Source organism: Talpa europaea, assembly GCF_964194135.1.
Source record: "Talpa europaea genome assembly, chromosome: 12".
In the NCBI taxonomy this organism is placed as follows: domain Eukaryota; kingdom Metazoa; phylum Chordata; class Mammalia; order Eulipotyphla; family Talpidae; genus Talpa; species Talpa europaea.
Genome location: NC_140079.1, coordinates 6,594,369 through 6,732,681, shown reverse-complemented (window position 1 = coordinate 6,732,681; position 138,313 = coordinate 6,594,369). Strand labels below are relative to the sequence as shown.

The following is a 138,313-nucleotide window of genomic DNA, read 5'->3' as shown; positions in this document are numbered from 1 at the left end:
TGCACGGACTGGCACCCACCTTTACTTCCTGTCTGTATGGCTGTGAATCCTCTAGGGACAGCCTGTGACTGGATCACACAGTGTTTTGTGTCTCGTGTATTTCTTTTTTTTTTCCTAAAGATTTATTTTTATTTACGCATAAAAGAACTGGGGTGCAGGCCAGAGGTGTGGGGGTGAAAGGGCTCACCAGAGACAGAGTGGGGAGCAGAACAGGTGTATCCACTGAAATCCACTGCTGAGGGGAGCAGCGGGGAGACAGGAGAGGTCTGCTGCGCCATGTGGGTTGCTCCCTGGCCGGGGATCAGACTCATGCCACAGTGGCTGGCAGTAGCTTGATAGCGCTGAGACTTTAACCCTTGTACCACCAGGAAGGCCCATGTCTGGTGTATTTCACTGAGCATCCTTAAGTTTCAGCCACACTGGAGAGTGTATTAGTGTCCTTTTCAAGGCTGAGTAAGATTCTGGTTTGTGGATGGACCACATTTTCTTTACCTGTTCTCTCTGTCCATGGAAATTTGGGTTGCTCCCATGTCTTGGCTGTTCAGGAATCATGCTGCTGTGAGCATGGCTATGTGGGTAGCTCTTCAAGTTCCTGATTTCAATTATTTTTGGACACACATCTGGAAAGGGCTCGCTGGATTACATGATAATTCTATTTTTAAATTTTTTCAGGAACTGCCATACTGTTTTCCATGGTGGCCGCCCCATTTTACATTCCCACCAGTGGTGTACAAGTTTCCAATTTCTCCACATCCTGCCAACACTTATTCTCTTTTGTGTATTTTTTTTTTTAAAGATTTATTTATTTACGCATACAAGAACTGGGGTATAGGGCAGAGGTGCGGGGGTGGGGTGAGAGGATTCACCAGCGACAAAGTGGGGAGCAGAACAGGCAGACTGACTGAAATACACTGCTGAGGGGAGCAGCGGGCGAGACAGGAGAGGTCTGCTGCGCCATGTGGGTTGCTCCCTGGCCGGCCGGGGATCGAGCTGGTGCTGCAGAGGCTGTGGACAGCTTCATAGTGCTGTGCTTACCCCTTGCGCCACTGGGGAGGCCCTCTTTTGTGTATTTGAAAATGACTGTGGGTTTTAACATTGGAATGAGTCCCTTTGAGAGTCCAGGCATTTCAGGAAAACCTGATGATGTTCATGGTCCCCAGCTGGTGGCCATGTGGGCATGGTGGCTGTGTCACCCCGTGAGTGCCGTCAGTCAGGACCCTTCCAGTTTGCTCTCTGTGTGTCATAGAGGAAGCACTGGAGAGCCGAGGTCCTACTAACATAGAGTCCAGACTTCAGAAACCCAAGCATCATTGGGCAGTGAGAGATGGACTTTGGGGCCACATTTTCAGCTTTCCCTCCACAAACAGTTCTTACTTACATTTACTTGCCAAAAACCTGAGAGGCTTGGTCACCTACCTCTAAGATGCCAGGTCCACCTCATCCTGATGACGTAGGCTGTTTTCCTGCAGTCACCAGAGGCGCTATAGCCCTTGGGGGGCATACGGGAGCCCCTCATTGCTGTCAATTGGAGTGAAAGCCTGCACCACCACCTCCTTGCTCCCTCCCTGCCCTCATCCCCTCCCTCTGGCCACCTGGCTCACTCATCTCCAGTTACACAGACCCCTATTCCTCTAACAGCCAAGCGCGTGCTGCCTCAGGACCTTTGCACATGCTGTGCCCTCTACCTAATTCATTCTCTCAACCCCATTTGGCCTCTGCTCAAGGGTCACTCTTCCCTGATCTCCCCCTCCCACACTGGCTCAGGAAGCCACTTTACTAGCTTATGGGTTTTTATTGTGCTTGTGCTGTGCCCCTCCCAGTCCCCCATATCATGTCACACATACTTAAGTGTCATTGTTTAATCTGTGGGCGTGGACACTGTCCTCTGATCACTACTGTGTCCTGGTAACTCAAGCAGTGCCCCACACCGAGAAGCTGGTGTCAGGCTGACTGTGTTTATTGAGCACCCATGATTTTATGGGAACAGGGTCCAGTGAGGAGACAGACCCCAAGTCCCTTTTCTCGTGAGACAACAGACAGGAATCCAACCATCACAAGAGCCAACGTGACTTTGCACTTCCTGTCTCCCAGGCGATCTCTGTTAAACAGCTGACCCACCACCACACTGAGGGGGCACCGCTCTATGGCTCCTCCAGCCACAGATGAGGAAATGAGCAGGGCGGGTCACATTCCAGAATGGCCCCGAGTTCCACTATAGCCCGTCTGGACTCAGGGTTTTTCGCATGACTGGAGCCGACCAGTGTGACTCAAGCAATGACCTTTAAAATGCTTATATTTCAGCCTTTCCTGCAGCTTCCTCAAGGAACCACTGGCCAGCATGGCGGAGATAACTAGGGGTCAGCTTTAGCCAGTGCAAATACAAGATACGCAGTTACAGTTGAGCTTCAAATAAACAATGAGGGGACTTTTAAAAGCGTGTCCTAAATGGTACATGGGACGTGGAGTAGAAGCGGAGCTGGGCCTCTGGCTTTGTCTCACCCAGGCTGACAGCAGCCCCACTCCGGATGTGCAGGTGCCCCCAGCCCCCAGCGCGTGAGCGAGCCCGCAGAACCCACTCTGAGGCCGCGGGGGGAGCAGGCCGATGTGCACAGCCAGCGCGCGTGGAGCAAGGAGGGCGCTGACTCCTGGCCCCAGCTCCACACGGCCCTCGGGAGTTAATGGAGCGAGAGAAACGGGGACAGTGAAAGTGCTGAGAAGCAGGCGTGGGAGGGAGGTAAACTGGGACTTTTTTACTCAGAAACTTGGCTTATATTTCAGCCTCTCTGGCGGCCTGGGAGATTCTGGTTCCTTCCCTAATCAAAACACACCGAGTTGGAGAAAACCAGGAAAGAATATCCACCCTTTGCATGAAAGATGAGGGGCCTCCCGGGACCGCTCTGGGCCTCTCTTTCAGCCTGAGTCTCCCCGCATTTCCTGCCCCTTCCAGGCGGCCTCCTCCTTTGGACATTCCACCAAGAACTCACTCAAACCGGCTCTATCTGGGATGTCAGCCTTAATGGTGAATAGAACTGTCCCCCTTTTCTAAAGGGGATGCCCCATTAAAATAAAGCAAAGCAAGACATCTCAAGGCCCCATCAGAGCCTACGGGCCATACAAATCAAGAATTTTGGAGCCGATGTATTTTGCAGGATGCTTCCAGTTTTTGCCTTTTTTTTTTTTTTTAAGATTTATTTAATTTATTTATGCATACAAGAGCTGGGGTACAGGCCAGCGGTGCAGTGGAGGGTTGGGGGGGGTGAGAGGACTCACCAGAGACAGGGTGGGGAGCAGAACAGGCAGATCTCCTGAAATGCACTGCTGAGGGAGCAGCGTGGAGACAGGAGAGGTCTGCTGTGCCATGTGGGTAGCTACCTGGCAGTGGCTGGTGACGGCTTCATAGTGCTGAGACATATACCCTTGCACCAACAGGGAGGTCCCTAGTTTTTTTTCAGACAGCAAATCACCCCGTGTAGTGAAGAGGGCTCTGCAGAGGACTGAATCGAGGCCCCTGAGATGGGGGGTCCTGCATTCCCGGGGCCAGTGTCCTCCCAAGGGTCCTTACAGAGGGAGGAGGAGGGTCAGGGCAGAGGGCCGGGAAGATGCTGCTGGCTGTGAGGACGGAGAAAGGACCTGGATGCGGCGCCTCTGGAACAGGCCGGAGACGGGCCCTGGAGCCTCGGAAGAGCAGCCTGCCCCACCCAGACTCAGCCCTGTGAGACCTTTTTGGACACTGGGCCTCAGGACTGTGAGATGATAAACGTGTGTGGGTTTTTTGTTTGTTTTTGGTGCCAAAACCCAGAATGTGTGTGGTTTTAAGCCACTGTCGTGCCAGCAACCAGGTGCAGGGAGAGCAGGGGGGCCGGCGAATCTTTACTCTTTGGGCTTTCTTTGGCGTTCCCTCTTGCTGTTCTCCACCATTGTCCGTCCTCCGTGACTCTGCCCTTATAGCCTCTGCCTCGCGGCGCGCCCACACCCGCACGCCCCACACCACACTCCCGCCGTCCACCTTCAGGCACGCACGCCCCAGCCCAGGCTCCCAAGCGCCTCCTGCATTCGAGGCCACAGGTGATGGCCACAGAGGCCAGCGGGCAAAAGCCTGACCCTTACCCTACAGCCACCAAATCTGGTGACTTGTCACAGCAGCCCTCACACGTCCGCAGTGGGACAGAGACAGAGAGAAGCCCAAGGCCCCAAAACTGCCTTCCTAAAGGGTGGATGGGCCCCACATTTGGTTCTTGGGCTGACACGTAATTGCTGACCCAGGGGATAAGCTGACCTTGGCCACCAAGGGGAGCTCAGCTTCTTGCAGACAGCGGCCTGCTTCCCTCCCGCCTTCTGGGGTGTCTGGAAACAGAGCCTTCTCTCCTAGATGGGGACCTCCTCTCTAAGTTTGTCTCTGTTGCACCTTCCTCCTCTTGCCAAGTGTGCCTCAGGCTGGGCAGTCCTGCCCCCCAACACACCCTCCTCCACACCCCCCACACCCCCCCTTTCAGGCCCACCCCGACCTCCTGGGCCTGGCTTGGGACAGCTTCAAGGAAGATTTCCTGAAATAGCCTCATGTGGTTTCCCTGGAGGCAGCTGTAAACCACACAACTGTAGGGAGGTGACAGCCCCCAGGGGTGGGTGAGTTACCGCCAGCTGCTCCAGGGGGTTGGGGGAGCCCAGAGGCTGGAGCCATTGGAAGGGGTTGCCATTGGGTTCTGAATCAGGGGTCAATGCTCCCCAGTTTACATGAGCAAGTTTATATAACCACCCAGGAGACTGGTCTTATCACTACCCTATTGCAGGGGAAACCGAGGCAGGGTGATCAGAAGACAGGGCCACACAGCCAGTGGCTGCAGAGCTGAGATGTGGGTCCTACTCCCACACCCTTGACTAGATGAGCTCACCCGCCAGCCTGAGCCCAGTATACACACAAATCCCTTTACTGCCCCTCTAGCCTTCCCTGAAGCCAGACCTGTTGGGAACAAGCGCTTAATAAGTGCTGTGAGCACCAGAACTAGGATTGACGCTATTGACAAGGGAGGGGCAGGGGCAGGGGCTTTATGTTCTTAAAAACAGCCCTTGATCACCCCCAAGCATGGGTGAGCACCATAGCACTCGGCCCCCAGGAATGCTGGTAGGGTCCTGACAGCCCCGCGCGAGGCTAGAAGACCAGAACGGGGGGTAGGAAACAGCACCCTGGAGCAACAAGCGTCTCCCAGAAGAACGATAAAAAAGGGGGAGGCTCAGGGCGGGTCCCCCAGTCAGGCAGGAGATGGGCTGGAAGCTCACTCTGTGTTTATTTCTCGATGGATGAGAACAAGCAATTTGGGGGCAGAACAGAAGGACCCCTTCCTGCCCTCAAATGGAGCCCTTTTCTTTGCCAGGTGGGGGGCTGTCCCCATGGACCGCGTGCTGCAGAGAGGGTTGGAGGAGGCACAGAGGTGCTCAGTTCTCTTCCCCAGGACCAGAAGTTTCTCCAGGGCTGGACCAGGGCAGGTTTCCCTTCTCAGACTGGGATTTCTTAGGGGGAGGAACAGAGTGTCTCCCCCCTCAGCCTCTCAGCTCCCCATTGTGCCAGGACCCCACCTCCCTCCTGACTAGCCACTCCACTCATGGACTAGTGGGAACAATCAGGGCTGGAGCTGGGGCAGGTGGAAAACTGGTCTCTTTCCTTCTTGGACTCCAGTGTTTGGCAAAGTCTTGGAAACAGAAAGAACTGACAGAGGTTCTATATCAACCAGAGCTTTGGACACATAAAACAGAACAATTTCTATTTTAGGAAACTAGAAAAAACAAAATGAAAAAAAAAAAAAACACCTTAAAGTCTGAAGTACATCTACCCTTGGTGGATGTCAGCATCTGATTTGTGGTTCTCAGATGGTGGGGTGTTGACAAGGACCTCTTTCCTAGGGCGGGGGGACTGGTGATAGTCTTGGCAGTTCCCACAGAGGGCAAGGCAGGGCAGGACAGGGTGGGGAGGTCCTTGTCCCCAGGTTCACTCCTCATCTTCACCAGCATAAATGCGAGCTTCCCAGCGTTCTGCCATGGCACTCTTGCGGCGGGTCACCCGCGTGGCCTCCAGGACCTGCAGAAGAAGGCACGGAGTTCCCACAAGGGTCCTACCCCACCCTCCTCTCTCCCCCCACTGCCAACTCATAGGGGAGGCCTCGAACACTGATAAGCATGAACATCTCCTCCTCTGTTTCAGATCTTCTACTCCTAGTAATATGGCCAAAGAATGTCATAATTCATACTGAACTCTGTAGCAGGGAAAATGCCTTTCAGACTTATTTTGGACTCAGCTCAAGGAGCGCCACAAACATATTCCAGAAATCTACTGAGGTAGCTGGACTTCCTTTTTTTTATAAAAGATTTATTTATTTATTTATTTATACAAGCACTGGGTACAGTCAGAAGCACGGGACGGTGAGAGAATTCACCAGAGCCAGAGCAGAGCAGGCAGAAGGACCGAAGTACACCGCTGAGGGGAGCAGCAGGCGGCAGGAGAGGTCTGCGCGCCATGTGGGACCCTTGCCTGGTGGCCGGGTGGCAGGGGAGGCCCTGGTAGCTGGACTTCTAAATACACTTATATGACTCTCTCCCCCAAAGAAAATGCCCTTATCTTAGGCTCAATCTGTCCTCAAACCTTCACCATTTGTTAAAGAAACAGCACGTGAACCCCTTTTCCACAATCTATGCCATGACAGGTATCAAAATTAGATCATAGGAAAATCTACCTCAGGAAGCCAATCAAGAAAATACTAGTTAAGGGCCTCCCCGGTGGCACAGCGGTTGAGCGCTGGGTTGCGAGGCTGCCCGCAGCCTCTGCGGTGTCGGTTCGATCCCCGGCTGCTCCCCGGCCACCAGAGGAGGGTCCCACGTGGCGCGCAGACCTCTCCTGCCGCCCGCTGCTCCCCTCAGCAGTGTACTTCGGTCCTTCTGCCTGTTCTGCTCCCCGCTCTGGCTCTGGTGAATTCTCTCACCCTCCCGCGCTTCTGACTGTACCCAGTGCTTGTATAAACAAAACAAACAAACAAACAAATAAAAAAAAAAAAGTATTTAAAAAAAAAAAAAGAAAATACTAGTTAAGGGGCTCCCCTGGTGGTGCAGGGGTTAAACTCTCAGCACTATGAAGCTATTGGCAGCCACTGTGGCATGAGTTTGATCCCTGGGCAGGGAGCTGACCCACAGGGTGTAGCAGGCCTCTCCAGTCTCCCCGCTGCTCCTCTCAGCAGTGGATCTCAGTTGATCCTCCTGTCCTGCTCCCCACTCTGTCTCAGGTAAATCCTTCCCTCCCACCCCCGCACCTCTGGGCTACACCCCAGTTCTTGTACACATAAATAAATAAATAAACAAACAAACAAATAAATACCAAATCTTTTAAAAAAAAAAAAAAAGAAAGGAAACACCAGTTAAGTCCTCACACACAAAAGAAAGACTTGTGAAGGCCCCGAGACCATGAAGAAGGGGGACACAGACTGGGGAGGGGCAGACTTGCGTCCTCCCTCCAGGGCACACTCACCGCCGAGTCCACGCGGTCCGAGGGGTTGATGCCCGCGTACTATGGGAAAAGAACACAAGTCAGCCCCCAAGGCCTGCCTGCCCCGCCGCCCGGAATGCAAGTCCGTGCAGACCCCACTTGGTCGCCACTGGGGGCAGAAAGGAGGCATTTCCCGCCCAAGCGTCCCTTGATCACCCCGAACTCAAGCCGTCCTCCCTCCTGTTCCCTCATGCTGTTCCCCATACAGCTGTTCCCCAATACAGCCTCTGTCCATCATTTCAAGTTATTTCCTCTTTGTAAACGTCATTGTAATAAAGACAATGCGCGTTATTACGGAGTGCTTGCTCGCACGCTCGGAGAGGCTGTTCTTGTCATCACACGCATTTTAGGGGAAAACTGAGGGTCAGAGGGGGGCAGGGCTTTGCCCAGCCTCTCACAGCTGGTGAAGGGCAGGGCTAAGACTCGAACCCGGGTTACTCAGGTTACCCAGGGCTCCACTCTGTGCCCCAAACTACTGGCCAGGTTGTGGGGACCAGGCGGGTGCAGCTAGAGCTGCTGTTATTCTCTGTGGTGCCCCAATCTCTGCACAGGAGAGGGACTCATCAGCACAAAGGTGTGGTATGGAGTCCAACTAGGCACTTGCAAGCCAACTGACGGTGGGTACAAGGGGCATGACAGGACAGCCCCCCAGGTGTTCAGGGTGGGATGTGCAGTGTGATCACAAAATAATCATAACGAAATATCATCACAAAATAATGATAACAGGAATAAATACATTAAGACAATACCAATGATATCGATAAATTGCCACTACTCTTCTCCAAGCAGAGCTTGTCCCTCAGTCTTTGAGTCGAGGGGGACCCTGGGGACTCTGCCTAAGTGGCTCTGAGAGGAGACGTCCAGACAGGAAGAGACGCTGATGTTATCCACTCTGCATCTCACGTGGGGGAGACACGGAGGCACAGTCGCCCGCAGGGCAGCAAGGGCGATAGAACGCGAACCTGGGTCAGAGTCAGGTCTCCCTTGATCCTCCTGGGGTCCCCCAGGAATACAGCAGTCTCAGCCACACCTCTGGGGGCACAGGCAGGGTTCTAGACTCACCCACTGCTCCTTCTTTGTCCGCCCAGAACCATCTTCACTAGGGGCCTCTGCTGTCCATCTCGGGCCTGAGTGCACGCGCTCAGGGGTGAGGGAACACGGCTCATTCACGCAGTAGCTGCCCGTGGTGCCTGTTGGGAAGCCAGGCGGAGGAAAGCTCATCAGGGAGGGTTCCAGCGTCCGCTGAGGACAGAACATCTATCAGACCCCAGGCCAGGAGACATAGTCTCTAAAGCTGGACCAGTAAAGAAAATGGGTGAATGAATAGGCAGACAGAGCAGAAAGCTACTTGGGGAAACCGACAGACAGATGAGCAAAAGAGGCCGTCAGCAGAGACCGGATAGACAGTGGGTCAAGCACGCAAGGGGAAAGTCATTTAAGGTGACAGGGATATTTTGTATTGTTAGAAAGGAGCAATCGACCGAGAGACTAGAACATCTGTAAACCTGTATGCATCTAATAACAAAGGCTCCAAATTCATAAAATAAAAATCCTAAGGCAAAGTTGAACCTCCAGTTTAAGCAGACAGGCAGGCAGAGAGACCAGCCACTTGGAGGTGTGGACAGGGCTCCCAAGATGTCCCCCTACCCTCGGCCCCTCTTGACATCCCCAAACTCCACCTCTGCTCCAACCTCCGATACCCAAATCCAAGCAGCCATTCCTGGGGCCCGCTCTTACCAGATGCCCGAGAAGAACTGGAGTCTTGGTCGCTGTCCTCATCCCACGTCGGGGAGAAGACCTGGGGAAACAGGGCGTTCCGCCGCTCCTCGGCCACTTCCCTCTCGCGGCGCAAGACGTTCTCCACCTCTTTCTCCAGCAGCTCAGATGACTGGGACCGTTGTAGCCTAAACATTGGGGTCCCGGCTACTGGCCAGTCCCGACCCCTGGGGTCCTCATCCCGCTGTGGCGTGTCTGGGAACCTGAACCGCAGAGGGCGCAGCAAGAAGTACTCCCTCCGGACGACACCCCCATCGGCTTGTAGGGGTCCCTGCTGGGGTTTCCAGTGTTCCTGCTTTATGCCTGAGGTTTTTCCAGAGCTTTCTGAGAGGCGCCGCTGAGACCCCGCGACCTTCGGAGAGCCCACAGTCTTGGCCGCATATTCAGGGAGCCCCCTGGCTTTGCCGTAGGTGCGGGAGGCTGGGAATTCTAACGGGGGGGTCCCGGAGCCCAGGTAGGGGTGGTAGGCATCAGGTGGGATGCGGTTCACCTTCCGCATCTCTGGAGGCGGGTCAGCCGCACTGGCGTCTGGGGCCAGGCTGAGGATGGAGTCTGAGCTGAGGACTCTCCTGAGGGCAGGCTGGGGGCCCTGGGAGACCCAGTCAGGAGTGGCTGCCCGGTCCACCTGCAGGCCCTCCCGCCGGTGGTCCTCCTCGCGCTGAGTCTCCTGCGCAATGTCTCGCTGCACGTAGAGGGATGGGCGGCCCCTGTCCCGCCGCGGGGGTGTGGTCAGGCTCACCTTGGCCAGCAGCGGCCTGGTGGGGATCTCCACCAGCTCCTGGTGGCTGGCCGCCCGCCGCAGCCCCCTCTGCTCTCGGAGGTCCCTTTCCCGCTCTTGGGCCAGTCGGATCTCCCGCTCTATGGGGGTCTCTTTGGGGAGCTCCGGTGACTCCTCTTGGGACCAGGAGGCAGGGCTGGCCACAGCTCGGACACCAGACCGAGTGGACCAAGCGCGAGTGCTTTTCTCTTCCACGGCCTCCTTCGCCTGGGGCTTGGTGGGGACAGTGTACCCATTGGCCTGGGGCAGACTGTTGAGGGGCTTGGGGGCCTGACTCACCCTGGGTGTGGTATACGTAGGAGCCACCCTAGCTGGTGGGGTCTGGGGAACCTCCCCGTTGGCCTGTTCCAGGCTCAGGAACTGCTGCCTCGCTGCCAGGAAGTCTATCTGTTCTGTGTCGACTGCATTCTCGTTGGGGGACATGAGCTGAGGCTGGCCAGGGGTCTTGGGGTCCCTGTGGTCAGGGGTGCCATGCAGCGTGGCCACCGTGCCACTCTTCTTGACGACCTGACCCTGGATGACTTCCCGGCGCTCTCGCTCCAGGTCCCACGGCCTCCTGGGCAGGGCATCCCTGGAGTCCAGGAGGTAGGCATTTATCTCTTCGTCCTCATTGTCTTCCGGGCACAGTGGCCACTGGGAGAGCCGGGAGGGTGAGCCTTGCAGCGTGCGGGACACTCCCGTTTGCACCACATCCAGCCGGGCCTTGTGGCCAGCGGGCCACCCCTGCGGCTCATCCTGGCTCCAGTCACTGGCCTCAGGCCCCACACCCACCAGCCTGAAAGTGTAACTGGTGTCCCCATCGAGGGCCAGGCCGGTGACTCGAGGTGAGTAGGAGCTGCTGAAGATGGGGTATCGGGTCACGCGGTCCATATTCTGAGTTTCTCAGCGTGCCACAGGATCTCAGCAGGCAGATGATGGGGGCTCGCTAGGGAGGAGGAAATGACAGGTCAGGCCACTTGGGCGTGGTACAGGAAGAGGCACAATCCCCAGGCCCTCAGAGGGCAAAAGTCCTGGACAAGAGGCCTCTGTGATTGGTTCAGGGATGGGTAGGTGACCCAGGCCTGCTAGTCAGAGCATTCCATTTCCTGGCCTCCTCAGTTGTCTCAGAGATGGACATAGGACCCCGGCTGGCCGATGGTATGAAATCCTGGGACTGTGCAATAAACTGGAAAGTTGGGCCCTCTTAAGATGGTGGGATGAAGCTAGACTTGCTGGGGGTCATATGTTCCTGCTTGTGGACACAAACTGCTCAAAAGCAGCCCCAACTCAACACAGTATCTGAAAATAATTTGGGTTCCTGGATGCAGCTGTTCCTGAATCCCCCATCCCTGTGTTGACCCAACAACATGGCCCATATGTGCCTGACATTCGCAGGGCCCTGTTGCCTCATCTCTAGACACCGCCACCCCCCTCTCCCTCTCCCCCAGATGGTTGTGTCTGACTCAACACATCCCCTGGCAGCTCCCTGCCCCCAGCAGCATGTGTATCTGCCTCTCACCCTGCACGCACTCTGAGATACTGTTTATGATGTTTTCAGTCTGACGTTTACAGATAGCCCCACAGGCCTGTCCCTTGCTGAGGGGTGTCCAGTGGGGAAACCAAGGCTCAGAGAAGGGAAGGGACAGGTAGAGATTCGAGTTCCCACAGTCTGTTCATTTCCCTGCACCTGCTGGTGGAATGCCTGCCCCTTCCCACACAGAGCTATAAAGCTAGGCTGGGATCAGGAAAGCCTTGGACCTTGTCCTGCTGGGCTGGGCATCACCCTGACCGGGGAAACTGACCCACGCCCAAGTGTCTTAAGTTCTTGCTGCGCTTGCCTCCAGGAATCTCCTTGAGGGTTAGCTGCCTGTTATCACACCTCCTTGCTTCCTGGCATCTCCGGGGTATATTTCACGTGCCCAGCACTGGGCATTCAAGGCCACCAGTTGCTCTCAGCACAAACCCCCAAGATCTGCAGGCAGTTACCCCAAACTCATTCTCCTGCAGCAGGCCCCTCTATTTCTAGTACCCACATTTCTGCCCCTCTAGACTGCGTAGCTGCAGCCCCCTGCATTGCTCCTCCAGGAAATCCCCGGGGCTACCCTCTCCCTGGGAACCCATCACCCGAGCATCTCCTGGGAGCATGACCCAGCACCTGAGTGTCGGGGTCACCTTTTTACAGTTGAGTAAAGAAGGATGGGCTGTTCCCAGCAAATCAAACCCCTGGCTCTACCAGACCTTCCCCGTTATCTGCTGCCTTTACACCAACTTGCTTCTAAAACTGAATGTAGTCCTAAAAAGGAAAATAACACTGCCGTCCCCGAGACAGGGGGTGCCCCCTGACACCGACCACAGGGAACAAAGTCATCACCAACATCTACGCATTGTGCAATCTTTTCTGTGTGTCAAATATTTAAAACTGGAATAAGAAAACTATAGTGAAAAGCAAGCAGACTGGGTAATAAATCCCAGGCTGAGTCACCGACCCAATGACCGTGAACTGTGACGGTGACTTTTGCTTAGAGGTAACTTGGGGACAGACACATCTTTGAAAGGAGAGAAAGTGGGGTCTGAATTTTGCCGCCTGAAAACGCCAGTCTGGAACCTTCCCTCCCGTGGCCCCAGCAGCCACCCCTGCAGCCCAGAGGCTGGTATACAGCAGGCACTGAGTGAAATCTGGCTGAGCCAGGTGTGGTCACTGCAAACACCACTCACTGCGGGTGCTCAGGATGTGGGGTGCTCAGGATGTGGGGATTGGGTTGGCCCAAGCCTATCCGCTGTCTCCACAACCAGGGCTCCCAGGGGAGGGGGCAGGTACAGCGGGAGAGATACAGGAATGTTTGTAGAGTGGGTGGTTAGCGATTTAGAAAGCACCTGAGACCTTAACTCCAGGAAAAAGATCCCCCGCCAATCAGGGGCGGGTGTCCCAGCAGGGTGGGGAAGGGTGGGGACAAGACTTCCTGCGGTGATTCACAGCGGCCAACAGGGCGAGGTTCGGGCTGGAGCTCAAGTTCACCGCCCCTGGTCCCTGGGCTTGGCGAGTCTCAGTTCCCCTCTAGCCCTAGTCTACACCTGCACAGCATGGAGCCTCCAGAACACCTGGCATCCCCCAAAGGCCACCGAGCATGGCCAGCACCCACAAGGTGGCTGCAGGTCGTGTTTAACCTGAACTCACCACTCATCCTGGGTAACCCTGGGCCAGGTGCTGTCTTGCAAAGCTGGTCCCCCAGTCTGCAAAATAGGATGTTGGGCCCCACTTGGAACCCAGGAGAAGGAAGCATGTAGGCTGGGTACGGAGAAACCCTGGAGGGGAAAATTGCCCCCGGGAAGCCTCGCAGGTACTGCTCAAATGATCGATAATAACAGTCACAGAGCCTCCGCGACCTCTCGGAGAGCCCTCACAGAGTCTATGAACTGGGGACTTTTCTTGCCCATTTATAGCAGAGAACACAGGCGAACAGAGGGGAAGTTGCTCATTGAGGTCACACAGTGAGTGATGAAGCAACAGGTCCTGAAGGTCCTCACGGGCCACCTCCTCCTCCGGGAAGCAAACCTGGATTGCTATTCCCGGCCCCACCCTGTACCGTGTCCCGTATCAGACTGAAACTGGGTTTATGACCTGCTCTACACACCTGCTTCCTCATCTGGCCTCCTGCCCTTGCTCTCCTGCTAGAGAGGCCCAGGCCCTGACAGGGCCGGTCACATAGCAGGGAGGGTTCAGGCTCTTGGGGCTGCATTCCCCCTGGGGCCCTAGTTGGGCAGAGCCCCCAGTGCCTGGAGGCACCTGAGCCCTGGGCGCAATCTCTGCCCCAGCCCCTTGGGATCCCATCACCCTTGGAGCTGGACAGAGCTCCAAGCTCTGCATCTTGACACTCTCTCCCTGCACTCTGCCCCACCCCACCCAGCTCCTGTGTGCCCTCACCGGACCCTGAACTCCAAGGGGGTGTCACTTACTCCCCAAGGCCTCCCTGAGCAAAGCTCAGGCTAGCACAGATAAGTGTCTTCCCAGAAGACTCCAGAATTCCAGAAACTAGTGGGGGACTTTCTGGTCTCTCATGGTGGGGGTGCCAATCGGACCCCTTCTTCAGAATGCTAGGATTCAGGGTTCTGGGGGGATCTGATGCCTATGGTGGAAACCGAGGCCCTCAAAGGTCCAGGGACACGGCCTCTGTCCCCCTGGTAGGGATAGGGTCGGAAAGACCCCAAGGCTGCAGCATCACCCTGGGGATGCAGAGGAGGCTCTCACCAGTCCCAGACACCCCGGGGCCCAGAGTGGGTTGGGGATGTAGGTCTGTCTTCCTCCTTGTTTCCCAAGGGCCCCCCAGATGAGACCAGGCCAACTGGTCCAAAGCCCTGGCCAAGACAAACCCACCCCACGCAGGATCTCCAATCTGCTTGAGTTTCGTGTCCATCCTGAGCCCCCAAATGCCCAGTCTTACCTGCCGACTCCAGCCCCACAGCCTCTGAGCCTCCCTCCAGCTCTATCCAGGGCCAGGAGACCTCCGGCCCCGCCCTGCCCGCCTGGTTGCCAGGGGACGCCCCGCCCGGGGAAGCAGGTGCAACCCACTCCCTGGCCTCACCTGGGCCCAGAAAACAAAGTAGAGAGGAAGAGGGAGAAAGACGACACCTGGGCAGGGTGGAGGGTGGGCACCGTGCCCACTGCGTGCTACCCCCGGCCCCGCAGCATGGCAGCTCACCCTGAGCCCTCCCCTGAGCTGCTCTCTGGCTCTTAGCACCTCTCAGTGCTGCGCAGAAAGGGGGTGTCACTCGCTGGGGTCACACGACAGACCCGTGAGCCAGGTGCCCATTTGTGGGTGGGAGGGTCTGAGCTCCACCTGGCTCAGCCCACCTTTTGGGGCTCCTTGTCCCCCTAACAGACCCTTTCTGGGTGGTCTCTGGGGTTTCAGCAGGTCCAGGGTTCAGATCCCACTTAACCCCTGAGCCTCTGTCTCCTCCGTGAAATGGGGATCTGGCAGCAGCTCCCCGCAGGGCTGCCAGGGAGTCCCAGGTCACTTCCACACGAAGGACGAACAAGGACAAGAAAACAGATGAGACGGGCAAGACCCAGACCCTGCCCCCCCCCCGCCCTCCCCCAGGGATGAAGCCCCTGAGGCTGCAAGGCTGGGGTCCTCCCAGGAGCTTGGCCGCGGGGTGCAGAGAAACGCCTAAGGCTGCTCTGCCCGGTGGTCGGTCTACGGTGGAGGGACACAGGTCAGGCTTCCACCGCCCACGCTGAGGCTCTGTCCTCCCAGGGCCCGGCCCAGAATGGTGGCCGGTGCGGGTGACACGCGCTTCAAGCCCCACGCGGAGTCTGGCCCGACCTCCCCCCCCCCCCCACAGGCCCGTTGCGGCCGTGCACGTAAGGAAACTGAAGCGCAGGAGGCGTTAAGTCCGGCCAAGGGTAGCGCGCCTGGCGGGGCTGTGGTTTAAAATGTAGGGTCCCCACCCCACCCCAGTCTCCGGCGCGTGAGCACCGCTGGCGCCGCGGGGACCAGGCCCAGGAGGACGGAGACCGGCTCAGCCGGCGGCGGGGGCGGTGGAGCCCAGGGGCCCACGGCAGGGCTCCCAGGCCGGGGCGCTGACCAGAGGGGGGGTGAGCAATGGCTTCCCCCAAGTCACACGGGGAAGAGGAAGCAGGAGAGGCTCCCCCCCCACCCTCCACCCATTTCCAGGCCTGGGTTTCCAGGCCTGCGGGGGCCCCCTCCGCTCCCCCGGGGGTGCTGTGAGCCCAGCAAGGGGCAGCCTCACAGCCCGAACACAGGGTGGGTCGGGTGCAGAACCCAAGGACTCACAGGACCCAGAAAGCAAGTCTTGCCATGGCACTGCCCCCTTACCTCTGGGTCTTACCTGGCCAGGTGCTGCTCAGGACAGGCGGGGACTCCAGAACACCCGTCCACAGGCACCAGGGAGCGCCCGAGGGGTGCAGGGGCCACAGGTGGGAGAAGCCCGCTGCCCGGGCCGCCCGCTTCCCTTTATGGCCGAGCAGCAGGCAGGGCCACACCTCTGCCCTGAGCCCACCCCGCCCTCCCCGCCCCGCCCCGACGCAACCCAAGAAGTCCAGGGCCTGCTGTTCACACTGTTTATTTGCTTCTCTGGATAAGTGGAGGACATTGGGGCCTGGTCACACATCGAAAGCAAGGGGCAGCAAGAGCACTGCGGCGGGCTCACAGCTGGAGGACTCGGGCGGGCTTGAGGAGGAGGGAGAGGTCCCAGCCACCGCCCAGGGTCCCCCTCAGAGAGGGCCCCTCCTCCCAGCCACCGGAGGGCACAGCAGAGATGGGGGCCTGGGCTCCAGTCTGAGGGACGCTGCACCACCCCGCTGAGTCTGGGGGTGGCCTGGACACGGGGTCCGAGGCAGAGGTCCCTAGGGGAGGGCCAAGGCTGAGCCTGGCCATCCGCAGCCCACGCACGGGAGGTGTCAGTGAGAACAGACACTGATGCACCTCGGGGGAGAGGCCGCTGTACCAGGAGCCCCGCGCGCGCACCCCTCTGAGTGCACTGCCCCCAGGAGAGGAGCCCCGCACCCTCCCTGCAGCGGGGGCAGGCTCGTGCTGGGCTGCACTGCAGATGGGGGTTTCCTGCTCCCACCCAGGGAAACCTCCCTGCCCCGAGGCTGTGGCCGCCCGCCCCCCCAGGCCGCCCGGGGTGCTCCAAGCCCAACAGAGCAGCGGGGCGAGCAATGTCTGGGTGTCGGTGGGGGGACCCAGGACCCTGGTCCAAGCAGGCTGGAGAAGGGGGCCACGGCAGCCCCCCAGGGTCCACAAATTAGCACCAGGAGGAAGGTAGGCCCAGTGGGGGTTGGAGCTCAGGACAAAAAGCTGCTCCTGTGGCCTGGCTCATGCAGGGGGCTCAGAGACCCCCGCCCCACCCCATCCAGAAACCAGTCCCAGGGTCATGCGCTCCCCAGAGTGTGTGGGGTGTTCCAGGGCTCCCCTCCCCCGGGCTCCACCATCCACTGGCCGCCCCCAAAGAGGACATGGGGAGGGCAATCAGGCTGGGGTGTCAGAGGGGCCTGTGCTCCGACCCAACACCTCCAGCTTGATCGCCCACCGGGGCTCCCCAAGGAGGCAGGGTATCACCCCAAATGCCCAAGATTCGGAGATCAGTGCCTTGGGCAGGGAATCCTGAGGAGCCCAACTCTAGGGGGGACAGGGCAGGCCCACAGGCTCCCTGGCTCCTCAGGTCCCTCTGGCAGGATGTCTCCTTGGGGACCTCATTGGAGGTGGCAGGAAGGCACAGGCAGGAGGCCCGGGGGGCAGCTGGCCTGGAGCAGGTGCCGGCCTGGCACCTGCCGAGACCGCTGTGGACGTGAACTGCATCTGCGGAGCTGTCATAGGGGGTCCTCATTTTGGGAAAAGTGGGTCTGTCCGTGCCTCTCTCCTGCCAGGCGCACGGACACGGTGTGGTTTGGGTATGTCGGAGGTGGTGGCAGAGTGGAGGATCCCTGCCCCCCTCTTCCCAATTAAAGAAAACTCAGAAGAAACAAGTGACAACACGGCATGTCCTGGGCCCGTGACTGTGGGTGAGGGGGGCAGGTGCCAGGAAGGCCGGGCCGGTGGGAGCTCGTGGATGGCGGGCGGGGGCTGGGGGCGGGGCCAGGCCGGCTCACATCACGGAGCAGCATTTACAGCGCTGCTTCTTCACGTCCAGGTCCTGGGGGTCGCTGGGGGGTGCTTCGAGCCCCACCTGGTTCTCTTCCTTGGAGCCGGCGGTGGCGGGGGGCTCGGCAGCGCTGCCGTTGGGGGGTGCTGGTTCCTTGGGCGTGGCAGCGTCCTCAATGACCACCAGCTCCGCCGTGATGGTGTCCTGCAGGCCCAGCACCTTCTTGGTCTCAGCCTCGTCCTCCACGTTCTGGTAGCCCATGAAGATCATGGTGACGGGGGGTTCCTGGCCAGGCTGGATGCCCGGTGGGCCCGAGGTGGCCTCCCCTGGCTGAGCCTGTACCCCCGTGATCTCCCGCCGGGAAGGCGTGGTCCTGCCCATCTCCTCCACAGCCCCCCGTGTCTCTGCCACCCCAGCTGCAGACCCTGCCTCACTCAGCGTGACCTCGTCTGCCTTGTGGATGAGTTCGTCCACCTCGGAGGAGCTCAGCTGGTGGATGCCGTTTTCTGCAGTGCCATCCACAGCGTGGACCACTAGTGGGGAGAGACAGAGAGTGAGGCTCCTGGACTGGAGGGAAGACGCAGGCCGCGTGCCCCTGGGCCAAAGGGAAACCAGAAACTAAGTGACACCTGAGGACACAGCCCAAGTGGTACTCAGAGGAAAACTCAGATGCTCAAAAGCACCTGTTAAAGGGGTCTCCCTGGTGGCCTAGGGGTTGAGTCTCAGCAATATCACCTGAGTTCCATCCCCGGCCAGGGAGCTACCCACATGGCGCGGCAGACCTCTCCTGTCTCCCCGCTGCTCCCCTCAGCAGTGGATTTCAGTGGATCCGCCTGCTCTGCTCCCCACTCTGTCTCTGGTGAACCCTCTCATCTGCCTCCCCCATACCTCTGGCCTACACCCCAGCTCTTATATGCATAAATAAATCTTTAAAAAAATAAAGTAAAAAATTAAAAAAGCATCTGTTAGAAAATAGGAAGACTGGAATTAAATGAAATGAGATTTTATTGTCTTGCATTTTGAAGCATTTCCAGATTCCTTAGCTGACTGGCTCCCAAGCGGTCACCTTGCAAAGTAGGTCTGGTTTTTATTTTTATTTTGTGCCAAGGTGGTGAAGACAGTTCAGAGAAGGGAAGTGTCAGCACAAGGTCCCACAGCTGGCTAGACCCCTCCTCCCTGCTAGGCCTGTTTCCCTAACCTGAGGAGGCAGGGGTCTGATTTCTCTCTTCCTTGGGTGATGTGGTTGATCCTGAATTCAAGGTTTGCTCAGTCCTCCAGTCTTTCCTATTTTCTAGTAAAGTCCCTAGAGCCTGTATTTTCCTCTGAGTTCCGCTGTGCCTGCAGCTCTCGAAGCTCTGCTGTCACTGTCTTTCAAGTGTAGGTTATAATCTCCATTTTGATTACTTTCCTGTTTAAGCCGAGATTGATTTAAAAGGGTGTTTTTAATTTCAGGGGGTGGGGGACTATGGCCTAGGAACATGGGGTATAAAGTAGAGACTCTGGAACAGTCTTTACAAGGACCTGCCTTGTCCCAGGACGTTTCCCTTCTGAAATGCTCTCCAGCGTTTGCCCACTGTCCACTGGACAAAGTCTTACATGGGCAGTGGACCTCGTTAAATGTGCATCCCAATTCACTCCAAATAGCCTCATCTTTGACTCTGGTCTGACATTTTCTGGGTCGTTAAGGCCCCGGAAGTTAGCATGCTGGGAGCAGTCCCAGCCACATCTGACACAGGCCCAGTCACTGCACCTTGCAAACTCCTGGAAATGCAGCTGCCCAGGCTGTGTGGGGAGGGTGGCTCCAGGAATCCTCATGCTCCCGGCCAAAGGTCAGACTCCTGGCTTCAGGCCAGAAGGAAAGTGCTTTTCACTCTCAGCTTACAAACCCCAGGGAGGGGTGTCTGAGCTCCAAGGCTTCCCATGACTTTGAGCTGGAGGCCTCGTCACACAGAATCAAACAGTATTTCCCACTGGTCCGACCTGAGACAGGAATCCGAGCCCTCAGCTGCCATGGAAACTGACTGCCTTCCCATTGCTAAGCAACCAGAGTCCAGCCGGGGGGTCTTGAATCCCAGGGACTGGGCCAGGCGGGGCGGTGACAGAGGTGAGGGTCTCCTGCCAGTACAGGCACCGCCCCAGCCCCTTGGCCATGCAGATAATCTTGTCCAGGAAATTGGGCAGCTGAGACTTGGCCTGGGCACCACAGCTGGTCACACTGCAGTTAGGGTTTTCTCGGGGCAACGCCTCCCAAACCAGGCAGAGCCGGGCTGTGACAGGATGTCCCAGAGGCTCAAACAACCTTTAAGAGCCCGAGGCTTTGAGAACCAGAACCAAAACAAGGGGCTACCTCACGCCCACCGGGGGGCTGGGGTGTTAATAAGACAGAGAAGGCCGAGTGCCCACGTGGAGAAACGGGCCCGGCGCCACTGGTGGGACGAGATGTGCCGTTCCTCCAAAGCCTCAAGACGGTGCTCCCACGGGTCCCTGACACTGCACTCCCGGGGAGTCCCACGACAGAAGGGAAAATACGCGCCTCCACAAAAACTTGCTAGCATCCCAAAATCAAAAGTGGGAGAGCCCGAAGGGTCCTAGGACAACCTCAACGTGAACCAGCCACACGGTATTCTTGGGCTATAAAATGAAGGGGAGGGACCCTGGATGTGCGACGCTCGGGACAGAACCAGACACGCGGCCACGCAGAGCGCGGGTCCGGGCTGCGGCGTCCAGGACAGGCACAGCCAGGAAAGGGGTTCCCGGCGCCGTGACGGGGAGGGGGCACAGGGCTTCTACCCGGGACACAGACAGGGCCCGGGACTGCCTGGTCAGGGCGTGCAGGGTGGGGCACACAGAACACACGGAACTGTCGGCCCAGGGCGCCTGTCACCCCGCGCCTTTCCCTTGCAAGGGCCGCGGCTCGGATGCACCCACGCCGCCGAGGACACCTGCTTTTGCACTTGACTCGGGACTGGCTCCATGAAGAAAACAAAGGCTCGCCTTGAATGTGAATGCAACTTCGTAAGGTCTTCTTAAAACCGACCTTTTACTTAAAGTTTGTTTCCTTCTCTCTGGAGCCCTAACAGACACGACCTAGAAGTCTCCCTGCCCAGGGGCGTCTGCACACCGAGCGCCAGGGCGCCCAGGCACGGCGGCTTACGTGCCATGCTGCTCTGAAACTGCTCCCTGAGCGCTGATGCCGGACCGTTTAAATGAAGGGCTTTCTTAGTTTAAAATAAGACTGAGCTTTTTACTATGTGAATTTTATCTCCAGACACACTTGCGGGCTTGTGCCCAAGGCCACCCTGCTCCGGGATCTCCCACGCCTGTTCCCTCCCAGCCGCCGGAGGGCGCTCGAGAGACCAAATCGGGTGTCGGCTCTGGGCCCCGCCCGGCCCCCCCCTACTCTGCATCAGCCCCGAGGAGCCTCACGCTTCTGCCGCCAGCTAACTCCATCTCCCTCAGGGCTGCTGAGTGCGCTGTGCCCCAGACAGGGCTCCCCGAGGTGGACCTGTAGCTGGTGAGCTCCGGCTCACGTGCCCTGACACCGCCCATCCTCGCCCGGCCCTGCCACACCCTCTGGCGGCCCCCACTGCGCAGCCTTTATCGCAACGGCAATTATTTAAAGGAATTATGTGTGAACTCTCGATGGAAGGGCTGGGCCTGCTGGTCAGGTGACCCCACTCGGATTGGATTCCCGGAGCCCAGCTGGCACCTGGAGCTCAGCCAGGACCTGGAATAGACCAGGTGGGGCCATAGGTTCTGGGGCTCGAAGCCAGCAGCGGCTGGGGGGCAGGCCCCTGAACATGGCTGTGACGGCCAGACAGCGTTTGGCTCTGGCTTAGGGCGTGGGGCGGGCGCGGGGTCCGTACCTTTGGTCTCGTCCTCGTAGACCTTGACGCCCTGAGGAAGCAGTTCCTGGGGGAGCAAGGTGGTGCTGGACAGCACCCGGGTCTCCCCAGTCACCTTGTCCTTCTCCACCGTGATCTCCACCGAATACATGGCTGGCACAACAGGCACAGGTTATGCCAGGGCTGCCCTGCCCACTGACCCCTGCTGGGCTGCAGCCAAGCCAGGGAAGGGGAGCCGGCAGCATACAGCCAAGCGGTGGTGGCAGCGGGGATGCCAGGCACGCAGGTCTCAACACGGCCCTCCCAGCCCTACATCCTGCCACAGCTCCCCAGCGACATGGGCATTGGCCCCAGGCCCCTCTGTGGGCATCGAGGCTCAACTCTGTTGTCCCACTCGGCTGGAAACTTTAAGGTGCTCCCATATCCTCCAAGGGGCAGAGTGAGGCTGCGAGAGGTTAGCCTCCCCAGGTCATGGTCAAGAGCAGACCTAGTAGGGGCCTCCCTGGTGGCGCAAGGTGTTAAGTCTCAGCACTATGAAGCCATTGGCAGCCACTGCAGCATGAGTTTGATCCCCGGCCAGGGAGTTGACCCACATGGCGTAGCAGACCTCTCCTGTCTCCCCGCTGCTCCCCTCAGCAATGTATTTCAGTGGGTCCTCATGTTCTGCTCCCCACTGTCTCTGGTGAATCCTCTCACACACACCCTCCCCCCGCACCTCTGGCCTGCACCCCCGCTGTTGTGTGCATAAATAAATAAATCCTTAAAAAAATAAAAAAAGAGTGGACCTGGTGGCCAGACACCCCCCCCCCCCGCCCACCCAGCCATCCTCGTCTTTTCCCTGGGAAGAACAGACAGTTCTCTCACACGAGGGGATGGGGTCACAGTCAAGGCCACTACCCACGCCTCCCGCTGTAGAAATCATCACAGAATCACAGAGACTGAGTCCCAGCTGACCATGCCCCCCTGAATTCCAGAATCACAATGCACTGCCCTCAGGGGGCCCAGAATGGCCAAGGCCCAGCCCAACTCTTGATCTGCTCCCGAAACCCTCGCTGTCTTGTTTCCTCATCTGTTTTTCTCACCCCCGTCTGTCCATCTGCAAGTCCTGGAGGGGTGCTGGAGAACACCAGGCCCTTTCCTGGGGCCCCTGCAGGGAAGGGGGGCAGCATGAACCCCTACCTTCCCTTCCCTCCCTCCTGCCCCCATCCTGGACCAGCGCAGTGACCCCTCCGCACTCGGCCAGTCTCTCCCCTCTCAGCCACCAGAGGGCGCCTGTGCGACCCACTCTGCTCCTGCTGTGGCACAGCCTTCCAAGGCTGGGATCCTCCCACCCCCACGGGACTCTCCCTGGCCTACTGCACACCCCAAGCACACGCCGCCCCACAGCTTCCCCAACACTCTAGATCCAGTCCAACCCCAGGTTGTGTCCTCCTTCCGGGGCACTTCCCGGTCAAAAGGTCTCCCCTGAGCCCTATCCTATTGTTATGGGGAGCCCCTTTAGCTCCTCAAACTTTTATTTCTTCCATAAGTTAGGCTGTCGCCCCCAACACAACATCATCTCCCTAAGTTTGTCCCTCAAACTGGCACACAGCAGGTGCTCAACCAGACCTGAGTGAATGAATGAATGTCCTGACACAGCCCAACACACCACCTCCAGACACAGCTGGGCAGGTGGTGTGCAGGGGGGCAGTGAGGTCATGTTGCCTTGGCGTTGCTGGGCTGGTCTAAAAGTCAGAGACCCTGAGGTACCCCCACCTTGCAAACCAGCTACCTTCTACCCTGGCTCCTAGACTCCATTCAGCCCCCCACCCCTCACCCCTTCTGTCCCAGCCACCTACTCCCCCCGCCCCGAGATGGCCTTCACTTCGTCCTTGGTTCCCTGTCTGTTGCATTGACTTCATTAAGAGCCACAGGGGCAAGAATGTCACCATCACCCTCAGGTTCTGCTTTGCGCAGGCCTAGGCACGAGGTTGCACAGTCCCACCCCATCAGCAGGTGAGAAACTCGAGGGCCAGTTGTCAAGTGGTGGAACAGGGATTTGAATCCCAACTTTGTAAGACATGTGGCTTTGCCTCCAACTCCCTTGCTTCCCCCGGGTACGCGCTTCCTCTCCACAGGCAGCCGAGGACAGGAGTGAGGGTCTGCAGGGGTGCGTGTACGCGCCACCCTCCAGCCCCAGGTCCGAGAGGAACGTGAGGTGAAGGGGGTGGAAGCAGTGAGAGGTGTGAGTTAGAGCCGCCATGCAAGGAGGCCCCTCTTCTCCGGGGAAGCTGGGCCAGTGTGTGACGATGGTGCCAAAGCAGAGGGGTCCCCAGATCCTACCCCAGACCCAGACCTCGGCCTCAGCCCAGCTGCCACCCCATACCACAGCCCTCGCCAGTGCTGCTGAGGCCGTGTCTGCCTCTAACCTCCCCCCAAGCCCTGACCGGGTCCAGGACAGCACCTGGCACAGGCTGAGTCTGGGGGTCACCCACCTGCCTTCATCATTGTGGAACCTTCGGTCGTCTTCATGGGGGTGTTGGAGACTCGCTTCTCTGCTCAGTGGGGAAATGGGTGGAGAGAGAGATGGGGGTCAGAGGACAGAAGGTGACTCAGACCCCCCCACACATACGTAGACACCACCAGATATGCACCCCACACACGTGCCTGGACACCCTCGCACATGTAGACACCCCCATGTGGACACCCCACCCACTCGCCCAAAGACGACGACCCCTAACACAAGCAAGCACACGAGAGCAGCTCAGAACCCTCCCCCAAAGCAGAACCCATCCAGCCAGGGGGTCACATCCCATCTCTGGGGCCGCTCCCCTCTCAGTCCAAACGATTTTCACAAAATCCCTGACAGGCCTGCATGGGTTTTTTAATTATTAATTTTTAATTTCACAGTAAGACAAAGAGACACTCTCATCATAAATCATTAACACATGACAAATCAGGTCAAAGACACTGACCGCCCCCCCAGTCCTGGTGGGGGCTGCCTGCCCTCCGCAGATGCAGAAATAGACAAGTGCAGTGCATAGTTTAAAATATAATTTGCATTAAACAAATCTAATACAGTAACTAATATAGTTAACCATGCTATTTACAGCTAAGCAGGTATAGCAACTGTCTCATACACACTACACACGCGGGGTGTCTGCAGATGTGCACATCCCCACTTGCAGTAACTTCTCAGGGGGCCTGAAATGGGTCAGAGTCAAATTTTTGGCTTTTTCCTTTGGTTCCTGTGTTGGGACTGATCCCCGGGACTGGACGTCCACCCTCCCCTGCCACAGAATCCCTTGTACACACGTGACAACAGCGGCCTGAACAGCTGCCAGAGCTCAGAGCAGGCGGGTGTGGGCTGAGGGGCTTGCCAGGCACTGGGGATGGCCCCGGAGTCTGGGGAGCGCGGCTGAGGCCTCAGCAGACCCGCAGCCAGAGCCCTAGTCTCCTCCTCTGCAATGTGGGGAAGTGGCAACAATCCACCCCAGGGATATTGTGAAAATTAAGTGAAATGATGAGGGACACTGGACCGGGCTGGAAGCCTGGGTTAATGAGAACACTAAAAATATGAGCTATTTTTAAATGGCGAGTTACTATTGCTGTTTATTAGCAACAATGTATTTTCTAGGCGCTGCCCGAGCCCACCACCCTCCCTCTGGCCTCCAGAGGGTGTGAAGACCAGCCTTTTCCAGAAACCTTACCTTTGGGCGTGCCCGCTGGGGTCTGCAAAAAAGAAGGAGAGGAGTTAGGGGTGCTGGGGTGCCTCCCACTGGTAGGGTTCTCTACCGAAGGGCCCCTGCCAAGGGGGCAGGAAGACAGGGAGGGTCTGACTCAGCAGTGACCTACTGGCCTGCACCAGATAACGTCCTTCCCTGCTCAGAAGCCTCCCGTGGCAGCCCAGTGCTCCCAGAACAAAGCCCAAACCCTTCCTGACGACCCCAGGCCCAGCATAAACTCACCCCATCTCTGGCCGGCCTCGCGGGCTCACTGTTTCTCGAGTACATTCCCACCCCGGAGCCCGTGCGCAGGACGAGCCCTCCGCCTGCAGCTGGTTCCTGGATTCCACCCTGCTCAGTTCCTCATTCAGTTCCTTGACACCCCCCAATCCAAAGGTGGCCCCCCAACCCCCCCCACCTCCAGAGCATAGGCATCACCAGGGTATGTCTCCCGATGCTGGGCAGGCCCCAAGCCAGCATGGAGTCTGTCCTCAATCAGCCCCACTGAAAGTCCTTCTTATCTTGAGTTTGTGCCTGGAGAACTCCTACTTAACCTTTAAAACCCACCTCTTCCTGGAAGCCTCCCACCTTCCCCCAAATTAAATGCCTCACTGGGGACACCTCAGTGCCCCAGACATGCCATTAGAGGCCCGGCCACCTTCTTGTGTTCATGGCTGCCCAATCTGACCCCTGACGCGAGTGTCGAGCGGGGCACCACCTCCCTGGCTCACCTGGGGTGGGGATAACCAGGATGAAGGGGAGAGGAGGGGGCCCCCTGAGTCCTGAAGACAACAAGGGCGGTGGGGAGACTCCAGACTGCGTGAACGAACGTGGTGATGAGGGTGCGCTTTGAACAGAGCCTAGGCTGGATGGCAGCCCCTGGAGCCAGCGGCGGAGGCCCCGTGAAGGTCACTCGCCAGCAGTGTGGCGTGAGCCTGTCCCTCAACCTCCCGGGCCTGTTTTGGCCTCTCATCGGGGGACCCCGCTCACCCACAAGGGCTGCCACAAGGGCGCGGAAACAGGAAGTGGTGCTGTCGAAAGCTCCCTGGTGAGGGTCGCTGTGAAGTCTTGTCACCCATCAATTCACTTGGCCTGTGACATCCCAGCATGTGGGTGCGCCCACAAGTGGGGAAACTGAGGCTGGGAGAGGCACAGGTCACACAGCTGGGGTTGGAACCCAAGCCCTGGGCTGCAGGCTCTGTTCAGTCGCGGGACAGGTGGGGTCAGGTGAGCGCGGCCTAGGAGCCCCGGCGCCACTTACCTGCTGGGAATTCACCACCACCTCCGTCTTCCCTCCCTCCGTGGCCGGGCTGGGGGCAGCCGTGTTCTCCTTGGTGGCCGCAGGGAGCGAATCTCTGTTCTCCAGCACCTCGATCTCCTTCTCCAGCCTGGGGAGGGGGCGGGGGATGACCACCCTTCCCGGGCACTGTGTCCCGATGGTCCCGGGAGCGTGGGGTGTAAGGGTGCCCAGATCGGTGCTCCCCCCAGTCTGCCAGGCGTCCTCACCGCTCCCATTCACAGTGGGGGAAACTGAGGCGTGGTGGGGGGCGCCAGCCGAGCCAGGCTCTGAGCCAGCACGGGCTCTCCGGAGCGCTTCGCCGCCCGCGCCGCTGTGTTCTACCTCCACTTCCAGCAGATTCCCTTTTCTCAATATATTTATTTTCACAGGAAGCTTCACGTCTCCAGGGAAACTGGAAAACCCGTGTCACTTTCCGAGCACCAGAACAGGAGCCCAGTGAAAACAGAACGGGACGTGAAGTCCCGTGAGAGCCGCCGCCCGAGGCTTTGGCAAGGCTGCGGGATGTGCAGGCCCTCGGCAGCGCCCTAGGCACTCCCTGGAGGCCGGGGCAGACGGGGTGTGAGTCTGGCGCCCCTAACAAGGTGATGGGGGCGCAGTGCCCAGCTCAACCTGGAGGGTTTCTGGGGACACTGAGTAGTGGGCGAGCATGTAGAAAAGCAATCACTCGCCGTGCGTCAGACACACAGTAGGGCACAAATGACGCCCCCAACCTAGCCTGCTGCACACCCCATCCCCCAGGCTGCACCCACAGCTGGTAATTCCACCGGCTCTGCCCGCTGGCATGTCTTCCTGCCCGGTCAGCCTCCAGGGGCCTGGACCTGACAGCCTGAGCCCCAGCTCCAGCAACTTAATGCTTATTAGCTGGGGTGCACAAAGGGTTTCCTGCCTCCCTGTTCCAGGTGGGGACACTAAGGCCCATGGAGGGAAATCTCAACTGACCCCCCCCTTTTCCCAGACCCAGACGGGAGTCTGAGTCCCGTGCAGCGCGGGCAGTGTCGGGCAGGGTGGGGGCCAGTGCACAGTGGCCAGTCGGGCCTCTCTGTCCTTCCTTGGCCAAAGGGACATTTGGAATTTTGGCCACCGCTTCCCTCTCCCTGACCTTGCTGCTCCGGAGCTCAGCTGGGCCTCCTGCCCGCCTGGAAACCCCGGGCCTTTTGTCCCAAGCCTGAGGGGGATGGGAACTTTCCCCATCCTGCCCCTCCCCCGGACTTCCCGAAGGCCTGGCCGCCTATGCTCTGTGGTGTCCATTAGAACAGATCTGGGAAGAGCCGGCCAGCTGGGCTGGCGCCAGGAAGCCCCCGGGGAGGTCGATGCTGGCAACGCCCATCCTCAGAGACTCGGGGCCCCGCCCCAACGCCACATCCTCAGCACCTGCTCCGCTGGGGTGTCAGAGGACAAAGGGCCACACAGCCACACGGCCTCCCTCGCCGCCGCCAAGCTCTCTCGGATGCTCACACCCACCTACGTGCCCCCATCAGGCTCTGCGCGACGCCCTGCGTGCCCATCACGTCCCGTGGGGGGCTCTGCCCGGCTCCCACCACATGGGAGCAGCCGGGGCCAGCCCAGCCCAGCCCCAAGACTCGGCCTCTTCCGGCGTGCGCAGGTCCCTGCTCGGCCCACCCACCTGGAGATGGACTCCTCCAGGAGCCTGGCCTTCTGCTCGTCCTCCTGCATCTGTCTCCGCATGTCCTCATCCCCTTCCGAGGCCGAGGACGGGGTCCCCTCCAGCAGCCATCGTTCCCGCAACGCCTTAGACTGGGGCGCAGGAGTGAGGTCACAGTCAGTGTGGAGTAGGGGGTGGTCAGGGCCGGGCCTGGCGTCACCTCTGCCTTCTCCCCCCTAGTCTGGCCCCCACTGGCCCCCCTCTCCCCGCCCCCCATACCTTCAGGTGCTGCAGCTGCCTGCGGTCGTCCTCCAGCTGCCGACGCTTGTTCTCAATCTCCGCCTGCCTCTTCCTCTTCTCCTAGTGGGGCCAGATGGGCAGGTCAGGGCCGCACCCTGAGGCTTTGCCCACGAAGATCCCGCTTTTTCTGTTAACGGCACCATTGGCCCCTTGGCCCCTCCCCTCTCCCCTGCCGTCATCCCCCCAGCCTGTCTCCCCACCTGCCCAGAGCTTGCCCCATCCTCCCTGTTGCCCCCCAGGTTATTTCCCCTACTTGCCCCCCCAGATTGTCCCTCCACATGCCCCCCACAAGGGGCACAAGGAGGACCAAGTCACATGGCATGGCCCCCAAAGCCCAAAGGGGCTTCTGGGGTTGAAGCTGCCTCCGCAGGCCCCGGCACACCTGCGCTCCCACCGCACAGCCTGGTCACTCCGTGGTGGTGGGGAGGTTCCGGCGCGCGGGCCTCAGCTTGCCTGCGGCACCGGGAGTCTAACTAAGGCTGCTGGTCTAGAAGGTCACCTGCTAAGGACGAGGGCTCTCTCTGCACTGGAACGCACCAGCAGGCACGCAAGTTTCCAAAGACATAGATCAACCCTCAGCTCGTCCTGGTTGACTCCCAGAGGCCCTGAGCTCTGGGTGTGGAGAGCCTGGGGCGTGGGGTACCTGAGACCCTGACCCCCCTGCCACGGGCCGCGTCCTCTGAGGGCAAACTCACTGCAATGGCCTGGAGCCGCTCCTGCTGGGATATGGTCTCTGCTGCCAGGACCCTGCAAGGCGAGGGAGGACAGACAGGTTAGCCCGGGGTCCAGCCAGCCCAGCACAGACCCTGGCCGCACGGCCCACGAGTGACCACAGCGAGCCGTTTCTCCTCGGACTTTCCTTTCTGCAGCGTCAGACCCTCCTCACCCCCTCGGAGGGGTGTTCTTCCAGGCTTGTTACCTCATTAATTCCCCAGCGACATCCTCCTGCCACGCCTTGAGACAGGGCCAAGGGAGGGGGGGACTGAGGAGCTGGGACAGGAGGGGTAGGCCTCTGTCCGTGGAGCCAGGCAGTGGGCACTGAAGCTGGGGCGTGAAGGATGCACAGGAGTTCGTTCACCAGAACTCCAAAGGTGGAGAAGAGGGTTTCAGGAGGTGACGGCCCCTCACCCTGACTGGGCACCCATCAGGACAGGTTCCTCACTCATCTGCCCACCAAGCACCTCCTCTCCAGCACTCTGGGGGGTGCCTGGAGGACACACTGGCTCTGCCTCCCTCCTTGGGCTTGCTGGTACTCCTCACACTGCTAGTCTCTCAGGAGCCGAGGACCAGAGAGGGCTGTGGGCCTCTCAAAGACACACAGCAAAGATACAGCAAAACCACATAAACTCTTTCACCCGAATGATGTCCTCTGAGAGGCCGCCAGTGCCGCTTCCGCCCCCTGGATGCAGCCGCCACGGGGATCAGGAGGGCCAGGGCTACAGGCTGTCCAGGGGCTTTCCTGCGGTGGCAGGAGGCACAGGAGCCGGACCACTCACCCTGTCCCCAGGCCCTGCATCGCTGACAGCTCTGCCTCTCACTGGCTTCTTCAGTGGACACTGGGCTCCCCCTCCCTGCAGCACCCCTGCCTCTCCCGCCCTTCCTTAGCCCCCTCTTCCAGGCCCTCTAGTCCAGGCGTGCTGCACCTCCCTGCCTGCTTTCAAAACCCGGCCCTTCGCCTCCAGTGTCCCTGGAAGCTGCACACACAGGTGCTCAGTAAAATGCTGGGCCCAGTGAGACCTGGAGCCACTCCCCACAGGGCTGTGGTCTCCGCGTCCAGGGCTGCAGCGGCAATGCAGGCAGGAAGAGGAGGGGTCTTTAGTTCGAGTGGGTCTCCTGATTCTCTTTCCCAAGGCCCAGATGACCTCAGGGCCGCTCTGGGAGGCCTGGAGGCCACAAGCATGTATGTGGGAGGGTATGCCCCACTGAACAGTGCAAGCCCATCTTCACAGGGACTGAAACTGCTTTTGTCACCACCTTCAACACCCCTTGGCCGTGCAGCAGGGCCTAGAGCACTCTGTGCCTCCAAAGAGCCTCCACCCTTTCTGGCCTCAGTTTCCCCATCTGCACAAACAACTGGGGTGGGGCCTCCCCGGTGGCACAGCGGGTTGAACGCCTCGCTATGAAGTTCTCTGAAGCCTCTGCAGTGTGGGTTCAGTTCCCGGCCAGCCAGGGAGATACCCACATGGCGTGGCAGACCTCTCCTGCCTTGCCTGCTGCTCCTCTCAGCAGTGTCTTCAGTCCATCTGCCTGTCTGCTCCCTACTCTCTCTCTCGTGAATCCTCTCACCCTCCCACGCCTCTGGCCTGTACCCCAGTTCTTGTATAAATAAATAAACCTTAAAAAAAAAAAAACAGGCCTCCCTGACAGCACAGGAGGTTAAGCACCGCACTATGAAGCAATCCGCAGCCTCTGCAGCACAAGTTCGATCCCCGACCGGCCAGGGAGCTACCCACATGGTGCAGCAGACCTCTCCTGACTCACCCGCTGCTCCCCTCAGCAGTGTGTTTTGGTCAATCTGCCTGTTCTGTTCCCTGCTCTGTCTCTGGTGAATCCTCTCACCCCCTGCATCTCTGTCCTGTACCCCAGCTCTTGTATGCATAAATAAATAAATCTTAAAAAAAAAAAAATAATTAAAAAAAACAATTGGGGTGGACACCACCAGCACTAAATACTATCATGCACCTTCCCCTGTGGCTTAGCAGGGAACAAATGCCCAAAGTCACACAGTGAGCTAGGTCCACCCTGCGCCCAGTCCCTGCACCGACCCAGATGGTTCCTCAGTGAAGTCTTGGGACCGTGCAGTACCCATCTGCTTGCCCTGCTCAGATTCCATTTCCTGGCCTCTGCTGTACAGTCATTCCCAGCAGGCGACCCCACCCAGCTCTGTCCTCCCTGGTAGGTGGCACCTGCCCCTCTCTGTGCCTCCTGGGACCCTGTAGCACCAGGTGCACTTTCTGAGGCTTCCTGCTCCCCTCCCTCATAGAGGCTGGGTTCAGCTGGGTGGAGCTCAGGAAAGCCTTGATCCAGCTACGGGATCTGGAGGCCTTTCCTGAAAGGCCAGATCAACTGGCATTCTGGGTCTGTCGCATCACCTGCATGACACAGGCAAGTGCCACCCACCCCTTGTACTCCCCGCCAGTCCCTCACTTGCAAACCGCACACCTCCCATCCAAGCCCAGGCCTCTACTGTTGCCTGTCACCTCCTGATCCCTAACAACCCCCTCCTCTCCCCACAATCAGAGGCAGCTTCTTGTCAAAATGAATCACTGTCCTGATCTAAAGTCCCCTTGGCCCCTACTACCCCTTGAAAGAAACCACAAAGCCAGAGGACCCAGCCCCTTTGCACTTCTCTGTCCTCGCCCCTCTGCCACCCTTTTGCTCGCTTGGTGCACCTCTACAGCACCAAGCTCACACCTACCTCAGGGCCTTGGCACTTGCTGTGCCCTCTGTCTGCTATGCCCTTCCCATGGCTGGAAACGCAGGCCCAAAGATGGCACGTCAATTGCCCAAAGTCACACAGCTAGGAAGGGACAGAGCTAGGATTCAAGCCACAACTGCCCCACTCCAGTTCACACCACAGCTTTCCCTCCTCCCAGCTCTAAGGTGGTCTCCAGGGACCCAGCCAGGAAGGAATCAGAGCTGGGGGAGAGGGACAGAGCAGTGGAGACCCCAGTGCACCAGGGCCCACAGGACCGGGGGACCAGCAGCCTAGCGTCCAGTCTCTGCTGCAGGCGGCAGCCTGGCCTCTAGTTGCGGCTGCAGGCGGCACCGCACAGGCTGGACGCAGGAGCACAGGCACTGACTGCCGCGGGGCCCAGACGACACACAGTCGGCGGCGTCTTGGCCGGAGCGGCCGTGGCGGCCGCGCCTGGCAGCCGGGAAGGTCAGGGGCCACAGCAAAGAGAGGCGCAGTGTCCTGGAGAATTTCCACCCTTCCCCATGTGCCTTCCTGACACAGTGGCCTGAAGGGCACAGGCTGTGCGCCCCCGTTCCCCTGCCCCTCCCTGGGCTGGGGGGCACGGAGTCATCCAGCCCCCGTGCCACCTCCGCGGGTGATGGATGGCGGGGCCGGCGGGAGGCGGTTGCCCTGGCAACTGCGCCGTCCCCATGGTAATGCAGAGGCCCGGCACGCGGGGGTGGGGCCGGTGCTGAGCATCTCGCCCCCAGCCTGGCGCAGGGGGACGGAGGGGTTTCCTGCGTAGGGCCTCAGGGGCTGCCTAGAGGGAGCCAGACGAGGAGGAGCGATGGGGTCTCCCCACCCCCACTGCGAGGGGCGGGCCCTGCTCTGTGCGAGGACGCCCACCCAGGAGGGACTGCTCTTCCTGCAGGGTCTGGACCTGCGCTGGCTGCGAAGTAGCCAAGATCGAGCCAAGATAATGCTCAGCACCATAAATCCAAAAAATAAAATCCAGTACGACCAGAGAACCCCAAGAGAACGGCAATAAAATAAGAACACCTGACCCAGCGCTCACCCAGCCCTGCTCAACCCCACTTGACAGAAGAGGAAATGGAGGCTGGGAGGGGTGAGGTCCACCCTCCTGGAGGTCCGTGAGGCACCTGGATGGTCATCCCTCACCGCTGCGAATGGTGAGGGCGGGACTCCGGGGCCAGGGAGCAGGGTCTCCCCGGGGTCTGGAGGGTGGCGTGGGGGTGATCCTTGGCATGGTTGAGGGCCCGCTCAGGTTCACTGAGGGACACGGAAGCCGGATCACAGAAGATCTTACATGCTGGGTGGAGAAGCTGAGTCTTGGCTGAGAGGCATGGAGGGTGCAGCGCAGGGCGGCAGCGGGCCCCACTGGTTGTGTGACTGCGTGAGTCACTGAGCCTGAGTCTGAGCCTCCGCCGGCTCCGCTGGGCCGTGTGTGACTGCTCCGAGCAGCTAGTGGAGGGACACCCCACCGCCCAGACGCCCACCAGCCATGTGCGCGGGCTCCTGTCCCGGTGCGATTATTTTTACTGTGCTTGGAGCAAATTCTGGCTCTAGCTGCGATGTGGGCGGCTCAGGACCCCAAGAGGGCGTCGGCAGCGAGCACATGAGATAATCCCAGCTCCAGCAGATGAGCTAATGAGGCCCGAGCCCAACACACCCGTGCTGGCCTCAGCCTTGTGGGGCCCTTTAGTTTTTAGAGGCTCAGAGAAGTTATGCAACCCGCCCAAGGTCACCCAGCGGGCAGGACAGGCGGGTGAGACAGCCAGAGAGGGGCGTGTGTGTGTGTGTGGGGGGGGGGGGCGTTGCAGTTGCTCTTCCAGAGCCTACACCCAGCCCAGGCAGCTCCAGCCAGCACGGTGGGGTCCTGGTCCAGGCAAGTGCAGAGCCAGAACATTCCTGCGCTAACTGAAACGAAACAGCTGACATAGACCTTGGCCATGGGGGAGGCGGGTGCGGAGAGGGGAGGGGGTAGGGCATAGTCACACGAGGCTGAGCGATGGTGTGGAGGGAAGTCCCCAATGGGTGGCTGCCAGCACCCTGTGCGCCTCTGCCTCCCCTAAGCTCCTCCATGCTGCTCCACATCCCCACAGCTACTGTCACCTGGCAGACCTCAGCCATTCAAGCTCTGCGGTTTCCTCCTCATGCTTCATCAGCTCCCCTGCCTTTCCTCTTCCACCTTCAAGAGCAGCTCAAGTGCAGCTTAGCCCCTCTTCCAGGAAGCCTTCCTGGGTCTCTTCCTCTCCTCAGGAAGGAATTCTCCACGCCCTCAACATCCAACACAGGTAGGCAGATAAAACCACCACTGTCGCCAGTGAGGTGAACACTCCACGGGACCTGGGCTTGCTAGAAGGTTCAAGGCAGAGCAGTGGTGGCGAGTTCAGGGCAGGCCGCACACCCAGGGGAGCAAATCTGTTGCCTATTAACTTGGACAGGGCAGGGAGAGGAGCTAGACCCTGCCCTGGTGACCACTCAGGAGGGAACAGTGGAACATGAATGGGGGCGCCTTAGGCTGGGGCCTACTTAGCTGTGGAGACAGCCCCGAAGACCCATGGTCGCTCCCCCCTCCCCCTCCCCAGCCACCTCCTCAGATGTTTGGGGTGCATTCCCCCCTGGGGTCTGCCTGGGGCACTCTCTCCTGGACCTCCACAGTCCTTGTAGATCCCCAGGCCCTTGCTGAGCTCTCCCCACTGAGGCCTCCTCACCTCTTTACTAAGTGTCACCTCCCCAGCACCCCAAGCCCTCACTGTCGGAAACTTCCTGCTCATGTCACTTGTTTTGTTTCTCATCTACCACAGCAGCAACTGTCTGTCTCCAGCTGCCGTGTCCCTAGGGCAATAAACGCTTGCTGGACCACTGAGTAAATTAGGGTCTTTCCATTTTCAGGGGGACTCCACCCAAGGGTTCCCCAATCCTCACCCTTCCCTCATTACACACCCGCCACCTCTAAGGCTCCCTGTCCTAGGACCAGCTCCCACCTCCTTTTAAGTAAACTCACTATCACATCTTACCTATAACAGGACCCCCCAACAGAGTTGCCCCAGAAGCAACTGTACAAATTAATATATAAAACAGCCCAAGTGCCCATCACATAACAGGTGAATGGACAAAAACAATGTCCATCCATCCTCTGGACCATTATTCAACCAAGAACGGGGGCACAGCTCTGACACCCTCGACAAAAGGGAGGGGCCTGAACACACGACGCTCAGGGAGAGAAGCAGACACACGAGGCCACGCGGTGTGAGGCCACTGACAAGAAATGTCCAGGACAGGCAGAGCTGCAGGGACAGGAAGGAGGTTAGTAGGGACAGGCTGGGAAGGAGCTGGGGTAACTGCTGATGGGGCCAGGGTTTCCTTTTGAGGTGACAGAATGTTCTGGAATTAGAGCCGCTGGACAATTCTGTGAATGTACTGAAAACCAATGAACTACTCATGTTAAAGGGCCAGGTCGTGTAGCATGGGAATTACGTCCCGACAGAGCTGGAAAGAACACACATATACATAAATATAGCGGAAACTGACCCTCTCACGAGGGGCTGGGTTGGGCCAGTGCCAGTGTCCTGCTCCCCCATGGGGCACAGAAAGACTCCCCGTGGTCAGGACTCAAACACAAACTGACCAGGGCATCAAGTACTGGATCCCTGACAATGCTGCCAGAAGGCCCCAGCATGGCCCTGAAATGCTGCCACTCCTATCCCCCCCCCCCCCCGCCCTTTAGTCCACCCAAGGCTCCCCGCAGCCTGCCCCGCTCTGGCCCTTACTAAGTCTGCCAACCACAGGCCTCGGGATCCCCTTTCCAATTCGCAGCCCAGCCCAGACTGTCCCTGAATTCCTGCTCCAAACCCAGGGCAGGAGACAGATACCTCGTCCAATCAGCCAATTGCAAGCTCCCCAGACACCGCGCTGCAGGGAGGAGGCGCTAGGCGTGCCAGGCACCCTCTGGCCTGGCCTCCCTCACATCCAGGGATGTAGGCAGCACCGACCACCACAAAATTCGAGGGGCAGGTCTATGCTCGGGTGCTGATGCCCCCAACCCTAGCGCTTCTCTCCCAGCTTTCCCTCTGGCCCCTGTCCAGGCTGAACCTGGACTGCTCCTCCCTAGGCTGGCCCCTGAGTTGCCAGAGACTTCCTGGTGCCTGGATCAGCTCCTGCTCCTCCCTGCTCAGATACCATCCAATGCTCACCCAGGCGGGCCCAGCGGGCCTGGCTCCAGGCTCCAAGAGCACAGGCCAAAGAAGGCCTTTCCCTACACCTTCCCACCTCCGGACCTTCGTACCCACAGTGACTACCAGGTGCGCCCTTCTGCCTGAGAAGTGCTTAAAAAATATTTTACAGAAACCTTCCCTGCAGCTCCAAGAACTCCCCCAGATGCTGGGATCCTGATGCAGCGAGGAGGGCCAGAGACACAGACTTCTAGAAAGGAGAGTGGTGGAAGTGGTACCAGACCTGAAAAAGGTGATTTTTAGGAAAAAACAAACATTTCCCGGCATCACAATCTGAGACCCTGAGGGCGGCCTCACTGTGGGGCTGGAGCCGAGTCTCTGCTGGCGGCACCTGCAAGTCCAGGCATAGCACGCCTTGCTGCCCCATCTGTAGGAGGCTGGGTGGGCGCAGGCCCCCATTCACCAGATGGGAAAAATGAGGCCCAGGGAAGAAGAGTGATACTGTCCTATCTCATGGGGAGGCAGGACTCCCCCGTCCATGTGACAGGCCCAAATCAGCACGCCCAGGAGGAAGGTGCCCAGATCTTAGCCCAGGCTGCCCTCCAGGGGGCTCAGTAGACAAAACAGACTGAAAAGCAGATAACAGGACCCCCAGGAGCCTACCCCTCACCAATTACAGCCCCCCCCCAGGAGCCAGGAAGGTACAAAGACAGGTCCCCCACCTTGAAGCTCAGAGGACCACCCAGAGGCAAGTCCCAGCTCCAGTCCTCTTCAGCTGTGTGGCCTCAGGCAGGTCACCGCACCTCTCTGTTGCCCACCAGACAGGGCTGCAGCAAGGATCAAGTGAGTGCCCAGGGAGAAGGGGGCACTCAGAAGGCCTGTGTTCAAGTTCACTAGATGGTTGTTAAATAAACAAACTATCCCTGGGCGTCTCAGAGGGCCTTCCCACCCCCAAAAGTCCAAATGTTTCCTTCCCCTCCAATCCACTCACTTTTTACATCCCCTGTTCCAGAGGAAATGCTGCATTGTTACCAAGACCCAGACACCAGAAGCCAGGCCACAAACAGCAGAGTAAAAACATTTAAAAAAAATAGATACAAGGAAAACAAAAGCTTGTTATTAAATTCAATTACCACTAGGCTCTGATGCCTTTTCCCTGGCTTGCTTCTCATTAAAGAGGGAGATTAGCAAGTGCGAAATAGGTGTTAAGGGCGGGCTTGGCACCCAGTTGAGACTTTTTCCTTGCAAAAGTCCAGGCCAGAGGGCTGAAGGAATCTGGGAGGGTCTGACCCAACCCTGCCTTGTAGGAACCTTGTCCTCACCCAGGCAGGGTGAGGACGGCTGCTCCAGGCTAAGGCACCCTATTCTACCAGCCAGCCCCGGGCTCCAGAGAGACAGGGCCTCCCCAGGGCTAGACAAAATATGGCACCCGGCACAGAAAGCACCCACTGCCTCCTCATGCTGCTTCCCCCACCGCACCCCGCCTTGGCAGCACAGGGGGCCTCTCCTACCACCTCAGGTTTGTCACTCAGCCCTTTTCACTAAATCCTTAAATTAGCAAAATTTTGTCAAATTTTGAGATCTCTTTTTTATTTAAAGTATTTTTTAGGGCCGCCCTGGTGGCACAAGGGGGTAAGTCTCAGCACTATGAAGCTATCACCAGCCACCGCAGCACGAGTTCAATCCCCGGCCAGGGAGCTGACCCGCATGGCGCAGCAGACCTCTCCTGTCTCCCCGCTGCTCCTCTCAGCAGTGCATTTCAGTAGATCCACCTGTTCTGCTCCCCACTCTGTCTCTGGTGAGTCCTATCACACACACATCCCCCACCCCCACCCTGCACCTCTGGCCTACACCCCAGCCCTTACATGCATAAATAAATTAAATAAATCTTTAAAAAAATTATTTTTTAAAGTAAAACTTTCCAGCGCTACCATAAACCACAACCATCGCCAGAACAAGGCCAGAGATTACGTGCCGGGACCCTGCCCTGCCTTGGGAGAAAGGGTCAGAGATGAGGCCTCTGTCCCCAGCACTGGGTAAACAGGCTTTTCCTCGCGGTGATCCTGGTCCATTCGCGCCGAGCCGCTGTCCCAGCACACGCTCAGAACAGCCAGTTACCAACCATAACGGCCCACGTCAGCAGATCCCACTCCCGACCGAGCAGGTGCAGGGACCCGCCTTGTGCTGTGTGACCCAAGGCAGCAGCTGCCCGTCTCTGGGCTTCACTATCCCCACTGAGAAAGTAGAGGACGGCAGAGAAGGAAACAATGGGGTCCACCCTAACCCTCCCTCACTGCTCTGCTCTGGGTGGGAGTTTTCCTCGCTTTCCACCCCTCCTCCGCAGAGGCAGCCCCCTGCCATGGCCACACCCTGCCCAGCTTGGCTGTCAGGAGGCCCCAGACTCCCTCTGGGCCTGGGGAGCTGAGCAGATAAACAAGTTGGGGGAACAACACAGACAAGTCCGGGCCCTGGCTCCCCTGAGTCTCTGGCTGGGCTCCCGGGGCCAGTGGGAGAGCAAGCTGGGCCTTTGTCTGGGCTTTCAAAAGCAGAGGACATGGGGTGTCGCCTTCCCAGGGAGCGCAGGAGGGTGTGGCAGGTCATGGGTGAATCCCTGGAGGAAAGTTGTCGGTTCTGAAAACACACCCAGTGGAAGGGCAGGGGCGCGAGCCGGGAGGGTGGGCTGGACCTTACTAGCAGGCCTCGGACTGGGCTGGGGAAGTGGCCAGGGCACCGCAGCCGCTGGCACAGCACACAGCAGGCACGCTGCCAGGACCCCAGAACCCGCCGTCCGCCCATGTAAACACACCCCACAGCCTCCCAGCATCCACCTGTGGGCTGGGAGTGATGGGGACACCCCCCCCCCCCGGGAAGTGAGGCCCCTCTGTCTGAAATGACGGCGCACACTTACTCGGCACCTGCCTGTGCAAGAACCCTCGGCTGCCTACGGCCCCCACCCCAGCCACTCACTCCACCAGAACCCCGGCCCGCGGACGCCAGCTCCATTTGGGGGCCCATCTGGGGGACAGTTTCCCTGGGATCAGACCCAAGCCTCCCTGCCAGAAGGAGCCTGGTCCTCTGCTCTCACACCCAACGGAGCAGGGAGCCCCAGGGAGAAGCGCCCCCCCTCCAGCGGCACCGTGGGACAACGCGGAGCAACATCTGGCAGTGGACCCCGGCCTAGGGGCGCAGGACGGCACTGGAGGCCCCCCTGGAAGGGCGGCTGGCCTGAAGGGGACCAAGAGGACTGACCGGCGGCGCGAGCCCGGGGAGCAAGGCGGAGCAGGAGTCCAGGCTGCGCCGGAGGGAGCGGGCCCCAAACCGGCCCACCATGGGGAGGGGTCGCTCCATCTCCGGGGGGCCGCTGGGGCCGCCACAGGTGGCCGAGGGCCCCGCCAGCCGGAGGGGCGAGCCAGGCGCGGGCGGAGACGCAGCCTCCCCGCCCCGGCGTCCTGGGCTGCCCCCCGCGCCGCCGCGAGTCCCACCGGCCTGCGGCCCCGGGCGGGGGTGCGGCCCGAGTCCCCCCCCGCCGGGCTGGGGGTCCCGCGCCCCGCGCATCTCCCTCCGCGCGCGGGGGCCGGGGGAGGCCTCCCCGCGCGCCCCGGCCCGCCCGCCGCCCGCCGCCCTACTCACTCCATTCCCGCCGGCGTCGGGGGCCGCGAGGGGCGCGGGGGGCCGCGGGCTAGGGCCGGGCGGCCGGGGCTGCGCGGCGCGGGGGAGGCGGCACCCGCTCGGGCATCGCCCCGCGCGCAGCTGTTTATTGTCCGGGCGGCGGCGGGCACGGGGGTGGGCTGGGCGCGCGCGTCGCCGCCACCGCGTTGCTTCCCTTCCCCGCCCGCCCGCGCCCCGCGCCCCGCGCCGCGCCGCGCCGCGCTGCGCCCCCTGCCGGCCGCCGCCGCGCCCCGCCGCGCCCCAGAACGCCCCGGCCCCCCCCCCCCCCGCCCCTGCCGCGCGCGGGGCTCCAGGCCCGGCCCGGGCCGCAGCCCGCCCTCCCGGCCCTGGGGCGCGGGGCGGCCGGGGACACACGAGCCCGGGGACGCACGAGCGGGGCCCGGGGGAGGCGGGGGGGGGGCACTCCCCGGCGCTGACACCCCCCCTCCGCGGGCCGGCGGGGAGCTGGGGGTCCGGGAGGCGCGCGGCAGGCGCGGCGGGGTGCAGGGGCCGCTCACAGCCTCCGCGCTCCCCGCAGCACCCGCTGGGCGGGGCCTGGGGTTTGGTCTCTCGCGGGCCCTGGGCCATCCCCGCAGGCCGCACCTGTGACCGGAGGGAGGGAGGGGGCGGGGGGGGGGCAGGAGGGGCTCGGGCTTGGTCCTGGGGGCGCTGGGAAGGCCCAGGAGAATTTAGAGCAGAGCAGGGACCGGCCCGGGTTCTGTGTGTGAAGCTCCTCCTGCTACCAGGTGGGGAGTGGATTAAGAAGGGCACAGGGGAGGCTTGCGGGCCAGGAAGAGGCTGAACTGAGACACCCCCCTTCCCCCCCCCCCACACACACACGGCGGAGGATGGCTGGATCTTGAAGGAGGAACCGACAGGATTGCCACCAGATGGAATGTGGGGTGGCCAGCACCAGGGACCCCTATCTTCAGTCTGCATCTGTGGAAGGACATGCTGACGGTGGTGGGGTTGGCACCTGACAAGAGGTGACACTGGGTGGGCTACAGGAGGCACAGGGTGGAGTTTAGGGAGAGAACAGCCTGGGCCAGAGGTGGGGTCCCCCGTCACAGGGAAGCCAGGCCAAGATCACACGGGCACCAGGCGGAGGAAAGGCGAGTAGATCCCCTGCCATCCCCTTGACTTCCTGTAGTCTGTCATGAGTCCTTCCTGCTGCACCTGCCACAGTGCAGGCCCCCTGGAGCAGGAAAGGGCTGCGCTTCTCCCTAGCACCATGTAGACCAGACTGCGACCGCGGCTCTGCTTCTCCAGTTCTGAAAAGAACACTGTAGTCCCCTGGCACCAAACACTGTGGCCCGGGGTGGGACAATGGGGTGATTCTGCCAAATCCTTCATTTTCTAGTTTTCATCAGGTGCTAAATGGGGGGTGTGTGTGTGTAAATAGCCTTACATGAGCCCTGGACAAAGATGCAGCAGGATGCGCTGTGGACTGGTGGAGGGGGGTGTTGCTACCTTTTCCTTAGAGGCTTTCAGATTCCCCTTTTACAATGACGTTGCATTCATTGAACATTAAGTGCAATAAGTTACAGAGGAAACAGACAGAGAAATGCCAAGGGCCCTGAGCATGAGTCGTAGAGCAGCTCCAAGGTCCTGTGGGACCCTGGGTCTGTGCACAACCTCACTGAGCCTCATTTCCCCACCTCACAGGACTGCTGGGAAGGAGTCAAGAGTTACCCCTGGTGGGGACCAGCACATATTAGCTCAGGGTTTGACAAGCCTTTTCTGTAAAGGGCCAGATAGTAAATATTTTCAGGATGGTAGTCCATAGTCTCTGTTGCGGGCCTCCCCGGTGGCGCAGTGGTTGAGCGCTGGGTTGCGAAGCTGCCCGCGGCCTCTGCGGCGCCGGTTCGATCCCCGGCTGCTCCCCGGCCACCAGAGGAGGGTCCCACATGGTGCGCAGACCTCTCCTGCCGCCCGCTGCTCCCCTCAGCGGTGTACTTCGGTCCTTCTGCCTGCTCTGCTCCCCGCTCTGGCTCTGGTGAATTCTCTCACCCTCCCGCACTTCTGACTGTACCCAGTGCATGTATAAAACAAACAAACAAACAAACTAAATAAATAAAGCATGCCTCTATAAAAAAAAAAAAAAAAAAAAAAAAAAAAAAAAAAAAAAACATAGTCTCTGTTGCAATGACTTTGGCCATTTCAGTGCATCAACACATCAGTGTAGTTGTGTGCCAATAAAACTTTATTTACAAAAACAGATGATGAGACAAATTTTAAAAAACACAGTAAAAGAAAACACACACACACAAAAAAAACAGGTGATGGGGTGGACGAGACCTGCAGTTGTGTTTTGTTGACCCTGGAACTAGGAACTCACAAAAAAAGAGCTGTGAGGGCTGGGACTACATCAAATTAAAGAGCTTCTGCACAGCAAAAGAGACAATAACAAAAACAAAGAGAAACCCCACCAACTGGGAGAACATTTTTGCACCCAACACTAATAATAAAGGACTGATCACAAAACTCTGCAAAGAGCTGATGAGACTCAGCAACAACAAAGAAAATAATCCAGTCAAAAAATGGGCAGAAGAGCTAAAAAGAAACTTCTCTGAAGAGGAAATGCAAATGGCCAACAGGCATATGAAAAAGTGTTCAACATCACTTGTCATCAGGGAAATGCAAATCAAAACTACCATGAGATACCATCTTACACCAGTGAGAATGGCACATATCAAAAAAGCTAGCACCAACAAATGTTGGCGAGGGTGTGGAGAAAAAGGAACTCTCCTGCACTGTTGGTGGGAGTGCAAACTGGTCCAACCACTGTGGAGAGCTGTGTGGAGATTTCTGGACCTACAAAACATAGAGCTTCCATATGATCCAGCAATTCCACTCCTAGGTATTTACCCAAAGGACACAGAAACATCCATTCCAAAGAGCACCTGCACCCCTATGTTTATAGCAGCACTGTTTACAATAGCTAAGCTTTGGAAACAACCCAAATGCCCAAAAATAGATGACTGGATCAAGAAGATGTGGTCCATATACACCATGGAATATTACTCAGCAATCAAAAAAGATAAACTCATGCAATATGCAGCACCATGGATGGAGCTGGAAGGGATCATGGTCAGCGAAATAAGCCAAAAAGAAAAAGAAAAATACCGGATGGTCTCACTCATAGCAGGAATCTAGAAAACTTAAATAAGGGACCAGGAAAATGAATATAAGAAAGTGAAAATCAAAATCAACAAAAAACTATGAACCAGAGACACTTTTTGGGGGGTGGGGGGCGGGAGGGGAGGAATTAGGGTCAGAATGGGGGGGTTGCAATTGTATGGGGGAATATAAAAATAAAATTTATTATTTAAAAAAAAAAAGAGCTGTGAGGAGTTTCATGCCCGTTGGCCCCTGTGTCCATTCAGTCTGAAGCATTTCCTGAGTACCTACTGTGCGCTTAACACTGTCAGGTGTCAGGATGTAGAGAGAGGGCATTTTTTCTTCACTGGCAACATTTCTCCCATCCCCATAAATCATTCAAGTCCTTTCCTAGCCCTGAATTCCCACCCCCTCATACCCTCCGCTGAAGTCCTCCCAGCAGCTGACCTTGCTCCACTCCACTTTGTCACCAGAGGGAGCTGTTCCAACCTGCCCCCACACAAACGCCTTCTGTGGCTCCCCAGTGCCCTGCAGTACAGCGCCAGGTCTAGCTAAGCCCAAGCAAGCCCCATGTCACCCCCAGTGTGGATTGTCCAGACACCCTACTTTCGCGCCTGCTGTGCTCTCCTCCAGAAACACCTTCCCACTTCCTCATTGTTATCAGGGCTTCTTGCCCCAGTTAAAAATCCTGCCCCCTTACCTATCCTTGCAACTCAGTCACTCTTTCTCCATTTTTTTTTTTAATAGAGGCATGCTTTATTTTATTTTGTTTTGCTGGTTTGCTTGTTTGTTTTGTTTATACATGCACTGGGTACAGTCAGAAGCGCGGGAGGGTGAGAGAATTCACCAGAGCCAGAGCGGGGAGCAGAGCAGGCAGAAGGACCGAAGTACACTGCTGAGGGGAGCAGCGGGCGGCAGGAGAGGTCTGCGCGCCATGTGGGACCCTCCTCCGGTGGCCGGGGAGCAGCCGGGGATCGAACCGGCGCCGCAGAGGCCGCGGAGCAGCTTCGCAACCCAGCGCTCAACCGCTGCGCCACCGGGGAGGCCCACTCTTTCTCCATTTAATCCTTCTGGTAGTATCACCTGCTTGGTGTGTTGCTTCCGGTCCTCCTCTCCACCAGGGCGCTGACTGGTCTTCCCCAAGGCTGCGCCCCAGCACCCAGGACAGGGCCAGCACACAGCAGGAGCTCTGTAAATGCTCCTGGGACGTGGTTTCCATATTTACCACTGTCTTGTTTTCCTTTCCCTTGAGTCCAGTTTACAGATGAGCAGAGGCTCTTGCTGAATTCTTTTTTTTAAAGATTTATTTTTATTTATGCATACAAGAACTGGGGCGCAGGCCAGTGGTGCGGGGTGGTGGTGAAAGGTTCGCCAGAGACAGAGTGGGGAACAGAACAGGCAGACTGACTGAAATCCACTGCTGAGGGGAGCAGCGGGGAGACAGGAGAGGTCTGCTGCGCCATGTGGGTAGCTCCCTGGCCTGGGATTGAATTCAGGCCGATTGAACTCAGGCCAATAGAACTTGGGTGGCAGGAGCTGGTGATAGCTTGATAGCACTGAGACTTAACCCCTTGTGCCACCAGGGAGGCCCCTCTTGCTGAATTCTTTTTTTTTTTTTAAAGATTTTTTTTTAAATTTATGCATACCAGAGCCAGGGTACAGGCCAGCGGTGCGGGGGGGGGGGGGTGAGAGGACTCACCAGAGACAGAGCGGGGAACAGAACAGGCAGACTGACTGAAATCCACTGCTGAGGGGAGCAGTGGGCGAGTCAGGAGAGGTCTGCTGCACCATGTGGGTAGCTCCCTGGCCGGCCGGGGATCGAACTTGTGCTGCAGAGGCTGCAAATTGCTTCATAGGTTGTGTCTTAACCCCTTGCGCCACCAGGGAGGCCCTCTTGCTGAATTCTTGCTGGGGCCCTCAAGGTGCCCAGGGTTACCCATTACCTAGAGGGGGAAACTGAGGTTCAGAGAGCATGAGGGGAAGCTCTGGGGGTCCCCACAGTGACCAAACTGCTTCCTCCTTCCACCCTCCCTGGATGGGAATCTTGGAGGCACGAGGGCAGGAGAGATGGGCAGAGGCTCCGGCCACCAGCTTGGGCTTCCCCACGGCGGGCTCGGGCTTGTTCTGCGTCCCACATGTGAGGTGCTCACTGCCATACGTCCGGCTCCTGGTTCTTGGCCAGGCCTCTGGGTACAGGTCCAGGAGGAAGTCTTGGCCCCACCCTGGCCGGGAGCCAGCACCAGATTGGGCTGTTTACTCTAAGGCTGATGTTGTCCGTTTCAGGAAACAAGAAGCAAGTCCTTGGCGTGTGATCAGAGTGAGGGATGGGAGGAAAGGGCGCCTGCTGGGGCGGTGCCCCTCTAAGCACTTTCGCTGTCTTGGTTCCTGGTGTTGACCGGGTAACAGATGAGGGAAATGCAGGAGAGAGGGGCCTAAGGGGGTGGGCTTTAGTGCACTAAAGGGGGCAAAGCACCCCCTTTAGTGACTCGACACTGGGCGTGGGGGGGTGTTTATGAGACTTTGAGCTTTTCTCAGATTCTCAGGGGCTCCTGACCCTCCCCCCAGCTCCCCTTGCTGCTTGAACCTCTGCTGCTGCTCAGGGCTGTGCACTTACTGAGCACTGGCTGCATGCCCCACCGCAGGCTGGGTGATGAGCGCCGGCTGCATGCCCCACTTGGTTGGATTCAAACAGACCTCAATAGACACCCTGCCTGGAGGTGCAGCTTCTGCAGCAACTGCTTATTTCGCAGGCTTAACGCAGTACGTTCACTGGGCAAGCACCTGTTAAAGGAGCAAGCAAAGTGCTGAGTGGCTCTCTTGGGGTGTGTCACCCCAGGAAGGGCACTGGGGCTCTGTGCCTCAGTACCATCACCTGTCAGGCAGGGGTGGCAATAGCCTTGGAGGGGAGCAGACGGCACGTGTACAAGGGCCAGTCCCCTGAGGGACCGAGATGGGCTGGGAGCCGGGCCCACCCCCTTCCCGACACCCGTCGGGTCCCCTGCTCTCCCGCAAGAGCAATCCTTCAAGAACTCGGTGCCATAACTTCCCATTTCACTAGCTCCCAAAGGGGCATGGAAGGGGGAAGCTGAGTGCAAGAGGGAGTGTGTTCGGAGGGAAGGGGCTCCAGGGCACCCCTCCCCTGGCTTCATAACCCTGACGCCCGGCCCAGGCTAGGTCCGGCGGCGTGGAACAGTGCACCAGGAGTCAGACTCACTCTGTCCCTGTGGCCCTAGCCCAGGGAGCCAGGCCTCTACAGGTAAGCGAACAGGTGTCTGATGAGGGGGCCGTCTCATGCCATTTCAGCACGGATTCTACCGCACGTCCTCAGAGTCCAGCCCAGCTGAGAGTTGCCCAGGAAAAGAAATTACATGACCCTAAATTTTATCTCAGAAAATAAAGCGCTCCAACAAATCAACAACGCGTCCAGTGAAGGGAGCCAGATCCTGATCTCACCATCACCATTTTTACTGTTGATCTGCTCTGACAGGGCGAGCCCACCCCCACCCCCCGCATCTCCCCTGGAAAGAACCTCCCAGGATTCCAGTCTGGGGTCCGGGTGCAAGGGCCTCTGCTGTGCAGCCCCAGGCAAGCTCCCCTCTCCGGGACTCAATTTGAGAAATGGAAACACAGACTCCCCCGCCCCCAGCCCGGCTGCTCCTCAGGGCTTTGGGCGGCTTGGCAGTTTGGGAAGGTCGGTTTATTTATTTCACAACTGCCCACCCGGCAGGAAGAAGATGGGACCAGGCCTGGGTCAAGCAGCCCCACAGAGGTAACGGGCTGCAATCCCGAAACCATCTCCCCTCCATGCAACCCTGGCCTCTGGGCTTCCGTTCCCAGTCAGCCTGACACCGACACCCTCAGTTGCCCTGAGGCCAAAATGAGGCACCTGCGGCCTCTGGTAATTTCATACCAAAGCCAGGGACCTGTGGCTAGAGGGTGGGCCGAGGCCCGGGGACACAGTGTGGCAGGGCAGCCCCCATGATCTGGGGCAGATGGGAGCCGCTGCATGGTCTCCCAGGAGATGACGTCCCCTGCAGCTTGATGGGCCCAGAGATGCCCCACACTGGGCCTGGGACTGGGGACGTGGCTCTGCCCATGGCAAAGGACTCTGCAGAGGACTCAGTTGCGGCCTCGGAGATGGGAGGAGCCTGGATTCCCAGGCCAGTGTCCTCACGAGGGTCCTCACAGAGGGAGGAGGAGGGTCGAGGCAGAGGGCAGAGAAGAGGCCGCTCCGCTGTCTGTGAGGACAGAAAGGGCCTAGCCGCGGTGCGGTGCCTGTAGAGGTTGGGACAGGCGGGAGACAGGCCCTGGAGCCTCGGAGGTGCAAGGGTTTCGCCCCCACGGGGTTTAGCCCCCTGAGACCTGTCAGGCCCCTGACCTCCAGGACTAAGTAAACCTGTGTTGCTTTAGCCCTCAGTTGGCGATTTGTTCCAGCAGCTGCAGGAGTCACTTGGAAATGCCCGCCGGGGGGCAGTATTTGAGGTAGAACTGCAGGCCCCTCACTCAGCTGACTGCCCCCGGGCCCTGGGAGGCAGGTGGAGGGGTTGCCCTGCAGCTGGGCAAGGAGTGCCCAGCAGGGCTGCACTGACCACTGCAGGGGACCTGGGGGAGCCGCTAGGGCCGCCGTGGGATGGGCAGCAGGACTTGGGCGCTGCGGCCTCAGTGCCCTGTGCCACACTCCCCGAGGCAGGGACTGCAGGGTCTGCCCGTGGCCCAGAGCTGCCACCTGCACACCTGGAGCCACCAGCAGGTCCTCAACATCACACAGCTGTGCCCCGCGCCACCCGCACCCCGGCTTCCTAGTGGCTGCCAGCGGGGAGAGGCCCGGGAGGAAGGGAGGTGGAAGGAGCTCACCTCTGTGGAGGGGATTTTGGCAACGTTTAGAGAACTGGGGCGGGGGCTGTTAGGGGTTGTTACTGTTGTCACTCTCGCCGCCCTTCTGCTCTGTCCCTGTCCCTCTCTCCGGCTCTGTCTCCCTGGGTCTCTGTCTCCTTCGAACTCCCCATCTCTGTGCCTGCCTGTCCCCGTTTCTCTGCCCTCCTTCAGCTCCCCACCTTGCCCTCCTCGCCCTCCCCGTCTGCCCTGGGGGCTGGGCAGGTGCCTCCCAGAACCCCATGCAGTTGTGATTGTCAACAAGCTCCCCAAGGCAGTTGGAATGCCAGGTTCCCCAGAAACACCTGCTCGGAACTAGGCATCACTGGTGGCCGGGGTGGGGGGGGCCTCCAACCACAGGCCACAGCCGGTTCCCCCTTCCCAGCTGTTGGCCAAGTGTGGGGCCACAACCCACAGAGCCTTGAGAGAGACACCAGCCTCCAACAGCCATGGCACCCGGGGCTGGGTGCTGCGCCCACCTGCTGAGGACTGTGGTCTCTGCCCTGATGCTGCTCATGAGGCCCCCAGGTGAGGACCCCTAGGGACCCCTGCCTGCTACCCCCAACCAGAAGCCACACACGGGTAAACACCCGGGTATCGCTTCCCAGTACCCCTACTCAGGTACACCCCATCTGATACCCTGCCTGGTACCGCCATGTGGGTATCCCCACTCAGTACACCTCACCCAGTACCTCTGCATGGTATCCCCACCCAGTAGCAGCTTTTGGGCACCCCCATACCCAGTCAGACATCCATATCAAGACATCACCCAGGATCTCCCCAGGTGCCCCAAGAGCCACACCCCAGAAACCCCACCCTGACCCTCACCTAGTACGGGGCAATAGCCCTCGATGGCCATCCCCTGGGGATTCCAGCGGGGAAGGGGGCGGAGGCCTGGGGGACTTGGCCAGGCCAACCCAGGTTCTCTGGAACTGGAGACCCAGCACCTGTGAGGTCCTCCCCAGGGCGCTTCACTCTGAGTCTCTCCTCACTCCGTCTCCCCCATCTCTGCTCCTCTCCCCCCCAGTCCAACAGACCCGCCCACCCCATCTGACCACCCTCGCCTTTCTTCCTGTCCCACCCATGACCGGGTCCCCCTGCCCTGCTTGCAGGCTGCTGGGGGACCCGGATCATTGGGGGCCTCGAGGTGACCCCTCACTCCCGGCCCTACATGGCATCCCTGAGGTTCGAGGGCCAGCACCACTGCGGGGGCTTTCTACTCCAAGCCCGCTGGGTGGTCTCCGCTGCCCACTGCTTCTACAACAGGTGAGTCTCGCCTGGAGGCCGCCTCTGCCTGTTGCCCCTGCCCTGCCCCCAGGACACAGCAGCTAGGGTGTGTGGGGGAGGACCCCTGTGGGCAGGGAGGGATCCCAGGCTGGGGCATGGGCAGGAAGGGACAGGCACGACCCCTCACTGGGGACGGGGAGACACAGCTGGGGCTGGATTTACTGGACAGCAGGAAAATGGGGTCGGGGGGCAAGAGAAACAAGGACGGAGCAGGTGCCATGACAATTAGAGGATCCGCTCATCGTATTCATTGTATTGTTATAACAATTATTAGCATTGATATCAACTTGATTGGAAGAGGAACTTATAATAAATATGAGTTATATTCGCCCTAAGTATATTTTTATACTTATTAAAATTCATGTTGCAATATCAGAGTTAAAAGTTATTGGGAATAGGACCTCCCTGGTGGCGCAAGGGGTTAAGCACTGCACTATGAAGCTGGCCACAGCCTCTGCAGCACGAATTTGATCCCCGGCCAGCCAGGGAGCAACCCACATGGCGAGTCAGACCTCTCCTGACTCGCCCGCTGTTCCCCTCAGCAGTGGATTTCAGTCAGTCTGCCTGTTCTGCTCCCCACTCTGTCTCGGGTGAATCCTCTCACCCTCCCGCACCTCTGGCCTGTACCGCAGCTCTTGTATGCATAAATAAATAAATCTTTTTTTAAAAAAAAGTTGGCACAAGGGGTTAGTCTCAGCACTATGAAGCTGCCCACAGCCACTGCAGCATGAGTTCCATCCTGTCCAGGGAGCTACCCACAGGGCACAGCAGACCTCTCCTGTCTCCCCGCTGCTCCCCTCAACAGTGGATTTCAGTAGATCTGCCTGTTCTGCTCCCCACTCTGGTGAATTGTCTCACCCCTGGCCTGTACCCCAGTTCTTGTATGCATAAATAAATAAATCTTAAGTAAATAAAATGTTACTGGGAATAACAACAAACAATTATTGCCACTGGGCTTGCTGAGGATAACTGGGTGCTGGACCTGTTTCTCAGATGGGAGATGAAGCCCAGGGCAGGCAGCCCTCACCCCTGTCTTGCCACGTTACTCCCAACCCCACAGAGACCCCCAAACAGGCTTAGTGGTGCTGGGAGCCCACACCCTGCATGCTGGGGAGCCCACACAGCAGGTGTTCGGCATCGCAGCTGTCATCATGCACCCCGACTACCAGTCCATCACCCACACCAATGACATCTGTCTGCTAAAGGTGAGCTTCTGGGGGGCACTGGAAGGAGGTCTGGCAGCCCCCACATGACCTGCCATATTTAGAAAGAGCTGGAAGGATCCTGTGAGCACCAGAGGCAGGGCACAGCCTTCTCTGCCCAGTAACCTCTTGTTCCTTCAGGACCAAACCAAAGTGCTCCTGGTACCCACAGGCCCTGCCCCATCATCCTCACCGCCTCCCGCTGAAGGCGGCCCTCCTGCTCTCACCTCTCGCCTGGGCGCTGGCTGTGCGCTGCCCGGTGGGCCTCGCCCACAGGTACCATGAGGCTTTCTCCCTTGCCTCTTTCAGCTTCACCTTCTCCAGAGAGTTCCCTTGGCAACCCCCAGCCCTGTCCCCCCACCTTTCACCTGTCCCGCCTTGCTTTTGTCCAGCAAGCTGTCCCCTGCCAGCAGCCCCTGCCCTCATCCCTTCGGCGTCTTCACCTTGGCCATTGCTCAGTCTCCTCCAGGTGTCGGGGGAACATCTATCCTGCTCATGACTGTTTATGGCACACAGCAGGTGCTCAACATTCGTGCTGAAAGGGGGAATATGATTCTAGGGTAATTTAGCCCCTAATCCTAGCAAAGGTCGGAGGCGGAATCCTGGAATCTCTGAGGGGGAGCAGCTCCTCCCAGGTGAGGGTTCGTGCAGGGTGCATCCATTTGGACCTGCACAGCCCCTCCTGCTTGGGGGACCACCTCCCCTGCACCACCAGAGTACCCCAAATTCAATTCAGGCACCACCAGGGCCTCCATTTCAAAGGAAGAACTGCCCCCCAAATGTGGGAAAAAATCAAAAGGAGAGAGATTCAGCATGACAGAAATAGGTCTCTGTATGGTCCCCAGTATGACAGGAACGGGCGGCCCTGGCGTGGTTCTATGGCAGGATAAGAAGGGGGTAGCAGGTGTCAGCAGCCAAAGCTCGTGAATTCTGCTCATCTATGAAACCCCAGAGCCTGGAACCCACTGCTCCAGTTCACCCCACCCACTCTACAGTCAGGGAAACTGAGGCTTGAGGTGGCCCGGGAGGAGCCCAAGATTACAGCATCAAAACCAGTTACCCATCCCATGAGCATTTATTGAGCACTGACTGTATGTCACCGGCACTGGGGACACAGCCATGGACGGCCCCAGGGCTGGCCCTCACAGAGCTCTAGGTTAACAGGTGGCAGCTGCATAAACTGAACTTGGCAGGAGCATGTGGGTCTCGAGGAGAGTACTCGCCTGGCCTGGGAGTCCAGGAAGGCTTCCTAGAGGAGGTGAGGCACATAAACCGAGGCCTGAAGCTTTAGGTGGCAGTGACAGTACAATGTGGGCCGAGGAAGTGTGGAGGTGGGCCCAGAAGTGGCAATTTGTTTTGGTTGGAAGGGAGGGCTGAGTCATGGGCCAACAGATCCTATCCGAGGGCACTAGGGAGCCATGGAGATTTAGAGCAGAGGAGATGGGGTTTGAAGGGTCTCTGGGGAGCTGAGGTGAGACTGGAAGCTGTGGGAGGTCAGAGCCCTGGTCTGACGGGGTTGAGGCCTGATGGCTTGGCCTGGAAAAGGGGTGGCACATTCTGATGATGGTGGCTGCCATTGATTTTTCTCCACTAGGCCAAGAACAGACCAGGGGTCACAGGTAAACTGAGGAGGAACAGCCGTGGGTGACTGAGGATGGTCCTAAATGCAGGCTCTCCCTGCAGCTCAATGGTTCTGCCATCCTGGGTCCCGCGGTGGGGCTGCTGAGGCTGCCACGGAAGGGCGCCAGGCCACCCAAGGTTGGGACACGCTGCCGGGTGGCTGGCTGGGGCGCCGTGTCCGACTTCGAGGAGCCACCGCCTGGGCTGATGGAAGCCAAGGTCCAAGTGCTGGGCCTGGACGTCTGCAACAGCTCCTGGAGGGGCCAGCTGAGCCGCGCCATGCTCTGCACCCGCAGTGGGGACCGCCGGCGACGCGGCTTCTGTTCAGTAAGACATTTGCTCTCCTGCCTGCTGCAGAGGGACCCGAGGGCAGAGGGGCAGAGCCTGGCAGGCTTGGTGAAGTAGGTCGTGGCTCACCTTCGGCCACTAACAGCGCCTGTTCATAGGGTCAGAGCTGATTCCAGATGAGTCTACGCGGTAGGACTGGGGCGGGAGAGAGGCGAAGGGAAAGCAGGGATTTTAGGACTAGTATTCAAGGAGGCCTCTGAGCACCTCAGAGCTGAGACCTGAAGGAACCCCCGAAAACTGAGGGAAGGCATGCAAGGCAGAGATGGGGGGCGGGGCTGCAGTATACAGCTGTGCACAGCTATGCAGGTTGTGCACTGCGCAAAGTGCCAGTCTTGGACACTTACACAAGCAGTACCCAGGAGAGGGCAGGATGAAGACCAAGGCTGGCCCCAGCTCTTGCTTCGGAATGGTGAACAGGCTGGTCTGGCCAGAACTGAGGAGAGCTGGTGGCACCCAAAAGGAAAGTCCTGAAGACAGAGAGGAGTTTGGCCTTTGAGAGCAGGAGCACAAGGAGTCAGGCTTTCCAGGCAGGGAGCACTGAGGTCAAATTTACAATAGAGGCTCCTCCTGGAGGCCCAGAGAGAGACCAGGATCTGACTGCCCCTTCACCCTCAGGCAGACTCCGGGGGACCACTGGTGTGCAGGAACCAGGCCCACGGCCTCGTCTCCTTCTCAGGCCTCTGGTGCGGCGACCCCAAGACCCCCGATGTGTACACACAGGTGTCAGCCTTCGTGGCCTGGATATGGGACGTAGTCCGACGAGGCATTCATGGCCACCACCCACCCTCTCGCCCCGGCCCACCAGGGTCCCTGCAGGAGTGCCCTGACCCACAGTCTCATTGGGTACACAGATGACATGGCAAATAGTTCCAGCCCAGAAAATTTTATGGCTGGGGCAGGGGTCTACAAACCCCCAAATCCTGGGAAGCCTGGTGTGTGGGATGTGGGTGTCTGTTCTAAACAAAAATTACCGAAAGAGCTGAATAAAATGTAACTGACCAAACGCTATGGTTCACCTCGAGTCGACCCACATTCCTTGGGGAGTCATAGGGCCTTGGTGTGGTTAGGGTCTGCCACCCCTCCCACATGCCCTTGGGACCTGTGGCCCCTCTCCACCCTCCCATTCACCACCAAGACTTACCTACCCCCACCTGACACCCCACATCCAGCACAGCCTCTCAGCTGTTGCACCTGCAGTGCTGTTCCTCACCTACCCGCTAACCACATTCAAGTGTAGTTGGGGAAACTGAGGCCGGGAGAGGGTAGGGTCTCCATCACCAGTATGGAATCTCACACTGGCCTGGATCCCCATGAAGCCTAGCCTTATCCTCTGAAAAGTGCTGAGGACAAACGCGGCCGGCGCATACAAAGGGATGGTGTGCTTGCTGTTGCCCGGCTATTACTGGCCGTATTACCACCATTGCACCCTAAACCCTTCCACACCAGGCCTTTGTTTCTGGACCCTAAGCCAAGGGCCTCCTGGAGCTGCCCTAAGTCATTGTGATCCCATAAAGGTATTTTCCCAGCTGCCCCAGCCCTCTCCTTGGCTGCTGCCCCCTGCCCAGAAATGGACACGGAGGCACAGTGAGTGGTTGCCCTGTGGACATATACCTTGGGTCTAACCTGGGTGCTTCCAGAGTGTCCCCCCCTTCACCTCCCTAACAGCACCCCAGGACCCAGGCTAATGACGCCCTACCAAAGGGCCCAGATACAGGCCAGATGACCCTGCCCCTCCCCTTGAGCTCACAGAAAGGGGGAAACGGGCCTGGATACCGCACAGTGGCATTTACAGTCTTTATTTCTTTGGTGAGGCAGGACCCCAGGGTAGGGGAGGTTGACCTGTTGGGAGGTTTGAGAGAACCCACCTACTCAAGGGCACTTTTCAGGGCATCACGGTAAGGCACTTTCTGGAGCTGGGGGAGGATGAGCGTAATTGTACCCCTGAACCCCTCACCCCAAACTCAGGGAGCTTGGTTCCTTCCCCATGAGGCCACCCAAATTTGGTCTCAGTCCCTGGCCTACGTGGAGGCAAGGTTAGGTGACAACCTAACCAGTGGAGGGACCCCGGCCAAGGCCAACATGGCTGATGTGGAGCCCCCTGAGCCTGGCTGGTGGGAGAGGAGGGTCCAGCTGGAAGCGGGGTGTAGGACAAGCTTCACGGGACCTAGGGGTCCTGTGTCTGGAACTCACCTATGGACAGAGCAGCAGGCATTTGCAGTGCCACTTATACAAGCGGCTCCCTAATGCCTGGTATGCAGTGGGCCTTGGCATCAACACTCCATCCCAGGCCACTGGGTGAGCTGGGGCTGATGGGTCCCACATGGTCCCACCCGAAGTGGACTTGTCATGGGATAAAGGGGCCCAGTGTCCTCGAGTCCTGTCTTTGAATCAGGGCTGTTCCTGTCCCAGACAGGGCACCCCTGGACATAGTGCTTATTCTGGGCAGATACTGGCACTGCACTTCTGAGGCCTGTATTAGAAGGTACAGATAGCAACTCCCTCATTGGAGGGACAAGTTGGTTCTCAGGGGCCAGTTCTTATCAGAGAAAGAGGAACAGAAAACCCCCAGAGTTCCTGGGCTGGTAGGGAGAAGTGGTTGCTTCCTTGGGGTCTTGGTTATGTTCCGAGGCTCATCTAGATACACCCTGACCCAAGGTTCCTGCTCCAGATGACCTCTTCATCACTTGCTGGGAGGTAACCCCAGCCCCCTGGCTGACAGGACAAGTAAGAGTTATCCCTGAGGGAGCAGAAGCCCGGGTCCTCCTGGGATAGTAGGGTGTCTGGGGGTCCCTCCCACCAGCTCTGCTCTCAGGCCTCCTTCTCCCCCTCTAAAATATCTCCACGAGGCACTAGAGGGGCCAAGCTCTGAGGAGTGTCTGTGGGACATAAATTAGACTCTGCTGAGGCAATAAATAAAACGGGGAGGCCTGGAACGCCAGGTCCAGGCCGGCCACGCCAGATCACACGAAGTTCTCCTCCTCCTCCTCCGACTCTGGCACTAACGGTTCCGGGGTGCCTGCGGGAGTGGGGGGGACCGTAAGAGAAACGGCTAAGGGGACTGGGGGCTGGGCTGCCGCTGCTCTCTGCCCCCCCAGGAGGCTTGCGACGCCCCCGAGCCCCACCTGCGCAGCTGCCTGGGTGGCGCACGCCGATGGACCGGCCCAGGAAGCAGGTGGCCTGGCGCAGGTGGCACGAGGACGCGTAGGTGACGTTGTTGTTGCCGCAGAGCTCCTGGCCGGGGCTGGAGGGCACGGGGCAGGGCGCCGCGCGACACACCACGCAGTGCGCGCTGCCGGTCTGGTCCACCACGCACGACTGCGGCCGCAGGCACACCACGTGCGCGCACGACTCTGCGGGGGGCGCGAGGGCGGGTCAGACGCACCTCCCCGCGGGCGCGGCCCCGCCCCGGCCCCGCCCCCGCGGAGCCCCGCCCCCGCAGCTCCAGCCCCGCCCCATAGAGCTGCGCGCAGACCGCCCACCCCCTCCTCAAGCCCCGCCCCTCTGGCGGTGCTCAGAAGCCACGCCCCTCCGCGAGCCCCACCCACCACCTTGTTCCGCCTCGAGTCCCGCCCCCTCTACGCCCACAGCTCCTGTCACGTACCCGTCTCTCTCACCCCACGTGAGCCCCAGAACCCCTCCCTTTCCAAACGTCCACCCTACTCTTCCTCAACCCAACGCCACGAAAGACCCAATCAATCTACCCCACTTACCATTAAGCCCCGCCCCAAACGGCGAGACTTACCGTGGGCACACTAGGCTGGAGCTCCGCCCCCACGTACTGCGACTGCGCACCGGTCCGTGGGGAGGGGGGACGGGGACTCCGCCCCTCGCCGCTGGCCCCGCCCCCCGCCCCGGCACGCCCTGCGGTGGCCGCCCCGTCCTCCGGCTCGGACGCGGACGGCCTCGCCCCGCCCCCGGCCCCGCCCCCGGCCCCGCCCCGACGTACTGCGGCAGCGGCCCCGGTACATGACGCGCAGGTCCGGGTGTCCGCGGCAGCGCGCCGCGCGCAGCTCGCACTCGTCCCGGTAGGTGGCGCCGTCGGAGCCGCAGACCTGCAGGCTCGCCGGGAGCCCCGAGCAGTCGGGCGCGCACTCGCAGCGGGGGCGGCCCCCCACCATGCGGCACGCCTTGCCGGGGCCGCACTTCACGCCGTCGCACGAATCTGCGGACACAGGACACGCGCGTGGGCGAGGCCGGGGTCCTCGAGTCCCTCGGCGCCCGCGCTCGTGCTGAGGGGGCCGGGGCTGGAGGGGGCCGGGGCTGGAGGGGCCGGGGCTGGAGGGGCCGGGGCTGGAGGGCGCCGCTCAAGACCGAGGGTCGGGGCGCCTGGGCTGGGGGTTCGGAGCTGGGTGCGTGGTCCGTTAGGGCAAGAATCAGGTAAGGTCCGGGTGAACCGTGAGTCGGGGCTGCGACTCTGGAGAACTGGGGTCTCCACCCGGCATCGGGGGGCTCAGGGACAGGCCGCCAGCCCTAGCCCTGCCCTCTCGCCGAAGCCCGGCTTCCAGCTCGGGGCTGACATCTGTTCCTTGATTTACGCGCGATTCCGGGAAGGCTGCGGGAGGCCGGGCTGCAGCGAGCGGAGGTGGAAGTGGGAACCCCACCCGGTCCAGGCTCCAGGTTTGCGCCCTGTGGCTGCCAGGACCTCCCTGGAGCGGGCGACGCCGAGGGCGGGGCCTCGCCCGAGCTTCCTTTCCTGGGGCGGGGGCCTCCCATACCAAGCCCTGTGAGTCAGTCGGGGTTTTCTGTCCTCATCCCCCCATTTTCAGGTGAGGCTACAGGTCTGGCCAGGGGCAGTCTCTAAGGGGTCCAGGTCCCAGTCAGGCCCCCAACTTCAAAATGTAAATCAGATTTCACTAATGAGCCACTCATCACCCCTCAGGCTAGTGGGTCTCAGCGCATCCGCATCCGCTGAGCCACCCCAACTAAGTACTATTGCATTTTATTGCCATTTAACAAGAGCGGAAAACAGGCTCCGTCATCAACACCAGTGGAGGAGAGCAGGGGCACACACCAGACCCCAAGGAGACCCCGCTTTCGTTGCGTGTGTTTGGGGGACTGATTCTGAGCTCTTGAATTCGCCCTCCAGCCTCAGTTTCCTGGGCATACAGTTGAGCTGATGGGGGAAGGGGACGTTACAGGGACCGCCCTAAGACGTTGCTCCTAAGAGAAGGCCTGGTGGGCCTGCGGGTTCCCCCTTCCCCCTGCCAGGGCATGTGGGTTGCACCTGGGCACGCTGAGCAGAGGGCGCCTCCCACGCTGCCCGCCCACACTCACATCTGGAAACACTCCACCCGGTGGCTTCACACAAGCAGAACGGAAGTGGGGGGGTGCTGAGTCGCCATCCCCAAGGCCAGATGAGGTGTGTTGGGGGGGCTGGGGGTGGAGTCCTGGACCATTTCATGCCCAAGCCAGGAACTTTTGGGAGTCTGTCCTCCCAAAAGCCAGAGGAGGTTCTGGAGGGAGCTGGGGCACATGGCAGTGAGTTCAGGACCACCCAGCTGGGCTGATCTGGGATTAATCACATCCCAGTGGCCAGCCAGGCTACTCAGCTTGGCCTTGGGTTTGCAGCTCCAGCCCTCTCCCTGATCTCCTTCCCTGACCCCACCCACCAGAGCCTTAGCTCACGGTGGTCTTGTGCTCACGCCACCCCCACCCCTTCTCCAGCCGGTAAACACCTAACCATACCCCAACACCCTGACTCCAGTGCCTGTCTCCTTCAAGTCATGCTCCTATGTCCACTCTGGGCCCTCGCAGCTTCTGCCTTGACCACAGGGAGCTGGGGGAGTCCCCAGTCCTTACTCCAGAGCAGAAAATATTTCTTGACACATTCATTCAGCCTTCAAAGAGCTCCTAGTATGATGGCGCCCTGGCATTTCTCAGAACATGGTCCAGAAAGCACATGATTGTTAAACCTGCAGCTGTGGCCCCAGCACAGAGTCTACGGGGCTAAGGGCAGATAAGGACATCTGGGAACACCAAGTGGCGTCACAAAGTAGAACGGCCAGTGGGGAAGGCCTGCCTTCCTAGGGGCTAGGTGTGAGCGAGAGTCCTTCCACCAGGTTCAGCGCAGAGAGCACCGGCCATCCAGGCAGAGGGCTCAACAAGAGCCACGGCCCAGGGATGGAAGCCAAGCTGGGGAATCCCTGGGCTTCTTCCTGGTCCTCAGTTGAGGACAGCTGAGGCCTGGAACCTGAAAGGCCCCCAACCCCTCTCTCTGACACGGGGTTCCCCGGCAGCTGCCTTCCAGGCAGCCTCGGCTGCTCCTGCGTATCCCGAGAACAGGAGCTCACGTCCAGCTATCCCACCTCACCACTGTCACCACGATGACCCTGACCTGTGGCCACTGCCCCCAGGGTCTCACCTTTGCAGGGGAGGCAGTGGACGAGGCCCAAGAAGCCCAGGAGGCTAATCTTGTTCCCCGGGTGGGTGAAGTTGGACCACGCGGTATCGATGTTGCCGGAGGCACAACACTCGGCCTGGCTCACTTCGGTCTTCAGCACCAGGCTGCAGGTGGCCTCGCGCCCCTGCTGGAGCCAACAAACACCACCTGTGGACAAGGTGGGCAGCTCCTATAGGGCCCACATGTGCCACTCCTGACACTTAGCCCTTGACCTTCCACCTAGCTCCCAGCCCGCAGGAATGCATACAGTTGGTGCTCAATAAAGATGGAGGCCGGGACGATCCCTTCTCGGGCTCCAATTTGGGGAGGAGGGGCAGAGCCCTGCACAGGTGTCTCCACCCTGGCTCTGGATCCATTGGGCTCCCGCCTCCTCTCTGACTTCTGCCCCACATACATAGCCCCCCTGCCAGCCCCTGGCCATCTGGGAAATGCTCCCCTTTGCTCGAGGCCCCCAGGCTCAGGTCTGGCATCCTGCCCAACAAGTCAAGCAGCCCGTGGCAGGACAGTGCTGGTGTGTCAGGGTCTGTGGCCCCAGGACACCTCTCCCACCTCTGCCCTCTGTTCAGACAGCACCCGAGGGCATGCAGAGCCCCCCTCCCCTGGCAGGCCCCCCTTCCCCTGGCCGCCTCTTACTCACTCCAACTTGGGAACATTCCCCTTGCATGAGCTCACCATCTCCCCGGGGACGCGGGCCTTCGGGGAGGGGGCTCAGCTCTCCCCTTGGTATGGGGCTGGAATGGGGCTGTGGGGTGCAGTGGGGGGTAGGTGGCCCTGTTTCTTCACCCTTCAGTGGGGGCAGGCATGGCCACAGCCCCCATCCCGGAGAATTCACTGGTTTCCTGGCACTGTGTTGAGTGCCTTCTGTGGCCCAGGTCTCGGGACCCAGCGCCTTGGCACCCACCTTCTAAAAGGGGAAACCAGGGCCAACAGTGGGATGCTACTTGCCTGGCATCTCCACCAAGTGGCAGGTAGGAGATTCCAATGACCCATCTGCCTATGCCAGACCTCGGAGGATCGGAGACCCCAGCTGGAGGTCCTGGGTTCAGCCACCCAGGCTGAACCTGCCTCTGGGGCATCAGGACCTGGAGGGTCCAGACTGAAATCCTGGTTGTGCTACTTAGAAGCCCTGTGGCCCTGTGACTCGGTTTCCCTGTCTGGAAGTGGGCATGCTGAGAGTACCATGCTATCGGGCTGTCGCATGAACTCAAGTAGGGGAAAGGTAGACACTAAGCGCTCAATAAATGTCAGCAATCATTATGACTACTATTCTTGACAATAATTTTAAGTTACATCTGCTCCTTTGACCTCCTGGTGTCCCTTTCTCCAGCCCCTTGGGCCTGGGTTAGGGGAGCCCCAAGTCCTCCTGAATTCAACCTGCAGCGGGCTAGTCCCCACCCTCCGACCCCCAGTTGCCGCTGCCGGGCCCCCCAACATCACCCCCTGGCCTGCATTCCTGGCAGGCCCACGTGGGTGGCCCACCCTGCCCTCCCCTTCCGACTGCCCCACTCACCGGGCGCGGGTTCCCCCGAGCCCATGGAGCCCACGAAGCCCAGGGCCCAAGCCAGGGCCCCCCAGGGCAGTGGCCACAGCGGCCCTGGCGCCCTGGGACTCATGGTGAACGCAGAGATGGCGGTAGCCCTGCTTTGGACCGCGGGTGGACGGCAGGGCTGGAGGCGGCACTGACTTCCCAGTGCTGCGGCTGGGCCCTCCCTATAAAGGTCCCGCTGGCTGCGGGTGGGGCGGGGCCGGCTGGGCTGGGGCGGGGCTCGAAGCAGTGTCGTGCAAGATGTGTGCACGGGCTGGGCCTGGCCACCCGGGGTAGCCGCTGAGTAGCAGCCGGTGGGAGTGCAGGACCTGACCCGGGGAGCGAGACTGTATCTGAGGAGGTGTGGCTGTCGCTGGGCAGGGGTCAGAGTTATTGTGGGATTGAATTCAAGGTGTCACCCGGGTCTGAGGATCTTAAGCTGTAGGGCTGTGGCTGAGCCAGCCGGTGACCCCTGGGGATCGTGTGGGCAGGTCCACGTCCTGCCTTCTCGTAGTTTACAGGTGTCCTCCACGTGGCCTGAACCTCCGGGCCACCTGACTCGGCCCTGCACATTTGGGGGCCCCAGATTCTGCACATTCCCTGCTCATACCCCCAGGCTACCCACCAGCCAGCTGGCTGCTAGGCAGTGGGCCCACCCAGCTGGATGTGAGGAAGTTGCAGTGGCTGGGTACGGCAAGGAGAGCTGGGGTACGGCAAGGAGAGTTGCTTGGCACTGGAGTGTGGCGAGGAGAGACCCAGAGACACACACGACCCTAACCTAACAACGTGGCCACAGAAGTAACCATGCCACGGCACTTGCAAAATCTCTGTGCTGGCCTCGACCCCCACACCCGGGAGACTGAACCAAACCTGCCCCAGATCTTTGCAAAGGGTGCCCCAGGTCGCATCAGTAACAAGAAGTTACTGATGTCAAAGGATTGTTCTCTCTGCTCGGTGCTCTCTGCAGCGGGCAGTCACTCTGGAATCTGCTTTCCCACAACGGATGACAGTGACATCAGCGTGGGCCTGGGAAACCTGAGTCCACTGGGGCCTCGCTGCAGTCAGCGTTCTTCCTGTTCTGGAGCTGATCCCTGCTATCTTAGGGGTCTCCCAAATTTTCAGGGCACCCTCAAGGGCTCTGGGCAGTCCCTCTGTGTTTGTGCTGAAAAATAATCAGTGACCGTCTCCTGCGCAGGGCTGCCTTGGCAACCAAGCCAGACCTAGCCCCATCCTCTCCAAGGTCATGCTTTGCCGGGGCCATAAGCCACAGGTTAATACACAGACAAAGGAATTAATATATAACTGCAAAGAGTGAGAAATGCTTTCAGGAAAATGAAAAAGGTGAGGTGATGGAGAGCAACTGGGTATTTCCAGGGGTGCCTGTGCCTCACCACCCATTCCTGCACCTGCCCTCTCCTCAGGTGGGGACACTGAGCACCCCGCAGCCACGGCATAGCCCTCTGCATGCATGAGATCAGCCACCACAGTGCCACGCCCAGCCCCTTCCTCGGCCTTAGCACTCGCCCTGACTGTATCCCCTGGGGGGGGGCCAAGGGCCACATACTGTCCAGCGGCACTGTAGGAGAGGCTCAGCTGGCTCCACCTGACCTTGGCCTCTGACAGTTCCAGGAGATTCTCCCCTGGCTGGGGCGTGGGCCAGAGATGGGACCTTGTGTTCTCAGCAAGGGTGTGTGGGCTGGTCAGTGTGGCCTTGGCCAAGATTTGACCCCATGGTGGCTCAGGCGCCCTGTCCAGTGCTGTGCAAATCAAAGGGTCATTGATGGCCCGGCACGGGCTCAAAACTGAGGCCAGCTGCCAGCGGCCTCCTGCCCCAGCCTGGAGCTTCTGCCCAGCAAGGGCTGCACACTAGGCAGTCTCAAGCAAGACTGACCTCGGGGCCGCCCTCCACCCCTTTTCTCTCATTCATGTCCTCCCCTCCACCCTGACCGCCCAGCCTAGCCTCACCCCTGCAGCCCACTTCCTACCCCAGCTGCCTGCCAGGGGCTCCTGCCCAGTTCTCTGTGCCCCAGACCCTGAGAGGTGAGCAGAAGTGTCAAGCCAGGGTGTCCAGAGCTGTGACCGAGGGGCGACCCAGGTGCAGGAAATCAAGATCAACTTCTCAGAGGCCGGGGACATTTAAACTGGGACTGGGGGTTGGACTGAGTGGCGAGGGGGACGAGGGTGGGAACAGACTGCTGGGATGTTTATGCTTCAAGTAACAGGAAGCCCAATTCAAAGGTGTTGCCCGAACAAGCACACACAGCGCCCCCCCCACCCCGGACTGAAACGTTGGGTCATGTCACCTCTCCTAGCAAAGGGGATTTTGCAGGTTGAATTACGTTAAGGACCCATGGGTGGGGAGATGGTCTGGGTTATCCAGATGGGCCCAGTGGCATCACAGGATCCTTCAAAGCTGAGACCCTTTCCCTCTGTGGCCCGAGAGAGGCACCGCGAGGACCTGGCGTCGCTCGCCTTGAAGACAGGAAGGGGCTTGTAGCCAGGGACTGTGGGCAGCCTCTGGAAGCTGGAAGACCCTCTCCCTCCCCCCCATGGGGGCCTCCAGAAAGGAAAGCAGCTCCGCCAATACCTTGATTTTAACTCAGCAGGATCAGTGTGGATTTCTCACTTCCTTAGTTGTCAGAGAAAAAATTGTTGACTGAAGCCTCCAAATCTGTGGGAATTTGCTGCGGCAGCAACAGGCAGCGACGTACACGCAGACACGGCAAGTCTGGTTCCACGGGAGCACGGTCCCCGCCTGCTGGGAGACAGACAAGGCTCTGAGCACAGTGTGGAGGCAGGCAGCCATGCGGAGATCCTCGGGCAAGGGGCCATGGGGCTCCTGGGGAGGCGACTTAGAGGTCCGGAGGGAGAAGGGAGCACCCGGGGCAGCCCAGTCTGGGCTGTGCCTCCCTGTCAGGTCACATTTGATCTGTCTCTGTTTTCTCATCTGTAAAATGGGCACAGACCTCAGTACACTGCACATTCCAGCCAGGATGCCAGGGCAGTGTGTCCCGCACAGAGAAGGGGTGTGAGATGCATCGCGGATTCTGTGATTAACAGATAGGGTGCATGCAGGGTGGGGACGTATTGTCTTTCAAAACCAGGATGCTGTGAGGCAGGCACCTATTTTACAGAGGGGTCAACTGAGCCTAGAGGATAAAAACTGATTTTCTCATATCACAAAGCCCTCTGGGTTAAGATTGAACTCAGAACAGGTAAGCAGGCTTCCAGGGCCTGTGTGCTGAGCTGTGGGACTGGGCCTTCCCTTGTGTGGACTGGACAATGAAGGTCGGTCCCCAGGTGGTGACTGACACCTCCTTTCTCCAGCACTAGATTTTCCTCTGCACTCCCAGCCCAAATGACCCCAGGAGTGAGTGGTGACACAGGTCCAACCAATTAAGCTGTGCCACCCTGTGTCACATTTCATCTGACTCTGTTTTCAGCAAATCAGTAGTCAGTGACCCTAAGTATTCCCACCCCATTCCCTTCCCTACAAATGGGCCACATTTTGATTTTTTAAAAAGATTTATTTATGCATACAAGAACTAGGGTACGGACCAGAGATGTGTGTGGGAGGTGAGAGGATTCACCAGAGACAGAGTGGGGAACAGAACAGGCAGATTGAAATCCACTGCTGAGGGGAGCAGCGGGGAGACAGGAGAGGTCTGCTGAGCCATGTGGGTCAGCTCCCTGGCCGGCCAGGGATCAAACTTGTGCTGCAGAGGCTGCAGATAGCTTCATAGTGCTGCGTCCTAACCCCTTGCGCCACCAGGGAGGCCCACATTTTGATTTTGTACAGGCATAAGTGACCACCTGTGTAACAGAAGGCATGTTTCCACCACCCTCCTTGTCCCAGGGGAAAATCCTTATTGTTTGAAGAGGGTGGAATTTATGTTAGTCATTCCTTTCACTAGGCATTGGTCAGCACACAACCGCAGTGTCCTGGCTGGGTCAGTAGTAGAACATGGAGGAAATCCAGACACCCAGCCTGGCTGCAGCTGGAAGTGACTCTATAGCCTGATGCACGGCTCTCCTATTTGCTGCTCTAACAAATTGCCGGTACTTGCCTGCCAGGACCCTTCCTCTTGTCCCAGGAGGCAGGCTTGCTCAAGCCCTGAAGCACCCATCTTGGGAAAATGACTCCTCCCTGCTCTGTTTCCCCATTTCTGAATAACCATTCTGAACAGTCACTTCTGCCAGGGGCGGCCAAGGAGAGTGAATGTGTGTGGGGAAGCACGCGTCCACGGCAGCCCCAGGTTACGTGCATTATCAGCCAAGGGCACATGGGGTTGGCTTTCCTGGGGTGGCATTCCCTCTGGGGCATAGCCCCCCCTTAGCGCTTCTCTGGCTGTCCCTATGTCCCATAGGGACGTAGGGAGGGTTCTGCAGTGGGTGAGCTGGGCTTGTTTCATTCTTTCATGTGAGCCTCTTCAGACCAGCGCGTGTTTGCTTGGGTCCTGAGTGTTCTTCTTGGGGACAGAATTGTGAATGGGAGGAAAAGGCAGGAGAATTGCATGGGCCTAAGCCAAACCTGTGCCCTGTGTCAAGGTTAAGGTCAAGGTCAAGGAATGTCCCCAGTGAAATGGCTTAATGAGACAACAGGATGTGGAACCAGGATGGCACCACGGAGAAGAGTTACCCTATGGGGACAGGCTGCATGGGTGTGTCAGCGGGTGCTAATTACCCAGTTCGGTAAATGTGCTGCTGCACTCAGGCAAGAAGGCAGCCAGTTTGTTGGAAATACATCAAAGCATGTTGGGGATAAAAGGACATGGGTGCAGCAACTTTGTCCCCAAATTCCACACAGATACATAGAGAACAAAAGTGGCAGAATTTTAACAGCTTTGGGTACTTTGGGTCTAGGACACACAGGGCACTTTGTACATATTCGTGAAACTTCACAGGTTAGAAATTGATCAAGTCGGCAGCACTCGGAAGGCATTGATCAGGAGAGAGTGGAAGTGTCTCTTTCCCTCACTAACCTCCTGGGTCCTGGTCCCACCACCTGATTTTTGAGGGATTCTCAAGCCAGGCGAAGACTGGAAATTCCCTTTATCCTCAAATTTGATGCAACAGGATAGGGACTGCCTCTGGCAGGTGGCTTGGGGCTTGATGGAGATTCTGCGGCAGCAGTGTATCGAGTGTTGGTCTGGGCGTGGATGGTTCAAGAGCCACATCCTAATGAAAGGTCATTTGAACACAACTCAGGATCAAACCCCTCTTGGTAGGTGCTTACGCCACTAAACAAACGGCCACAATAAGTAAAAAAAAAGCAGAGCTACCCACAAACCAAAAAATACGAATTGACAGTGAAAACTACACGAAAACTCAGCTCAAAACAACAAAATCAAAAACAAAAACGCAAACAAAAAGAAACAAAAACACAAACCAATAAAGACCTAAGTGGCCACTGGGTTCCCAGCGGCGGGGCTGGCGCGCCCTCTGGTGGCAGGAATGGTTCAGGCTCATCCCTGAACCTCGAGGGGGACAAGATGGTGGTTGGCGGACAAATCCCATCCCTGGACCCCTGGCCTCCAAGGCCGTTCGTACACAGCATCCACATTTTCATTTCCCGGCGCCCTGGCCTCCGTTCCCCTTTCTGCAGGAAGCCCGACTCCAATCAACTCCTATTCATTCCTCAAAGCCCGGCCTCCGATGCCCTCTCCCCTAGGAAGCCCGTCTGTCTCCCAGCCGGAGCCAGGCCCGCCCAGGGCGCCATCGGCTCCGGCTCAGCCTCCCGGGGCCGGCGGCGCTCGGCGCCAGCTCGGTTGCTAGGGAGACCCGGCCCCTCCCGTGCGGGCCCCGCCCCGCAGCTTCCCCCGCCCCTCGCCCCGCGCCCGTCTTTGTTTGACCCTCAGCGGCCACCGTCGCCCGGCCGCGCTCCCGCGTGCCCCGCCCACGCCGTGCGTGCCCTGCGTGGCGTGCGCGGGTACGTCGCCCGCGAGGGAGCAGCAAACGGCCGGCGGCGGGCGCCGCGCGGGGGGCGGCGGCGCGGAGCAGGCGGCGGCGGCGGCCATGGCCGAGGCGTCGCCGCAGCCCGGACGCTACTTCTGCCACTGCTGCTCCGTCGAGATCGTGCCGCGCCTGCCGGTGAGGCCCGGGCGGCGGCGGCGGGCGGCTCTTCCCGGGCCGGGCGGGCCGCGCGAGCCGCGGCGGGGCAACCGAGGCCGGCGCGACCCCCGACGCCCGCGGCGCCCGGCGGCGGGTCTGGCTGCGGCCGCGCGGCGCCCGGCGGGGAAACTGACCCGCGGCCGCGTCCGGGCGGGGCCCGCGCTCCGCGCCGCGGGGGCCGGGCGGGCCGGGCTGTGCGGCCTCGCGGCCCGTGGCCCCCGGCCTGACGGCGCCGCGCGGGGCGAGGAGGGAGCGGGCGGCCGGGGGGTGTCGGGCCCGCACCCCGCGATCGCCCGCCGGTGCCCGGCCCGCGCCGCCGGGCTGGGGTGCCGGAGCCGCGCCGGTGTCCGAGGCAGCCTCCCGCAGCGGGCCCCGGCGGGGCGAGGAGGGCCCTGGGCTTCACCCCGGAAGGAAAGGCCGGGGTGCAGGCCTGGAAGGGGAGGGGGGCAGGGACCTCCCGCCCCGCGGAAGGGAAGGCAGCCCCCCCGCCCCCGGCGCGCAGTCCTCCGGGAGCCGGGCACCCCTCGGCCCCCAGAGCCCTCCCGGACTCCCCGGCTCGCGGCGGCCGGAAGGACGGGGCTCCTGCGGGCGCGATGGCTCGCGTGCAGCCCGCGAGGCTGGCCGTAAGCCCAGGACAGGCCTGGGGTCTCGGGCTCACCCCTGCTGCCGGCCTGTCTAGAGCCTTAGGGATCCCGGCGCCCCGTGGTGGCGGGCAGTGAGGACCCCCACGGGGGACCCCCCCCCACCGGTGTTCCTTGGCCATTTCCTGGCCTCGTAACCTTGGGCCAGGACAGTCCTGATGTCTAGGACTGTCCCTGGGCTGGCGAGGCCCCCCCAGTCAGAATCCCGTGGTGGCAGGGCAGCCATGACTTTTGCCCTTAGAGTTTAGAGGCTGGTCAGGGCATTAACCACAGACAAGCTGCTGGCAAATGGTTCGTCAGGAATGTTGGTAAATTCCGTGAGAGCAAACCGGGTGCCAGGGCCTGCCTGTGGGTTTGCAGCAGGATTCAGCCAGGCCCCATGGATAGGGTTACTGGAAGTAAGGGGCACACCTGGTGCCGGGGTGTGTGTGTGAGAGAGACTGAGACTGAGACTCTTGAGAAAGTCTGGCTACTCCCCACCCCTGAAATGAGACTTGTGCTCTGGCCCCTGTAAGACGGGCTCTGCCAGTTCCCTGGTGTGTGTCCCAGATCCTTTCTCTTCCTGTCAAGTGGGTTTGAAGAGAGGGGCTCTCCTGGGGGTATGTCTCCCAGGATTCGTGTTTCTCTCTGTGGGAGGGTCCTGGCAGGAAGCTGTGCGCTGTCGGGCCTTGACCACCATTCGGGCTTGAAGGTGAGGAGCATCCACGTGTGCTGGGGGCGGGCGCCCTCCTGGGCAGGCACGTGGCAGCAGGAACCTGACAGGCCTGCTGGCCGGGAGGCTGGTGCACAGGCCCAGACTTGATTCTCCTCCGTGTTGGTGCCCTGGGAATGTGGTGGACGTGATGGCTTAAGTGGCATGGCTGCAGGCCTGTGCGGGTGGTGTCTGCCCAGGTGCTGAGATGAGCTGCGCTGGCAGAGGGCGGCACCTGGGTGGCTTTCCCTGGTAGAGGCATCCCTGAGTGCATGGTCAAAGGAGGGCGATTTCCTGCCTCTGAGCACTGTTGGGCAGAGGAAGTCTTGTAGTGGGCCTCTTTTTGCCCTTCTCCCCCGCACCTCATTCACCCTGTCCTCTGTCCTCACCCCTAGAGGACCCTTGAAGAGCCCTGGCTCCCGCTTTTTACCAGAGTGGCGTCCAGCGTCCTGCAGCGTCCCTGGACTCCGGCATCTCCCTTGCTGGATGTTGCATGCGGCCGTGAGACCCTGCCCCTTTCTCAGGCTGGGCCTCAGAAGCTGGGGCCCTCGGAGCTTGTGCGTGGACTGTCTCCTGGAGCTGAGATCAGCCTGGAGTTGTCTAGGGCGCCCGGAGGTGTGGCCTGCCCCTCTATGATCTTCCTGCTGGTGCTCTTGGGGCTGAAGCAAGGTGTAGCCCCTGCACGATGGGCCCACGAGTGGTGTCAGTGCGTCCTGGTCTCTAGTGATGGTGTAGAACAGCCTGGGAAGATGGAGGAAGGTCGGGGTTCGCTGCCTGCGTTGAAACCGTGTGTGCGCGCGCGCGCGTCCGTCCGTCCGTCCGTCCTCTTCTATCGTGGGCAGGCAAAGGCCTCAAGCAGTGCCAGGTCTGGCACGGCCTGCGCCCAGCTTCTGGCAGTGTGTTCAGGACCCTTGGGCAGTTGGAGGGATGGGCAGGGAGTGAAGGTGGAGGGGGCTGGTTGTCCCTGAAGGTCTGGGCAGGTCTCCGTCCTGTGAGGACGGAGGAGGACTCTGAGGGGTAGTGAGCTGGCAGGGTGTGGGCGGGAGTGCAGGGGCCTAGGTTTTCACTGGTCTGTGTTGGGGCCTGAGCTTACTTGTGCCTGGCGCAGATCTGCCTGGGGTCTGTCCGGAGCTCTGCCTCTCCCGGGGGAGCCTGTCTCTCGTCACCTCTCGCTGCTGCGCACGCGCCTGGCAGGCCTCTGCGTGTGTGACGGAGTGTATAAATGAAGAATGGTGGCATCCCAAGGGCTGTCCCAGCTGGCACATCACTCCTGTCAGAACCCCCACGTCTCTGACACAGAGTGGGTCCCCAACTTTGGTGTTCTAGCTGCTGCTGTTGCCATAGTGACGATGCTGGTGTAGTCTTCTCCCCCATCCCTCCTTCAAGGGGAGAAGTAGCTAATTCACAGGGAGCTGCCTTTGGGTAGGGCTTGGTGCCAACAAGTCACTAGGGCCCCCCCACCATGTGGCAGAAGAGGCAGTGAGGGTGGGTTCTTGTGGTGCCAGATGTCAGAGCCCTGGGTGTTGAGGCCATCCTCCGTTTACAGGTGGGGAGACCGAGGCTTGCAGCCTGGAGGTGACGTTTGAGCAGAGACCTGACTTCTGCGAGGGGCGAGCCAGGTAGATATCTGGGGGAGAAGACTGTGTTGGCAGAGGGGATGGCATGCAGGCCCTGAAATGGGTGGGCCCCGCGCGAGGCCGCAGGTGGCCTGGACAGGGCGGGGATCATGCCCTGTGTGACACGGGGCTCCAGCTGGTGTTCAGGGAGGTGGGCTGTGATAGAGTGCCCCGACCGAGAGCAGGGAGTGCCTAGGTGTGGCAGCAAACCTTAGCTTAGGGGGAGAAGACGCTGCCCACTTTCCAGAAGGGAAATCTGAGGCTCAGGCGGAGGCTGGGTCCCATGCCGGCTATTCTTTCTCTCCCGTGCTGTGCAGGGGCTGGTGGAGGCCGGCTGGGTGCTGCGAGGAGAGCAGGGCCTCGTGTTGGACCCCGTCAGAGGGACCAGCCTGGCTGGAGAGGGTGGGCATGTACCTGACCCTTCTGTGGGTGGGGGACAGGGCAGCTGGCATTGGGGCTTCACCAGGATTTGGGGAGAAACTGGACCTTCCTGTGACGCTGTGCCGAAGGCAGCCTGGGCAGAGCTGTGCCGCACACCCAGAGATGAGGCTTGTCTGTGGTCTCACTGTTGGAGGGTGTGTCCCGATTGCAGCCACGCACACCCGCCTGCAACCCATTTATCGTGGCTGCTGCCCTCCCCGGGCTCCGGGAGACCCCCTTCCCTAGCCTCGTGTCACCCCCTTCACATGGTGGGGACAGATGACAGAACTGCAGTCCCAGTGGGTAGGGAGATGGGCAGGTGTCAGGAGGAGCATGGGGTGACACCCGTGGGCCCCTGGGAATCTTATGCCAGTGGTGACTGTGGAGATCACGCTGTGCAGAGAGCTGCTGATGTCATTGCCATCCCTTAACAGCGTTACTGAGATCCACGCTGCCCTTTAAAGTGTACAGTACCCACCATCTCTACCTAGTTCCAGAATATTCTGTTACCTGTGGAAAGAAGCCTTGTCCCCATCAGCTGTCACCCCTATCCCCAGCCCTTTGCACCATGAACCCACCCTCGGTGACTGTGCCCCTTCTGGACATTGCACATCAGTGGACTCACGCTGTGGCCTGTGTGTCTGCTTCTCTCCCTGAGCACCCCGTGGTAGCGAGTGTCAGCGCTGCCCTCCTTTTCATGGCTGAGTGGCGTTCCCGTGGGCGGACGGACATGTCGTGTGTGTCTTCCCGCTGGCGGAGATCTGGGCTGTTCCTCCTCTCAGCTCGCAAGGCTTGAGCGCCGTGCACGCGTGCACAGGTGTCTGCGTGGACGTCGGTTTTCGAGTCTCTTGGATACGTATCTGGGAACAGAATTGCTGGGTTGTGTGGTGACTGGCTTTTCAAGTAACTATCCAACTACTTTCCCTGTTTCATGTCCCCACCAGTGGTTTAAGAGCCCCGATTTCTCCCCCACTTGCCAGCGCTGGTTACTGCGGCCCTGGGAGCCCGCCTGCTGGTTACTGGGCATGAGGAATAGCGCAGGTTGTTTGTTTGTTTTTTTATACAAGAACCGGGGTACAGCCAGAAGCGCAGGAGGGTGAGAGGATTCACCAGAGACAGAGCGGGGAACAGAACAGGCAGAAATACACTGAAATACACTGCTGAGGGGGGCAGCGGGCAAGACAGGAGAGGTCTGCTCGCCATGTGGGCTGCTCTGAGGCCGGTGGGGATTGAACCGGTGCTGCAGAGGCTACGGACAGCTTCACAGCGCTGCGCTCAACCACCTGACGTGCAGGTTTTGATTTGCATTTCCCTGTGGACCACTGAGTCTCTTCTTCCCAGGCCTGTTGGCCATTTGTGTATCTTCTTTGGAGAAATGTCTGTGCTGATCCTTTGGCCATTTATTCATTTATTGTTTTGTTTTTGTTTTTGTTTTAAGATTTATTTATTTATTATTTATACATACATACATACATACAAGAACCGGGGTATAGGCCAGATGCGCAGGAGGGTGAGAGGACTCACCAGAGACAGAGCGGGGAACAGAACAGGCAGACCAAGGAAATACACAGCTGAGGGGAGCAGCGGGCGAGACAGGAGAGGTCTGCTTTGCCATGTGGGACCCTCGCCTGCCAGCCAGGATTGAACCAGTGCTGCAGAGGCTGCTGACAGCTTCACAGCACTGCGCTCAACTGCCTGCGCCACCTGGGGAGGCCCTTGGTTGTTTGTTTTTATTGTTGTTACACTCTGAACACAGTCCCTGTGCAGATACCGCCTGCCCACCCTCTCCACTCCGGTGGTGTCGTTGGATCCCTGCCCCTGCGTTTGCTTTTTTAGTGGTGAGGGGAGAGATGGGGTCGGTGGCCACCCTGGTGCCCACACTCTCCTGAGATTGTCCCCATGGAATGGCACTCAGGGCTAGAGGTTGGCCTTGCTCTGTTGTCTTAACTCTGTGAGTGACCATGTTGTGCAGGGGTGGCCTTGGGGATACCAGCGCAAGCCTGAGCTTACACACCTGATGACATGGGCCCACCTACTGCAGTTATGGGCCTGGGCCTGTTTCAGGGGTTGCAGGCTGAGTGCTGGGGCTATAGAATATTGCAGAAATGCTGCGTGGGGCATCTGTGTTCAGTCCTTCTTGGGGCTACCTTCCTGGGGCTGACCTGCCCTGAGGCCCACAGTCATGTCCTCTTCAGCTGGCACCTTGTCATTGGAGCCATGTCAGTGGGCCCATTTGCTGCAGGCCTTGTCTGAGCCTTTATCAGCTGATGTGGTCAGAGGAGGACCTGACCTCTGTGGCTGTGGGTGCAGAGGCTGATAGACTGGAATGTGGGGGTATGGGGAGTGACTTTGGAGCTGGGGTCTCGCCTGTGAGAGAAGCTGCTTGGCTTACAGGGGTTTGTGCAGTGGGTGCCTGGGCCGCCTGGGCAGTGGGTCCAAGCTGGACCCCAGCAGTTTACAGGATGTTGATGGCTGCCATAGGCTTTGCCTCTCTCCTCTGCTGCTTGTGTGGCCTGTGCGGAGGGGGGCGGGGGGGGTCCAGCGAGCCCAGGAATGCAGCCCACATGGGGGCCAGGCCCCCCTGGAGATCAGGCTGACTGATTTTCTCCTCCCACAGGATTATATCTGTCCAAGATGTGAGTCCGGTTTTATCGAGGAGCTTCCAGAAGAGACCAGGTAAACACAGCCCCTTGGTCATAGGGGCCTGGGTGCTTGGAGGCGGGGCCTGGGCATCTGGGGTGAGGGCATGACTCCCGTGTCGACCTGACCACACTGTCCTCCCAGGAGCACAGAGAACGGCTCCGCCCCCTCCACAGCCCCCACGGACCAGAGCAGGCAGCCCTTCGAGGTGAGCAGTCCCGGTCCCCCGATACCATGTCCCACAAGCAGTGCCCACCTCGAGGGAGAGGCGGGGGGCTGGGCCCTCCCACCTTTCTCGTAGTCACAGCCCACATCCCACGCGACACCACGGTTTCGCTAGTGTCTCCTGCAGCCTACCAGGAAAGGCAGGGTGGGGACCAGCTGGCAACTTGGAGCTCCTGCCCCCCTCTCTGCAGAGCGTCGACCAGCACCTGTTCACACTGCCACAGGGCTACGGGCAGTTTGCTTTCGGCATCTTTGATGACAGCTTTGAGATCCCCACGTTCCCCCCTGGAGCACAGGCTGATGATGGCAGAGACCCCGAGAGCCGGCGCGAGCGGGAGCAGCACTCCCGGCACCGTTACGGTGCCCGGCAACCCCGTGCCCGCCTCGCTGCGCGGAGGGCCGCTGGCCGGCACGAAGGCGTCCCCACACTGGAAGGGTGAGGGGGCTGGAGTGGGAGAGGTGGGAGGCAAACGGGGACACTTGTGGGGGCTTCTAGCCTGCCCTACTGCTCAGAGCACCTGTCTGCCCTTTCAGAAGGTGCTGTGGCCACACTGGTTGGGTGCTGCCTCTAGTGCAGGTCTGTGGGGTAGGCGATTTTCCCGTGTGTTCGGGCAGAACCGCCTGAACCCACAATGAGAGATGAGGAACAGGGAGTCTTCACACTCACTGAGTGTCCCCCTTGGTCCTCAGGATCCTCTGCTCAGACGTGGCGGGTTCGCACCCAGTCCCCAGTCAGCAGGCTGCCCCTGAGCAGAGCCTGAGCGCCCTCCTGGCCACAGGCCCTCGGTGTGTGGGGCTCGCACCGGAAAAGCTTGTCTTTAACCTGAGCACAGTGCAGAGGAGGAAGGTTAGGCCAGAGGACGACAGAACCGGCGGTGCCCTGCAGGCCCGACCCCGCACCCAGAGGACACTGGCTAGACCTCCCGGGCCTCAGCTACATGGGCATGCGCCGGTGCCCCTTAGTGCAGGTCTGAGCACGCAGGGAGCTGCTCTGGCTCAGGGCCACTTCCTTGTACCTCCTGATGTGTTGGGGCTCCCCCCACCCAGCTTATCTCTGGGTTGATGTGGCCTCGACCCACGGCTGGAGTTAAGGCACTTCGCTCCCACGTGTAAGGGGACCCAGAGCCCCACAGGGGGAGAGTTTCGGGGCCACTGTGTCACCTGATGGCGTGACCTTAAAAGCTGCAAGTCCAGACGTTGGACGTGCCCTTCCCATGCCATCTCTGCCCGCTTGGCCCGGGAGGGGCTGACTGTCACCTCCCCCTCTCTGTTCCAGGATCATCCAGCAGCTGGTGAATGGCATCATCACTCCCGCCACCATCCCCAATCTGGGCCTGGGCCCCTGGTGAGTAGGTGGGCGCTCCCCTAACCCCTGCACCCTGCCCAGCCCCTCTGCCACTTGAACCCGGACCTCTCTGCCCAGGGGTGTCCTGCACTCAAACCCGATGGACTACGCCTGGGGGGCCAACGGCCTAGATGCCATCATCACGCAGGTACGGGTGGTCCTCCCCAAGGCAGGCAGTGGGCGTCTTTCCTTCTAAAGGAACAGTCCTTGGACAGGCCCGTGCCCAGACAGGGCTGTGTGCTCCTCGGTCACATCCCTGTACTGACAGGTTGTCCTGGACCTCCCCATGCCCACGCAGGGCGCGCCCTCCCGATGGCTCCGCCTCCCTCGGCCTCTCCTGAAAGCACTGCATGTGTGGGCTTTGTCCCTCCGGGTCGCCTCTCCGGGTGTCTTGCCGACAAGCCCTTGGAGTGCTCTGCCACTTGGAGACCCAGTGTCTTGTTTTAGCTGATGTGCAGACTCGGGGAGGACCCCCCCAGTCTCATGGAGATGTGGGAGACCCCGGGAGGGGTCCGGTGACAGGACAAGTGCAGCTTCTGGACTTTTGCAGGTGACCCGGCCCTGTGCATTTCGGAGCCCTGTGGGCCAGGGCCCTCCCACACACCAGCCTCAGCAGTCCGGCCTCTTGTCTTTCAGCTCCTCAATCAGTTTGAAAACACAGGCCCCCCGCCTGCAGACAAAGAGAAAATCCAGGCCCTCCCCACCATCCCCGTCACTGAGGAACACGTAGGTATGTGCCCCTTGGCCACTCAGCTTCTGGCTGTTTTTCCTTCCGTGACCGTCCACAAAGGAAGGTCTGCGTGAAGGAGGGACTTCCGGCCCCGGCCCCTCCATCCCCTGTGCCGTGGGTGCGAGGTGGCCCCAACAGCAGGCTCCCCAGAGGGCTTGCCCTGGTCGGGGCTATGGAGAACCCTCCCCCGTCGGGTGCCTGTGGGGCCCGGGGTCCGCCCTTGCATGCCCTCTGCGCAGGGCAGCGTGGCTGGCGCCGCTCTGAGCGCCTGTCCCGTAGGCTCTGGGCTGGAGTGCCCCGTGTGCAAGGACGACTACGGGCTGGGCGAGCACGTGCGGCAGCTGCCCTGCAACCACCTGTTCCACGACGGCTGCATCGTGCCCTGGCTGGAGCAGGTGAGCAGCGGCAGGCTCGGGCGGCCCCCCCCTCGCCCCCCCTGTGCTGAACCTCCCTCTCCCCCTCAAGCACGACAGCTGTCCCGTCTGCCGGAAGAGCCTCACGGGACAGAACACGGCCACCAATCCTCCCGGCCTGACCGGCATGAGCTTCCCCTCTTCCTCTTCATCCAGCTCCTCCAGCTCGCCCAGCAGCGAGCACCCGGCCGGCAGCTCCTGAGCCCGCGGCCCCAGCGTGAGCCAGCGCAGCCGGTGCGGCCGGGGCCGGGCACCAGGCCCGCCCTCCCGTGGCTCCCGCGCCACCGCACCATGGACTCCGTGCCCGGCCATGCCATGGCCACAGGCGGAGGCTGAGGACCCGCCGCCTCCAGGTGCAGAGGGGAGCGTGGCCCTAGGCTTCCAGCAGGACGTCCGCGCTGGGCCTGGCATGCGGCCCCTGGGTGCCGCCAGCGCCCGCCGTCCTATTTGTCTCCAACCTCTCCCTCCACGTGTTCAATGGTGGAAAGGTTTTTATAATTTTAAATTATTACTGCTTTGAAATAAATGGACGTTGAGCTCACACGCGGCCGTGCATGGTCTGTGGGTGGATCGGCTCTTCGCGGTGCCCCGGCCGCCCCCGCCCCTCGGGCCCCGCGCGGGCGGCCCAGGACCACAAGGACGACCAGCAGGCCAGGAACAAAATTGCTTGACAGATGTTTTTTAAAGGAAAAAATATGTGTATCTTGAAAGCTATTTAAAAATACACCTACTTAGAAAGAAGCAGGTGGTTGGCGTTTTCCTTCTGCGCCGAGCGTGTCTGGGCGCATGTGGGCATCCCGCCAGCCGCCGCCCCGGGGGCGGTGCCTTCACAGGTGCCTCCAGACCCTATCCCTGCGGCGCGTGGGAGCCCCGGGAAGCAGCTGCGCCGGGCGCCGGCGGGCCTGGGTCCTTGGTGCTGGGAGGGCAGCCTGGGGCTGGCGCGGGGCAGCCGGGGTCTCTCAGTTCCCGAGGGTTCCCAGTCGGGTGCCGGCCAGTGCAGACGTGATGGAGAAGCACCTGCTTGCTGATCACGGGCCGCGGAGCCACACCCCAGGGTCACTGGGTGACCTTCTGACCTGGGCCAGCACCCTCTTCCTGCACGGCGCCCACTCCCACCCGTGAGAACTGAGGCGCTCGGGCGCTTGGAAGGCTGCGTCCCAGGTGCTGCGCGCTTCCTGCGGCTGCCACCACACCACGCGGCGAGGTAGACGCCGAAGACACGGCGTTTGTCATCACGCCCGGGGGCCAGGTGTCTGACGGTCACAGGGCTAAGCCCCAGCGTGGGCCGGCTGGCTCCCTGAGGCGCCCAGGGGAGCCCAGCTCCCTTTCCCAGCTTGCAGAGGTGCCCCTTCCTGGGCTCGGGGCCCTTCCTTCGCTGCCAGCAGTGTAGCTCTCTTGATGTTGTGCTCCCCTCCTGTGAGAGCCCTGCCCAGGAACCCGGGACCCTCCCCCATCCCAGAGTCCCAGCTCCACCCCACCTGCAGAGTTCCTTCCCCATTTAAGGTGACACTTCCCCAGGTCCTGGGACCAGGATCTGTCACACCCGCTTTGTTCATACCACTTTCACCCTCAGTCCCCGGACCCCCGACCTCTTCAGAGACCCCTTTGCTCCATCCCAGCCTCCCCCACCTCCTGTTGCCTCCAACACTCCAGAAGGTTCCCATCTCCCAGTCGGTGCCTTGGTTGTGCCCCAACCTGGACCATCCTCAGACCTTCCAGTGGCTGCAGAGCCTTGTCCTTTGGTCTCCAGCTGGATGTGCCTCGGTTCAGACCAGTGTCCACACACAGATGGGAGCTCTCCAAGGGCCAGACCATGTCTGGGGGTGTCCCGGGGTGTCCCCAGGGCCCTACACACAGAAGGCACTCAATGCTTGTGAAATGAACCAGAGACCAGAGAGGTGTGTGGCCGTCGCGTGGGCCGCCTCCAGCCTCCAGCCCCTGGCCGCCCGCCTGCTCCCGGCATCTTCCAGAATCTCTATCCAGCCATTCCTTGCAGCCCCTTGGGACCTCAAGAAACCAGTACTGGCAGGAAGTGGGTGGACAGGTGGTGCTGGTGAGTCCGGCCTCCCCACCGCGGGGTGCCCCGCCTGTCCAGTGCCAGGAACATGGGCCGGCCACGGCGGCGCCAGCGGAGTGAGGCATAGGTGTTGAAGCCATTCTCCTCGATGCGCTCCCGGAACCTGCAGTGCACGGTGTAGACGCGCTGCGGGGGCACGGGCAGGTGAGGCAGCCTCCAGACCTGCCCACCAGCAGTCTGCCCTCTGCTGGACCCGGCCTACCCTCATCCACCCCGCTCCACCCGCTGCCCGCACACCAACCTAGGCCTGCACACGGCCCACCTACGTCCATCCCCATCCACTCACTGCTCACACGCCCACCCATGCCCCACACTTACCGATCCGTAGAGGTGGCCCCGGCGATTCATGGCCACGTAGAAGCCGGTATGTACTGCCTTGAGGGCCACGACACCCACTTGGATGGAGCGAATCTCAATAATACCTGGGGGAGAAGTTAAGTCAGGGCTGTGGCCCACCACCTGTTCACCTGCTTGCTCCCCCCCCCCCCCTACCATTCCCAAGTACCTGCTGTGTACTGGTCCTGCACTGGGTGTGGGGACACACCTGGGGCCACAAAGGCCCCACCTGGAGCTGCCCTGGGGATGTGGGAGGTGATTGGGGCTGGGGGAGGGCTCTAGGCTTTCCTTGGGGGACACTGGGGAGCCACAGCAAGCTCTGGGGCAGAAGAGGGCCTGGGTTAAGTCAGGGGCAGGGAAACGAAGCCCTAGGGGGCAGGTCCCTACCTGGGTGAGCTGCTGACGTCAGTAAGGATAAGAGTGTAATAGATGCAGACCACTAGCCCTGGCCATACTGCCCATGTGCAGCCTCCCCTGGCCTCACTGACATTTTCACATCTGTCTTGTGTGTGGCAAGGAGATGGCACGCCGGACAGCAGGCTCAGCCCAAGCAGAGATGGCCTGGAAAGGGCGCAGGGCGTTTACAGCCCACTGCCTTCATATTGATGAGAGCCACTAACTGCTGGAGCACAGACTACACCCTGCACCGCACTCTGCCCCGCCACCACCACACAGGCCTGGGTGGAAGGTGCTGACTGTGCTCACTTCCTGGGGGACACTGAGACATGGGAAATGGCAGTGGCAGCTTTGGGTCCCATCCTTTGGTGGGTGACCCTCGGCAAGCTCCAGCCTTCTGAGTTGATGTGTCCTGTCCAGAGAAGGATGGCTGGGGATGAGCTGCCACCTACACCCTCAGCCCCACCTGGGCACCAGACCCTCCTCTGGTCCTCTGTTCCAACGTGGTGCCTGAGGCGATGGGGAGCTCACCCCAGGCCCCGTGGGTCTTTGCACCTGCTCTTCTCTTGGCCAAATACCCAGCTACTCCATAGATGAGCCTCGGCTCAAGCTTCCTCCTCAGAGAGGCCCTTGACCCTTCCAGGTAGTGCCAGTCACCTCCCATTTGTTGTCATTTCATTTCCTCTGCACCCCATGTGCCCCCCTCTGAAATTCGCTACTTGTTCACTTGTTTAACACTCACCCTCTGCCGGGAGCCCCACGGGTGGGTTGTCTCAAACACTGTCATGTCTCCATGCCCCACACAGGATATAAAAGATGCCCAATTCATAGCCAATGACTTAATAAGGAGAGAAACTCCAAGCCCTACCCACCCAGATCCATCCATCAACTGTCCCCCTCCCTTGCTGCTCAGATAGGGAAGCCAAGGTCCAGAGACATACAGTGACTGTCCCAGGTCACCCAGCAGAGCCAGGCCTCACCCCCTGCCTGAGGCCATCCTGCCTGGCCAGCCGAGCCCACAACCTGTGGACCCGCCTGGCCAGTCACCTGCCATTGTCCTCATGGGGTGAGCCTAATGAGGGCCTTGGGAGCGCCAGATGAAAGCAGCTGGGAAGGCAGGGGTGATTATCTGTCCTAATGGTGGTGATTCAGGCAGTGGCCAGCCATTAGCTTTGGCCTCCCCAGCTCCTCTGGCCCAGACCTCAGAGCTATGGTGAGACTGAGATGGGTCATGATGACCTTGGTCTCCCAGCTGCCACCCAACCTCCTTCTTTTTGTCCCTGCGTCTCTTCTTGCCTCATACATTTAATAAGCGCCTACTGTTTGTTGGGTGGGGCAGCAGGGACAGTGACTCCAGCTTGCGAGGTTCTGGGCATCATGGAGTCATCGCCCCAATCACCCCCTGGCAGTGTGACCCTGGTCAGTTCATGTCCCTTCCTTGTGCTTCCGTTTCTGCATCAACCAAATGGGTGTCTAGGAAGAAAGAGGGCCCCCAACTTAGGCAGGGAGAGTCTGGTTTGTAGTGTGGGACATGCAGAGACCAGGCCCTGGCTCTGCCCCTCCTCAAGGAGGCAGAGCCCCACTAGGGCCCCTCCTGGAGTTGGGGTTTCCCCTGTGAATGTGCCCAGAGATACCCAAGCTCAGGGTTATTCCCCAAAGCCCATTCTCGGCGGCGGAGCCCGGGGGGGGGGGGGGGGGGGGCTGGTGCCGCCCCTGGCCAAGCCTCCCAGGTGCGGGCGGGGCCCATCCCACGGCGGAGGAAACTGAGGCCCCGTAGGAACTTACTCCTCCGGTGCTGCCGGGGTGGAGACGGCCCGGCTCGGCACTTCACCGTTCCCCCAGCACCGCCCCGCGGCCCCGGCGTACTCACTGTCAGGGCTGTGGCGCCAGCGGGTGCCCTGCACGCGCCCGCTCGGGTCCACGCACAGGAAAAAGTGGGTGGAGGAGAAGAGGCGCCGCCAGCGCACGTCGCCCTCCAGGTGTGGGTAGCTGCGCGGCCTCCGCGGACAGCTGGGGGTCCCCGCGGCGCCGGGCGCCCGTGCCAGCAGCAGCCACGCGAGGCCCAGCCACAGGCGACGGCGCATGGCCCGCGCGTCCCGCTCGCCGCCGGCTCGTGCCTCCCGGCGCGCGGCGGCGGCTCTGCCTTTGCGGGGGGCGGGGCGCCCGAGCGGGGCCGCACCTCGCCGGCCAATAGGGAGCTTCGGGGGCGGGCCCAGCGCAGCGAGAGGCGGGCCAGGGCGCTGGGCGGGGCAGGACCCGAGAATCGACCAATGAGGCGCCGGGAACAGGCCAACGGAGCGGCTCGGGGGCGGAGACGGCGCGGCAGGGGCGGGGCTTCGGGGCATCGGGGCGGGGCCGGGGTGCAGGGAGGGGCCCATTCAGGAAAATACTCTCCAGCCTCCACGCGTGTTTGTTTGTCTTGCGGGGCAGGGTGGGGAGGGCGGTGCCTGTCGGTGAGTCACTGGGTTGGCCTGCAGGGTCTGCGGGGGTGTAAGTGTGAGAGGGGCGGGGACAGAGACCCGGAGGGAGACATTGAGGCAGACAGATACACAGAGAGACAGAGACACAGAGAGACAGAGATAGAAATCAGAGACACAGGGCCTCCCTGGGGGCGCAAGGGGTTAAGTCTCAGCGCTATCAAGCTATCGCCAGCCGCTGCAGCATGAGTTCGATCCCCGGCCAGGGAGCAACCCAGACAGCAGATCTCTCCTGTCCCCCCACTGCTCCCCTCAGCAGTGTATTTCAGGGGACCCACCTGTTCTGCTCCCCACTTTGTCTCTGGTGAATCCTCTCACCCCCCCACCCCTCTGGCCTACACCCCAGCTCTTGTATGCATACATACATAAAAAGAAATCTTTAAAAAAACAAAAAAGAAATCAGAGACACAGATGAGAGACATAGAGATAGAGATGAGTGAGAGAGAGGCAGACAGAGACAGAGGCGGGCCGAAACTGAATGAGACAGATACAGTGAGACAAGAACAGACAGAAAGGGGGGGTGGGCATCAGAGGTTGAGATGGAAGCTGTGATCCAAGGGTCCATTCCCAAGCCAGCCCCCATGGATTGGGTATTCCCAGGTGAGACTGGTCTGCACTCCAAACTAGAGCATACTCAGAGGCAGCCCCAGGGGTAGGGTCTTCACTGAGGGGTGCGCTGAGGGAACGTGGAGGTGGTGGGGCAGGAAATGGTTGGGGAGAGCATGAACAGCATTTGGGCAGTTGAGTTCATGGGGTGCTCATTCTAGAATGGACATGTGGGCACGTCTGTGGCTAACTGACAGGGACACAGACGATGACCTTGGTTAGCAGGCCATCCTGGGCCTCCACCGCTGCACGTTCATGGCTGCAGGTGTGAGGCATCCCCTTTACGCCCACACCTGCTCATCATTTACAGACACACCAGCGTCCCACGGGGAGCCATGTGAGCTCTGAGAGCACAGTGAATAAACAGGCAAGAGAACTGAGGCCCAAGAGGCCCCTCATAGGACGCATCTCAGGTCTCCTAGCCCCTGCCCCTCTTCTCCCAGCAGTCTGTGGCCTTGGCCCAAAGCCTCGCCACCCTTTGATTTCGGCCCAGTGGTACTGATGCCCGCTTTCTGATACTGAACGTCTGGTCTCCAGAAACGTGAGAACCTGAATTTCTTTTGTTCAAGGCACCGAGTTGTGGTGCTTCGTTAGAGCAGCCCCAGGTATTGGGTACCTCCATCTACCTCACTCCATCCAGAGATCCTGCCTCCGCTTGCCTTTTTCAACGTAAACTTCTGAAATCTCAGAATGTCCCTCAACTCAGCTTCATTTGAACATGACTGGATTTGGACAAGACATTCTGTGTTTTCTGTGTGAAAACCCAACATACGTGAACAGTTTCTGAAACACAGTGTTGCCCAAATTCCAGGCCCTTGATGCCATGGTTCCCATTTAATTACTTGTGTCTTTTTTTTTTTTTTTAAATAGAGGCATGTTTTTTATTTATTTATTTGTTAGTTTGTTTGTTTTGTTTATACAAGCACTGGGTACAGTCAGAAGCGCGGGAGGGTGAGAGAATTCACCAGAGCCAGAGCGGGGAGCAGAGCAGGCAGAAGGACCGAAGGACACTGCTGAGGGAAGCAGCGGGCGGCAGGAGAGGTCTGCGCGCCATGTGGGACCCTCCTCCGGTGGCCGGGGAGCAGCCGGGGATCGAACCGGCGCCGCAGAGGCCGCGGGCAGCTTCGCAACCCAACGCTCAACCGCTGCGCCACCTGGGAGACCCTACTTGTGTCTTCATCGTTCTTGTGTATTATTAAAATTTTCTTGCTTAAGTTTCACAAAGAAACTTGACACCACCACCAGCAATCAAACCAGTGCCATACTTTGACACACTGACAACAAGTCATAAAAAGAAATACAATGAAAAGAGAACAAGGTGACAAATTCTCAGGTGAAAAGGATCACAGGAAGCTGAAATAGGAGTTAAATGCAGGCACTGAGTGAGACTTCCTGTGATGTTCAGGAGTTTTGAGTGGGGACTAAAAGAACAGCTGTCCTCATCATTAAGGTGCAAGAATCCTAGGGTTTAGGTCATATGATGTTCCATTGAATAGAAGTGGAAGCTGAGGCATAAGAATTCAGAAGTCTTGACTTACAGCCCAGGTTTCTGGCTTTGCCAGCTGGTTGAGTGTGAAGGTTATCTCTAGGTCTTGGGGGCCAGGCCCAGCTGATTCAGCCCCCAGGTCAGGAAGACAACCCCAGGTGTGAGTCAGGGTGAGGTCACAGGCCCCAGGGAATCGTGGGGTGGGCTGGGGTGGTTTCTCCAGGGTGCTGCAGTCTGTTGAAAACATTCCTAGCCAGTGGCATCACAATGCCTGCGTGGGCAGCTGTGTCTGGAATGTGCTGTCAAGAGTCTGACAGGCCCAGGAGTCTTGCCCTTCTAGCACAAAGGTCTGAACTAATGGAGAAACCAAAGTCTGAGCCTCTGAGAATAGATGGCAACTTGAGCCTTGATCCCTGAGACCCTGGAATCTGGCCCTCCAGCACCCCTCCAGTTTTGCCTGTTTCCTCTCCCCAACACCCTCTGCTCAAGTCCTTCCAACTACCCCTGCCTGTTCCTGTCTCAAGGCCTTTGCACTTGTTATGACCTCTGCCTGAAATTAGGCCAGATATTCTTATTCTTTTTTTTTTTTTTAAGATTTATTTATTTATTTATACAAGCACTGGGTACAGTCAGAAGCACGGGAGGGTGAGAGAATTCACCAGAGCCAGAGTGGGGAACAGAACAGGCAGACCGACGAAATACACTGCTTAGGGGAGCAGCGGGCGTGGCAGGAGAGGTCTGCGCACCATGTGGGACCCTCACCGGTGGCCAGGGATCGAACCAGCGCTGCAGACTCGATCCGGCGCCGCAGAGTCTGCAGGCAGCTTCGCAGCCCAGCGTTCAACCACTGCGCCACCAGACATTCTTATTCTTATCCTTCACATGCCAGCTGGACCCAGACCAGGTGCTTGCGTCCCTCTGCCTCAGTTTCCCCAACTATCATTGTAGTGGGCATGTCTTCCTAGTCTGATTCCCGCTTACTTTTGAGTGGGAGCCCCTTGGAAGCCAGGGCTGGGAACCTCGAGGCTTGAGGGGTTATCTCAATCACTCATCTCAGTTTAGTAGGTTAGTTCCTGCCCTACTCTGCCCCTGACCTTGGGGGCTTGGGCAAAGTGGATAAACTGAAGCCGGAAGAGCATAAGAAAGAAATGTCCTAGGGCCTCCCCGGTGGTGCAGCGGTTGAGCGCTGGGTTGCGAAGCTGCCCGCGGCCTCTGCGGCGCCGGTTCGATCCCCGGCTGCTCCCCGGCCACCGGAGGAGGGTCCCCCATGGCGTGCAGACCTCTCCTGCCGCCCGCTGCTCCCCTCAGCAGTGTACTTCGGTCCTTCTGCTTGCTCTGCTCCCCGCTCTGGCTCTGGTGAATTCTCTCACCCTCCCACGCTTCTGACTGTACCCAGTGCTGGTATAAATAATAAATAAATTAAAAAAAAAAAAAAAAGAAATGTCCTAAACAGGTCTGTATGGGAGTCAAACACACCTGGGCTTTCATTCCAGTCATATTGTGTGTATTTAGGTAATTTCACTGACCTCTTTGAACTTCAGTAGTCGCTGGATCAATGAAGATCGCGGCAAGAACCTCTAAATAAGTTGAACATGTCCTTAAAAAACCCAAACACCCAGATCTGGGTCTTACCAAAGACGGGCTTAGCTGCGCTCACCTGCATGCCCAGTCACCCCGCCCCTCCTGATGGTTAGGACGCCGGGGCCCCGCAGCCCGCTGGGAGTTGTAGTTCGGGCTGCGCGCTTCCGCCTGCGCTGTCCCTTCGCGGCTGCCGTCAGTCCAGGAACTACAACTCCCAGCAGGCGGCGCGGGCGCGGTGCGGTCGGCGGCGGGTCCGCGTGCGGCATGTCGGCGCTGCGCTGGGGCCGCGGCGCGGCCGGGCTCGGGTGGGCTCTGCGGCCCGCGGGCCGCCCCGGGCTCCCAGCGGAGGAAGGTAACGCGGGCGAGGCCGGGACGGCGCGGCCACGTCCCCTCTCCCCGCCCCCTCACCGCCCGTGCCGGTGCCACCCGCTGGGCCGTGACCTTTGACTCTTCGGCCCCCGGGATCCAGCCGTGCCCGGCCCTTGCCTTTTTGTGTTTCTTGGGGACCCCCTAACTCCACCCCGTTTTCACTTGCCCCTGACGCGCTTGCTCTCCCGACGGGGGTCTGCAGAGTATTTTGACCTTTGATTCTTGGCTTCTTTTGGAAGCTCCTGGCATTTAGGGCTCTTGATCTTTGAACTCTCTGCCCGATCCTACACCCCAATATTCTTACTGTGTGGTGACCGCTCACCTTTGACCTCTTGGTTTCTTCCAATGAGAGCCCCATGACCTTTGTCATTTGCTACCGAATCCAGGGCGCCCTTGCCTCTGGATTCAGCGATTTTTGCCGGTGAGAACCGCCCCCTAGCCCTTCCCGTGCCAAGCCCCTGCTGCCTCATCTCTTCCTCAGGGGCCCTCCGCGGTTTCTGTGGCCGAAGAAATAACTCCTCCGCCCACCCTTGTGAGCAAGACCCCAGGAAGGACTGGGGCCATGCAGAGCTCCTGGAGGGTAAGCCTAACTCTCAGGGCGTGGGACCGGAAACCTCTTCCTCACTGCCCCCTCGCACCAGCCACTCTGCTGGGGCTCACTTCCTCGTTCTTCACCACAGAAGGGATGTTAATCTGTAAAATGGGGTAGCTTAATGCCTGTTCCCTGCTCGTGGCGGTCAAGAGGGCCTGCTGAGATGAGGCCAGAAGTGTGTGACCTCTTCTTGGTGGGTGCTGAGCCCCTGCTGCATGATGCAGGCTGCGAGCCCTTATAACTCCATCCCAGACCCACCATGCTTCCTCAATTTACGTGTAGTTGAGGCCCCAAATTATGGCTGGACACACTTGTCCACGGCCACAGGCAGCTGCACACACAGCTTGGATTTGAGCTCTGAGCTGTCCCACGTGCCCCTCCCCCATGGCTCTCTGGGGTTTGAGTGCCTGATGGGGTACAGTCCCTGGCCTTCCACCTTTGTAAAGGATGGGGTCATCCTGCTGACCTCACGAGCTGGCAGCCTCAGGAGGAGGTAGGACATCCGTTCTTTCTCTCCTTCCCACCATCCTCTCCTTTCCAGATGAGTTCTCTCTGTATCTGCGGCAAAGGTGCAGTGGAGAAAATTTCAGAAAATTTCAAAGATACAGAAGTAAAAACATAGGTCCCCTGGTTTCAACTGCAGACTTTCTTTTCTTAGCCATCTAATTGTTTGAAAGCAAAATCCAGGTAGATCATTCAGCCGGAGGAAGGTTCTAGAAATCTAAATCACATCAAGTCACCATAGCTAGAAATCCTCCGACTCTTGTCTCTGACGCCCCTGCCGAGGGACACAGACCCTGTGGCTTGTCGCTCCAGCAGGAGGAGCTGTGGCCTCACAGGCCTTGGTGACTGCTTGTTTGTAGAGCTGGTGCCTTCCCAGCCACCAGGTCAGCTGAGGCGTCTCGGCTTGGGGAGGCAGGGGACGGCCTGTACCCGCGTCCCTGCTCCCTGTCACGTCTGCTGCACTTCCCTCTGGATGCACTGCAGTCTGGAAGTCCATCCTATATATCGCAGTGTCTCCCGGCGCCGGAGCGCTCAGGCTGGGTTCAGCAGCTCCATACCTGCACTGTGCTGCCAGCCCTTGGGTGGGCGTGAGGCCAGCCGAGGTCTCTCTTCTCTGCTAGAGGCACAGGCACTGGACAGACAGCCCATTCTCCTTGTTTGTGGGTTCAGTTTTTGAAGCTAAAATTTGTAACCCCAAATAATACTCAAGGCACTTTCAGATCCCCTGCCTGAGGAGCGTATTGCCAGCTGAGGTCAAAGCAGACCTCACTCTCCTTTCGGGGTCTGCTCAGACTATTGCCAGGTCCCTAGTTGGTGCCGTATGTTTTGTGTTTTTGTGTTTTGTGGGTGACTTCACTGTTTGTAATGGCCCCCAAATGCAGTGTGCGGTGCTGCCAGCATCCTGGAGTACAGGAAGGCGGTGATGCGCCTTTGGGAGGAAACACCTCCAGGCAGCAAGGGCAGCACATGCCAAGGCCCTGAGGCCATTATGAGCGAGCTGGGTGAGCCAGGCGGAGAGGGAGTGATGAGGTCTGGCGATGGGGCATCTGGACACACTTGAGGGCAGCGCCCTGGGGTGGGAGAGTTGTAGAGGATGGCCAGGGTCTAGTTCAGCACCTGGGAGGACAGAGCTGCTGTGACAGGGGGACATGGAGGAGCAGATTTGGGGGAACACCAGGACTTGCTTGTGATAGGTTTGGGTGGAGAGGTGCTAAGTGGGTAGGTGAGTGGGGGACATTAGGGAATTGCCAGCAAATACTGAAGTCAGGTGAGGCTGCCTCCTCCACCTCCTGCTTTTGCACATGGTGGGGTCTGGAGGGATTGGTGTTGAATGGGGTCCCCCTGACAACTTGTCTTTGGTCCCACAGTGCTCGAGGCCCGGGTGCGGCAGCTGCAGGCTGAGTGTGTGTCGGAGATGACTGTGAAGAGGGTGGATGTGGCGCGACTCCAGGAGGGTGGCATCCTCCAGCCCTCCAGGAAGACCCAGATGGGAGCCAGGGATGCTGCCCAGGGACTCAGTGGCCGCTGGGCGCAGAAGCTGGAGAGAGAGAAGCAGAAACAGTTAAAGAACAAGTTTAAGGATCAGGCCTTGATGCTGATTCCCGGGCTGCGCCTGCAGATGAAGCCCCGGCTGCAGGACAAGAGGCTGTCCAACTGCTTGCAACGCTGGGTGAGCGAGACCCCCAGCAGCCCCTGGGAGGAGCAGCTGACACAGCTGCTGCAGGATGCACCACGGAAACTAAGCCAGGAGGCAGAGGAGGACCCAGCGGACATGGCTGTCCTGGCACGGCTGGAGTCACAGCAGCACAGGCTCCAGTCCTTCTTCGAGTGCTGCCTGCTCTCTGACCACCTGCCCCTCGCCCACCACGTGCTGGCTGTGCAGCACAGCAAGGTCCGGCATCCACGGCTGCTGACGCTGGCCATGTATAACACTGTCATGCTGGGCTGGGCACGCAAGGTGAGCAGCCCACACTGCTGGGGAGGGGTGTCCCTCACTGGCCACCTTGCCTGTGGCCTCCCGTTGCCAGTCAGTCGCACTTAGATTTGGATCCAGTCTCAGCTTTAAAGTTAAAGTCCTTTGAATTTTACTTTTCAATAATAATTTTAGATTTGTTAAATATAAATTACATGTGGCCCTCAGGAGTATTTTAAAACAGAGGAAAAGACTCAGCTAATGTTTTAGTGCATTTCCTCTCATTTTAGTTGGCCAGGCCTTTGAACGTGTCTGATCAAGGGGCATGTCTGGCACGTGGGACAGCGCAGGGACCCCCTCAGCATAGGGGCAAAGATGCTTTTGGTGTAGTTTTGTTCTCGTTTCTGAAGGTGGAAGGTTGGGCATTGGTTTGAAATCCTTTTATGTTGAACATGGGGACACAGAGCTATGACTTTCCCTCTGTGCACTGCTCTAGCTGCGTCTAGAATGTTTTCTTCCATCTCAGTATTTTCTGATTGCTCCAGCAAGTCCTTCTTAGTACCGTGGTGGTTTAGGAGAGCGTTAACTGCATGCCCTTATGAAGAAAAATTTTCTCCAACATTCTCCCCACGAGAATGCAGAGCAACGTGGGAGGCTGTCTGCCACTTAGGTAGTGAGGGAAACAGCCGTGTAGCAGTTTGCAGACTGGGATGTTGAGAGAAGCTGTGGCAGAGAATCTGACATGCTGTGCTAATGGCAGGAGACAGCAGGCCGCAGTGCAGGGCACGGTGGAGACGCCTGAGTCTTTGTGAACAAGGTTGGGGGCTTCCGCCTGCCTGTGCTCATCTCTGCAGGAGGGAGACTGAATTCTACGGTGAGAGGGCGAAAGATTTGTGCTCCCAGTCAACGCCCCGGCCTCCCAGTGTCCCGTGAGGAGCCCCTGTTGGACAGGACATTTCTTTTCTTTTCTTCTTTTTTTTTTTAAATTTTAAGTTTGTTTCTTTTTTTACATCTTTGTTAATTTTTGGACAGTGTTTGATTTCTCTTCTCCGTGTAGCTCCTGCGGTTCTCCGACCACCACGACACCCGAGAACTATCTCCACAGTCCCTTGTGCTCTTCCCACCCCTGCTTTGACCCTCTCCCAGCCCCTCCCTTGCTGCCTGCCTCAGGGCTATGGTCAGTTTGCAAGTTTTGTCTTTTTTCCTGGACAGGACATTTCTGTGGTCAGCTGTTGTATGAGTCTCTGGGGCTCTCATGGCTACTACACGCCTGGCAACTTAGAACAACAGATTTATTTTCTCTCAGGCCCAGAGACCGCACCTCTAGCAGCGGGTGTGGCACGGCCAGGCTCCTGGGGAGGGTCCCTTCTGCCTCTCCCAGGCCCGAGGGGCAGTAGCAGTGTCTGCGGCGGCCACGCTTTGCTCATCTCTGCCTTGGTCCTCACGTGGTTGTCTTGTAGGACCCCTTGTTTTAACTAAACACCCTGCAAAGACCCTATTTTCAAGGAAGGCCATGTTCTGAAGTTCTGGTGGGCTGAATTCTGGGAGATGCTCGTCAACCCGCCACCACCCTACACTGTCTTCTGCATCCTGAGCGTGAACTTCACGAGTGTTGTTGGCTTCTTCAGTTTTTAGGCAGCTCTGACGTGTGTGGAACAGCTGGGCCGTCTCCCAGCTCTGAGTCCGCCCCTTCTGTGGCCCACATCACGCTTCTCTGAGCCTCATGTCCCATCTGTAAAGTGGGGAAATCTGCAGGCTCCTGGGAGGAGCCTAATTTTAGGCCTTAAACTCCACGGATGTGTTTAAGGAAGAGAAAGAATAAGTGAATCTTAAAGTGCTTGTTTTCACAGTGGTGAGATTACTAAAATAGCCTTTTAAAGGTGGGGCAGACATGCTTGTTTTAGTGAAGAGCATTTCTAGTATCCCGAACATTCGGCTGTACCAGCTACCGAACACTTGAAACTTGGCTACTGCAACTGAAGAGCTGGGTGTTTCATTTAAATATAAATGTGACTAGTGACCTTCAAATTGGGTGATACAGTCACCCCAAACCCACAGTGCTGGCCCTGTGTCCCCGAGGCGAGAGCACATCTGGCAGCACAGCAGGAGCCGAGTGGGAGGCGTGGGTCTCTCCCTCCGGAAGGCTCCGTGACGGCGCTTTCAGACCGGGGAAACTCGCCGTGCCCAGGTGGGTGGGCACAGGCTCCACACCAGGGCATGTGCATGGGGAGCCACTGAGAGCAGGAGGGTTGCCCACGGCACCCGGTGGGCACAGGAGACACCGCTGCCCTGGAGGAGACTAGGGAGAGAAGCTTGTTGACCCTGAGCAGGACTGGAGGTGGAGATGAACTGGAGACTAGAGTCGGGGGGCCAGCATGCCCCAGAGGGCAGACTCGAACTCTCCAGAACTGAGGGATCGCTCAGGCCGACTTTGAAGAGGGTCATGCATGCTCCTTTGCATAAAACAGAGCAATACTCACGCGCTTCCTCCTGGGAACCTGACCTACCGGCGTGGCCACACTCCAGGGCTTCTCCCACATGCACAGACATCAGTGTCCACTGAGCTCCCCACTCCCAGCTGGTGACCCTCCTGCCTCGTGATGGCTGCAGGTGGAGGGTCTCGAGAGGCAGGATGGGAATCAGGTGGGGCCCTTCCTCACCCCCTCCCCTGGCTTGTCTCCCCAGGGCTCCTTCAAGGAGCTGGTCTTCGTGTTCTACATGATGAAAGACGCCGGCCTCACCCCGGACCTGCTGTCCTATGCGGCCGCGCTGCAGTGCATGGGGCGGCTGGACAAGGATGCCCGCACTATCAAAAGGTGGGTGTCTGCATTCCTCCCAGGCACACAGCCACGTGGACTCCGAGGCTACTCGGTGCTGGGCCTGGGGGTGCGGGTGTGTCCCATCTCCCGGGTGGGGCTGCTGCCCTCGCATATCCCCCTGCAGGTGTCTGACGCAGATGGCCCAGGATGGACTGCAGTTGGGGGAGCTCTTCACCATGCCGCTGTGCCCTGACGAGAGAGCAGCCCTCCTCAAGGCTGTGCTCAAAGTCCAGCCCTCCTTCCAGCCCCCGCCTCTGACCCCACCCCCGCCCCAGGTCAACAGTTCCCCATTGCTTTCGGAAGTCTATGCCCAGGTGAGCCCAGGCTCAGCCTGGGGTTGCATCACAATGTCGGGAGGAGTGTCCACAGGGCCTTCATCCTAGAGGTTGAAACCATAAAGTGCCAGAGGGAGGAAAGGCTCTGGGTGCTGGGGCCAGCTGTGGGCCACATTTCCCTTTTGGAGATTCTGCTATTGGCAGGGCTGTGTGAGTCCCCTGAACTGGACAGGCCAGGAGCAGATGGACTGGGCAAGAAGGCAAGATCCCAACACCCACTGCCCCAAGGACAGGAGGCTGAGGGGTGGGTAGGGCCATTCAGGAGCATTGGTGGTTTTTTGGTTTGTTTTGGGGGGCATAATTCAAGGTATAATTTAGTGTTTTTTAGTATAGTCACCTTTATCTGATTCCAGAATATTCCATTGCCCCAAAAAAGAAGCCCTTTTCCCATTAGTAGTCACCAACTGGGTGCTGCACTCTCCCCAGCCCCTGGTACCACTAACCCACTCTCTGTGGCTGGGCCTGTCCTGGATGTTTCTCATCAGTGGCCTCTCACCGCGTGGCCTCGTGTGTCTGCTTCTCTCTGAGTGTCATGTGTTCAGGGTCCCCTCCCACCCCTCCGTGGTAGCAAGTGTCAGAGCCGCTCCCCTTTGTGTGACCAAGTGACGGTCCCATGTGGGGGGATGTGTGTGTACCCCTTTATCTGATGGATGTTTGGCACTCCTGCTGCCATGGACATGTGTGTGCAGGTTTTAGTGCAGATGTGTTTTTCTCTGTGTTTGGGGTTTTAGTGGCTATTTTTAATTTGTAATTGTCTATTTTTAGATAGGTCACATGTTCACACAATTCCAAGTTTAAAATGAAACCAGTGGCATCCAGGGACTCCAAGCGCCCTCCTGGCTGGCCTGGTCCTGAGCTGCTGCCGCCCCGCCCCAGCCTGGCTGGGCCCACGCGGTGTTAACTGGCAAAACTCTTTTATAGGCTGTTCTGCGTCTGCTTTCCCACTAGCGTCCAGACATTTTCAGGAGATGCGGGGAGACAGACGCGCCCCTGCCAGGGCTGGTGGGGTGGCGGTCCTGGGAAGGGACCTGGAGGGTGGGTGGGCAGCTGCTCTTCTTACCAAGGGTCAACTGGGCGGCCCACGCGACACCGGTGCACCTGACTCAGGGCCTGCCTGTACCTGCTGCAGGACCTTTCCGCATCGTACCCCAAGCTGCACCTGCCCCTGAAGACGCTGCAGGACCTCTTCCAGGAGCAGCTGTGTGTCGAGCTGGCCACTGTCGTCCATGTGCAGTCCGTGGACAAGGCCCCGGAGGAGACCAGGGAGGTCCTGCGTGCGGTGAGCGGCTCAGCTTTGGTGGACTGTGGAGGGTCTAGGCATAGTTGCTGTCCTCCCATTCCAGGAAGGGGCTTCGTGGTGTACCCACGCTGTGGGGGTGGGGTCCCTGCAGCTGCCTGCAGCGCATTCGCAAACCCTGCCTCAGGGATGTGTCCCTCCTGCGGCCCCTGGGAAGTCTCTGCCAGGGGTCCTGAGGACATGGTCGTCACCCTTGTTCTTCCTTCCTCCTCTGCAGCGGAAGATCCTGGGAGAGCTGCGTGCACAGTGGGAGGGGACGCTGGCCCGGGCACTGCAGGCGGCCAAGGTCAAAGAGGCCCGTGCCGCCCACGAAGGTTTCCCCTCCGTCTTCCCTTACCTGTGCCTGCTCAGTGAGCAGGACATGGTGCAGCTGTTGCTGCAGGTGGGCGTGGGTCATGTGGGGGTAGGTGGGTGTGAGCAGGGGTGGGTGGTAGACTTACAGCACTGCCCCCCCAGACCCTGCGGAACCTGTCCCCTCATGGAGAGTCCTTGCTGTCGGTGGCACAAGAGCTGGGTATGCGGGTCTTCAACCGCTATACGGTGCAGAGGAAGCAGCTCAACAATCAGGTCAAAGTGCTGGAGCAGCGCTACTACAAGTACTTGCACCTGCTGGCGTCTGACACCCAGGTGTGCCCTGCAGCCTAGGTCGAGGAGTGACCTGGGATCTGGGGATCCCTTAGGATTGAGGCACGCGGAGGGGGATATCGAAGCCTCAAGGAGGTCTTATCCCCACTGCCCTCCCTCCCAGGGGCATCTGGATTTACCCCTGGCCCTACCGCTTCCCCTCTGCCCCCAGCCTCAGTTTCCTCTTCCTTCGCAACAGATGATAGTCATCCTTCCTGTGGGTGTGGCAGGGGCACCCAGCTCTGCATGGTCCCCCAACACCTGACCTAGCCTGCTGCCCACAGGTGGCGACACCCCGCCTGCCACGGCAGTACTGGGAGGAGCTGGGCTTGCCCGACGCCCCCCATGAGCAGCCCTGGCCCCTGCCTGTGCTGGTGCAGCTGGGCAAGCAACTGGCGGAGGTGCTGGTGAAGGCCATACAGATGCCCAAACACCTGGCCACGCCGCAGGGCGACCAGAGGAACATCCCGGTGCTCTACCATGCCTATTCGTTCCGCAGCTACCGCCAGGTGGGTGCACGAGAGACCACCCCACACACACACCCACCCACCCCCCACCTCACTCCCCTGCGCAGGGGCCGAGGTGAGGCCATAGGCCCCAGGGGGCGAGTGGGGACACCTGGGCCACAAAGGAGTCCTGTCAGAACGCGGCAGGGTGTGTGATGGGGTTCTCTGCCTGCTGTCTGCTGGGCTCATCTCCCCCTTGACCCCATCACCCTGCCCCCTCTAGATTGGGATCCTGAAGCCACACCCGGCCTTCATGCAGCTGGTGGAGGATGCTGCCGAGCGCGAGCTGACCTTTGAGGCCAGTGAAATGCCCATGCTATGCCCGCCACTGCCCTGGATGTCGCCACATTCGGGCGCCTTCCTGCTGAGCCCCACCAAGCTCATGCGCTCGATGGAGGGCACCACCCAGCACCAGCGCCTGCTGGATAGCTGCCCCCCCGCCGACCTGCACGGCGCCCTGGACACCCTCACCCAGCTGGGCAACTGTGCCTGGCAGGTCAATGGAACAGTGCTGGACCTGGTGCTGCAGCTCTTTACCGACAAGGGTTGCCCTCGCCTGGGGGTGCCGGCCCCTACCTCCGAGGCGCCCCAGCCGCCCTCCACCCGCCTGCCGCCTGACACCCCACCGGCCCGCAAGGCCGAGGTGCGCCGGGAGCTGGCCCGCTGCCTGAAGGTGACCCGGGAGATGCACAGCCTGCGGGCGGACGCACTGTACCGCCTCTCGCTGGCCCAGCACCTGCGGAACCACATCTTCTGGCTGCCCCACAACATGGACTTCAGGGGCCGCACCTACCCCTGCCCACCGCACTTCAACCACCTGGGCAGTGACCTGGCACGCGCCCTGCTAGAATTTGCTGAGGGCCGCCCGCTCGGCCCCCATGGCCTTGACTGGCTCAAGATCCACCTGGTGAACCTCACCGGGCTCAAGAAGCACGAGTCGCTGCAGGGGCGCCTGGCCTTCGCCAACGAGAAGATGGAAGACGTCCTGGACTCTGCCGACCAGCCCATGACGGTAGGGGCCGCGCTGGGCCTGTGGTCTCTGGACCCTTCCCCAGGCTGGGCCAGCCACCTCAGCACCCCCTCGGACACCCCTCCACCCGCTCACCCAGCACTGTCTTCCCTGGGCGGACTGCTGGCAGCGTCGCTGGCCGTGCCTCTGCCTGGTCCGTCCGCTCTGCCACCTCCGCTGGGCGGCACCCCTTCCTGGACGCGCCCCGTCCTGCGCGGTCAGGGTGCTCCACGGCTTCCCTGCCCTTTCATCCCTGTCCTTCCCACCGTCCCAGCCTCTTGCCCACCGGGCCCAGCCAGCACCTGCGCTCCTCTCTGTAGGGCCGGAAGTGGTGGATGGAGGCGGATGAGCCCTGGCAAGCCCTGGCCTGCTGCATGGAGATTGCACGGGCCGTGCGTGCCCCCGACCCCGCTGCCTACGTCTCCCACTTCCCTATTCACCAGGTGAGCGGGTGGGCGCCTTGCTGCCGGGGGTGCCCAGCCTCTGGGGGCTGTGCTGCAGGTTTCTTGGCTCGGAGGTTCCAAGGTACAGTGTGTGTCCAGCTCCTGCAAGTCCTGGTCTGCGCTGACGGTTCACTGTGCGGGGGCCTGCTCCAGGGGCCTGTGTCTCCCTGCTCCTCTGCTCCCGAACCCCCGACCGGCCCTTTGCAGTGGGGTAGCAGCGCCTGCCTCAGCGGTGGGGTCCAGCAGGGGGCTGGGGGAGCACGACCTATGGCTCGTTGCCTGGAGCTGTCTTCCCTGCTCCCCCAGCCCCACGCTGATGACTCCCCGTCCACCTCATCCCCAGGACGGCTCCTGTAATGGCCTGCAGCACTATGCCGCCCTGGGCCGAGACAGTATGGGGGCTGCAGCCGTCAACCTGATGCCCTCAGACCTGCCGCAGGACGTATACAGTGGGGTGGCTGAACAGGTGGGCACCACAGCCCCCTTCTCCTCAAAACCAAGCAGGGTCTCTGCCCTGGGCATCGATGGCCAGGACCTCTGATGTAATGAGGCAGTCAGGGTGGGATTCTAGGGGAGGGGGAGGGAGGGTCCCCATGCCCGGCGCCCTGACTCCCAGGCCTGCCCAGGTGGAGGTGTTCCGCAGACAAGACGCCGAGCAGGGCGTGCAGGTGGCCCAGACGCTGGAGGGCTTCATCAGCCGGAAGGTCGTCAAGCAGACGGTGATGACCGTGGTGTATGGAGTCACCCGCTACGGGGGCCGCCTGCAGATCGAGAAGCGCCTGCGGGAGCTGGACAGCTTCCCCCAGGTACAGCCCCGCAAGCCGCCGGGCTCCGGGACGCTTTCCCTCCCGAACCCCTGATCCAGCCGGTGGCCTCCCCCCAGCAATTGGCCATGGCTGGGGCCCGGGCTTGTGGGACTCGGGTCTCATTTTGTCCGTTTGAAAAATGGGTGGAGATCAGAATTCCCGGGCAGGCTGGTTGGGTCACTCCCCGCGGGCCCCTTGGGGGCAGCCATGCAGCGAGCGGCCCCACCCGAACCCGCGCGCCGCATTGTGCCCCTTGAACACGGTCGTCCCCTGCCCCAAGGAGTGCGTGTGGGAGGCCTCGCACTACCTCGTGCGCCAGGTGTTCAACAGCCTCCAAGAGATGTTCTCGGGCTCGCGGGCCATCCAGGTACGTGACCGTCGTCCTGCAGGTGGAGGGTCTCCTGGGCGCCCCTGGGCCGGAGCGCCCTGACCCCGGTGCCCTCCCCGCAGCACTGGCTCACCGAGGCTGCCCGGCTCATCGCGCAGTCGGGCTCGGCAGTGGAGTGGGTCACCCCGCTGGGCATCCCCGTCGTCCAGCCCTACCACCTCGACTGCAAGGTCTTGGTGAGTGCAGACCCCGCCCGCCCTGCCCCTCACCCGGCCCCTCGTCCCGCCGGGACTCACCGCCGCTCGTCCCCCTGCACCCTGCAGGTCAACGGCGGGATGCAGACGCTCACCCTCAGCAGCAGCGGGGACACCAGCCAGTGAGTGTGGGGCTGAGGGAGCGGCCGGCCGGGGGCACCTGGGTCAGCCCCGAGGGGCCGCCTCAGTGTCACTGTCCCCCCAGAAGGCCCAACACGCTGAAGCAGAAGAACGGCTTCCCGCCCAACTTCATCCACTCGCTGGACTCCTCGCACATGATGCTCACCGCCCTGCACTGCTACAGGTGGGCCCGCCCGCCCCGTCGCACTCCGGGAGTCGGGCCACCAGGCCCCCCCCAGCGGGGGACGCGGGTCAGGGAGATTGGTGCTGCGTGAGGGTTGGGGTGAGGGGCCAGGCAGCGGCCCTCAGCCAGGGAGGCCCTGCGTGCAGGCCTGGTGCCCAGAGCCTGTGTGGCCAGGCTGTCGGGGAGGGGGGCAGCCAGGACGCCGTGCCCGCTCCGAGGTGGCGCTGGCCCTGTCTATGTGAGTGTGGGCCAGGCCGGTGTGGCACCGCGGAGGGGGGCCAGTTCTGGGGAGTTTGGACGTCATCCTGATGGACACGTGGACCTCGGGATGGGGGCGGCAGGGGCCTGGGGCCTTCTGTCCTGAGCCCCTCAGAGGCAGCTGAGCAGGGGGTGATGGGGTAGGTGTGTGGACAGTTCACATTAATGGAGTCGGGGGCGCTGTGGCTTGGGTGAACTGGGGTTCATAGGAAAGTTCTGTGCTTTCTGCATACCCCTTCGGGACTGAGCCTGGTGGAGAGGGTCAGCACTAGCCGTCCCTTCTGAAAGTTGAGAAGCCATGAGGTGGCAGGTGGGGCCTGGTGAAGGGGTGCGGGGCAGAGACTTCTTCCCGGGGTGAGAACTCCAGTACCTACCTGCTGAGGGTCGGGGTGTGCATCACTGGACTCGGCCCCCTGTGGAGTGGGGGCAGCTTGACCCCACAGGGGGAGGGGCTGAGGGCAGGGTGGGGCTGAAGGGCAGGACTACCGGGGTGGTGGATTGGTTGGGGTGTCTCCTGGGCGGGACTGCCCCGCTCACAGGAGCCTCTCTCCCCTGCTGTAGGAAAGGCCTGACCTTCGTCTCTGTGCACGACTGCTTCTGGACCCACGCTGCCGACGTGCCCGTCATGAACCAGGTGCTGCCCCATCCAGATTAGAAGCAGCACCCTCACCTCACACCCCTGCCTCCGTCCCGCCATCGGTGCTGGCACCCAGCTCTGAGAGGGGGGTGGTGACGCCCTCCCTGGGCCTCCCTTCTGACGCCCCCCTCCCTAGGTGTGCCGGGAGCAGTTCTTCCGCCTGCACAGCCACCCCATCCTGCAGGACCTGTCCGCCTTCCTGCTGAAGCGCTTCTGCTCCTGCTCCAGGTGAGCCCCCCACCCCTACCCCGCCATGGGCACGCGGCTCCTGCTGCCCCCTGACCCCGCCGCCTCTGCCGCAGCTCCTCCAAGGACGGCCAGCGGCTCAGGCTGCAGAATACGCTGCTGTCGGTGCCCGAGAGAGGTAAGCGCGGGAGGTGGGGACGGGGAGGGCACGGCCGCGGGGTGGGGGGACCTCTCCACAGCCGGGCTCTCTCCTCCCAAGGGTCCCTGGACCTGGAGCAGGTGAAGCACTCCACCTACTTCTTCAGCTGAAGATCCGCCCGCGCTTCTGTCCCGGGGGGCGCTCGCCTGCCCTGCCCTGCCCTGTACCATAGTGTAAATAAAGCCGTTGCCACCCGTGGGAGCCTCTGCCTTCTAGGGAGTCCTGCCCGCCCCGCTGTGCGCAGGGCGCCTGACCTCCTGGGACTGTGCCAAGAATCAGAGGTGGGCAGGTTGGGCGCCAATGCTGTTGTTTATTGCGCGGAATGGGGATGTCGGGGTTACTGGGGCGTGGAGGGCATGGTGGGGGGCTGCTGCCTCGGCTCGTCAGTACATTCATCTCAACGGCGGGACCCCTTGCCTCGCCCCCACACCCCTGGGTGCCAGTGCTGAAGGGAGCTGGGTGTGCCCGCTCCGGGAAGGTCACCGCGGGATGCGTGTGGACAGGGGCCGGGCCAGTTATTGCGTGAGCGCAGTGGGGCAGCGGAAGCTGCGGGCCAAGTATTGCACTTAAAAACCATAATTGGTCAGCGGGCCCCCCACGAGGGTGGGGCGGGCAGGACTCCACAGCCACTCTTCTCGGCTGGCCAGTCCCCGTTTTACAGTTGGGGGAACTCAGGCACCGAGGTGATGGGAGCCCCCTCGCGTGTGCAAGGCCGCCGCAGGGGCCGGGGTGATGTGGACGGGCACAGGGCAATGAGGGGGGATGGCCAGGGCTCAGAGGGGGCTGCCTCTCCACCCAGGCCCGCCCGTCTGACTACAACTACCTACGTCTCCTCTATGGCTTCTGGGCGGGCAGTGGGCGGCTGGGGGCAGCGCGCAATGGCATGGCTTTGGTCTGAATGATGGCCTCCACCCTGACCCGCCCGGCCCACAGGGCGGCGCAGCAAGGGTCACAAGTTGGATGAGAGGCGTGAGCGCGCAGAGTCCAGTGGGTCGAGGCCACCGGCAGCGCCAGGGGAGGCCGAGTCCCTGCGGTCCGGGCTGGGTGCGGTGGCTCGGGTGGCAGGCGTGGGCCCCAGGCGGGGTGTGGAGCTGCTGGCCGGGCGCACGGAGGCTGTGGGACCTGGACCGGGCGCGCCATGGGGCAGCGAGGGCTGCGAGGCCGACAGTGGGCGCGACGCACGGCTCAGACGGCGCGCAGGTAGTGCTGGCCCGGCGCGGGGCCCGGCGGGAGAGCTGGGCCTGCCGCCATAGGGCGAGGTCCGCGGCACCCGGGGGCTGGCAGGTGCGCCCGGGGGGCTGGCAGCCGGCATGGTCCCCGGTGAAGGGGCAGCGGGCGTGGGCCCGGGGGGCGGGCGGCGCACAAGGCGTGGTGAGCCCAGTGCCAGAGGCCCCACAAGCGGACGTGCCACCTGTGGGCAGAAGCTCATGGCCACGGCCTGCTGCAGCGTGGCAATGGCCGAGGTGACCTGTGGCGGCGGTGGCGGTGGGAAGAGGCCAACGCGCTGGCCAAGCTCTGCCTGCTGCACCATCTCCCGGTCGTACTTGACAATCTCCTGGATGATGGCATTCTCCTGGTTGTTAAACACACCTGAGTTGAGGTCATGCTGCACCTTGTGCAGCAGGATCGAGTTCTTCTTGCCTGGGGGGGAGGGAGAAGGTCAGTGCTGCAGGCGGCACCATCTGCTTGCACCCCAAGAGCACGGAGCATGCGGAGGGCCTCCCTGTGCCACAAGCGGGTCCAGCCTACTGTGCACACCCAGGCCACATGCTACCGCCTGTGTGGACGCCTGATGAGGACAGCAAGCGGGATCTGGGTACTGCTCTTGAGCCAGGACACACACTTGCGTGTATTGAGTGCCTCCTGCATACAGAAAGCAGGTGACATCCCCCCGCATGTAGCAAGCTGCTGGATATAACAAGTGTGAGTGGAACACCTTGCGTGCAGCAGGAAGCATCTACCTGCTCTGCACAGCAAATGGACTGAGCACCTACTCTAGCAGGCAGGTATTGGGCAGCTACTCTACAGCCAGCATGGACGGAACGCCTGCACGCAGATACTGAGCGCCTGTGGTGTACGCAGAACTTGAGCACTACTGTATTCAGCAAGTAGATACCGCACACCTGCTGTATACAGCAAGCATGCATTGGGTGCACGGTGCCAACCCCCCCACCGCCCAGTCAGGGTGGCTGTGCGCCTACTACACGGAGCAAAACATCCCAGCGCCTGCCACTCTCAGGTATTCGAGCACCCGGTGGACAGTGAATTCGGTGCCGTGAACACGCTGAGCACTTCCTGTATACGTGACGTCTCCCTTTAACACCTGTCCTCACCCAGAGCTGCTTTTCCAGTTGTTTCATTCCCACATGTCACGCCAAGGGCCACCATCTCCCCGACCCTGACATTTAGTCAGCTGGGAGCCTGCCTCTCCCTACGTCACCACCTCCCAGGCCAGGCCACCACCTCCTTCCCTACCACCTGCCACGTGTAGCATTCGAATCCGATGTTACCCTCCCGAGCCTGGAATCATGCATGACTCACTGCTGCTCCTGATTTATAGTCTGCTCCTCCCCCACAGCCCCCTCGGCCCATGTACCTGCTTCCCACCTGCCTCCCCAGCCTCCCTCCCAGCTGTGCCGGCTTTCAACTCCAGTTCCTCCTAGCTCAGGGGCTCTGTGCACGCTGCACGCACTTCTGGAACATGCCTTCCTCATCCTTTCTGCCGCCAACACCTCCTGTCTGGTCTCCATTCAGCATCCCCTCCTCAGTGGAGCCCACCGCCCCCACACCCCTGCTATGACGCGAGCTTCCTGAGGGTGCCCCGGGGCCCGCCTCTGCCCACGCCACACCCGGGCTCACTGTGCTCAACAGCACTCGCCAAGTGAGCCCAAGTTCTGCACAACTGGAAACGCCTCACACTCTTCTTGGGAGCCAGCGCCGCGTTTGGCCACGAGGAAGTCAGACAATCTGGGGGAGGGGGGCGGGGGGCATGCCAGGCCCTCTCGCCACATAACCGCCAAGACCTGACAGCTGGGCCACTCACCAATGCGGTCCAGGCGGTCGATGGCGACTGTCTCGAAGGCCCGTCGCATCATGGGGTACTCCTCCAGCACCTCGTTGAAGTTGTCCACGCTCAGCGAGTAGAGGCGGCAGTAGGTGTCGGCCCGCACGCTGGCCGTGCGCCGGCCTCGCGTCAGCAGGCAAATCTCTGCAGGGGGAGTGCCCTTAGCTGCTGGACGGCACCTGCGCCCCATGCATCCTCGGGGCCCCCCAGTGGCCCTGACTGAGGTCGGGCCTCCTCACCCCTGCTAGGGTGACCCTTTCACCCGGAGACCCTCCCTGGTGTCCATGACAGCCGCGCCCGCGCCTCTGGACGCCACTTGCGGGGGTGGGGAGGCCGGGTTCCCGCTCCCCCTTCCTCCCGGGCGGAGTGCCGCTGTCCCAGGCCCCCCTCTCGCCCCATCCCCAAGACGCTCACCCCCAAAGTAGGAGCCATCCGACAACTTCATCTCCTTGTTGCCCTTGGTGAGCACGCTGACCACGCCGTGCTGGATGAAGTACATCTTCTTGCCAACGGTGCCCTCGCGGATGATGTAGTCGCCCGGCTGGAAGACCTCGAACTTGAGTTTGGTCAGCATGGCCGTGACAAAGTTGGGGTCGGCGTTGGCGAACAGTGGCATCGAGGCCACCAGCTTCCGGCAGTTGAAGTTGACGATCTCCTGTGGGGCAGGAGACAAGCGTCGGGGTCGGGGCTGGCTGGCCTCCACCTCGTCCTACTTTGGGCTGTGGAAGGCACAAAGGATGAAAAGGCCCCACCCGCAGCAGCACACGGAGCTCAGCGGCGGCTTGGCACGGATTTAGCGAGAAATGCCCAAACCTAAAGCAAGCTCAGAAACGCTCCTGCGAGGCACAGAGGAGCCGTGCGCGCTTCGTGGTCTTAGCAAGGGCCTCACAGGCGCCTGTGCTCCCTGAGTGCTCACACACTTAACACGATCCCAGAGAAGATCCCACCGGCCCTGCTTTCTCCATAACGGGCTAGCCAAGCTCATCCCGATAAATGACCAAAAGCAGGAGGACGCCTGTGCAAGAGAAGGTCCGCTGAGATCTCTAAGCACCCCTGGAAGCCCCTGGGGTCGGAACAGAGCGGCCTGGGCCCCCAAAGCAGACAAGCCCGCGGGGCAGATTTCAAGTCCAGCAAGACAACGAGACACACGATGCTGTAGGGTCAAGACGGTCTTGGGCAGAGCTGGACGGACGCCTCATCCCTGCAGCAGAAGGGGTACCTGAACCCCCCCGCCACACCACTTTCCAAGATAAACTGTGAGGGGCTGCGGGATGGATCTATGCGTGAAAGCCGGAAACTGTGCAAGCACCAGGAGCCAGCGGGGCCCGTCCTCTAACACTCAGGCGTGTGCGAGAGCACGCTGCGCCCCTGCTGTGGACAGCACCTTGGGCAGCAAGTATTGAGCGCCTATTATGCAGAGAAACGTGTTGAACACCTACTGTGGACAGAAGGAAGATACTGGAGACCTAGTCTCGTGGGTGGGAGCAAGCGTGCGTGGCCCAGAGAGATGGGCACCTACTGTGCGCAGGAAGCATACACGCAGACTGTCTGCTCTGTACAGTAAGTGCTGTATGGAAAGCATAGATCTGCAGCACCTACTGTGTGTAGCGGGCACACACAGCATCTGCTGTACACAGCATGAAGTCCCCCGTAAAAAACAAAAACAGCGAAGAGATATCAGAAGACAATTGGCCATTGGGACAGGAATTTGTGTCACAAAAGGTTCAAGTCCTCCACATATAAAGAGCTACAGCAAACAAAGAAAGCAAGTTATGAACAGTTGATGGGAAAAGAAACGCAAATAAGACAGCCTCTGATCACACAAAGATGCTCACCCCCTCCGAGTAAGACACCAGCAGACGGGGGGCGGGGGAGGAATGGCACCGTTCCCCAGTGGGAACTGCGCCCCCCAGGAAGCCTTCAGAGGGCACGTGGACCTGGGGGCCTGCCCCTGCCCATCGACGCTGCACCCCAAGTTCATGTACAGACTGAGGATGCCTGGAGCTCAGCAAAGGGGCACCTGGCGCCGCTGCCTGTGCCTGAGCAATGTGGGGGGTGGGGCAAGCGAGGGGGTGCCCCAGACTCCAGCCCGCCCTTCTCCTGATTCAATGAAAAGAGGCTACGGTGGGAGGGAGCTGGCCAGAGGGGCGGGAGCGGGTGCATCTTCTGTGCTCAATCGTGATCATCTACAGATCGCCAGGGGCTGGGGAAGGGGGATGGGGTGTGACGGCTGGAGGGCAAGGGTGCCCCCCCCCCCCGTAGGGTGACAGGGATGAGATCAGGCAGAGGCAGCGGCTGCACGACCCCCACCACACTGAAGCCCCCCGCGTTACGCATCTGCGGTCGTGAGGGCTCTCTCCAAAGGTGAAAGGACCTGAGTGAAAGCAGTTGTCAAGCAGGACCAAACATCCTCAGTGTAGCGCCCGCGGCGCCCACCGCCCCAAGCACAGGCGCTGTTCCCACATTGGCCTGGGGCACCTGCAGGCTCCCCCACCGCCCAGCGCTGTGTCCCCCCCAGGGCACCCCGTTCACGGAGCATAACCCCGCCACCTCTCGAGGGCGGGGCAGGGCTCACAGCTGGGGCGCAGTTACTGCTTGGTGGATGCTGTGGGCTGAGCCACCCCCAAAAGATGTGTTCAAGTGCTGACCCCCCGTAGTGGCCCAGGAGCTCATTTGGGAAGGGGGCCTGGATGCAGTGACCGAGGTCTCCGCAGAAGCAGGGACTCGACAGGCCCCAGGGAGAGGCCCCGCGAGGGGGTGGGGGGCGGGGGCGACGGTCCACAGGCCCCGGGACTGCTGGCCACAGCGGCAGCTGGGCGAGGCAGGGAGGGCCTCCCCGGGGCCTGCAGAAGAAGCGCCGCCCTGGGACGCCTCGACCTTGGACTTCTGGCCCAGAGAGTGAAAAGAAGACATGGTTGCTGCTTGAAGCCATCCAGGCTGTGGGAACTTATCACAGCGGCCCCGGGACGCCGCCAGCACCACCGGGCTGTGAGGAGCCTCCTGGGCCTGCAGCGGCAGCCGGACAGCCGAGCCTCCCGGCCCCCACGCCCAGCACAGACCCCAAACAGTGCCAGAAGCCAGGGTGCTGGGGCCCCCCCAGGACTCCTGGAGAGGGGGTGTCTGCAGCTTCCTCAGGTTCGGGAGAGGCTGGCTCAGGGGAGAAGGTCAGGGTCTATGTGGGGGTGCAGCTCAGCCCTTCGTGCCGCACCGCAATGGGGAGCCCCCGCCGCCTACCTCCCGCAGGGGCCCGTTGAGCTCGCCCAGGATGCTGTCCTCATCGAACATCTTGCCCTGGTAGCGATGCTCGTAGTAGTCGTGGATCTTCTGGCGGAAGTCGGCGGGCAGCTTGTGGAAGGACATGTACTGCTCCACCTGCTTGTACTGCGGGGGGCGAGGTGCGAGGGGCAGTCAGCAGCCGCCCCCAGAGCCCCCTGCCAAAGGGCCGCCAGCTGCAGCCACGACAATCTAGGACGCGCGGTTGGAGCTGCCCTCGGGCCCCCCGTGTGCAGCCCCCGCCCCGTGCGGTACTGGGGACATGCTTTTTAGTGAAAACAGTCTCGTGTTCTCTATAGCAGCTGGGCCCTGGGAAACGGTGGGCAGCTTGACCCAGGCCCTTGCTGGGCTGGACTCAGCCGCCCAGGCCCCCCCACCCTCGAGGCCCCCAGTCTCCGGGAGGCCTGGATCCCCTCGACAATAATACTCCTAGACACCACCCACTCAGCCCTTCCTGAGCAGGGCAGGGGTGCCAGGGCTTTCTGTCCCCAGGGCGGCACCCTCAGGAGTGCCCGGCACGATTTCCCCCCAGCCCCTCCTGGCCACATCTGCCCTGAGCTCAGTGGAACCCGTGATGGCAGGCGGGTGGTGGCACCAGCTCATGTTTGGGTGTGACACCCGGGGCTTCCGGACAGCCGGGTGTCTGGCACCCATCCCGCTGCCCCAGCCAACTCGCTTGGCACTGCTGGGGGGGGGGTTGCAGCTGCCCTGCCAGGGCCAGCCACAGGGCCACAGTGCAGGACAGATGGGGCCACAGCTGGGGAGCTGAGCACACCCTTGGCCACAGGAGGGGAAGCTGAGGCAGGGTGGGGAGTGGGGCTGAATTCCAGAAAGGACTGACTTGGGGGGCCTGAGCTCCCTCGGCTCCCACGGGCTCCCCGGGTAGGACGAGGCCAGAAAGCCTTGTCCTCCAGAGGCCTCCCTGTGGGCGGCCGCGGCACCCAGGCCTCCTGGACTCTGCCAGGTGCCTTCCCCACCCCAGCCCGTCCTCACTGGCTCGGATGCCCTCGCCCTTGCCTGCTTCCCCGAGAGGCCCTCCAACTCCCCCACCCCAGGGACCTCCCTGACACCCTGTGGACTAGGCCTGCCATGGTTGACCTCCCTGTCCTGTCCCCCCGCTGTGTCTCCTCAACCTCTCCCACCGCATGCCCCTCCAGGCTCCAGATTCCCTTCCTCCCGAGCTTTCTCACCATCTTTCCACACCTGCAGGACCTTCGCTCCGCGTGACCTGGTCTCGGACTCCCCCGGCACCCCCACAGCCCGCCCGCATGCGCCCCCCTGGCCCGTGCGGGACACACAGGGCCGGGGCAGCCAGGCGCGCCCTCCCAGTCCCCGGGGGGCCTTCCCCAGCAGACCTTCTCCTGGTACTGGCGCCGGGAGGAGTCCAGGGACTGGATGAGGGCGGTGGCGTGGCCAATGAACATGGCATAGCAGGTGGCGCCCACGATCATGCTCAGCATCGTCAGCCAGATGTCGGTCATGCTCTCGGGCGCCTGCCGCCCGTACCCGATGCACAGCATGTGGCTCATGGCCTTGAAGAGCGCGAAGGAGTACAGCTCGCTCCACGAGTGGTTCTGCAGGGATGCGGCGGGGTGGGCGGGCGCTCTCGGCCCCGAGGCCCCCACCTGCCGCCCGTCCTAGCGCCGGAGTCAGCGCGCCCCCCACGCTCAGGGGGAACCCAGAGACGCGACCTCAGGCCGGCGACGTGATGCGCAGGTGCCAGGGCGTGTCTGTGGCGGGGGCGGGCCTGGCCTTTCCTTCCTATTTCACTTCTGGGGAAACAGAAGCTCAGAGAGACCAGAGTGCGCCCTGGGGGTCCAGGAACTCCCACCCGCTACAGACCCTGATCAGGTCTGTGAGGCCCGAGTACCTGACGGCTTCAGGGGCCCTGGGGACAATGTGCTGGAGACACTGAGTCCAACCAGAGGGCCAGGGGGGTGGCAGCATCGGGCAGGGCCAGCGGGCCCCTCCCCCTCCCCGTCCTCAGCTGACCCAGCTGGGGAGGGGCAGCAGCCGGTCAGGAAGCAGGACAGCGTGCTCCGTGTCCGGCCGCACAATGGGCCGCCTCAGCCGGGCAGCTGTGCCAGGCGCCGGGAGGGGCCCGGGGCTTTCCCTTTGAGCTCCTGGTCCATCCTCGCCCAGCTGCTCGGTGCCCAAGTCGAGTGGCCCAGCCCACATGTGCCACAGTGGTGCCAAGCCGCCTGCAACTCCCACTGGCACCGAGACACCCTGGTTACCAGCCGGCACCTCAGCCAGGAAGTCATAGGTCTCGGGCCCCCGGTGACTTGGACCCTTGCGGCTCAAGACAACATTCCCCGAGTCAGGGACGGGAAACAGGGCCTTTTACATAAATACATCAGTAAATACGTGAATAAAAACATGGACTCAACAGGGACTAGAACACTAAGGTGGTGTCTCCGGGTGACAAAAGCTGTGCAGTGCCCCCGGCATGACGAGGAGCCGCCTCTCGGTGGTGGGGCACGCGCCAGGCCCAGAGGGTCGCTCATGGGGAAATGCAGGCACCCGCGCAGGGAGCGGGGTTACCCCTGGGAGCCCTCTAGCTTCAGTCCTCGCCCCCGACAGTGGCTGGGGCACCTGGAGCCTCAATTTCCCTCTGCACGGTGGGTGGGGCTCAGGGTGCAGCCTCAGTGCGGCACCTACGCGGGGGTCCTGCCTGCACCGCAGGGGGCGGGGCGCGGGCGCCGGGCGGGAGCTCACCACCATGCCGTTGATGGACACCCAGCAGTTGCGCGGGAAGTCCTGCAGCATGGGCACCAGGAACTGCAGGCAGCCGTCCCAGTGGCACAGCAGCAGCATCATGCTGATGAGGTTGCAGATGCGCATCACCGCGCTCGCCAGGTCGTAGGTCATGTGGAAGATCTGGGGGGCGAGGCGGGGCGCAGCGCTGAGGGTTGGAGCCGACAATAGCCCCCCCCACCCGGGCAGTGGAAGAATCACCCCCCCAGCTTCGAGGGGCGGCCCCCCCACTCCCGGAAGGTCCTCAGTTGCATTTCGTGTTAACTGATGAACTGTTCCACCCAACCTGCTGCCCTCCAGAGCGCCTGAATCCTTCTAGAACCACCGTCCCGCCCGCTTCCCCTCGGGGACCCCAGCTGCCGCCTTGGGAGCAGGAGTGGGGAGCTGGATATCGCTGGACACCAGCGGTTCTGAGCCTTCCGGGTGACCATGGGTGGAGGGGGGTTGGCGGGAGGCCACTCAGTCCAGATGAGAGAGCTGCGATTTTGCTTTCCCGAGCCTCAGTTTCCCCATTGCCAAAGGCATCCCCTTGCGCGGCGGAGTGAAGGGATGGGGCGCGGATGTGTCAAAGTCCACTCTGTGCTCCCCACTCTACCCAAGGCTCCGTCCCTTGCCCCCCGCCAGGGCTCTGCCCCAGTGGCCCCTCGAGGTGCTGTCCTGTCCATTCTGCAGGGCGCCGGCCCCCCCGCCCCGCCCCTGCCTGCGCCCCGGATGCCCCGTGTGCCCCGCACCTCCTCCCACTGGTGGATGTAGCGGATGAGGCGCGACAGGCGCAGCAGGCGCAGCAGGCTGAGGATCTTGGTGAAGCGCACGATGCGCAGGGCGCGCGCCGTCTTGTACACCTCGGAGTCGATGCCCTTCTCCACGATGAGGAAGATGTAATCCACGGGGATGGAGGACACGAAGTCCACCACAAACCACGTGCGCAGGTACTTCTTCTTGATCTTCTCGGGGTCCAGGATGATCTCCGTGTTGTCCTCGATGACGATGCCCGTGCGGAAGTTCAGCACCAGGTCCATGAGGAAGAAGGTGTCCGAGACCACGTTGAACACGATCCACGGGGCTGTGGTCTCATCCTTGAAGAAGGTGATGCCCACGGGGATGATGATGAGGTTTCCCACCATGAAGAGCAGCATGGTGAAGTCCCAGTAGAACCTGGGGAGGCACAGCCTGTCAGTCTCCCCACCACGACCCCGCGGCCTTTGCAGGGGCCCGGGAGCCCTCCAGACCCAGCCCAGATCGCACCTCACGTGGCAAAGAGGAGACTCTGGCCCTGGCGTGGCCCGCGCAGCCCACCCTTGGGGAGCCCCACCCCCCAGCACACGGCTCGCCGGGCAGCCCCAGCCCCAGGGCACCTGCTGGCCCAGCTGGCTCTGACCCTGCGTCCTTGGCGGAGCACGAGACCTCAAAGAGTCCAAGAGGCCTCTCAAAAATAGATGAAATGTTTCCCATGACCAGCCACGGGCCAAAGTGCCGGCACGAGGTTGGAGTCCAAAAAGCATCAGGCCACAAGGAGAGGAGAGCCGAGCAGGGAGCCAGGGTGTGGCGGGCGCGGAGCGGGGGGGTGCGGGGACTGGGCACAGCGCGAGAGGCACGGCTGGGCGTGGGGGCTGCAGGGCACCAGCTGGGAGCCGCGGGGCCCAGTGCCACTCCAGCAGCTGAAAGGCTGAGAGGAGGGGACACTGTCTGCGCCTCTATTTTAGGAAGCACCTTGAGGGGGGGCATGGCCAGCCTGGGGGGCCAAGAAGGTGCAGGGATCGGACGGACTTGGCTGCCGCTGGGACATTTAATGTGATAAATGTGACTGGAGAAAATGACACTGGCTCTTGCGCTCCCAAACACACCCAGAAAGCACAGGCCTCCCGAGGTCAGCTCTGACGGTCTACCCGGGAAGCGCGGGCAGCAAAAGGCCCATCTGTCCAGGCAACAGATACTGATGCTGCCGTGGTGCTCTGGACCAAGCGTCCACCCCCGAGGACATCAGATGCAGCAAAAGGCCACGTGGACAACTGCCCGGCCCCAAGGAAATCAAGAAAATGCGATTCCAAGCTGCTCTGAGGGAAAACTGGGGTTTCCTCAAGAAGTTAAGCAGAAGGACCACATGACCAGCAGCTCCTTTCCTAGCCGTCTACCCGGAAAACGGAACTCAAACAGAGACCTCCAGGGGCGAGGCCACAGCCACAAGATCCACAACAGCCACAAGATCCACAACAGCCACAAGATCCGCAACAGCCACAAGATCCGCAACAGCCACAAGGTGGACACGACTCGGGTAGTTAGCAGGTGAAATAATAAACATGGCTTGTTCCCCCTCCAGCCCCGGGAACACCACTGGCCATGGAAAGGGGCAGCTCTGACAGTCGCCATCACGGGAGGGACATTGAACACAGGACGCTCAAGGAGAGAAGAAGACACACGAGGCCACGCGGTGTGAGGCCACAGACGGGAAACATCCAGGACAGGCCCAGCCACAGAGATAGTTCATGGTGTCAGGGCCTGGGGGAGGGGGTGCGGGTGACTTCTGATGGGGAGGGGGACTTCTTTTTGGTGTGATGGAAGGTTCTGGAATTAGAGGTGACAGTTGACATTGTGATTGCACTTAACACCATTCAATATACACTTTTAAATGGTTAAACACTAAATTTTAATATGTATGTTATATACATAAATTGCACGCGCACACGCTTGCACGCACACACACACACACACACACACACAAAACTCCAAAGACCTGAGTCTCGGTGATAAGCAAATGCCCGGGCTTGGAGGTCCGAGCCCACACACGCTGTGCAGATTCTAGCAAAGGAGGGTCTCAGATTTTGAGGCGTCATTAGCCCTCCAAGCAAGTTCATGCAGGGCTACTCTGTAGGCTCAGGCCCCCTCCCCGGTCAAGGACAGAGTCCCCAGGTCTGGGGGAACCAGCCTAAATGCGCACGAGCCAGGCCCACAAGCCCAGTGCGGGCTTGGCTGCAGCGAGCTTGTCCACGGAGCGCTGGAAGTTGGCTCCTGTCTGGGCGGCCTGCAGACAACAGCTATTAACACCACGCGGCCCTGCCACCGCCCTCCAGGTCACCCGGCCTTCCATTTCGGGGAATTGATCCCAAGGAAATTGTCCAAAAGGAAGAGAAAAAAATTAAAAAGCAATTTGTAGCAAGATGTGCCCAGCAGCTCCGTCTGCGAGAGCCAAAGGCTGGAAGGGCCCCAGCATCTAAAGCCCTGGCGGCAGCAGGCCGGCTGCCCGGTGCGGGGCTCCTACCTGCTGGCGAGGCGTGGCCTTAGGTGAGCTCTAATCCCTCGAAACCTGTCTCCATCTGTCCAGGAGGCTCTCGGGGAGCCAGTCCTGTGTGGTCCTGGGACACAGCCAGGCCTGTGCTGAGTGCCAAGGACACACCTCTGACCTTCCTGACCACATGTGGTCATGAGGACCTGGGCCGTGATGAAGAGGGGCTGGGCCCGCAGGAGAGCCCTGCACAAACCTTCTGGGGAAGGGGACTCAGACCCCGGGCATGGGGCCTCTGCTCATCCTCACCCCCAGCACCCCACACCCATTGGGACCCAGAAGCCTCATCTGCCTGCCACCCCCAGTTCCCTCCTCCAACTCCAGAGTATCCACCCTGAGGTTCCTAATCCTGCCTCTCCCTCTCCATACTCAGGCCTGGCCCCCACACTCGGGGCACACTTCCCGGGACACGGCAAGCAGGAAGGAGTACAGTCATTCACCCCTTCACGAGCTCTGAGAAATGTGTCACGAGGCAGCTTGGTCCTGGGACGTCAGCGCGCAGTCACAAGTGTCTGGACGGGAGAGTTGCCTCCACACCTGGCCTAGAAGCTTCAGCCTATTGCACTGCTGGGGTCTGCTGCTGACCTGAGACGACTGTAACTAACAAAGTGAGAGGCCGGGGGCCAAGAAACCACCGGGGCACAATGGGGGGCCTAGAAACCACTAGTGCTCCTGGATGCAGTCTAAGTGGCCACGGCCTATGAGGGCATCCCTGATGGTGACTCTTCAAGACATTCTCTCCTTTTATTCTTGGGGTGGGGGTAGAGGTGCATGCCCCCACACTCATTAACAGGACAGAGAGGTAATCCAGCCCGGGAGCAGGGGGACGGACTGAGACCCAGGAAGGCTGCCTCGGGGCCTGTCCTTTCTCCACTGCGCACCTCTGGGAACTCCTCTGCAGGCCTTGAGCTGTGTTCCACGGCCCCGGGTTTCTGGGAGTGACCTTACTCAGCACCCCTGCCCCCATTCTTCACAAGGTGTGGGAGCAGACGGCAGGGATATGGGGGAGGGCTTAAAGGGCAAATCAGGGCCTCCCCGGTGGCGCAGTGGTTGAGCGCTGGGTTGCGAAGCTGCCCGCAGCCTCTCAGCGCCGGTTCGATCCCCGGCTGCTCCCCGGCCACCGGAGGAGGGTCCCGCATGGCGCGCAGACCTCTCCTGCCACCCGCTGCTCCCCTCAGCAGTGTACTTCGGTCCTTCTGCCTGCTCTGCTCCCCGCTCTGGCTCTGGTGAATTCTCTCACCCTCCCGTGCTTCTGACTGTACCCAGTGCTTGTATAAATAAATAAATCTTAAAAAAATAAAAATAAAAAAAAAATAAAGGGCAAATCAGCTGGCAATATCCCCCTGGTGTCCAACCCACCCCTACTGGATACCCACAAACAGCCCTGCCCTCCACCGTGGTCCCCCCCTGGAAGGAAGCAGGAAGAGGAAGGGGAAACTTGAGGCCTGGGGCAGAGGATCCAGGGAGGGGACAGAGGAATCCAGGGTCCTGCTCCAGACCCCTCCCCCCCTTTTCCCCTCCCCTTAGCTGTGCAGCCTTGGGCTGGTCACACTCCTTCTCTGAGTTCCAGTGCCTCGTCTGCATGAGGGGGGTTGCCGCTCTTTTGAGGCTGCCCCAGGCGCCACGAGGATGTCAGCAAGCGCCAGCAGGGGCCTGGCACACAGTCAGCCCTCGGTGATCCAAGGCCTCGCTCGTCAGACCCCAGCGTTAGTCAGGGACCAGCTGCTCAGTCGTCACGGGGCATTTCTCACCGAGAACACCAACAGCCATAATTACATGCCATGTTTTAAAACCTTCCCGAACAAATGTCAAGTTTCTGATGGGCCTCCAGCTGAAGACAGAAACAGCCGTGAGATCCGAGGATGAGGCTGGGCTCTCCCACAGGATGGAGACCCACATGACGCCCGGGGCTCTCGGCTCCGGCTCCCAGTAGGCGGGAAAGCCTGGAAACGTCTCTCCGGTGCCCCCTCACTCGCACTTGGGTCGTGATATCAGCTGGGACCGCCCCTCCCCTGACCAGCCACCCTCTCTGCCCAGGTAGGGGTCCAGGGGCGCACAGATCCAGGCAGCTGCACTTCCAGCCGCAGTTCGGGACACTGCACCACCCGCCTGCTCCCGACTCGGGCCCGTCCCCTCACGGTGCCTGCAGCAGGCGAGTAGCCAGGACACGTGCCCTGGGTCTCTGCCCCCCACCCCCAGGTGGGGTGTCTGGGGACTTGACTGAGGTCCCACAGCCACTGGTCAGGGACACAGGGAACAGGCAGGCAGCTCCTTCACTACAGGACCCAGACCAAGACCTGGGAAGAGGCCGCCCAGGAACTGGGGCAAACCCATTAGAACCGGAAGTTAGTGATAAATGGCGAGGGGGGGCTGTGGATTAGGGGCGCAAGCCCTGGAAGGTGGAGTTGCAGATCAGAGCTCAGAGTTGGGATGGGAAAGGGAGACTCTGCAGGGGCGATGGCCAGACCTGGTGACCCTGGGCATACGGAGGCTGCTGTGTGCCAGACCCTAGGACGCGCGTGGCGTGACCAGTCGGGCCAGGGCTCCCCGGGGCAAGCCACACAGACGACTTCAGAGGGAGCCAGGTGAGGACCCAGCGACGCAGGGGTGGGCCATGGAGAAGGAACTACTTGGTGGATACAGGGTCTCGCCCCTTAGGCAGAGGGAAAGCCAGCCAAAGGCCCTGTAGCTGCTGGGGGCTTCCTCTCGAGGCCAGCCAGAGGTCTGGGGCTGGAGCCGAGGGAGTGAGGGGCAGTGGAAGACAATGGGGGAGCTGTGGCTGCAGGAAGTTATCGTGAGAGGGAAAGATGGATAAATGTGCATCTTGGGGAGCCCTCGCTGGCAGCCAGGGGCCGGGCAGGGGGCAGAGGCAGAAGATGGGGTGGCCTGTACTGCTTGGCTCTGGGACAGGCGGGTTGAGTGAGGACTCCCAAGCCTCCCTCAACCCCCACGGGCACGGCCGGGCCCTGGAATGTTGATGCAGGGTATTGGACTTTTTAAAGTAGGGAATTCAGGGACTAGAGAGTCCCAATTTGGGCAGGGAACTCCTAGAGAGAGCGGGGAGGTCTGGCTCCCCAGCCCCTGCCTCCCTCACTGGACCATGCAGGCCCCTCCTCTTGGCGGGGTGGGCCCTGGACACCTGCTCCCGCCCCACCCCGCCTGCCTTCCAGCCAGGTTCAGAGCCAGGGAAACCCTTGCTTGCTCCTCGGCCCCTGCACTCTGGATAATTCCGGTTAATTCCCATGAGCTAATGTGAGGATTTGCAGCAAGCCTGCCCACCCCATCCTGATCTCCCAAGGGTCCGATGGTCCATGCGGGGAGGGAGGTCACGGCCTTCCAGGGCTGCAAGGTTCTTCAAATCAGCCCCTCCGGCCCCACCACCAGGGCCCCTGGGGACCCCGGAGGACATGATGCAGACACGGGCCAGCGGCCCCTGGTCCTGGCTGTGCCTAAACTCCTGTGAGGGCCAGGAATGGAGCGACTCATCCCTTGCCCCTCATGCCAGACCCCCCAACAGGAGATAATTCAGGGGCATTGAGTGAAAAAGTGGCAGCCTCAGGAGACACTCAAGTCAAACCTCGTTGGCACTTAGAGACGTAGAGACCAAGAACAATAAAAAAAGAACTAAAACTCCGGGACAGATGGAAGGCAGCAAGGAAGCCACTCTCCCGAAGTCTCTCTCGGGGCGCCCCCCTCAAGGCCAGAACTCAAGGAAGCAGTGAAAGTCATGACGGCACAGATGCGAATCACATGGCATCCAACAGGGCTGACGTGCAGGGGCGGGGGCAGCGCATGAACGGGAGGTGAAAGGTCGGAACTGGGTGAGGGCAGGCATGGTGGGGGGACAGCGTGTACAAAGGCTTGGCGCTCTGCAGGAAGGCGGGGGAGGATATAAAGTCGGGGGCACGGTTGTGAAAGTCAGAGATCCACCTTTCCCTCACACTACCAGCGCCGCACATTTGGAGAAACCGAGGCAGAAAGGCCCAGAGAGGACTCCAGACCAGTTACAGGTGGTAAAGGGGCGAGAACTAAAGCCTGAGTCCCACCCAGGACTCAGACTCCTAAGCCAGCTGTAAATGGGCACAGAGCCCCCGCTCACTATTGCTGCTCTGCAACCCCCCCCATGACTCAGCCCGGCCCCCAACATTTCACGCTCCTACCCCTGGCTTTGCCCCGGCTGTCCTGCACACATGCCACTGGTCAAGAGCCTCCCTCAGGGCCTCTGCAAACACCCCTCTGCTGGAAGCGCCGCTGTGGATGGACGGGGAGGTTCCAGGCCCCCAAACCCTGGCTACCCCGCGGTGGCAGCAGCTGCGCGGCAGGTCCACATGCACGGGACGGGCTCCCCCGGCAAGCACAGTGTCGCAGCGCGTGGAAGAGAGGACAGCAGGGCTGGGGTGCCTGGGGGTTGGGGTGTGAGTCTCACCTCATCATCCCCGTCCCCTTTTAAATCATGTATGGAGTGAGGATACGGGTACCAGCTGGGCTGTGAAGATAAACGAAGGCAAGTGTGGAAAAGCAAACCCAGAAAAGCTCCTCCCCATGTTCCATAAGCGGTTTGTAAAAGCTCACACACACATACAAACAGGGGTGATGCATGCCTACCCCCGCGAGCCTGAGATCTTGGACAGCCCCCAGAATTGCTTCTTGATCTGGATGGGACATGGACAGTGGCTGGACTGTCTGGCGGTCAAGAACGTGGACATGGGGACTAGCCTATCCAGAGGTGATCCTCAATCTGCCCCTGACAAGCTGTGTGTCTTCGAGTGGGTGACTCTACCTCTCTGTGCCTCCCTCACAACTGTGCAGGTTGTCACAAAATGCTCCACTCCCTGACCATGACGAGGCTCAGGAAGGGTTGTTCCCTTGTGCTTAGAGACTGTCTCTGTACTAAATCAGAAAGGCCTTGAGGGGGCACAATTCCTAAACACAGGGGTGCTGGGGCCCCACTTTACCCCAGCAGTATCTTAGTTTTTTTGAGTTTGACTGTGACTCCCCAAGTTCCAAACACAGGTCACATTCCATACCCTCCCCTGCAAAGCACCCCCACTTAGCAATGGATCTGCATAGCCTGGACTATGTGACCTGCCCAACTCCTCCCTCCCACAGCCCCTCACCCCAATGTATCCACTACCCCCTTCTGTAGCTGAGAGGAAGCCCAGAGCCACCCACAGCCCAGAGGAGGCACTGGCTCCACGGGCCACATCCTGCCAGTCCCTGATGCTGACCTGTGTCCCCCACTTGTTGGCTGGTATCGTGGACGTGTGGTGAACACTGCAGGCATGCAGCGGGGACAGGGAGGAATAGCTACTTTCTGCAGCCATCTCCCTCTGCCCACCATGTGCCCGACGTCCTCCCGGGTCAGCGGCACCAGTCCCCCTTGACAGTGGGGCCAGCCAAGTCAGGGACCCCTGGAAATCAAGTCCATCCCCATTTCACAGACAAAAACATGAGCCAAGATGCGGACCACAGCCTGCCCAGACTGGACCAGCCCGTGGAGGGATGCTGAGTCCCACGCAGGTCAGGACCATTCAGAGGCACCCTTCTGAACCCCTCTGTCCTCTCCCCAAGCCCAGGTGCGGGTCAGGCCTGCATTCACCTCTCAGGAGAGGCCTGAGGGCTGCAAAGTGGGAGTCTCAAAGTTCCTTGCAGTCCCCACCCCCGAGTTGTGCACTTGGGACCTCAGTTTTCCCAGGTCAAGCACTGGGGCTGCCGAAGGGCCGAGGAAAGGGAGAGTCCCACAGCCTCCCGTGCCCAGGCCAGGGGTGGAGGGTGGGGTGACACCCAGGATCTATATCCCGCCCCCACACAGCCCCACCTGGCCCCGGAGGAGAGCCCCAGAGCGCTGCTGTCCGTGGTGCTGAAACTGCTCGCGCCCGCCGGCCGAGGCTTGGCGGCCGGCGCAGGTCCCGGCAGACCCTTTGCACCCCAACTCACACATGCCACTCACGGGCAAATAACGACACACACACCCTGCACACAGCTCAAATCTTACTGCCCACCGCTGCACACCCGCCCTGGTCACCAAACACGCACCTCTTCCCAACACGCCCCACGGCAGGCCCCCCGCAGACACACCCCTGGGGACACGCCCCCCGCCCCCACCCTCGGCCCAGGCCCCAGGCCCCCCGCCCCTGCAGTCACATGCCTGTGATTACACACACGCCTGCAGTGACACGCAGTGCTACACACACTCACAGGCCACAGCACAGACCCAGGAGCCGAACCGTAAACGCACAGGGCTGTGACCCCGCCGCGCGGCCTTGCGCCAAGCCCGTCCGCGCACGAAGCGGTCTGGCCCGGGTCAGCGGCCGCACAGCCCCCGACACACGGCGCAGCGCCCGCGGCCAGTGCGGGGCGGCTCGGGGAAGACACCGCCTGGGAACCCCGGCGCTCAGCGGCCCCTCCCCGCGCAGCCAGCCGGGCCCAGGGGCCCGGGACGCGCCGCCCAGCGGCTCCTCCGGCGCAGGTGGACACCGTGGGAGCGGCCGTGCCCGCGTAACCCCTTCCCTGCCGGCCCGCGCGTCCTTCCCGGCGCCCTCCCGCCCTCTGCCGTCTCCCGGAGCCCACGTTCCCCTCTATTTGTCCTCTCGTCCCCCCGCGCTCACGCCCCGATCCTGTGACCCGTGACGCGCCCACCCCCGGGCTGGGGCTGTCGGGGTGCGTGGGAGGGGGCGCGCCAGGGTCACGGCGGGAGCCTGCGTGCGTCTCCACGCGTCCCTGCAAGGGCGGAACGCGGCGTCCCCAGGTCCATCTCGGGCGGGTCCCCACGCGCCCGAGGTCACCGGGGGACCCGGAGGTCACCCGCGGGGCGCGCCGCCCCGCCCCCCAGCGCTCCCGGGACGGCCCCCGCGCGCGGTCGCGGCTGCGCCTCCTCCGCGCCGGCCCCTCCGGGGGGCTGTACCTGAAGTCGCTGTACGGGTGGATGATCCAGGCCCCCGCCGACTTGACGCGCTCCTGCTCGCGCTCCACAGCCTTCTGGCTGCCGAACATCCGCAGCGAGAACTTGTTGACGCCCGGCTGCAGGAGCGCGCCGAACTGGCGCTGCATGAAGCTGGCTTGGCTGCCGCGCGGCTCCCCCGCCGGGCCCGCCTCCTCGCTGCCCGCCTCGTCCGCCGGCCCCGGCCCCGCGCCCGGGCTCGGCGCGGGCCCCGCAGCGGCCCCGCGGCACGAAAACGACACCTTGGGCCCCCGCGCCGGGCCCTCGGGCCCCGCGGGGCTGCACTGCGGCTCGCCGCGCCCGCACTCGCCATTCGGGCTGCCCTTGGCCGTGCTCGCCGCGCCCGGGGTGCCCGGGCGGCCGCACGAGCTGTCGCGACTGCGGAGCCGGGCCCGCGGGCCGCCCTCGTCTGCCGCCTCTGGGGGCCCCGCCTCGGCCCGCGGCGGCTGCTGGGGGGGCGCGGGCCCGGGGCCCGGGGGGGGCGCGGGTGGTGGCGGCGGCTGCTGCTGGGGGGGCGCGGGCGGCGGCGGCCCCGGCGCGGTGGTCGCGCCCGGGCTCTCCCCCGGCCGCCCGCCGCCCCCGCGCGCGTCCATGGCGAGGCGGCGCCGGGCAGTGCGGAGCGGAGCCGCCGCGGCCGCCGCCGGCCCGAGCCCAAGGGAGGTGGGGGGAGGCGGGGGGAGGCGGGGGGCGGAGCGTCGGCCGCGGGGGAGGGGCGGGAGTGGGAGCCCCGCCTCTGTCCGCACCCCTTCGCGACGCGCCCCGCCCCGGCCCCACGCTCGGGAAACTGAGGCCGCGGCCCAAGGTCACGAGGTCCGAGCCGTAGAAGACCGGCTCAGACCTAGTCCCAGCAGGGGAAACTGAGGCACAAGCAGCGGAAGGGCACGCCCAAGGTCACGGAGCCCAGCCGCAGGACAGGGGCTTCCGCGCGCGTCCTTGGAGAGGGGCCTCCTGACCTTTGGGAGGCGCCCAGCTTCGCCGCCGCCCGGAGGGCACAGCCCGGCTGGTATGAACAGCGGAGCTGCGCCGGTGCCAGCCTCTCCTTTGCATAGGTTTGAGAATTTACAAGAAAAAGGGGCGTTTTAAAAGGCCATAGGAACCTTGCCACTCGAGGACCCTGGACAATGACCCTAGTCTTTGTGATGTTTGGAGAGAGGCAGGCGGGTCCAGCTCACCATTTGCATATGAGGAAACTGAGGCAGAATTGGGCAAGAGGAGGCCGATCAGGAGAGACTTCCAAGGTTGCTGGCAGCCTCCGCCCTTGAGCCCAGCGAGGGCCTGGGAGCTACTGTAAGGCTGTGGGCTTTAAAACGGGGAGGTGCCCCAGGGCTACAGGGGGGCACCATCCCTTCCCACCCGATGCTCACTTGGGAGCCCCAACAGCTGCCCCATCTCTGCCCCTTGAGCTCAGGACCGAGGTGGTCCTAGCCTCCAGTGTCCAGCTCTGGGAATACACCTGAGGTTCTGCTTCTGGGGTTTGCGGAAGGTGGGAGGTTTTTTTTTGGTACTAGGTGACAGGGGGCATGGGTTCAGGACTCTCTCCCTAGCCTCGGGTACCGCTCCTCCCCCCCACCCCCACCCCAGCTCAGCCAAAGGGCAGGCTGGGGTAGGTGTTGGGAGAGATGGGGAACAGAGAGACAGAGGGGGGCAGGACTGTGTGTTACACGCCCGTCTGGAAGCCAGGGCCTGGGTCCCCAGCCTTCACAGCACCTTCTGCCTGACATATAGGGCACCATTCACCCGCGGGGTGTTAGGACCCAGAGGGCAGAGATGGGGCTTATTCCTACACACAGTAGGGATCGAGGGCCTGTTGGATAATAGGAGAGCTGAGCTGGGCCATCTCCCACCCTTGCCAGGCTGCCCCCAGGCTGGGGTACCCTGCACCCCTTCCTCATCACCTATGGCCTGGGTCAGCCCAAGGCAGCTTCAGCCTCCTAGGGGGCCACCTTTGCTGTGCCCTTGGCCAGCCCAGCGGCCAGATGGGCAGGCGGGCAGGCAGTAAGGGAGAGGCTGGGCAGGCAGCTGAGTTGGCAGTGCCAGGCTTCAGTCCGCCCTGGGCAGATGTGTGTTCCGGCTGAAGGGGGATCTTCTATGCTCACCCTGGGAAGATGTCAGTCTGGGCAGGCAGCCAGAGCCCCGGGGCTCATAGTGGAGAGTGGGAGGAGGCAGACCTGCAGCCCAGCCTGAGGACCCACCATGCCTAGTAGCAGGAGACCAGAAAAGCAACTCGACCCCCAAGAGCCTGCCTGACCTTTGCGTCACAGAGGACTGTGAAACCTTGCTGAGCTTCAGGAGTCGTCCCCAGTTCCTGATGACTCCTCCGCCAGCTACAAGGGCTCACCCTGAGCCAGATCACAGGCCTCCCCTGCATCCCCACTCAGCAGCCCAGCAAACCCGAGCACAGGAGCAGAGGCTGGAGACACAGAGGAACCTACGGGGTCCCCCCTACACTGGTGGCATTTGATAGATGTTACATGACCCACTGGGAGGTGGCAAGGGCTATGGAAGAGCCAGAATGGAGGTGGGGAAGGTGCTGGGCCACGTGGCGGGGCTGTCTGAGCAAAGGCCCCGCAGCGCCGCACTTGTGGGGAAGAAGGGGTGCAAAGGCTATTTAAGTGTGCAGGCACCCAGACGTGGCAGGGGGACTGGACGGCAAAGACAGGTGCACACCCGTCACACTACTGCCCAGGACTGCTCGAGTCCCACTGCCTTTGGCAGGAAACCACAGCCCCTCCCACCATCCAGGCAGCCCCCCGACTCCTCACCACCGCCCCTGAGCTCTGCGCGCACAGACCTCCTCGAAAGCGAGCCTTCAACAAGCCAAACTCCTTCAGGTCCTCTGCCCAGCCTCGCCTCTCCGCCCGACACCCCCCGGAGCCCACGTGAGCCTGGGTCCTCAAGCTCTTGCAGTCCGCGTTTCCCGCTGCTGGCAGGGCCAAGTGGGGCCCTGATGCCCACACCTTTGGGAACTCTCCGGAGTGAAAAATAATTTCATATCGGGAAGACAAAAGCAGGCAGGGCCCTGGCAGGTGCGGACCAATCTCAAGGAGTGTCTGAACATTCACATGGCGAGGCTGCCCCCCCCCCCCCCCCGTTACCACTGGCCTAGGGAACAGGGGTGTCACGGCCCAGGTCTGAGCAGCAAGTACAAACTCCCTCGGGGTAGAGCCCCAGGGTAAATGTGAGTGGGAGTGACCAGAGCAGGGCCCACCCCACGCCCACCCCCAGGCCTCGGCCTCTGCTTCGCTGACCCAAGATTCCCGGGGTTCCTTTACCAGCAGAGCGCTTGCTCCCGTGGCCTGGACACCCTGGTGCGAGCAGGGAGGTCAGAGTCTGACGCTGCATCTCTGGCCCATTTCCTCAGAGCTCCACGCTCTGGGGACCCCAAGTTCTCTGGGACATTGGGAATCCCCCACTGAGAAGTGGGGGGACTTGTAGTAACAGTCATGACACCTGAGGTGAGGGGATGAGGCTGTGCCCTGAGGTCTCCACCGCAGTCCATGTCCTCGTGGGGCATCAGGGCAGGGGGTGGTGTGCCAGGGAAGGGATGCCCTGAGAACGGGTAGGATTTTCCCCAAACACCCAGGAAGGTCTCCTCGTCTCTTCCTTGGAGCCACAGCCTCTCCCCTTGCGAGGTGGGACTGGAGACGCGGACCCTCCGAGCGTTCACCAGAGGCCCCATTTAGCCTTGGGACTCGATGGCTAGGACTTCCCCCTCCCCCGGGGAAATGCCAGTCTCCCACAGGCTGAGCCCAAGGACACCCTGGAGTGGCACAGGCCGCACCTGTGCCGGGACGATGGCGCTGTGCTAGAGGAATGCCAACAAAGCTGCCCCCTGGGGGCTGTTTCTGCCCATCAGGTTTACATTCCTGCATGTTGAGACCGTATGTGCACGTATGTGTGGTGCACTCCGGGGAGAGCACGGGTGTCTCACCTGTTCACATATCACTGTCTCCATCTACTCCAGGAAACCCGGCGACCCCCGGGAGCTGCCTGAGCCGCCTGCTGTCTGGACAGAGGGAGGCAGTCGGCTGACGCCCTGAGCCTCACTGTTCCCTCCAGAACCTGGGGATGCATCAGGAAGCAGGATGGGCACACACACACCAAATGCCCACATGTACCCTGTCAGCAGCAGGACCCTGTGGCCAGGAGGGGGACAAGCCCTGTGCCAGGGACACCCCGACACTCTCCCCAGTGAGGCAGCAGGCTCATCACCGCCCTGGATCCCTTTCCTGCTGGACCTACAGTCCCAGGGCTCAGGGAGGTTGATGTTCCAGTAGATGTGGCCCCGGGAGACACTTCTGCCCCTTCGTAAAGGGGCGCCACAGACCTGCCTCCCTGCCATCCATGGTGTGTTCACGGCACCCTCTGGTGGCAGCCAGGGGGAAGGGCTGGGCCCAACTGTTGTCTTGTGAACCTGATTGGTTCTCAGAAAAACCCAGCAGCGGTGGGTGGGTGGCCAGTGCCTTGCTGGGGCAGGGGTAGGGCTGCAAAAAGGCTGCTCAGACCCCCTCTGAAAATGCTGCAAACAGGCTCCAAAGGAAACCAGCAGCGGTGATCCACCAGGGATCAGCCCTGCCAGAGGGGCCCAGTCCTCCGGGGCATCTCAGCCCCCACCACTGAGGTGTTTTATCACCCCCTCCCTTTACCCTTTTTGCTGGGAACAGAGCTCCCTGCTTGGCTGTTCAGCCCACCCCACTCCAGGCCTCAGCAGATCCTGGCACTCACACCCCCTAACCTAGACATCACAGCCAAAGGAGCACTCGCCCACCAACTGTACCCTAAAAACTAAAGCTCTCTGGGTACTTAAGACCCAGGCCAAGCAGAGACAGGAGTGGAGACAGGAATGGAGAAAGAGGTGGGTCATTCTTTATTGGGGGCGCGGGGGACGGGTGCTGTAGAGGAGGAGCAGCCAGGCAGCAGGCCTCACTGGGAAGGGGGTTTCTGCAGTTGCCCGGACCTCCAGGTGTGGGGTCAGCAGGGGCGACGAGGGGGGCGCCCTGCGGGTGCCCTCTGTAGTGTGCCTCAAGTTGCAACACAGACCTGATGTTACTCAAGAGCACTGGCTCCAGAAAGGCAGGACATGCTTGGCCTGTGACTGGCAAAGGGCGGGGGCGGCTGGGCAAAGGCCAGTCTGCCCGCTGTCACACTCTGACCCCGCGCGGCAGACACACCGATGGACAGGAACAAATGGACTTGGAGGCTAAATGCCAGGGGCAGTGAGGTGGGGAGACTGAGGTGACAGGGGCAGTTGGGAAAACGGGCTGGGCAGGCGCAGTGTGTGTGGAGACTGGAAGCCCAGGGAACCCTCCCCTAGAGCGCTCATGAAATGTTTAAAAACACAGCCCCTAAGGAACAGATTTCCTGGATGTAGAAAACCCTAGTTTGGCTTTTAAGAGAGGACAGAAAACATGTGATTTGAATCCACAACACGGTTTGCTTTCTCTGGGTGGATATCCTTTATGAGGAGAGGGCTGGGAACTGTGCAGATGGGGAAACACTGGGCTCCTGGGGCGCAGACTCCTCCTGCCACACCTGCAGGGGAGGAGGGGCACTCTCAGACCCCAGCCCCACCCACAGTAGGACCCCCCATCCCCTCCCCCTCCCCGCTCGTTCACCAACACTTAACCTTGCTCAGGTGGCATTCCTCTGGCGAACATTCTGGTCTTTGTCGTTCACATGGGGCCCACTGCTCTTCCTGGGGACACGGGGGGTGGGGGGAAGACTCAGGGGACTCATTTGGGGCGCAGGGGAAAACAACAGCTTCCTCCCTCCCCGCCTGCCCAGGCTGAGTTCGTGCCCACCACCACCGTGAAGGAAGACACCCGCGTGCACTGAGGCTCACGGCGGCATTAGACTCATGCACTCTCGCCAGAGCCCAGAAGCTGCCAAGCCCTCCCAGGGCCTCCCACCCGCCCAGGCCGCCGGCCAGGCTGAGACTCACAGTGGTGCAGAACCCGGGTCGTCGTCTGTCAGCCACGCAGTCACATGTAAGAGAGGAGAAGCGGTCACTGCCTGCGGCCCCTGGAGGCCGCCCCTCACCAGGCAGCCTCTCTCCTGCCGTTCCCCCAACTGTAATGTGGGGGCAGCCCCACCTCTAGGATGAGTTATGGGTCACAGCCCTCGGGGCATCTGGCAATTCTACGTGTGCCTCCTTGCTCCCACCTGCAGCAGGCAGGCACCCCAGCCCCGGCAGCTCAGGCTAAGCGAGTTGGTCATGCACAAAGTCAAGGGCAGGCAGACAGCCTGGCATCCAAAGGGGCCACTTACCCTGCAGGATACCTGCTTGCAGCCAAATGAGGAAGGAGAGAAGGGAGGTGAGGCTTGTGGGGATGTGCCCCCAGTGTGGAAGGCAGCGGGTGCCCAGTCAGGACTCAGACCCTACCCCCCCATAGCTCTCCCTATTCCCCACTCCCGGCCAGTGGGTGGCTCGGGTCCTTGGGGACCCCCTCAAACAGAAGGCAGAGGGCACATGGGGTCGGCTCACCGTCCAGGACCTCATCAGGCTTCCGCCGCTTCTCATAGATGAAGATGATGGTGACCAGCACGAGCACCTCGGCCACAATGCCCAGGAAGGGCCAGAGGGCAGCCAGGTGTCTGCGCACGCGCAGGGTGACGACGGCCTTGCCCTCGCCCTCCGCGTTGCTGGCGCTGCAGGAGTACTTGCCGGCGTCCTCGTCCACGTCCAGGTTCAGGATTTGCAGCTTCGTCTCCTTGTCAGAGGAGACCACAATGTACTTGTCGCTCCGCGAGGTGTTGGTGATGACCTGGGGAGGAGGGGCGTTTAGGGGGAGTGGGCTGAGGCACGCTCCACCCTGCCCACTGCCGCGGCTGGCATGGCTTCACCTGGTCTCCCGACTCGTTCATCTTGTGCCACGTCCAGGTGAGGATCGGGGGTTGGGCGTCCGACGAGCAGACCAGCACCACCTTATCCCCCTCGTCGGCATTCTCGGATGACTTCTTAGCCTTGACTATGGGGGGTCCTGAGGGGAAATGGAGCAAGCCTGAGCCCCAGAGCCCCTCCCTCTGCGGTGGGCATCTCCACCACACCGCCCCCACACACACCCCCCATGAACCCCGGGGCCCTGCGCACTCACCTCGCACCTGGATGCTGGCCCTGCCCGCATGCTCTGGGAGGAAGATGCAGGAGTACTCGCCCGAGCGCTCGGCCGCATCCACCCTGCAAGCACAAGGGTGCCCAGACCCTGTAACAGATGCCCCTTCCTCGGCCAGAGCAAGGCTGGGTGGTGGTCAGCAGGTTGTCAGGGCGAAGGGCACAGACTCCCTGCTCTCCGGCCCCACCTCACTGAATTGGCACCCACATTAATGAACCTCTGTGTCCTGCTACCCTCAAAGCCTGAACAATGGGACACTGTGCTCCCAGCAGCTCGGCCTCAGTGAAGACAAGGCTTCAGAGCGGGGCCAAGTACCCGGAACTTTTATGAGCCAGGGCACGGCGACCCCAGGCTGGGCTCTCCCCAGACTCCAGGCCGGGCTCTCCCCAGATGCCCCGCAGGGAGGATGAAAAGATCCTGGAAGCCGCCCTGACACCTGGCAGCCGCCCCAACACTCCCCCCGGTTTCTCACGGCCGAGGGGCTGGGCAGAGGTGCGCTGTCCGCAGTAAGTCATGACGACCTTCCTTTCTTCTTACTGACCAAAGACCACAGCACCTCAGAGCAAGCTGGGGGCCTAGGAGCGATCCAGCCAATTGAGACTCCTGCCAGGACCAGCGCAAAGTCTCAGGGGGCCCTGGGTGGTGGTGCAAGAGGTGGGACCCCCCTCCCCGGCACTCACTCATAGTTCGTCCTCAGGTCCGGCAGCCCGTCCTCTCTCAGCACCTTGCCCCCCTTCATCCAGCGGTGGCCGGTGATGTCCACAGCGCTGTCATTCATGCCGCAGGTGAGGCGTATTTTGGCACCAGCATCATCTATAGACGTCCAGATCCTGCTCTCTGAAGGCCAAACACGCCATTAGGCAAGGGGCCATGGAAGGGGAGCCAACCCGAGACCCCAAGCCACCTGCCCACTGTCTCCACAGCAAACCCGGTGGGGCCAGGGCCTCCACACCCTAGTCCGGGGTCTCCCGGAGAAGACCCGAGCCCCATGTCAGGGCCAGCATGGCAGCCACTCTTTGGAAGGAGACCTGGCAGAGAGGGGGGCCTGGGCCTCACGGGCCAGCACTGCACAACTAGCGCTCAATGCAGGCTTGACCAGGGAGCTCTCGGCGGGCTGCAGCGCAAGTGCCGGCACAAGGGTCCAGACACATAGACAGACCAGGCCCGGCAGACCCGAAGTTCCTTTAAGAACCGAGCCTACCGCTGCGGACGCCATGCCCTCGCTGAGGCCGTGCAGTCTCTCCTCCGCTAGCGCCGCCTCCAGGCAGGGTAGCAAGGGTGGGCTGGGACTCCCAGCCACCGTACAGATGGCACACAGAGGGCGACTGCCACTGAGCTGGCACAGTCGGCCTTTTTTTTTTTTTTTTTTAAAGATTTTATTTATTTATTTACACAAGCACTGGGTACAGTCAGAAGCGCGGGAGGGTGAGAGGATTCACCAGAGCCAGAGCGGGGAGCAGAGCAGGCAGACTGATGAAACACACTGCTGAGGGGAGCAGCTGGCGCAACAGGAGAGGTCTGCGTGCCATGTGGGACCCCTGGCGGGGGCGGGGATCAAACCAGCGCTGCAGAGGCTGCGGGCAGCTTCGCAGCCCAATGCTCAACCGCTGCGCCACCAGGGGAGGCCCAGTCGGCTTCTTTGCAGTTTCCAACTAGAACAAGCCTCTCCACTAGTGTATAACATTCCCTTTGGTAACTGAAAGGGGAAAATCACTGAGAACCAGGTGAGCAGCTTACTCAAGGCTGGCGAGAGTGGAGAGAAGGGCTGAGCTAGAGGGCTTCTCTCCAGGGACCAAGGTAATAAACCCCAGGCCCCCTGGGCATTTGGGGAGCTGACACATGGCAGACAAAATTCAAGAGCCCCTGTCCAGCCACACCAGGGGCTGACTCACCCCTGTGCACCCTTGTGCACATGAGTCCCGTTCCAAGGCTGGGAACAGTATTGTGGAACACTTCCACCACACCACCTGGGTCCTGGGGCTCCCCGGAGCTGCCCGCAGGGATGCCCCCAGCGCCCTGGGGAGTGTGGTGGTCTAAGCAGGCCAGTTCTTGGCCAGAGATTGCTGGTCTGCTGGGTTACTAAGTCCCTGCCCCAGAAGAATCCCTTCTAGGCCAGGCCACAGGATTTAGGCAAAGAAAACAAGTCCAGAAATGTTGACATGAGGTTCTTTCCTTTTAGTTTTCAATGAAAAGCCTACAATATAAAATGAGGTGGAAAGCAGAACAAGGGCTGTGTTTGAATAATTTCAGCTAAGTAAAGAAGTTACCACACCAGAAGGGGAGCACAGAAAGGCTGGCAGCTAGGAAGCAAATTTCTTTTTTTCTTTTTCTTTTTTTTTAAAGATTTATTTATTTATACAAGAACCAGGGTACAGGGCAGATGCACGGGAGGGTGAGAGGAATCACCAGAGCCAGAGCGGGGAGCAGAACAGGCAGGCTGACCAAAATACGCTGCTGAGGGGAGCAGCAGGCGAGACAGGAGAGCTCGGCCGCACCATGTGGGTTGCTCCGCAGCCAGCGGGGATCGAACTGGCACTGCAGAGGCTGCGGACAGCTTCACAGCACTGTGCTCAACCACCTGCGCCACCAGGGAGGCCCAGGAAGCAAATTTCTGATGCCCACGCTGCCCAGACCCCTGCCTCCTCACCGGGTGATACAGTGACTTTGACAGCAAACTGACAACACGTAGTCAAACACGGGAAAGTGGGTGGAATGACCGAGGTGGCGGTCCCACCTGCAGCTCAGCACCAGTGTAAACGGGTTCCACGGGCGGCGAAGTGACCAGCGCAGAAGAACCCCCAAGGACACAGGAAGTACCACCAAGCCCGTAAGATGCAAAGTCCAGCGCGCACAGTGAGCAGGGCCCCCAGGCTCCCACGGGCCACCAGGGGAGGCAACGAGTCGATACGATAATTAATCTTCAAAACCCAAAGGGCAGCAGGTCATCTTCATCGGAAAAGTAACAGCAAGGCCTTCTCCAGAGTGACTGGCACATAGTCTCAGAGTCAGTGGCTGGGCCCCTGCCCACTACCTGTCCACCACCGACAGCACAGGCCAGGCTCCCCCTGCTGCCTTCTCTGTGCGGAGACAGGACTCTTGACCAGTCTCGCCTCTGGCCACCTGCTGGCTCTGGCTTTGAGGATACAATGTCTGAGAAACTCCAGACAAACAGCATGCCAAACAGAAAGCACAAGGCAGTCCTCTGTGCTGCTCTGACACTAGCTAGCCTCCAGGTGTGTGCTCACGTGTGGCATTACACACACAAACACACACACACACGCAGACACAAGGTGCACACACAGCTTACGTGCACATGGCTCAGAAGCTGAAGACTAGGCTGCAGAGCCCAGGCCTGGGATCCTTTAGGCCGTCTGCTTTGCGGCCAGGCAGTCTGTGGCCTAGGACCCCTGGGCTTGTGGCCTGGAGGCAATCACAGGACAAGGCCAGGCAGGGGTGAGGCTAAAAGCTCAGGTGCTGGGCTGAAACCTTTTGTGGCAGAGTCATTTTTAGGGAGGACTGCCGTCATAAGCCATTATTTCCCAAGAGTCAATAATGCCCAACATGCTATAACCAGTAGCTACAAGCAGAGCTGGGTGCAGTGGTGCCAGGTTGCTGAAGAACACAGAAGTGGGGAGACACTGATGGCTCAGTCTCAGAGGGACCAAAGCAGGCAGTCTGCCCTCCTGAAGAGGCCAGTGACCCGAATGAGGGCCCAATGCAGTTGGGGACAAGCTGGGCCACCCGGGCCACCGGTCAGTCTATTCCCAGGCTTCCAGACACCGGGGACCCTTATGTGACCTGACACCACGATGCGGCACGTGCGACATTCTCCCAGTGGCGGGGATGTGTGTCTTAGATCCTACAATGGTTGTGGCCCTCTCTAGTGTTACAGCAAAGACCTGATGCTATCAAGGATGTATTGAGTGTGAACTACAAACGTCTCAGGGATAGGGCGATTAAGGAAAATGTCCCAGAAGTCTCCTTAGGGGACAATGATAGAAAAAGGTTGAAAAGCACTGCCCTCTGGCAACCCCTGGCCAAATCAGTGCCCAGGAGATTCAAGTTGAAGCACACTGGGAGCACAGTGCTCAGCTGCGACACCTCAGAAAGTGGAAACCCTAACCATGTAAAGTCACCTTTATCTAAAAACAGCCACCCTCCTCCCACGCCCACTCAGCAGCTAGGGCACAGGGCCAGGCAGGAGCTCTCAGGATGAGTCCGTAGGCACCCTGCCCTCTGGGGTTCAGAGAGGAGAGCTCACCAGGACACCAGCTGCCGTGGGTACTACCTTTCCACGCTCCCTCCGTCTCACCAGGAGGTGGCTCTGGCTCCTGCCACCTGAGGCACAAAGAGCCCAACTCATCAGTCCACTTGCCCCAGCTGGCCAACCTGTGTCCGACAGTGCACGCCCTCTCCAGGTCCCCCAGGGCATGAGGCCTTGCCAGGGAAACCCACTCTGACAGAGTCCCCTGAAGCAAGTTCTGGGAGTTGACACAGCCAGGAGAGTCTAACACAGTCACTAATCCTCTCCTCCCAAGCAGAGAAAGGAGAGTGACCCAGACTTTGACATCCCTCCAAGGTCCACCAGTGGAAGGTGGAGCTGTAAAAAGTGGAAAAGGAGATCGGCGCACACACACTACAGGGCAGGCAGGCCGAGTGAGCAAAGCCTGCTGGAGGAGTCAGTGTGCAAGCACAGCCTCCCAGGCCAGGCTTCCAACTAGAGCTGTGATGAAACAGGGTGGAGGGGACAGGGTTGGGGGCGAGCAGCAGCATATCATCTGCATTCACCTTGCCCTTGGGCTCCTATCTGAGCCTTTGCAGAGACCTGTGCGGGCAGGCGGGCGGGCAGTCAACAGCTCAGGCTGTTTTGATTATAATGAGGAGAGGACAGACTGACTAAGGTCTTCAAGTGGGTTAGGAGTAACAGGGGCCCTACAGGACAACCATCTGCTTCCTGCTTAGAAATGCACTCTCGCCTTCCCAGAAGAGACCCCAGCTCTTCTGCTCTGCACTTTGTCCCCCATATGCTGATCACTATAAATCTTTAACCCAGAAATGTCCCTTTAGCAGGCAAAAAAGACCCAAAACCCAAACAACAAACACAGCTATGCTGCTTTCTCTTAGAATAACACACCTTAATCCATGAGTATTCTCTAAACCCCTGAATTGAGAGAACTCTCTAAACCCCCCAAGCTGCAGTCCACTTGCATAAAGAGCTCTGAACATGGGAGGCTATTTGAATTGTACAACCCACCTTTCCCATACTCCCCCCAGTTCCTGCTCTGAACTGGTAAGAGGGCCTCGGATCACCCCCCTGCCCCAGGCCTCAGTTTCCACCTCGGTAAAATGAGGCGGGTAGAATATACCATTTCATTCTGTGCCCTGATGTCCGCGGCAGCAAAACTGAGGGAATATGCTGAGCTCCTACACGGGCTTAAGTGTTTGGGGAACACCAAAAGGGAGGTGCATAACCAGACTGCAGACCCAAATCCAAGGAAGAATGGCAATCAATCCCCTTCAGGTCCTGAGGTCACTCACGTGCACTTGGGGCAGCGCCCCACTTTCACAATGAGCGCCCAGGGCGGGGACGTCAGGCAGGATGGTGGGGAGTCCGTGAGTCTGGGATCTCTCACTGCACCCCTTGCCCTACAAGGCGGGGGAGGGCAGGTAGGGGAGGAAAAACCCTGCCACCAAATCCAAAGGGTGTCCTAGAGTAGCGCCGTCTGGAAAATCAGCTCAGGCCCCTGGGACCAAAAGGGACCAAAGGCCAAAAGGGACCGACAGACACGAGACCAGCCTCCCTTCCCCTGGAGGGGGGGGAGGGGGCTTCCTTCAACCATCAGACCAGCCGACCCAGGTTCCCAGAACTCAGGGCTTCATGTCCAGTACCGCCCTGGCCAGAACCCGCCGACCGCCCCCACCGCCCCGGCCCCCCAGGGTCGCGCTGCGCTCGCACGCACCACCGCGGGGGCCGCGCGGGTCGTCCGCGGCCTCAGGCGCCGCCGGCCCAGCATTCCGGGTGCCCTCTCAGCCCAGACACCGTCCCTGCCGCGGGCCCCCGGCGCCCCTCACCCCCACACACCACCTCGCCCCCACCCCGTCTCCTCCAAGTCGCCCCTTCGCCCCCACCCGCTCGTCCTCCCCGGGCGCCCAAGGTCCCCGCACACACCACCTCGTCTCCCTCCCCCGCGTTCCGGGGCCCCCTCAGCCCCCCCACACTCGACACCCGCCGCCGCGCCCCGCTCCTTACCCGCCCCGGAGCCGCCCGGCGCGCCCAGCAGCGCCAGCCCCGCCAGGAACACCGCCGCGGCCGCCATGTCTCCGACCTCGCCGCCCGCTGCCGCGGCACTGGAGCCAGGCCCGGCGGGGAGCGCGCACGGCGACGTTGCGGGGGCGCGCGGAAGCGACGCTCGCGCGGACGCCCCTGCACATGCGCACGCCCGGCGGGACCGCGCGGAGGAAACGCGGCGGCACCACGTGACCGCCGGGGTGGGGCGGCTCGGCGTTGCTAAGAGACGGGCAAGAAGTGGGCGGGGCGTCGCCTGCCGGCTGTCAGAAAGTGCTGAAACTGCCCCCCCCCCCCGCGGCTATGAAAATGCTCAGTTGAGGTTATGTGAGTTTTGCCACAATACAAAAGAGAAAAAAGGCATTAAGGGAGGCGATGGGGTTCGTCTCTACACAGGGAGAATGTGTCCCCCGGCGGGTCTGCCCGATTTAGCAAATAAAAATTCCTGGGTGCTAGTTAAATTTTAATTTCATACAGAAAACAAGTAAGTTCTTGGTATAGCTAGTCCGTGCACTATTCGGCTGTTGTTATGCCAGGAAATCATTTGCTTTTTACCCGAACTGCAAATTCAGCTGGTTGTCCTGTATTCAGTTTGGGATACCTCCCTCAGTGTCCCCATGTTTTACAGCAAATATTTTTTAAAATGATTAACTTCAATCACAATCAGGATCATGTGACATTACTGACCGTGGATCAGACAATGATTTCTTTTACATGAAACCAAAATCACAAGCAACAAAAGAAAAATAGATAAAAGACTTCATCAAAATTAAAAACTTCAATTATTTTAATTCTGGGTGTTATATTTTTCTTGCACCACAAGTCCACATGTTTCAGTCACTCTCTACCAGACTGTCACCGGCCTCTCCACTGTGACTGGGTTTGATGGCCTTGGTGGCTGGGTATGAGGGCCAGCCCATGGCACTGCCCGCCAGCTCAGAAATACCTCAGCATAGTCCTGGGCTGCACCATGTCACCCCCCAGGCCGGCATGGCAGCTCCAACAGCAGTGGCACCGGAGACCCACTGCTCCTTGTTCTTCACTGAGGGCAACTCCAGCTGAGGGTCCCCTGAGCCTGTGGCCTTAGTGAGCCTGCCCACTTCTGCCACTGTTTCATGTTTCACAGCTGTGTAATATTCCATTGAGTATATATATATATATATATATATATATATTCCATAATTGTTTAAAAAGATTTATTTGGGCCTCCCCGGTGGCGCAGCGGTTGAGCGCTGGGTTGCGAAGCTGCCCGCAGCCTCTGCAGCGCCGGTTCGATCCCCGGCTGCTCCCCGGCCACCGAAGGAGGGTCCCACATGGTGCGCAGACCTCTCCTGCCGCCCGCTGCTCCCCTCAGCAGTGTACTTCGGTCCTTCTGCCTGCTCTGCTCCCCGCTCTGGCTCTGGTGAATCCTCTCACCCTCCCGCGCTTCTGACTGTACCCAGTGCATGTATAACCAACCAACCAAACAAATAAATAAATAAAAACATGCCTCTATTAAAAAAAATAATAATAAAAAAAAATAAAAAGATTTATTTATACATACAAGAGCTGGGGTGTAGGCCAGAGGCCCTTTACCTCCTATGTTACATTAACTCCCAGGTATTTCATTCTTTTTGGTGTGATAGCAAATGGGATCGTATTCCTTATTTTCCTTTCTTCTGACACATTGTTTTCCTATAGAAGTGCAACTGATTTTTGTATATCGGCTTTGTATCCTGCCACTTTACTGTATTCATCTATGATTTTTTGTAGTTTTTGGACTGGTTAAGCTGTCTATTTCATCTTGATTCAGTCTTGGGATGTTGTATGGGTCTAAAAATTTGTCTATTTCTTCTGGTTTGTCCAGTTTGTTTGCATAGAGACTTTTGTAATAGGGTCTTATGGTAGTATGTATCTCTGCAATATCTGTTGTGATGATTTCACCACTTCATTTCTGATTCTATTGATTTGGTTTTCTTCTCTTCTTTGCTTCATAAGCCTAGTTAATGGTTTGTCAATTTTGTTTATTTTTTTACAAAGAACTAACTCGTGATTTCACTGATCCTTTGGACTGTCATTCTGTTTTCTATTCCATTTATTTTTGTTCAAAATTTTACTATTTATTTCCTTCTATTGGTTTTTGGATGCTTTTGTTTTTCATTTTCTAGTTTCTTCAGCTGCAGAGTTTGATTGTTTCATATTTTTCTTATTTTCTTTTTTTAATGTGGGCCTGTATTCCTATAAACTTTTCATGTAGAATTGTTTTCAGAGCCTCCCATAGGATCTAGTAGCTTGTCTTTCCGTTTTCATTAGTCTATGGATATTTCTTTTAAAAGATTTATTTATTTATGCATACAAGAGCTGGGGTACAGGCCAGAGATGGGGGGGGAATGAGAGGATTCACCAGAGACAGAGTGGGGAACAGAACAGGCAGACTGACTGAAATACTCTGCTGAGAGGAGCAGCGGGGAGACAGGAGAGGTCTGCTGCACCATGGGGGTTGCTCCCTGGCCGGGGATCGAACTCCTGCTGTGGAGGCTGTGGAGGCTTAACCCCTTGCACCACCAGGGAGGCCTCTGGATATTTTTTTGATCTCTTCTTTGACCAAGGAGTTGTTAAGAAGCATTTTGTTTAGTCTCCACTGTCTTGGTTTATCCCAGGATTCTTTTTGTGTTTGATTTCTAACTTTATAGCATTGTGGTCTGTGAAGATGCTTGATATAATTTCTATTTTTGTATATTTCCTGAGACATGTTTTATGTCCTAGTATATGAACTATTCTTGAGAATCTTCCATGTGCACTGGAGAAGGAAGTATATTCACTTCTTTAGGGATGGAAAGCTCTATAAATGTCCAATAAATCCATCTGTTCTAACACTTCACTTAAGGTCTTTAACTTGAATTTGTTTCAAAAGTCACTCAGAAAGTAAGTAATGCCTTACAGATTTATTGGAAGCTACATGCTGCCTGGAGGCCACAATTTTCAGGACAAACGGAAAATGAATCACATCCTAAAGAAAACCATTGGTGAAACTATGCCAAGAATGCCATCTGCACTGGGATCAGGTCTTGTCCATCACCCTCCTTCAGGTAAGAGTGGCCCCTAAATCAAATTCTATCCAAATTATAAAAAAAATAAAGCTTTTGTGCTACTTATATCCTAAAACAAACAAACAAACAAAAAAACCCAACAACAAAAAGGGGTTCCCTTGAAATTGTTTTTGAAGACCATTCCAAACTTGAGTTGAACACCACGCCACAGAACAAGAGCACAGGATCAAACAGCATGTAAAACACACCCAGGAAATACTAGCTGTAACTCATAATTTTGCTCTCTTTAGGGCCTCTATGCTCCAGATGAATCATTGCATACCTTCCCACGTGGTGACCAGGTCCTCTTCAAGACCTGAAGGATGCATGCCCAGGCCCCACTGCCCAAGAAATGACCTGGTCACTATGAAATATGCTGACCCGCACACTTCTCGAGAAAACCTACAGACACAAAAGTCTGGGTGCATTTCTCCAGAGTGAAGAAAGTCTCAGAAGGCAATGACCCACAGACCAAAACCCCATGATCTTGTGAACCTGTCAAAGACATGAGATATTTGTTTAAAAGACAAAAACTTAAATGTTATCCTTTTCTTTCAGCTACTATTGCAAGATGCGATTGGACTGATTTCCTAATGAACACTGGAACCTGAGGTCATCAAGCTGCACAAGACCACAAGGAAAGGGTGAGAACTATGTGCCTGTGGAATGAGGAAGGAAGATGGCAGCTGCCTTCAAAGCTCCTCTGTCCCGGGCGGAATTCCTGCCCCACTGAACTGAATCAGGAAACCTTTGTCTTTGTACAAAACACAGCTGCTGGTGCCTCCCTGGTGGTGCGGGGTTAAGTCTCTGCACTATGAAGCTATCCACAGCCAACGCAGCATGAGTCCGATCCTTGGCCAGGGAGCTACCCACATGGCACAGCAGACCTCTCCTGTCTCCCCTCTGCTCCCCTCAGCAGTGGATTTCAGTAGATCCACCTGTTCTGCTCCCGACTCTGTCTCTGGTGAATCCTCTCACCCCCCGCACCTCTGGCATACACCCCAGCTCTTGTATGCATAAATAAATTTAAAAAAACAGAAATCTTTTAAAAACAAAATACAGGTGCTGTGACTCCTCCAAGGCCCTGTTTTTTGGTGCCATCTCTGCTCTTGTCACCCTGTGCCAGGAGGGTCCCTTGCTGTCCCCTTCCACTTCCCAGGAGATGCCTCTCAGGACCCCTTATCAGCCAGATTCAGCCAATGAAAATACAGTACTCCAAGTTAAAGTTTAATTTCAGATTTGAAAAAAAATCATCATGTTTTTAGTGTTAACTCTCTCATGTAGTAGCTGGGATAAATTTGTACTGAAACATCTCTGCTGTAATTCTGGAATTCACATTTAGCTGGGTGTCCTGTGTTCCATCTGGCCAGGCTCACCCTCTTTGTATCGCCCTCATCTGGGTCACTCTCTGTCCTGTATCCATCCCATATTCCTGACTGCTATATGCTGCCTGGGCATGATAACAGGGATAGCCCGGCCCTGCACACCTGGCAGGTGTGAGCCTGTGACCAAGAACAGGGAGACTTGTTCAGGATCTCACTTGCTCTTCCACCCTGTCCCCGAGGCCTAGCAGGCCCCTTTGAGAGGGGTCAAGATTTCAAATGTGGGTGTCTTCCTCACACCACCAGCCAAGGAAAGCGGCACCCTTCCTACGCCTGTCTCCAGTTTTTCTCTGCACGGCGGCCACACCCCTGGTGCTGGAGCCAGCAACACAGAGGAGTGGCTGCTTTTCACTTTCATTCTTTTGCAGTAAAAGACAACCCCTCCCAGCAGACCTCAGGTCCAGTTGGTACCTTGGACCTCAGCACCCTCATCTCCTCCACACCTGAGGCCCAGCCTCACTGGCACACTTTCCTGGCTCCAGTCTTTGCCTGGACCATGCTGCAGCCAGCTGTCCCTGCCCAGGGTGCTGTCTGGCTGTTTCCCTACATCCTGAAGCTTTTCCTGCAGAGACCTCTCCTGGCCATCCTGTCTCGACGCCTCACCGTCCCATCACAGTTTCTGTGCTTTGATTTATGCTTTTTTTTTAAATACAATTTTTCAGACTCACAGACAAGCGGAAAGAAAATGACATAGGATAATGGATGTTTTCATTCCTTGTCACAACCATCCATCTCTAAATGTTCCAGTTTAATTCTTTATGTGCATTTTCTGAGGATGAAGCTTTGAAATCCAATATATCTCCAGGTCATGACAGAGAGGAAAGAGTAGATTTTATTCTCAGGATGTGAGGGAGCAAGGAAGGATTTGAGCAAGGAAAGGGCTATCTTGGGGCACGTGTAGAAACATCTCGGTTCCTGAGGAGTGCAGGACCTGGGAGGTAGGGAGTGGACCCAGATAGCAGGAGGGATGGTGCAGTGGGTTGAATGGTGGCCCCAGAACCTGTGAATGGGAACTTATTTGGGAAAAGTAACTTTGAGATTTAATCAAGTTAAGGTCTTGAGATAAATTCATCCTGGCCTCCAAGTGACTCTGAATTCAATGACAGGTAGCCTTACAAAAGACAGAAAAGGAGACACAGGTACACAGGAGAGGCCATATGGACACAGGGCTGGAGACTGGGTAGGATAGGAGCCCTGAGAAGCTGAAGGAGGCAGGATGAACTGTCTGGAGCCGCAAGAGGGAGCATGGCCCTGGACAACTTGACCTTGGCCTCTGATCCTCCGTGGGGATGACATTCCTATAGCTCTGAGCCTCCTGGTTGGTTCGTTACAGCAGCTCCTGGAGTCACCACTTATGAAACTAGAAAACCTCAATGGAAGATAGAAAACAACAAAAGAGTAAAGATAAAGAAAATATAATTAGAAACGAGAGCTAAGAAACACTATAGCTGATTTAAAAAATACAACTGAGGGCCTCTCAGCAGACAAACAGAAGATGTGGAGAGAATGAATGGGCTCAAAAAACTGAGTTGGAGAACAATGTAGAGGGGAAAAAGGAATAAATAATGAAAATAGTGTGAGAGCTCTTTGGGACGACTTAAAGAGAAACAACATCTGTATCATGAAGTCCCAGAAGGAGAAGAGAAAGACAAAGGCACAGAAAATTTATTGAAAGAAATAATTGCTGAAAAGCATCTCAATCTGGGGAACGAACCAAACATTGCAATCTGAAAGCCCCAGATAGTTCCAAACAAAATAATACCAGAAGACACACTCCAGACACCTGATAATAAAGCATGACACTAAAGATGGAGCTTCCATATGACCCAGCAATTCCACTCCTAGGTATTTACCCAAAGGACACAGAATCATTAATTCAAAAGGGCAACTGCACCCCTATGCTGATAGCAGCACTATTTACAATAGCTAAGCTCTGGAAACAGCCCAAATGCCCAAAAATAGATGATTGGATCAAGAAGATGTGGTACATATACACCATGGAATATTACTCAGCATTCAAAAAAGATAAACTCATGCAATTTGCAGCAACATGGATGGCGCTGGAAGGGATCATGCTCAGCGAAATAAGCCAGAAAGAAAGAGAAAAATGCCGGATGGTCTCACTCATAGCAGGAATCTAGAAAACCTAAATATGGACCAGGAAAAAGACTAATTATAATAAAGTTAAAATCAAAATCAACAAGCAACTATAAGCCAGAGACACACTATGGGGCGCGGGGGGTGGGGTGGAGGGATTAGGGTCAAAATAAGGGGGGTGGGAATTGTATGGGGACTATAACCAAGATGAAAATGCAGACATTGTACAAAAATGAAAAATGATGTAAAAATATATAAAACAAATAAATAAAGCATGTCAAGGACAAAATATTAAACACGTCAAGAGAAAAAGGGGTGACCAATAAGGAACGCCAGTCAGTGTCACTGACTTCAGGGAAAACATCACCAGCGTGAAGGCACTGGCAGCAGGTATTTAAAGGACTTAGAGAAAACAAACCCTCCAACTAGAATGCCTAATCCTGTGAGATTAACGCTAAGATAGAAAGATGAGTAAGGAGCTTTACTGAAAAGCAAAAGCGAAAAGAATTTATCAACACCAAACTGTACATGAAAGAAATTCTAAATGGATTATTATAAAGCAACAGAATAATAAATATCGTAGCAACAGACAGCTACGTCACTTGGCATGAGAAGAGGAGGAGCCACAGAAGGGGTCAGAGTTCAAGTCATTTGATGGGTCTCTACTAACCTCAGCACAGTCCTAAGGCAGTAATTAATTGAAATAACAGCTGAGACAATGGAAATGCAAACGTGGACGCCCTCAAAATAAAAGACCTAAGCCTGGGCCTCCCTTGTGGCCTAGAGGTTGAGTCTCAGCACTGTTATAGCAGCGGCCTGAGTTCAATTGCCGGCCAGGGAGCTACCCACATGGTGCAGCAGACCTCTCCTGCCTCCCCGCTGCTCCCCTCAGCAGTGTATTTCAGTGGATTCGCCTGTTCTGCTCCCCACTCTATCCCTGGTGAATCCTCTCACCCCTGCACCTCTAGACTACATCCCAGTTCTTCTACATAAAAAATAAAAATCGTACAATAAAGGAATAATTCTTTAAAAATAAATGAACACCATGAGCACTCTGAGGTTGGGGGGGTGGGGCGCACAGGAAAGGACAAAGGGATAAATAAAAAATGAAGGGAGATGCTCTAATGGTCTGTATTTCGAAAAGGCTGTCTTGTTTTTTCTCTTTCTTCTCTTCCCGTGGGCAATATGCTGCTGTCTCCCAGAGTTGTACAGTCCAGAGAGTGATTAGATTTGCAACCTCAAGGTACAAAGTGCGCCTTTCTTAGGGGTTTCAGGCGTGTGTTTCTAGTATTTCCTCATTCCTAGGGATTTCACTCCGAGCGTCCTGATCAGGTTTTGTCATAGGGCTTGGACCTTAGTCCACAGATTGTCTTTACCTACCCTTGCAAAAACAGTATGCCAGGGCCTTCCATTTTTTAACTCTTCTTTAAGCTTCCTAACTCAAGCTTTCAACTCAAGCTGAGCATCTGGGCTCGGCAGGTGGCCCACAGGAGAGGCAGCCCGTTGAGGAAGCCATTCGTTTTCCCTCCTGGCCACAGGGAAACTCATTTATGAGGCTTTATCTTGGGCAGCTGCAGGATGAGTTGTTTTCCTGATTCTAATGTTTTCGGGGGGACTTGTTCTATTCAGTCATGTACGCAGCCCGGATAGTCAAAATGACATACATATCACAATTTACTTTTCTCAAGGTTCCATCCTAAGCACTTCTGAGAACACACTTTTGGGGAGGGGAAGAAAAAGTCAGATTTTCTGAGTAATTTAGGTCAAATGTTCCTCCGCTCATCTTCCCCACATTCTGTCTCTCCCAACCTACTTTGTCTGTGATATGTACTGAGGGGTCAGCGAGAGGTTTAC

General features: G+C 59.6%; 9 protein-coding genes across 9 annotated transcripts; 3 read left to right on the top strand and 6 right to left on the bottom strand.

Annotated features, from left to right (window-relative positions):
- Positions 1-5,913: 5,913 nt before the first annotated feature.
- MISP (mitotic spindle positioning) lies at positions 5,914-10,949 on the bottom strand (the record flags this gene model as incomplete). Its single annotated transcript, XM_084248609.1, has 4 exons — positions 5,914-6,070; positions 7,508-7,546; positions 8,588-8,715; positions 9,263-10,949. The coding sequence occupies 4 exons, from the start codon at positions 10,947-10,949 to the stop codon at positions 5,981-5,983; spliced, it is 1,944 nt and encodes a 647-aa protein (XP_084104735.1). The 3' UTR covers positions 5,914-5,980.
- A 6,714-nt stretch (positions 10,950-17,663) lies between these two features.
- PALM (paralemmin) lies at positions 17,664-29,928 on the bottom strand (the record flags this gene model as incomplete). The annotated part of the gene is made up of 9 exons (XM_084248608.1): positions 17,664-18,193; positions 21,527-21,658; positions 23,980-24,039; positions 25,195-25,216; positions 26,471-26,597; positions 28,134-28,264; positions 28,392-28,472; positions 29,108-29,159; positions 29,909-29,928. The coding sequence occupies 9 exons, from the start codon at positions 29,926-29,928 to the stop codon at positions 17,664-17,666; spliced, it is 1,155 nt and encodes a 384-aa protein (XP_084104734.1).
- An 18,166-nt stretch (positions 29,929-48,094) lies between these two features.
- On the top strand, positions 48,095-52,957 carry PRSS57 (serine protease 57; the record flags this gene model as incomplete). Its single annotated transcript, XM_084248607.1, has 5 exons — positions 48,095-48,173; positions 48,758-48,911; positions 49,993-50,137; positions 51,818-52,081; positions 52,718-52,957. The coding sequence occupies 5 exons, from the start codon at positions 48,095-48,097 to the stop codon at positions 52,955-52,957; spliced, it is 882 nt and encodes a 293-aa protein (XP_084104733.1).
- A 2,105-nt stretch (positions 52,958-55,062) lies between these two features.
- FSTL3 (follistatin like 3) lies at positions 55,063-60,115 on the bottom strand (the record flags this gene model as incomplete). The annotated part of the gene is made up of 5 exons (XM_084250938.1): positions 55,063-55,118; positions 55,225-55,452; positions 56,049-56,264; positions 58,464-58,649; positions 60,013-60,115. 5 exons carry the CDS (start codon positions 60,113-60,115, stop codon positions 55,063-55,065), a joined length of 789 nt encoding a protein of 262 aa, XP_084107064.1.
- A 5,912-nt stretch (positions 60,116-66,027) lies between these two features.
- Positions 66,028-75,061, top strand: RNF126 (ring finger protein 126; the record flags this gene model as incomplete). The annotated part of the gene is made up of 9 exons (XM_084249530.1): positions 66,028-66,117; positions 72,124-72,182; positions 72,291-72,354; positions 72,563-72,807; positions 73,648-73,716; positions 73,795-73,864; positions 74,353-74,446; positions 74,726-74,841; positions 74,912-75,061. Exons 1-9 carry the CDS (start codon positions 66,043-66,045, stop codon positions 75,059-75,061), a joined length of 942 nt encoding a protein of 313 aa, XP_084105656.1. The 5' UTR covers positions 66,028-66,042.
- Positions 75,062-76,867: 1,806 nt separating this feature from the next.
- FGF22 (fibroblast growth factor 22) lies at positions 76,868-79,752 on the bottom strand (the record flags this gene model as incomplete). The annotated part of the gene is made up of 3 exons (XM_084248804.1): positions 76,868-77,062; positions 77,255-77,358; positions 79,539-79,752. The coding sequence occupies 3 exons, from the start codon at positions 79,750-79,752 to the stop codon at positions 76,868-76,870; spliced, it is 513 nt and encodes a 170-aa protein (XP_084104930.1).
- Positions 79,753-84,082: 4,330 nt separating this feature from the next.
- POLRMT (RNA polymerase mitochondrial) lies at positions 84,083-98,063 on the top strand (the record flags this gene model as incomplete). Its single annotated transcript, XM_084250776.1, has 21 exons — positions 84,083-84,170; positions 84,669-84,767; positions 86,651-87,240; positions 89,881-90,011; positions 90,139-90,328; positions 91,479-91,628; positions 91,864-92,028; positions 92,103-92,273; positions 92,555-92,779; positions 93,000-93,788; positions 94,106-94,228; positions 94,572-94,694; positions 94,855-95,034; positions 95,315-95,401; positions 95,485-95,598; positions 95,686-95,738; positions 95,822-95,920; positions 96,740-96,812; positions 96,952-97,043; positions 97,118-97,179; positions 97,261-98,063. 21 exons carry the CDS (start codon positions 84,083-84,085, stop codon positions 97,308-97,310), a joined length of 3,654 nt encoding a protein of 1,217 aa, XP_084106902.1. The 3' UTR covers positions 97,311-98,063.
- Positions 98,064-98,070: 7 nt separating this feature from the next.
- HCN2 (hyperpolarization activated cyclic nucleotide gated potassium and sodium channel 2) lies at positions 98,071-117,107 on the bottom strand (the record flags this gene model as incomplete). The annotated part of the gene is made up of 8 exons (XM_084250777.1): positions 98,071-98,841; positions 100,244-100,408; positions 100,679-100,919; positions 103,499-103,645; positions 104,893-105,111; positions 106,256-106,417; positions 107,026-107,449; positions 116,479-117,107. 8 exons carry the CDS (start codon positions 117,105-117,107, stop codon positions 98,150-98,152), a joined length of 2,679 nt encoding a protein of 892 aa, XP_084106903.1. The 3' UTR covers positions 98,071-98,149.
- A 4,251-nt stretch (positions 117,108-121,358) lies between these two features.
- BSG (basigin (Ok blood group)) lies at positions 121,359-129,943 on the bottom strand (the record flags this gene model as incomplete). Its single annotated transcript, XM_084248606.1, has 8 exons — positions 121,359-122,046; positions 122,141-122,209; positions 122,456-122,480; positions 122,999-123,278; positions 123,358-123,494; positions 123,609-123,691; positions 124,307-124,463; positions 129,877-129,943. The coding sequence occupies 7 exons, from the start codon at positions 129,941-129,943 to the stop codon at positions 122,146-122,148; spliced, it is 813 nt and encodes a 270-aa protein (XP_084104732.1). The 3' UTR covers positions 121,359-122,046; positions 122,141-122,145.
- Positions 129,944-138,313: the final 8,370 nt, after the last annotated feature.